Source organism: Peromyscus eremicus, chromosome 1 (assembly GCF_949786415.1).
Source record: "Peromyscus eremicus chromosome 1, PerEre_H2_v1, whole genome shotgun sequence".
Lineage (NCBI taxonomy): Eukaryota > Metazoa > Chordata > Mammalia > Rodentia > Cricetidae > Peromyscus > Peromyscus eremicus.
In genome coordinates, this window is record NC_081416.1 from 82,726,556 (window position 1) to 82,870,734 (window position 144,179).

The 144,179-nt window shown below is 44.0% G+C and overlaps 4 protein-coding genes across 6 annotated transcripts; 3 read left to right on the top strand and 1 right to left on the bottom strand.

The window, feature by feature from the left end:
* Positions 1–19,655: 19,655 nt before the first annotated feature.
* On the bottom strand, positions 19,656–46,967 carry Acsm5 (acyl-CoA synthetase medium chain family member 5). The gene is made up of 14 exons (XM_059268010.1): positions 46,793–46,967; positions 44,689–44,908; positions 41,070–41,280; positions 37,462–37,669; positions 35,095–35,238; positions 31,580–31,733; positions 29,061–29,140; positions 27,524–27,647; positions 26,618–26,698; positions 26,403–26,504; positions 23,828–23,955; positions 23,648–23,747; positions 20,602–20,721; positions 19,656–20,211 (listed from the first exon to the last, which is right to left on the bottom strand). Exons 2-14 carry the CDS (start codon positions 44,887–44,889, stop codon positions 20,128–20,130), a joined length of 1,737 nt encoding a protein of 578 aa, XP_059123993.1. The 5' UTR covers positions 44,890–44,908; positions 46,793–46,967; the 3' UTR covers positions 19,656–20,127.
* Positions 46,968–49,623: 2,656 nt separating this feature from the next.
* On the top strand, positions 49,624–92,167 carry Pdilt (protein disulfide isomerase like, testis expressed). 3 transcript variants are annotated; one of them, XM_059268023.1, is made up of 12 exons: positions 49,624–49,873; positions 62,856–63,055; positions 67,237–67,443; positions 73,870–74,003; positions 75,571–75,708; positions 80,266–80,376; positions 80,458–80,583; positions 82,973–83,170; positions 86,976–87,096; positions 89,153–89,331; positions 90,733–90,822; positions 91,753–92,167. In XM_059268023.1, the coding sequence occupies exons 2-12, from the start codon at positions 62,863–62,865 to the stop codon at positions 92,026–92,028; spliced, it is 1,773 nt and encodes a 590-aa protein (XP_059124006.1). In that variant the 5' UTR covers positions 49,624–49,873; positions 62,856–62,862; the 3' UTR covers positions 92,029–92,167. The 3 variants fall into 3 exon arrangements, with proteins under 3 accessions (XP_059124006.1, XP_059124026.1, XP_059124015.1); XM_059268032.1 differs by having other exon boundaries at positions 49,630–49,759; XM_059268043.1 differs by lacking the exon at positions 75,571–75,708.
* A 5,091-nt stretch (positions 92,168–97,258) lies between these two features.
* Umod (uromodulin) lies at positions 97,259–108,776 on the top strand. Its single transcript, XM_059258934.1, has 10 exons — positions 97,259–97,313; positions 98,415–99,197; positions 99,282–99,389; positions 100,777–100,985; positions 101,854–102,002; positions 103,555–103,800; positions 105,067–105,229; positions 105,775–105,856; positions 106,557–106,598; positions 108,505–108,776. The coding sequence occupies exons 1-10, from the start codon at positions 97,259–97,261 to the stop codon at positions 108,564–108,566; spliced, it is 1,899 nt and encodes a 632-aa protein (XP_059114917.1). The 3' UTR covers positions 108,567–108,776.
* A 5,112-nt stretch (positions 108,777–113,888) lies between these two features.
* On the top strand, positions 113,889–128,438 carry Gp2 (glycoprotein 2). The gene is made up of 10 exons (XM_059251389.1): positions 113,889–114,013; positions 116,555–117,004; positions 118,155–118,271; positions 118,784–118,995; positions 119,436–119,584; positions 120,714–120,959; positions 121,894–122,056; positions 123,558–123,642; positions 125,244–125,288; positions 128,024–128,438. Exons 1-10 carry the CDS (start codon positions 113,926–113,928, stop codon positions 128,080–128,082), a joined length of 1,614 nt encoding a protein of 537 aa, XP_059107372.1. The 5' UTR covers positions 113,889–113,925; the 3' UTR covers positions 128,083–128,438.
* The last annotated feature ends 15,741 nt before the right edge of the window (positions 128,439–144,179 follow it).

Sequence of the window (144,179 nt, forward strand, 5' to 3'; positions counted from 1 at the left end):
AGTATGGTGGGGAACATGGTAAGACAGTGGATTCTATGATCATATCACACTTCTCCAGCTGTCAAATGAGTTCCTTGGTCAGAAGCAATACTGTGTAGTGGTCGATAAGGCATTCTGTAAGTCCATGGATGGTGGTTTTGGCAAAAGCATTATGTGCGGGAACAGTAAATTCATAATTTACTCCGGTATTTGTCAGAACATGGTCAAAAGAGTGGCCCATGGTGAACAATGCCTTAGGGAACTATGAGAGAGGCACCAGGGAATAAAGGCAAAGGATGTTTTACCTCAGGTGCATTTTGTCCCCTGGGCTGATCTTGGACATAATTTTGTGACTCCTGTGACAAACATTTACATTCAACTTATAAGACATGTTTATTCTTGTTGAACGTCAGAGCATAGTTATAGGACCCGGTCTGGCTACTGTACCCTGAATCTGGATATGGCCTTCTGCCTTGCTTTTGGGCTTTCCCAGATATAATCTATAGTACCCAGGCAATGGTGTTTAAATTGGTTTGTCCCCAGAAAGTTCTGGGAAAGGGCTGCTCTGTTAATATTCAGTATGTGCTTATTGAACTTTATTTACGTGTTTTCTGATTGTATTTTTTTGAACTCAAACAACCTTCCTTGGATCACTGCTTCCTTTGTTACATTCGTGTATAAAAGTCCACTGAAACTGAAATAAGGTTGTCTATAGCATTAGACTGTAGTCTGCCCCATTATTCCAGATTATCAAATCCTGGTCTCAGGTCCAGCAGACAAGATCAACACAGGTCTACAGTAAGGACAAAGTGTTGTCCTTTCCATGGAAGTGGTCCAATTCAGTAAACCTGTCGCTGGTTGGTCACCCTGGGGAATGGTGCTGTATCTGGGGCTTAGTGTTGGTCTCTGCTTTCAGCAGATCTGCTGTTCAGTAGCAGTTTTATCCTGGTAAGCTTGGGTGAGTGGAAATCCATATTGTTGAGCCCATGCATAATCCCATCTCTGCCACTATGGCCACTTTTTTTTATTAAGTTTTTAAAATTCATTTTACAAACCAATCACAGATCCCCCTCTTCCCTCCTCCCACCCCTCCAGCCTCCCCCCCTAACCCCCCCAATTCCTTCCTACAAGAAGGTAAGGCCTCCCATGGGGAGCAGAGCCTGGTATATTCAGTAGAGGTAGGTCTAAGCCCCTCTCCCTGCCCCAAAGCTGTGTGAGGTGTCCTGTCTTGCTTATGCAGAGGGCCTAGCCCAGTCCCATGGAGGCTCCACAGGTGTTGGTCTAAATTTCATGAGTTCCCACTAGTTTGGTTTGGTTGTCTCTGTAGGTTTCCCCATCATGGTTTTGATGCCCTTTGCTCATAGAATCCCTCTTCTCTCTCTTCAACTGGACTCCTGGAGCTCAGCCTGGTATTTGGCTGTGAATCTCTGCATCTGCTCCCATCAGTTACTGGAGAAAGGCTCTATGATGACAGAGTATTCACTGATCTGATTACTGTGGTAAGCCAGTTCAGGCATCCTCTCTACTATTGCTAGTAGTCTAAGCTGGGTCATCCTTGTGGGATCCTAGGAACTCCCTAGCACCTTGTTTCTCCCTATTTCCACGATGTCTCCATCTATCTTGATATCTCTTTTATTGTTTTCCCACTCCATCCCTGTTCCAGCTGGACCATCCTGTTCCCTGATGTTCTCATCCCTGATCCCCTACACTCAATTGCCCACCCCTCATCCCTAGTGTACTCATGGAGCTCTCATCTATTTCCCCTTCCCGGGGCAATCCATGTGTCCCTCTTTGTGTCCTCCTTGTTAGCTAGCTTCTCCGGAGCTGTGGGTTGTAGTCTGGTTATCCTTTGCTTTACATCTAGTATCCACTTATGATGTTTGTCCTTCTGAGTCTGGGTTACCTCACTGTAGTGAGTAGCCATTCCAGCTTTGACCTGGAAGTTCCAACCCCCATTGAGGCTTTGGTAACAGTCATGCCTACAAGGCAGGGCTGAGAGAGGACATTGAAGACCCGGGATCCAGATGTGTGGGCTCTCTTGGTTCCTGGACCCAGGATGTTGGAGGTAGACTGAGCAGAGTTCTCCAGAGAACACCGCTGTACTGCGCTACACCTTTCCCTATCCCTTCACTTGTAAGTTACCCCACAAAATAAACCTCCCTTTTAACTACGTGGAGTGGCCTTAATATTTTCACCAATACCTCACTCAGGATGATATTTTCTAGTTCCATCATTTGCCTGTAAATTTCATGATGTCATTGTTTTTTACTGCTGAGTAGTACTCCATTGTGTATATGTACCACATTTTCTTAATACATTCATCAGTATTAAGAGGGACATCTAGGTTGTTTCCAGGTTCTGGCTATTATGCATAATGCTGCTATGAGCATAGTTGAGAATGTCCTTGTGGTATGATTGAGCATTCTTTGGGTATATGCCCGAGAGTGATTAGCTGGGTCTTGAGGAAGATGGATTCCCAATTTTTTGAGAAAGCATCATACTGATTTCCAAAGTGGCTGTAAAAGTTTGCACTCTCACCAACAGTGGAGGGGTGTTCCTCTTGCTCCACATCCTCTCCAACATAAGCTGTTATCAGTGTTTTTGAACTTAGCTATTCTGGCAGGTATAAAATGGTATCTCAGAGTCATTTTGATTTGCATTTCTCTGATGACTAAGGTTGTTGAACAATTCCTTAAATGTCTTTAGGCCGTTTGGGATTCTTCTGTTGCAAATTCTCTGGTTAGCTCTGTAGCCCAGTTTTAAATTGGATTGTTCATTATTTTGATGTCTAGTTTCTTGATTTTTTTTTAATATATATTTTGGAGATCAGCCCTTTGTCAGATGTAGAGTTGGTAAAGATCTTTTCCTATTCTGTAGGCTGTTGTTTTGTCTTATTTACTATGTCCTTGGCCTTACAGAAGCTTTTCAGTTTCAGGGGGTCCCATTTATTAATTGTTGCTCTCGGTGTCTGTGCTACTGGTGTTATATTTAGGAAGTGGTCTCCTGTGATGATTCATTCCAGACTACTTCCTACTTTCCCTTCTATCAGGTTCAGTGTAACTGGTTTTATATTGAGGTCTTTGATCCACTTGGACTTGAGTTTTGTGCATGGTGATAGATATGGATCTATTTGCAATCCTCTACATGTTGACATCCAGTTATGCCAGCACCATTTGTTGAAGATGCTTTCTTTTTTCCATTGTACAGTTTTGGCTTCTTTTTAAAAAATCAGGTGTTCACAGGTATGTGGGTTAATGTCAGGGTCTTCTATTTGATTCCATTGGTACACATGTCAGTTTTTATGCCAGTACCAAGCTGTTTTTATTACTATAGCTCTATAGTAGAGCTTGAGGTCAGGGATGGTGATGCCTCCAGAGGTGGCTTTATTGTACAGGATTGTTTTAGCTATCTTGGGTTTTTGTTTTTCCATATGAGGTTGAGTATTGTTCTTTCCAGGTCTGTGAAGAATTGTTTTGGGATTTTGATGGGGATTGCATTGAATCTGTAGATTGCTTTTGATAAGATTGCCATTTTTACTGTGTTAATCCTACCTATCCATGAGCATGGGAGATCTTTCCATTTTCTGATATCTTCTTCAATTTCTTTCTTCAGAGACTTAAAGTTCTTGCCATACAGGTCTTTCACTTGCTTAGTTAGAGTTACCCCAAGGTATCTTCTATTATTTGTGGATATTGTACAGGGTGATGTTTCTCTGATTTCTTTCTCAGCCCATTTATCATTTGTATATAGGAGGGCTACTGATTTATTTGGTTAATCTTGTATCCCTCCACATTACTGAAGGAGTTTATCAGCTGTAGGAGTTCCCTGATAGAATTTTTGGAGTCACTTATGTATATTATCATATCATTTGAAAATAGTGAAAGTTTGACTTCTTCCTTTCCAATTTGTATCCCCTTGATCTCCTTTTGTTGTCTTATTGCTCTAGGTAGGACTTTGAGTACTAAACTGAATAAATATGGGGAGAGTGGAAAGCCTTGTCTTGTTTCTGATTTTAGTGCAATCACTTTGAGTTTCTTTCCATTTAATTTGATGTTGGCTGTTTGCTTGCTGTAAATTGCCTTTATTATGTTTAGGTATGTTCCTTGTATTCCTGATCTCTGCAAGACCTTTATCATGAAGGGGTGTGAGATTTTGTCAAAGACTTTTTCAGCATCCAATAAAATGATTATGTGGGTTTTTTTCTTTCAATTTGTTTATATAGTGTATTACATTGACAGATTTTCTTATGTAGAACCATCCTTGCATCTCTGGGATGAAACCTACTTGATCATGGTGGATAATTTTTTTGATGTGTTCTTGGATTCAGTTTGCCAATATTTTATTGAGTATTTTTACATCAATGTTCATGAGGAAGATTGGGCTGTAATTCTCTTTCTTTGTTGCATCTTTGTGTGGTTTGGGAAACAGAGTAACTATAGCCTCATAAAAGGAGTTTGGTAATGTTCCTTCTCTTTCTATTGTGTGGAACAATTTGAAGAGTATTGGTATTATCTCTTCTTTGAAAGTCTGGTAGAATTCTATGTTGAAACCACCTGGTCCTGGGCTTTTTTTTGGTTGGGAGACCTTTAATGACTGTTTCTATTTCCTTAGGGATTATCGATCTATTTAAATTGTTTATCTGGTCTTGATTTAACTTTGGCATGTGGTACCTATCCAGAAAATTGTCCACTTCTCTTAGATTTTCCAATCTTGTGGAGGACAGGTTTTTGAAGTATGATCTGATGATTCTCTGGATTTCCTCATTTTCTGTTGTTATGTCTCCCTTTTCATTTCTGATTTTGTTAATTTGGATACTCTCTCTCTCTGCCTTTTGGTTAGTTTGGGTAAGGGATTGTCTATCTTGTTGATTTTCTCAAAGAACCAACTCTTTGTTTCATTGATTCTTTGTATTGTTCTCTTTGTTTCTATTTAATTGAGTTCAGCTCTTGATTTGATTATTTCCTGGTGTCTATTCCTCCTTGGTGACTTTTGTTCTAGAGCTTTTAGGTGTGCTGTTAATTCACTAGTGTGAGATTTCTCCAACTTCTTTATGTGGGCATTTAGTGCTATGAATTTTCCTCTTAGCACTACTTTCATAGTGTCCCATATGTTTGGGTATGTAGTACATTTATTTTCATTGAATTCTAGGAAGTCTTTAATTTCTTTCTTTATTTCTTCCTTGACCCATTGATGATTCAGTTGAACATTATTCAGTTTCCATGAGATTATAGGCTTTCTGTAATTTTTGTTGTTGTTGAGATCTAAATTTAAGCCATGATGGTCTGATAGAATATAGGAGGTTATTCCAATTTTTTTTGTATCTGTTGAGATTTGCTTTGTGACCAAGTATGTGGTCAATTTTAGAAAAAGTTCCATGGGGTGCTAAGAAGAAGGTATATTTTTTTTTTAGGGTGGAATGTTCTGTAGATATCTATTAAGTCCATTTGAGTCATAACATCTGTTAGGTCCCTTATTTCTCTGTTAAGTTTCAGTCTGGCAGATCTGTTGAGTGGTAATAGTGGGTTGTTGAAGTCTCCCACTATTAATGTGTGGGGTTTGATGTGTGATTTAAGCTTTAGTAATGTTTCTTACATATGTTGGTGCCCTTGTATTTGGGGCATAAATGTTTATAATTAAAACTTCATCTTGGTGGATCTTTCATGTGATGATTATGTAATGTCTTTCCTGTAGCTTAAGTTTTCCTGCCTGGCCCACAGTCAGGATATATCTCTTTCACCTGCCAGTCCCACAGCCTCTCAGACCCGACCAAGTAAACACAGAGACTTATGTTGCTTTCAAACTGTATGGCAGTGGCAGGCTTCTTGCTAACTGTTCTTATAGCTTAAATTAATCCATTTCCTTTAATCTATACCTTGCCACATGGCTCGTGGCTTACCGGCATCTTCACAAGCTGTTTCTCATCGTGGCGGCTGGCAGTGTCTCTCTGACTCAGCCTTCCACTTCCCAGCTTTATTCTCCTCCTTGCCCCGCCTATACTTCCTGCCTAGCCAACGGCCAATCAATGTTTTATTGATTAATTAGCAACACATTTGCCATACATCCCACAGCACTTTCCCAATCTCTTTTGATTGATTTTAGTTTCAAGTCTATTTTGTTAGATATTAGGATAGATACAGCTGTTGTGGATGATTGATTGATAAATAAAACACTGATTGTCCAGTAGCCAGGCAGGAAGTATAGGTGGGGCTAGCAGAGAGGAGAATTGAGAGAACAGGAAGGTGGAGAGGAGGCAACACCAGCTTGCTGTCAAGGGAGCATCATGTAAAGGCAGCAGGTAAAGCCATGGAACACATGGCGACATAGATGAACAGAAATTGCTGAGTATAAGAGTAAGAGCTAGACAATAGTAGGCCTGAGCTAATGGCCCAGCAGTTTAAATAATATAAGTGTCTGTATGTTCATTTTATAAGTGGGCTATGGAACTGCCAGGGCTTGGCAGGACCTGGAGAGAAAAACTCTAGCTACATACACCAGCTTGCTTCTTAAGTCCATTTGATTGGAAAGTCTTCTCCCAGCCTTTTACTCTGAGGTAGTGTCTGTCTTTGAAGTTGAGGTGGGTTTCTTGTATGTAGCAGAAGGATGGATTCTGATTTCATATCCATTCTGTTATCCTGTGTCTTTTTATAGGTGAATTGAGTCCATTGATATTAAGGGATATTAATGACCAATGATTGTTAATTTCTGTTATCTTTTAGTGGTAGTGTGTGTGTATTTCCCTTCTTTGGAATTTACTGCTGTGGGGTTATCTATTACCTGTGTTTTCATGGGTGTATCTGAATTCCTTAGGTTAGAATTTTCCTTCTAGTGCTTTCTGCACTGTGATATTCAGGTCTTGCTGTTGTAGAAGGACTATGTTCTGGTGATGCTATATTGTTCTTTGTGTTGTTGTATGTATTTTTGCACTGGCATCTACCCATCTCTTCCTCCAATAAGTGCAAGAGGTGCCTGTATTTGAGCAAGCTGCTATTGGTCCAATCTGTGCTTGCTGTGTCTATTCTCAGGGGGCCCCTCTGGGTCTAATCTTAGGTCTTGGTCTAATTGGAGCTGGCAGAATCTGTATCTCAGGGACCCGCTCTTGGTCCAATTCAAGCTAGCTGATTCTGTGGCTCAGGGAGCCACTCTTGGTCTTATCAGGGCTCTTGGTCCAGTCAGAGCTGGTAGATCCTGTGTCTCAGGAAGCCTCTCTTGGTCCAATGAGAGCTGGTAGATTCTGTGTCTCAGGAAGTCACTGGGGTTGCAGGGGGATGGGTATTGGGGTAAGGCATGGGTCTTGTAGATTGCAGGTCTGATGGGGGGTTTTGGTGGGGGAGCTTGCCCGCAGGAGTTTTCCCTACTGGCTGGCAACTGGGGCAGAGATGGGTAGGGGCTCTGGAGTTTGCTTTCTTTGTGGCAAAAGTTAGCCACTGGGTAAGAAACTGCCCCTTGCTTCAACTGCTGACAGTACGCTGTCCAATATGAAAAAGCAGGACACAAAAAAAGTGACTGCTGAAATTTGCCAAGACAAGGTAAGATAGTCCTTCAAAATTTCTACTTTAAAGAAATGTCTGTCAGATATTCTAGGCCTGTAGAGCAAAGATGAATGTCCCAAAATTGCAGAGCAACATTGGATGACTGTCTGGGAAGTCATATGTCTTTGTTTTTTCAATAGTTTTGGAAAGTGCTTGCTCTGTATTTCCTATTTACTCAGGTAATATTATATCCTCTCGAGTCTTTAATGGAGTTGAAGACTAGATAGTTATAGTTACAATTTTCCTTGTTACCAAATTCAGAAAAGAAACACACAAAAGAGGTGTAAAATGTATAAGGTTGAGAAACATAAAAGCTTATGTTGTTTATCTAAGAAAATGTTTTGAGGTCAAAAAGATAATTTGACCTCAAGTAATACAAGTTAGGATAAAAAATGAATTAGGTACAAAACTTTTGGCTTACCAAGATAGGATAGATAGTGGAGTATTGTCTCTGAATTTGCCAAATACTAATAGACTGGACATTGTAAGTGTAATTTTTACCTGATAATTGTTCTTATTGTATATAGTTTTAGTGTGTTAGAGTTAAAACCTTTCCTTTTTATTTAAACAAAAAGGGAAAAATGTTATGAGATATTTGTACACTGTGTGAAGATGTATTGCTCTGATTGGTGTAATAAAATGCTGAACAGCCAATAGCTAGGCAGGAGAGTATAGGTGGGATTCGAGCAGAGAGAGCACTCTGGGAAGAAGAAAGATTGAGTCACCAGTCAGACACAGAGAAAACAGGATGGGTAATATGGAGATGAGGTAATGAGCCTTGTGAAAAAAAGTAGATTAAAAATATGGCTTGATTTAAGTTATAAGAACTAATTAGGAACAAGCCTAAGCTAAGGCCAAACTTTCATAATTAATAATAAGTTTCCATGTCAGATTTGTGAGCTGGCAGTCCAAAGAAAAATCTCACTACACCTATCTATTTGATCATTGATCTCTTCCTTAGCTGTAGTCACCTTTTGATGAGCATTTACATGAGACACAATATCTTTACATCTTTTGCCAACATGGAGAGACCTATCCACATACTTTTTCCCCAGATGTCTTTCTCTCCACTTTTCCAATCATACTCTTTTCAAGTCCCTGACCATTCAGCCAATCCATTGGCTATCACTTATGAATCAGTGAGCAATTTGGGCCATTTATCCTTCTAAATAAAATGTATGACCATATGTATTGCCCGAAGTTCTGCCCACTGGGAATTTTTTCCTTCACTGGTGTCTTCCACGGTTGTCTCAGAAAGGGGTTATAATGCTGCAGCTGTCCACTTCTGCGTGATGCCTGCATAACGTGTAAACCATCAGTAAACCAGGCCATAGTCTTCTCTTCCTCAGTCAACCAATTATAGGGCATATCCCATGAGGCTATAGGAGCATTCTTGGCAGCAGATGGCATTATAACAGAAGTAGAAACCATAGGCATTTGGGCAACTTTATGTAACTTGCCTTCAGGACCTGCTCAGGCCTGGTCACGTGTATATAATTTCCATTTGATAATGGGTTGCTGCTGTACATGTCCTACTTTATAACTTAGTGGGTCAGATAACACCCAACTCATGATGGGCAGCTCAGGTCACATGATAACTTGGTGGCCCATTGTCAGATGTTCAGTTTCCACACAAAGGCCCAATAGCAGGCTAAGAGCTCTCTGTCTCTCTGTCTCTGTCTGTCTGTCTGTCTGTCTGTCTGTCATATGATTAATTATAATAGCTTGCATACTGTGGTTCAATTAATCCAACAATGGTTGCCTATGAATGGTAGATCTAATAATCTAGCAGTTGTACAGTTTACAAGGCTAGATGTCTTAGCTAGTCATCTTCAGTATACACTGAAATTCAGAATGCCAGTGAAGGAATGGACTTTCTAGCAAGGGCAAGAACAAGAAGGCAAAGAAAAACAACTTTCTTTTTCCACATCCTTTATATAGGCTGTCAGCAGAAAGAATGGAAGGTGAATCTTCCCACCTTAAAAGATCTGGATTAAAGGTTTATCTTCTCATGTCAAAGATCCAGATTAGAGGCTTATCTTCCCATCTAAAAGATCTGGATTAGAGGTGGGTCTTCTTACTTGAATAATTAAGAAAAATTCTCTCACAGATGTGCCCAGTCATTTGGTTTTAGTTAATTCCAGGTGTGGTCAAGTTCACAAACAGGAATGGCCATCACAGGCTTACACCTAAAAGACTCTATATCCTACTACAGAAATGCTTGCTTATCCACATTCATTGTTGTTCTATTCACAATAGCCGGGGGGGGGGAGAACCAGCCTAGATGTTCATCAAATGATGAATGTATAATGAAAATGTTACATTCACATAATGGTAATCATTCAGAGGTTAAGAAAACTGAAATTACAAAATTTACAGGTAAATGATGGATGGAGCTGGAAGCAATCATTCTGGGTGAGGTAATCCAGACCCAAGAGGACAAATGTCACATTTTCTCTCATTTCTGGATCAGTGTTGAGTCCTCATATGTATGTGTTTTGTTGGGAAAATCCATAGAGGTCAGGAGTGGGGGGCTCCACAGTAGGGGAGCTGGAATGCAGTGGTATAGAGGAGGAAAGGAGAATAATAGAACAGGAAGGGTTAAATTGGGTAGGTAATGTGAGGGTGAGGTGAAAGAAGGAATACAGGGTGAGATAACTAACCTTATGAAAAATCCAAATTGAAACATAGTACTATAGATAATTCTCTCTCTCTCTCTCTCTCTCTCTCTCTCTCTCTCTCTCTCTCTCTCTCTCTGTGTGTGTGTGTGTGTGAGAGAGAGAGAGAGAGAGAGAGAGAGAGAGAGAGAGAGAGAGAAAGAGAGAGAAAGAGAGAGAGAGAGATTACATGGAGTCACCTTATAACAGGTTGACATTGGCCCTATGAGAAACCACTGGCTAGCAAATAAAAAAATCTAGTGCCAGGAATGTGTTTCCTCTTTTGGAGTTGTTGATAGTTGTTGTTAGTTGTACCAAGCTGGTACAGGCATGGAAGCTTCATCTCTGCTGGCTAGCTTCATAGTGCTGGAAGGAGCTATATACTCTACTGAAGGAGAAAAGTAATCATTAATCTTTGTCATCTACTAACCCTGTGAGCTACAATAATGATTGGCCTTGCAAGACCTGCCCATTGGTGCAATGGTAGCATGAATGTCATGAGAGTAGCCAACCACTTTCTAATTGGATTTAAGACCTGCTGTACAAGATGGAACCTATACCTGGCACCACTCTGGGTCCAAAAACCTGTGCCTAGACATGTCATGGGCCCTAGGGGAGAATCTACTCCTACTATTCTGCTAATGGGACATAGTTCTGAGCCCACTCTACATGATTTATCTCTGAACCTAGAGATTAGTGCATCTTTCAACTCTCATAAAAATAGGTTCTTTTTGAACTAGGTGTTGTGATTAACACAGACACCCAATTGCTCAAGGTGTAGAGAATACAAGACTGTGGAGTATTTGGCTCCAGATGGGGCATCTATACCACATGCCCTTTTTCCAAAGCTCAGAGATCATCAGGAAAGAGGGGTGAAAAGATGGTAAGAGCCAGAAGCTGTGGACAAGGAAACTGCTTTCCAGACACACCAGGGCAGCTGCATATATGAACACATGGAAGTTCATGCTCCAGACCTGGGCAAGCTCAAGCCAGATTCAACACGGAGTGAGGGTGGGGGTGGGGTGGGAGGAGGGTGGGCATGAAGTCTTACCCTTAGCTGAGGAGCTGCTGGAAACTGAAAGCTGCTAGGAGAGTGAGAGTCAGTTTTCTTTAAACATGTGGCCACCCTACAGGTTGCTAGTGCTCCAGTGCATGGGCCCCCACCCACGAGCATATAGACATCAGAAATTAGACTTGATAAGCTTAAAAAAAAGAGGACATAATTTTGGGTGGGTAGAGAAAGAGGTATGGATCTAGGAGGAGTCTAAAGAGGGAAGTGGAGATGATGAAAATGCGTTGTATGAAATTCTTAGATAATTAATATAATAAAAAAATAATAATTAAGCCAATGGTGGTACATTCCTATAATTCCAGTACTCACAAGTCTTATGGAGGAGGTTCTAGAGTTTAAAGCCAGGTCAGGCTACAAAGCAAGTGTGATAGTTTAAATGTAATTGGCCCCCATAATATTATAGGGAGTGGCACTATTAGGAGGTATGGCCTTGTTGGAGGAAGTGTGTCACTGTGAGGGTGAGCTTTGAGGTTTCCTATGCTCAGGATACCACACACTGTCTCAGTCAACTTTTTGTTGCCTGAAAGATGTAGGACTCTCAGCTATTACTCCAGTACCATATTGGCCTGCATGCCGTCATGCTCCCCATTATGATGATAATGAATTGAACCTCTGAACTTTAAGTGAGCCATCCCAATCAAATGTTTTCCTTTTTAAGAGCTGCAGTGGTCATGGTGTCTTTCACAGCAATAGAAACCCTAAGACAGCAAGACAAAAGAAAAAAAAAACAAATTTCTTTAATAAATATGGTAGTCTACATTGCTTTAAAATTTTTATTTTCTAAAATGATATGTCATAGGATGTCTTTCTACATGCTGTGAATATGTGTTACTACCATTGGTTAACAAAAAAGCTGCTTTGGCCTATGGCAAGGCAGAACAGAGCCAGATGGAGAATCCAAGCAGAGAGACAAGGAGAAGGCAAGAGACAAGAGTCAGAGGAAACACTGAGAGCCACCTGGAGAAGCAAGATGTAATGCAACACAGGTAAAGCCACAATACACGTGGCAATACATAGACAAAAAGAAATGAGTTAATTTTAGAAGTAACAGCTAGCTAACAAGAAGCCTGAGCCATAGACCAAACAGTTTGTAATTAATATTAAGCTTCTGAATGATTATTTTATAATATCAGCAGCTATGGACTGCGGGTGTCCAGACCATGGGCCCAGTGGGACTGAGAAATTTCCACCTACATTTGGCAACCACCATTGGACATTGATCCACATAGACCTGAAAAACCTTAAAAAAGATTCTGGATGAACAGAAATGGAGCCAAGAGCAGCTTCCTAGTTCATGTCTCTCATACGAGCCTTGGCACAGAAATGCTGTGGCATTTGCTGTGGCATTCAAGCTTCAGCACATCATGGCAGATTCCTGCCACAGTACACAGAGGTGTTTCCAAGCCATGCACCATGCTGCATGTCAGATTTAGCTTTTGCTGTAAGGTTTCTGGGCTGCACACTGCTTGGTGGAGGCATAGATCCACTGCTTCCCAGAGTTGGCAGTGAGTGTGGCTCCCAGAGCTGGTGGTAAACATACCTCCACCATGTTGGGAAGCCAAATGGGGGGGGAGCCAGCAGCCAAAGCCACAGATTTGGTCCTAGCTGTGCATCTTAACAGTTTAAAATCTCTCCTGGTCAGAAAAGGATTACAGATGCACGATAAAAACATATTCATATGGAAAAAACTCTAAACAGGTTACAGTGTGTTTAAAAATATACACGGACTAGGGAGAGTAAATAGAAGATATAGACAGTCATAAAAAATATATAGTTTTAAAATATGAAAATAAAGTCCTCAGAAAGGGGAGTAAAGTAATATAAAAAAATGAGCCACATGAGGATGGAAAATGCACAGAAAGTCTGGATTATGTATATTACTGTGCTGTCTTTAAAATTTTTGACTGCTATGAGACATTTAATTATAAAAGCTGCTAGATTAAACCAACCTACATGTTTTAAAAGTATCTTGACCCCAAAATTTAAGCCAAAAAGTATGCCACTTTGAGGGAGAGGTTATGTTTTTGTTTCCATAGGAAATAAGAGGCTATGGATGCATTCAAAATTAAAGATGATCATATTTGATCAAGGAAGACCCCCTGAAATCCTGATTGTAGACATAAAAACATAAACCTGAAAGAAATGCAAGACATGTGATGTATATTTTACTTGCTCAAACACATAATAAGAAATTATCTTTGGCTGACTTGTGTGTAATGCACAGTCTGTACTTATATTAATTCAGATATGTATGTTATCTTTAAAAGTTTGTGTATTTTCAGGATGAGGGGACCAGACATCAGTGAAAACAAATGGCCCAAATGATCCAGCATTTTACATTGCCTCTGTTGCAGTTCCTCTGAGTTCTGCATCCAGAACAGGTTCAAGGCTGCTGGCTGAGATGATCCAGCCTCACAGACTACTACAGCCAAGACTTGACCATAATAAATTTTCTCAGGGTTCCCATAAGATTAACAGCACCCCCAATCAGCAGGAAGTAGCCTAGAAAACTATGCCCATATTCCCCCAAAAATGGATTATGATATTTGTTTTTGTTTAGGGGGTTGGTTATAAAATGTGATTTTATCATAGTCAATCTCTATGGTGATATTTTATTTGTGCTGAAATGTGGTTTTATTTGTATGTTAATAAATAAAGTTGCCTGGGGGTCAGAGCTAATAGCAAGCCATAGCAGAAGTCTGGCAGTGGTAGCAACACCCTTAGTCCGATCACATGGCAGGCAGAGTCTGTGTGTTCAAGGATAGAGCCAGCATGGAGACACATGCCTTTAATCTCAATACCAACCATAGAGACCTAGAGGTCTGTATAGACAGGCAGTGACAAGGAGGTCATGTGGTTGGGTTCACAACCAATGAGAAGGCAGAAGAGAAAGTAAAAAAAAGAAAAAAACCACACACACACAGGAAGTAGGTCTCTTTCTCAGAGGAAGGACGGCAGCGGCAGCGGGGGATAAGAAGGTGGTTTTAGTCTCAGCTCTTAGCTACTGCTCTGACCTCTTGGGCTTTTAACTCTGCATTTGGCTCTGTGTTTCTTATTTAATAAGACCATTGCCTCTACAAATCTCCTTCTAAAAGAAGAAAGGGGGATATGTTATAGAAGTGTATGATATAGAAATGTAGGGTAAAAGGGTAGATTACTGAATGTATTTTAATCCAAAAAACAACAGTTAATCTCAAAATATTTTACATTGGCCTGGATTTCAGGTTATTGATACAAATTTAAAGTCAATTTTGTTATACTGTATGTATATTTCTACTCTTGTTTAAGGTATTATATTTATGCTGCTCATTAAAAATGTAAATAAAGTTAGGAAATACAAATTAATAGTCATCTATAATAGTCAAACTTATAGTCATGTTAATTAGGTTTTATAGATATGAAGAGATATAGTTCAAATGGATAGATAATCTTCAAACACTTCAAAGACCTACAGAATATAACATTTAAAATGTTTTAAAAACTTATTCTTTTCTGGACAGTGAGACACATCTGTTCCTGGCAGCATCAATTTACTTCAAAGAGGAAGATGGATATTGAAGACACTCCATATGGAGTTTGTCTTCTTCTTGGCAAAACTGGCCATGTGGGCAAGAAATTGCTCTTGCCTGGACTGCTTGACAGTATGCTGTATAAACTGGGCATGCAGGACCCATACGAAAGTGAGCACTGAACTTTGCCAAATCAAGGTGAGATGGTCCTTCAGGTTCCTGCTTCACAGAAGAAAATGCCAGACCTTCTGCAGAACACAGAGGAAAGCAACTGATGAACTTTGCCTAAATAGGCAAAGAATTCTTCAAATTTCTTACTTTACTGAAAACTATGCCAGGGACTCTAGGCCTTAGATTAAAGATGGATACCCAAACATTACAGAGGAATTTTGGGTGACTGTCCAGGCAGTCAGATATCTCTGTCATTTATAGAATTTTGGAAGTTGCTTACAATGCACTTCCTGTTTACTCAGGTAATATTATATCCTTCTGGGGTCTTTGATGGAGTTGAAAACTAGATAGTTATAGTTTTCCTTAATCATGATAAAGGTAAATTAGATATGAAAACTTAGACTCACAAAGATAGGATAGATGATAAAGTATTTTTTAATTTTGCTAATACAAATAGACTACATATTGTAACTGTAATTCTTGCTTGATAACTGTCTTGTTACATGTAATTTTACTACATTAAAATGGAAAGCTTCCTTTTTGATTAGACTGAAAAGGGGAAGTGCTATGGGATGTCTTTCTGTACCCTGTGACTATGTGTTACTCTCATTGGTTGACAAATAAAGCTGTTTGGCCAATGGTGAGTGTAGTTGGTAGCCATTCCAGCTTTGATCTGGAAGTTCCAACCCCCATTGAGACTTCGGCAACTGTCACGCCTACAAGGTGGGGCCAAGGGAGGCACCTGGAGACCCGAGATCTGGATGGGCTAGTGCTCTCTCTGTTCTGGGACCCTGAACAGTGGAGGTGGACCGAACAGAGCTCCAGAGAACACCGCTGGACTGTGATACACCTTCCCCAGACCCCACGACCTACCTATCCCTTAATTTGTAAGTTATGCCATTAAATAAATCTCCTTTTAACTATGTGGAGTGGCCTTAATAATATCACCAATATCTGGTGCCCAACGTGGGGCACGAACCCACGACCCTGGGATTAAGAGTCCCATGTTCTACTGACTGAGCTAGCCGGGCTCCACCGTTCAGGGTCCCGGAACAGAGAGAGCGCTGGCCCATCCAGATCTCGGGTCTCCAGGTGCCTCCCTTGGCCCCACCTTGTAGGCGTGACAGTTGCTGAAGTCTCAGTGGGGGTTGGAACTTCCAGATCAAAGCTGGAATGGCTACCCACTACAGTGAAACAGAATAAGGTTAGGTGGTACATTCAAACTGAAGACAGGGACAAAGAAAGGTGGAGTCAGGAGACGTCTGCCTACCATCCAAGGAGCAACAAGATGCCAGCAGACTGATAACACCATGGCCACATAGAAACATATAGATTAATAAAAATGGATTAATTTAACATGAAAGAGCTAGCTAGCAAGAAGACTGAGCCTTAGGCCATACAATTTGTAATTAATATAAGCCTCTGTGTGTTTACTTGGAACCTAGGGGCTGCTTGATCAGGTAGGCACAGGAAAACTGACTACAATGATATCTACACTTCTGATATATGCAGACACACAACACATAAATTAAACCACCAGTTGAATTTGAATTCTAGCTCTGTGAGATACCAGCTGTATGGATATCAACAGAATGCTGGGCCTATCAGTGACATTTATTGTTGTGGAATATTATTTTAAGGTGTGTTACTTTTGTTTATGTTGCATTTGTTTAACTCTGTGAAGCTGTGTTACTGTGCCTGTCTAAAACACTTGGTGGTCTAATAAAGAACTGAACAGCCAATGGCAAGGCAGAAGAAAGGATAGGTGGGGCTGTTCAACAGAGAGAATATATAGAAAGAGAAATCTGGGAGGAGATGAGAAAGAAGAAGGAGCCAGAGAAGGGTGAGGAGTCTAGGGTCCAGCCACTCCACACAGCAAGCCATGAAGTAAGAGTGAAGTAAAATGTACAGAAGTAAGAGAAAGGAAAGGCCAGATGTTTATAATTAAGAATAAGCCTCCATGTGTGATTTATTTGGGAGCGAGGTAGTGGGCCCCCAAAGAGACAAAGAGTAAGAAAACAACAAACAATAATCTATAAAGTAGGATAATATCAGTATCTGCTCACAGGAGAACAGAGGTGGAAGCTCTGAGAACTGCATGGGTGTGGCTGGCTCTACCTGAATGTGCAGTGTGTTGTGGAATAATCTTTTTGTACACTGTGAAGATGTGTCACTCAGATTGGTTTAATAAAAAGCTGAACAACCAATAGCTAGGCAGGGTTTGGGGGGCACAGAGGATGCTGGGAAGAAGAAGGGTGGGATACCAAAAGACATGGAACAAGTAAGACATGCAGGAGGAGAAGTAACAGCCACAAGCCATGTGACAGCGCATAGATGAATAGAAATGGGTTAATTTAAGTTATAAGAGCTAGTTAGAAACAAGCCTAAGCTATTGGCCAAGCTTTCACAGTTAATAATGTCTCCGTGTTTGGGAGCTGACTGGCAGGACAGAGAAAGAGTCACTTCAGAAGTGCTCTCAGCAGTACCATCTGCTCTCTTCTACCTCCCCATGAGGCCTTTCTACAGCCTTCATCCTTTGTCCAGAGGGCTCACTCTCTGTCTCTTTATCTGTGTCCACGTTTTCCTCAACCCCAGCTCTCTAGAGACTTCTCTCCCTGGCACCCTTTTCATGGGTGTGTGCATCATCTGCATGTATGTATGCATGTTTTTGTACATTTGTGGGTACACATGCATGAGTGGGGACATATGCATGTATTTGTGTGAGGCTATGCATACACACATTGAGAGGCAGGGGTTGCATATGCATGTGGAGGCCTGAGTTTGATGTCAGGAACCATTCTCCGTTGCTCTTCCACCTTATCCATTGAGGCAGTATCCCACAGTCAAAACCCAGAGCTTTCTGATGTTTGGCCTCTCTAGTCAGCTTTCTCCAGGAATACTATCTCTCCTTTCCAGGACTGGATCATCATATTTACCGAGCATTTACATGAGTTTCTGGGGATCTGAACTTTGGCCCTCATGCTTGTATAGCAAGGTCTTTAACTGCTAGGACATCTCCCCAGCTCCACCAGAGGAATCCTATACAATCTCCGTGCAACCTAAATCCCCCAGTGCTGTCAGTCACTGTGTGCTTTGTGATACTTACCACAGCTATGTTCTTATTGCTGTTGCTCCATGACAAACACTAGCTACCTTTCCAGTAGTATGAAGTTTGTAAGCAGTGTTATGGGTTGAGAATATTTGTTGAAATCCTAGTCCCCAGAACCTTAGAAAGTGACTACTGGATTTGGAAACAGGGTTTGGTTACTTTCTCGCTTCCTTACTCCCTTGCTTTGTGCTGTTGGGGATCGAATCCAGAGCCTTCCACGTGTTAGGCAAATGCTCAACCACTGACTATATCTTCAACCTCTTCTTTTTTACTGACTTAGTTTGAGACATTAAATCACCCAGACCAGCCTTGAATTTAATTTACTCTGTAGCCCAGGCAGCCCCTGGAGCTTGCAATTCCTGTGCCCCCCGCTTTACTCAGAGTCAAAGTCTTTAAAAGAGTAATGAAGTTAAGGTAGGTTGTGAACATCCAAATGCCCTAATGTAGTAGGAAGTGACAGGTGTCTTTAAAAGAACTGGAGATTGAGATGCGAGTATGTATGCATCTTTGTGGGAGAAGAGCAGCAGAGGCACAGGGCAAACACAACACTTGCAATGTGAGGAGAAGCCTCAGGTGGAGATAGCTTACTAACACTTTGATGTTAGAGTTGCCCATGGAACCTAGGAAACAGAGCTTTGCTGTTGATGCCAACCCATCCTGGGACTTGCCTGTAGCAGCCTTGGCAAACCCATACAGGTTGACTTTGCTTATTATCATGTTCACAGGCTCCAACACTGAGTAGGTACTCAATCAACACATATTAACTAGTGAGGCGAAATGCTGGAATTTGGGTAGAGGTCACAGGCTTTGCTTTGAGTTTCCATCAGCTTCTTTCTTTGGTGGGTAGTCTCAGTCATCCAGAGCCCTGCCTTCTAGATTCAGGACCTAGAATATGGCTTCTCGCCACTGTGCCCTGGGATATTTACTATTCTAGGATGAATATTGATTTGTGAACCGAAAGCTAGACATGAGGCATGGGGGGGTTGTCTAGAAGAATTGTTTCTTTTGGGGGGCTACATATGTGTGTATAGTGTAGTATATGTGGGGACAACAGTCAATGTTACTCTCTTCCCCTCTTGTTCTACCTTACCTTTTTGAGATGGGGGCTCTCATTGAACACATAGCTCACTGGTTGGCTAGACTGGCTGGCCAGCAAGCTCTGGGAATCCTCCTGTCTTCCTGTCAACCTAAGGTTAAGGTTACAGATGTGTACAACCACATGACTTTTACATGGCTATCTGGGATCTGAAAATAGGGCGTTCATGCTTACACAGCAGGTGACTTATGATCAGCGCCATCTCCCAGGCCCAGAAGAGAGGATTGCCTCTCTAAAATAACTTGTTTATAAAATAGTTGTTTCTGTTTCTTACGAAAACTTGAGAGAGGGCAAGTGTCTAAGGGAAAGCACCAGTGATGCCTCCAGTGTGTTTCCTTACAGCTGCTTCCCAGTGGCGTTTTCCCTTTAAACTATAATGTAACATGGTTCCCCCCCCCCAGGACACAAGCTGTGCTTCAATAATAGAATAGTTACATTAATTGGCCAGTCTAGTGTTAATTGATTTAATTATTTCTCTATTGTTTTGACATTTGTGTGTGTTTTCAGTTATAAATAATACTTTACCAAATATCTTTGTATATCAAATATTTTTCAGCATTTTGAATCATTTCTTTTATAGTGAGTCCCAAAGGTGTGATTTCTAAATGAAAGAGTATTGCCAGGGTCATGGCCCAGATGCTATTACCAAATGCCTTCATCCCAAAAGTCAAGTTTTATATTCCCACTGGCATAATGAGACCATGAATACCCTAAGGCTGTGGTGATCTGCCTGTCCCAGGAACAGGAACAGCAGAATTCTCTTCATACAACCAATGGATGGATGCTGAGGATTTCTCCAGTCAGGGATGGGGCATTGGTGGTGAGCTTTGAATCAGGGATGTTCTCACCTTTACCAGCATCATCCCACAATGCCCATTTGGAAACTGACCATCTTTGATGCCTATTATTTGAAGGGATAGTGCTCCAAGGAGGGGGCTGGCCAACCCTGCTTCCTTCTCCTTTCAGGACCTTCAGAGCATCACGTCATCTTTCTTGGGTTGCACCTCATCTCCCCCACTCTTGATTTCTCAATTTACTTCTTAAGATCTTTCCAGAAACGGTCTTTGGCAGTTCAGAAATGAAAGCCACCTGGTAACCAAACAAACAGATATCATTATGCTTAGAAACCATCGTTTCCCAGAATGACCCTTTTCTTAAGTTGTTACTTTTACTATTTCATTGGAAAGCTCCCATAATTCAGGGTTTTCCCCAGGAGACAACATTTAAAACTGCTAGAGTTTAGAGCACATGGGCCTTCACCTCTCACCAGACCCGCAGCTTCTCCTCGGTAGGTCAATTCTTAGAGTAAGACCATAATGGACTTTGGGAAAGATCCAGCGAAGAAAGACAAACAAGGCTGAAGCAGTAGCTGGGGTGTGCATATCTCTGGTGTGCATATCTCCCTGTATAGGAGGCCAGTCCAGGGAGCAGGCACCCATCTGGCTCCTCAGCTTATGTCTCAGGACCCCAGGTGTTTACCTTCCTGGGGTACTTGTATGGAGCAGTCACCTTCTTCACATGCTCCTGGAGCTCCCGGGTCAGTGCTTCTGGGTCATGAGACATGTAGGCTGGAGAAAGGACGATAAACGCCTTCACCACCTGCAGGGAGGGAACCCCAGAAGGCATCAAGCCTTCAGGAATAATGCTTTTCTTCTCAGGCTAGCCTTGTGCATATGTGGCTACTTACACTATCCTATCAGGAGGTTCTACTAGTTTCTACTAGTTCTACTAGTTGCTTGAGCACAGCCAGGGAAGTGAATGCCATCCATCTCCCTATTGTTTGCCTGTTAAGAATAAACTACTGAAGAGTTACTGGCTTTTGTGGGATCATTTTGGAGCCTCATTTCCTGTGCCACTCGCCATACTTGTAATGACTCCATTAGGAGGCAGCATGGATTCCCCTAAGATGCAAACCCACTGAAGGACATAACTTTACAACATCAATGGCTATTTACTTCCAGATTTTCCTGTATGAGGACAGAGGGACATGGGCTTGTCCAGGCAGAAGAAAACACAGCCCTGCTCAGGGGCTGCTGGGTCTTTGGAGAGTGCCTGTACATTTCCCATCAGCAAACATGGAGTTACACTGTTTCTGTTTCAGTCAGTCCAGCTGGTGTTCTGCACCTTGGCTTTGTCTGCCTAGGTTTCTCCCACAATTCGCCTCCCGATAAAGAGGCAACAATTGTTCAAAACATAATTCCTTGGGCTGGAGATGGTTCCAAGGGTAAGCGCATTTGATGCTGAGCCAGATGACCAGAGCTCATTCCATGGAGCCCACATGGTTTGTCCTCTACCTCCACGCATGTGCTGTGACACACATGCACATTTATTCACACACACACACACACACACACACACACACACACAAATAAATAAAATTTAAAGTACCTTCAAACAGTGCCTCCTAATAATGTCAGAATTTACACCCATAAAGTCTCACCAATATGACTGCCTCAACATGGGCTGAACGAGGATAACACCAATAGAAATGCCAAAGTGGATGGGGGAAGGCCACAGATGTCAACTCTACACAAAGAACTACAGGCAACCAGGGAATGATGGGAATGGGAGAAACAGTCCTCCCTAGGGAAGACTATTGGTATCGTCCAATACCAAATGGTCAGCCCTGAAAACATATATACAAGTAACATTATACAAAGGGAACAGGTTATACTTAGGAATATATATGTAGATACATATATACATGTAATAACAATTAATGGAAAAGAGGTCACAAATTTGAAAGAAGGCAAGAAGGCTTTGGAGGGAGGAAAGGAAAGGGAGAAATGTAATATTATAATCTCAAAAATAAAACAAAACAGTTTCTGATAGCAATGGAAGAGCCTAACAGGCCACTTGCTTGTAGGTCTACACCAACATTAAACGACTAACTCTCTTTTGTTAAAGGGTAGTGTCTTTGCACACTTCCCAGAGGTGTAAGCTCACTATCACTTTGTGTTCAGACAAACCTGGCTTTTAAGAAGAGCTGTCTCTTATCATGTTTACTATGAAACATTTATTGAGCACCTGTTATGGGCCAGACTGTGTTCCAAGTACTCTCTATGGAATCACTTGAGGGTGTCTGCTTATCAGTGCTCTAGTTAATCCACAGTATTCATAGCCACGTATTCCTTTCCATGTCTGATTTCTCCAGCACATACATGAAAGTCACACTTCTCTCTTCCTATACCAAACTCAAATTTTAATGAGGAGTCGCTTGGCAAAGGGTTTCAGGCCAAAGCTGGTGCTCTGGATCTCCAAGCCGTATGATTCAGCAGACCTGACTTGAAGCCTAAAAATCTGTATTTTAGAGAAGAACTTGAATGAAGCAACCATGAATCATCTGGGGACCAGACTTGGAGAATCGCTGGCCATAATGCTTCCATGAACGCAGACTGATACAACTCCAACTTTACAGAGAGACTGCTTCACATTAGGACCATGCTGGAGCCATGGACCATGTTTGAATCTAAAATGTCTGCCACACACAGTTGGAATGCTTGTTGCCCAGCTCCTGGCACTATTTTGGGAGGTTCTGAAAACTTTAGGAGGTCGGAATTAGTTGGTGGAAGTAGGATACTAAGAGTGGGTCTTTGAAGGGCATATCTATATCTATATCTATATCTATATCTATATCTATATCTATATCTATATCTATATCTATATCTATATCTATCTGTCTGTCTGTCTGTCTGTCTGTCTGTCTGTCTGTCTATCTATCTATCTATCTATCTATCTATCTATCTATTCCCTTGGTTCCTGCCTGATTGTCTACTTCCTGGCCTGCTATAATACGAACAGAGTCTACCACTCACTTACACCCCATCCCCAGTCAAGCTATGGACTTCATTGCTCTGCTTTCCCTTCCCACAACAAAGAACTAAACACTATAATATTGGGAAATAACTAAGGCTTCCCTTCTTTGGGTTGTTTCTGTCAGGTGTTGTGGGCATAGCTGTGCCTAGGGTCTGCTCTTTCCTTTCTCTTGGGACCCACAGAAAAGGAGTTTGCTTTTGTCCTGTGAAAGCCCATTAAATTTGGCTCATCTTTCTACCAAATCAAGGCCACTTAGAAACATCCTGTCATCCCTCAAGTTGGCCATCCCTTCCAGCTACAGCCCATCAGTCATGCCTGGTGAGCCTGCTAGGTCTTCACCTGAAAACAGAAAAGAAGTTTTTTTTTTTGTTTTTTTTTTTTTTTTGGTTGTTGTTGTTTTACTGGAGAGGATTATGGCAGTCTGTGTCTTCCTTCCACTGAGATCTCCTGCCGAATCAGCAGCCTCATTTGGATTGTCTGGTGTCCAAGTAAAATTACACTTTATATTTTCCCATCTTGTCTTTGTAGAGTGCATCTACTATTTAAAGGTGGTTTAATCAGAAGCAATGAGTGACTGAGGGTGGGGCTTCGGTTTTGTGATACTAGGGGTAGGGCTGAGACCAAAGGAGGGACCTAGCATTCCTGCTTGTTCATTGGGGGAGCTACTAAGTAGAAAACAATGCAGTTATGTTCTTGCCTGACTGCTTACCTCTCCTCGAATGGGATCTGGGCTGCTGACCACAGCACACTCAAGGACAGCTGGATGTTCCGCAAGGGCACTCTCTACCTCAACAGGCCCGATCCGGTAGCTGGAAGAGAAAAGAAGCTTTTCCAAATGGCTCTCCTTCCCTTATAGAACCTTGAGAAAAGGAAAGAGCAAATTGCCGACCTTGAAGAGTTGATCACGTCGTCGTTTCTCCCTAAGAACCAAAAGTAGCCATCCTTGTCCATGTGGGCTTGGTCCCCAGTGATGTAAAAGTCTCCTTTCTCTGATGAGGCTGTCTTCTCAGGATTGTCCTTTAAGACAAGGGAAGACCGTGAAGGGTCATTTGGGCACAACCACTTAGGCCAGCCCCTGCCTGGGGATCCCACACTGGAGGCCAGCAACCCTTCAACAGGTAGCCTATTGGTTCTCAAGACCCAAGCTGTCCAGAATTTCCTACAGGGCAGGAGGCTGGAGTCCTGAAGATTTGTGGCTTCCTCTCTTTTAATTGGATGAGTGCTTCCAGGTGGGATCTAGAGCAAATGCTGATGAGCCTCCTTAGAAGAGTTGAATTCAAGGAGGACACACACGGGGCAATTGGCTCTGGATAAGCGAATATGCTGAGTAGAAGATCTGAAGTAATGGGTTGCCTTGAAACCCCATTGATAGGAGGTGAGGGTAGAGGGTAGAAAAAGTCAAGCCATGATTCTAAAAATCAGTGTGTGTGTGTGTGTGTGTGTGTGTGTGTGTGTGTGTGTGTGTATGAATATGGACACATTAGGGCCATGGCACATGTGCTGAAGTCAGAGGACAGCTTTTGCTGTCAGTTCTTTCCTTCTGCTTTGTTTGAGACAGGTCTTTCATTGTTTATCTGCACTGCATGCTCCAAGCTGGCTGGTCTCTCATTGTTTATGTGCACTGCATGCTCCAAGCTAGCTGGTCTTTCATTGTTTATCTGCACCACATGCACCAAGCTGGCTGGTCTTTCATTGTTTATTTGCACTGCATGCTCCAAGCTAGCTGGCCTGTGAGCTTCCAAAGATTCTTCTGTCTCCAACTCCTCTTAGGAGCTGGGATTTCAGACGCTCGTGGTACTCTGTCCAGCTTTTGGCCAGTTCCGAGGATTCAAACTCAGGTCCTAACACTTGCAGGGCAAATGCTTCATTCACAAAGCTGACTCTCCAGCCCCAAATTTCCAAAAGAATTAAAGAAAAATTTACTATTTGTTAATAGAAAGAAAAAAAATTACTAATTGCTGCAAAAATATGGGTGACTGGCAAATAAATTATCCTGAGTTTAAGATTAAAAAAATGGATCTTTTATGACTCCATGTGTAGGTTTTAGAAAGAAAACAAAATTAGTATATAGTTGTTGTATACAGTATATAGTTAATATATAGTATATGTAATGCTATATAGCAACAACAATTTACCAATTGCCTGAGGTCTCAGGTAAAGAAGGTTGGATGTAAAGGATCTCACAGAACTCTTAGAGGTGATGACAATGTTCCCATCTTCACTGCAGTGGTGGCCACATAGGCACACACAGTTACCAGAAGTCACTGGCCTATACACTTGCCATGGATGCATTTTTTCACAAGTAAATGTTATCTCCGTTCAAAAACACATTTTGAGGAAAAGCTAAGCTATTAATGAATAGCTAAGAATGTATCTTAGCAAAGGTCTAAAAGGTAGAGTCACAGAAGTCTTACCAATCTATAGAACATTAGAGGAGAGAGAAACAAATGGAAAGATAGGAAGAATGAGTAGGAGCTGCTGAAATAGTTTGGTGAGTAGTTGTGTATGCTACCAAGCCTGATGATCTGAGTTCAATCTACAAACCCACATGGAAAAAGGAGAGAACTGACTTCCCCAAGCTGTCCTTTGACCTACACACATACTCCCTGGCATGCATGTACCCAAACACACACACACACACACACACAAAAAAAATTGATTAATATAATTAGAAAGAATGGGTGGAGTGTCAGCTTTCTCTGGGTTGATTTACAGACAAAGCAAAATCCAATTAAACTGCTAACAAATGTTTTTATGGATCTTGACAAGTTGATTCTAAAATGCACATTCAGTTGGCTTAGTGTATGAATGGTATGGTATCTCTGTGATGAGTGGTTCTCAATTCTTGGGTGCACTTTTGAGTTACCCAGAGGCTGACCCTCATCATTCAAAAGTTTAGTTGATTTGGTTTAAGTGATATGTAGGCATCATAATAGTTGAAGCTTCCTGGGTGTTTCTGATGCACATCCTGGTTTGAGAGTTTTATAGAAAAAAAGTCTGAAGAGGCTCTAGCCAAAGTATGTCTCGAGGAGAGAAAATTACTGTCTTATTTTGGAACCTTGGACTGAAATTCCAGGGTACAAACCCAGCCAGCAAACCAGAAAGAAACACCTTGAAAACTTGACTCTGATACAAATTTGCAGTTGGCTCTTTGGTAAGAACCTTCACTTCCCTGAACCTAGTTTTCCCTATCCTTTGCCATCATGATTAAGTCGGCATGGGTTTGTGTTCTCAACACACTCTTTTTAAAGCCTACAACCTTGCATATTAGTTTCGTGACACTGGAGAAGTCATTATACCTTTGTAGTTTCCTTATCAACAACAGAGTTCCTGATCAATAACAATAGCAACCCACTTCATGCAGTTATTCCAAGGTTAAAATTATAGATATTTACAAAATGTGCTTCTCAAGGTTTGGCATGAATGATTGCTGAGACTTCTCACAGGTGATCCCCACCTCTTACCAGATAGCTGTTGAAGAAACAGAAGGGTCTGGTGGGTTTGATGCGGATAGCAACATTCCCCTCTTTTTCTGGAGGCAGGACATTGCCGTCCTCATCTACAATCTGATGGAGAGATCGCATGGCATCAGAGCATCGTTTACACAGTTGTGGTACCCACCAGCCTATACTCCCCAGCACATGGAGGGCTCCATGCACAGGGGGCAGAGGCTGCCTACCTGCACATCGTAAGGTGGGCTTGCTTTCCCCATAGATCCAGACTTAATTGTCGAGTCTCTTGAATTGCCACAGATGAGGACCTGGAGAGAAATCAGTGTCCATGAGGGGGGCCCCATCCTCCTGTTTCCTGCCTCAGGCTTGCTCTCACTACCATCCATTCTTCTTCTTTCTTCCGCCATCTTTCTTTCCCTCCCTCTCATCCTTTTCCCTCTCTTTTCCTTAATTTTTCTTTATCTCCTTTCCATAGCCAACACATCTTTATGTGGAACTCTAATTAGTGTTCATGGATGGAGACCTAAATTGTATCATTAAGCTCACAGACTCACTCACCCCCACATCTTGCTGAGATGGCTGCAGAGGTCACTGCTTAAGATTTTACTAAAAATACATTGTAGGCTATTCTGGGATGACAACTTCCTTGAGCATTATGAGTATTAATCCTCATTGTCAACTGGATTGAATTTAGAATCATCTAGAAGGCAGGGTGTCTGAGAAGGGAAGACCATTCTGAATAATATCAAGATGGAAACTCTTCCATCATGGGCTTCCAGTGCCATAATGTCTCCAAGATCAAGGGACCAAGTGATCACAACTAGACTCTCTAAAATTATGAGCCAAAGTAAGTCTCCCTTCTCTGTTTCTGCAGGATATTTTGTCACAGCTACATAAAAGTAATCATGGTATCAGGAAGGCTGTTGTGCAGGCCATGGTGTATGTGAAATTAATTACCCAAGACTGCTTTTGAACCAAAAGGAAGAATGGCTAATGGCATCTCATTGCCAGTTTTCCCCAGAGCCAAGGCAGTTTCTGGCAGGCATTGGGGAGAGGTGAGTAACTGCTATAGGTCAGTGATCCTCTACGATGGGCTGAGGGCTCAAATGAGGTGGCCTGGGACACCAACTCACTGTTTCAGATTGTCCGTAGCCTTCATGGAGCTCCAGGCCTGTCTGGCTCTTCCACTTGTCCCTCACATCAGGGTTGAGGGCCTCTCCACCCGTCAAACAGTGTCTCAGGCTTTGAAACTTGTACCTTTCTCAAGTAGGAAGACAAGGCCATCTATGTCACAAACATTTCTACACACTCTCTGACATTGCTAGAGGTTCAGAGCCCCAAAGACACTAGAGGACAAACTCACTTCTGTACCACAGTCAGTTCCATGTGGGCCAACCTCTCTCTGCAGATACGGTCTGCAGAACCAAATCATTAAAGTAAGTCAATCCTATCTAAATTTGGGATAAAATCAATTGTCCAAATTAATTTACCTATAAAAACCTGATAGATAATAAATCAATTAAGGTAATGATCTGACTCAAAGTAATAAATCAATTAAAAAATTCTAAGAGATTAAAAATAGTCTTCTAAGAATCCCCTAATTCTGAAAATTGGATCTAAAATTTCCAAAGATACTAAATAAATAACAAATCTGCCTCTCAGTTCAAAAATTATCCTAAGTATAAATACATTTTCAACAATTTTCTTCTCCTGGTTGGAGTCCACTGATTCAACTGAATTACTTAGTACTGCCAGCCAGCCTCTAATTAGTCTTCAAGAATTACCCAAGGACTGCTTCTAGCCAGAATTACAATGTGGAGACTAGCCAGAATTACAATGTAGAGATATTCACAAGAATTGAACGGGATGGATTCTTATATTTACAGGAATACACTCAAAGCCATGTAAGTCCTCCCTTCTTTGGGGTATTCCATGGCCAGGTAGTGTGGTTAAGGAAGATGAGAACTTTTGAAGAGCATACCTTGGGAAAGGATAGAAAAGGGAGACATGGGTCAGGATTAGTACGTTACTGACTGATGAGGGGATTCACCCAATACCCTAGCAAATAGTCTTGTACAACTAGTGGCTATTGCTTTGGATTTGCCCAGGATAAGAGCCATCTACAGAGTGTTGTCACCTTCTTTTGGGTGTTCAAAGACAGATACCCAGGAATGCCTGGCTTGGGTTAATTTGGGCATGGAAGATATAGAGTATACTGTAGTGGAGCTTGTTAGTCTAAGCAAATGAAATATCCTTGGCTACCAACCCCACTCTATAGATGGTCAGTGGAACTCCAACAATTTCTGTGACAGAAGTTACAGACACAATGTTAAGGTACTAACTAGCCTGTAGGTGTGGTATATGGTGGTGATGAAGTTTACCCCGAGTGTTGAAATTTTGGATTGCCTTAAATCCTTTCCATTTTCTCTGGGTATGAATTAAAATCATCTTTAAAAGCTTTATGTAAGGTATGTGGGAGTGTTTTGTGTGAAAGACAGAAGATAGTAACAAAGAGAGACATATGAAGACCTAGAAAGAGACAGAGATGACTCAAGAGAGTCATAGGAAGACAAAGATGAGAACCACGGGGAACAAGAGTTGAATTAAGAAGGTGGATTTGCACGTACATCCTCATATGGGAACCCCAGAAGTGCCAAGCAAAGGCTGTACCTTGTCAGATCCTCCTGTACAAGCAGCCGGAAGAGGGTTGGGACACAGCACAAGGTACTTATTGGGAACTTGCAGAGAGTCTAAACAAAACAAGGGGTTTAGACAGTTTTCTTAGAGACACTCAGGTGTGATGGGATGGGTGAATTAGATATTTATAGTCCCATTGACAAAGCAAAGGAGTAGAAAACTAAGCATGGCACCTGTCAAGATGATCTCCATGACCTCTACCTGCTAGCATTTGTACCTTATAGAGTCTCCTCTTACACTACACCAAGGTTTGTCTGTGGTACCAATAGCATCCTGTTGAGATTAGATTACAGGAAGAGGATAGCTTCTGTCTCAGATGCTCTCACCTCTCTCGTTCTCTCAAGTGATTCACTCTGGAGGAGACAAGGTACCAGGCTTTGAGTACATTCTAACTGCCCTTGGGATGAGGGTACACAGTAGGCCAGTATTTAGTGCATAACTGATAAAAACCATAATCCAGAAGTGAAACAGCTTACCCAGGCTTCACCCTACATTGAGATGACTGCATTCCTAGATGATAGCTCTGTAAAAATTATTATTAAAGCTCATGGGAGATGGCTCAACCAGTAAAGTGCTAACAGTGCAAGTGTAAGAGCCGAGTTTGCTCCTCAGAACCCAACCCACGAGAAAGAGCCAAGTGTGGTAGTATATGCTTATAAACTCAGCACGAGGTGGCAGAGACAGGTAGATCCCCAAGACTCACTGACCAGCAGTCTAGCCCAATAAAAAAGCTTCAGGCCAAAGAGACCTTGCCTCAAAATACAAGGTGAGTGCCACCTGAGGAATGCCATATGAAGACGATCACTGGCCTCCACACATAAATGTACAGTACATGTACACACACTCCTACACACATTCATTTGCCTGCACTCATGTGAACACACAGAAACATAAATTATCCTTAGAGATATATGTCATACATTTCCTTATATCACTCATTTTGAAGGTGTTTTTATCATATGGCATCATCCATCTCCAGAATTATTTCATCTTTCCAAACTGGGTCTGTGTCCCCATTATGTACTAAATTCCCATTACCTTCTTCCTAGACTCGTGGTAACCACCATTCTTCATGAACATGACTATTCTAGGTACCTTATATAAATAGAGTCAAGTAGTATATGTCTTTTGTCCTGCCCTCCTTCACTTAGTATGAGGTCCTCCAGAATCATCACTCATATTGCAGAGACCAGAATTGGCTTCCTTTTAAAGGCTGACTAACATTTGTGTGTGTGTGTGTGTGTGTGTGTGTGTGTGTGTGTGTGTGTGTGCTGTATTTGGGTTACACGTTCAGTTTCTGATGGATACTTGGGTTGTTCCTGCCTTTTCGTTACTGTGACTAGTAACAATGCTCTGTTAATATGGGTGTACTTTGGTGAAATCTTGACAGCAATCTTACAAGGCTTCTTTTCTCCAAGACCACCTGGTAAAGCTGTTCCCAGATTCCCAACCATAGAAAGTAGTGAGACAATAAATAAATGCTTGTGTTAAAGCTGCTAATTTTAATGTATAGTATAGCAATAGATCATGAATATAGTGCTATGGCTGGGGCAGTGAAAAAATAAACTGCATGTGTGGCCAACAAGTCCAACCTGAATGATGATGATGGGCAGTTAACAACAACTAATGCGTTAGGGACCTCATTTCTTTCTATTATCATGACAACTGTATGAACTTCCCTTTAGAGGTAGAAAGTAGGACTCAAAGAAGTCCAGAGACTAGGGTGAGAGTCCAAGTTTGACCAATGGTGAAGCCCATACTTTTAGCCACATATAACCCAGCTTGTCTCAAAGAGATGGTATGGGGAGATAAGCTCGTTGATGTCTCAAGAACTCTCATTTAGAATAGAGGATAGACCAAAGGTACTCAGTGTCTTCACTGGGGTGGTCAATCTTCCTACCTCATGATAAGACTCCAGAGAAACAAGACAGGAGGGGCCAGGTGTATGGTAGGGTGAAAACTCTTGATAAGGTTTGGGACAGCAGCACATGCTCTGGGGAGCAGACTTTTGATTTTACCTAAAGTTTTGACAAATAGCTTGTGCTTTGACAAGAACATAGGGAAGATGATTGTGGAAGGAGAGGCATGGCGTGTAGTAAAAGGCTTTGCTAAGGTTTGCAGAGACGAAATTCTTTTGTGCCTAGGGATTTATATTGAGCATGAGCAATGATTAAAGTTTGCCAGGTGGACAGGAACCAGATTACAGAAGGCTTCGAGTGAATTTGTCATCAGATTCATACATTTTTCTCATGCCACCTTAAAGCATATGTTTCATTTACCTCATTTACACCCAGGACACAAAAGGTGTTTCAGAGCTTAGCATGGTGGTATACACTTATAATCTCAACCCATGGGACTCAAATGCAGAAGACCTCTGGTTCAAGGTTGTTCTGGGTTATATCGTATGACTGTTTCAAAATGAGGCCTTAGTGATAGGGCATCTACTCAGTGTGTGCAAAGATCAGGATCCCAGCACTGGGATATTTTCTTACATTTAGGATCATTTTGGCATCAGCTCGGGGCAGCTCATGCACAAAAATGCAAGCTCCATTGGACCAGGCAGAGAAGAGAGTCCAGGCTGCCTTCACCCAACCGGTGTCAGTTGTGTTCCAGAAGATGTCAGATTCAGTCAAGGCCATCCACCTCCTGCCAAAAAAAAGAGAGGAGGTAAGAGCATCCTCGTCAATGCCTCCACCTTTAGATTTCATTATTCACGTAACATTATTTGGAGCTCAGACCACAGGAGGTACCACTCAAGCTTGTCAAATCTACACAAGATCCATCAGCTCAACTACTATCTCAACAAACACTTACTCAACACTTTCTCTGAATTTGGTCGTAGGCTAACAAGACAAAATTAAAAGAACAGGTCCTGTACTTTCAAGGAGGTCACCATTTAGTGAGAGTACTTGCAAGGGAAAATTAATCTCAGTACATTGTGATAAGAGCGTTTTTTTTTTCCATTCCATGCTCATTTAAATTAGTCTGGAGTCAGCCCTAGGGATGTAGAAGTAAATAGTCATATTTTGAAAAGCTTATAGTTTAGTAAGTATAAGTATCCAAGAAATCCTGGGAGAGCACATTTTTTAACTTTCTTTTCATGTATTCTTTGTGTCCTTCACATCATGCCTCTCAATCCCACCCATCTCCCCCACCCCCAAAAAAATTAAGAGAAAAAGGTGGGGAAAAGGAAGAAAGGGAAAATCTTGTCATGGAAGCTGTAGTATGACACAATGAGTCATGCAGTAAACCCCTTTATCCATACATTTTTACATGCAGGCGTTCATCGCAAAGAATCATTGCTCTGGTTTGAGGCCCCTAATCTCTGCTACATCATTAATGCCTCTTGCTCATCTCTGCAAGGGGTTAACTAGCCAGGACAATGCTGGAGAGCTCACTTTGATGGTTAAGACAGGGAGAGCTGATGGGCTGACCAACCCTGCAACTATCTAGGCCCAGAACCAGGGTTATGTGTTGTCCCACCCAAATATCCACCCCATCTGTGATCTACTGGAGTTGGGGGGGGGTCAGTCCTGTAGACAGGGGCTGCAGGATCTCCATGACACAGGGCAGTAATGGATGTCCAGGAAGAATCTCAGTGAGGACCCAGTCAGTGTCAATGGGAGAGTACATTTCTAAGAGTTAAAATCAAAGTCTTGTATGATAACAGAGAATAAACACCTAACTCAGAGCAAGAAGACTATTATCTTGACAAATGTTGATTGAGCATCTTTTAAGATTTATCCTATGTTTTCATGGGGTCCATAGTGAGAGTGGAGATGGGTCTGAGAAATGCATCTGAAGTAGGAATGACTTTTGAATAGGCATCATTGATGTGTAGGAACCATAGTGGTGAAACAGAAGGAACATCGTAGGGAAGGGACAAAATGTCTGCAAACACAGAATATAGACAAGCTGTCATGGTTGCCTTTGGGTTTCAGGACATACTTTCTTCTGGTCCTCCTTATGAGTGGTTCCCCCCAAGTCAGCTTCTATTCCTCCCTTCACTGCAGAAATATTCTGCATTCTCTTCAAATCTCACCCAGCCTCAACATATTAACTATACTGGTACCCTGAGAGGAATCTCATTACATCTGTACATCTATACCCTACCTCTACATCTCTACTTCAGTTAAGAGGACGGTGATGTTAAATAGACCCATTGAGTTTGCAATGCCAATGAATAACTCTGGGTTTTCCTTCCTCTGCCCAGCTTACTCCTTAGTTTCCTCCCTATTATTCTTGGGAGAAAAAGCCACATAACACTAACTCCATATTGAACTGTCAGAAAATTTCATTAGATCTGTGTTTAAATTGTTCATAATCTTTTCACTCCCGTCATCTCTATTTCCCAAGACAGGTCACTATGCTTTTTGTTCTAATGTAGTGTTCTCTTTCCTAACTCTGCTTCATTCCTTGATCCTTACTATTTACTATCAACCCAGCATCCCGAGGGACCCTCTACAAACTAAATTGGATCATGCCACACCTCTGCTCAAAATATCCAGTATTTCTTAAGTAAACCAAAAAACTTAACGTAGAATTGTCATATGACTGCGCAATTCTACTTCAGAGAGATGAAGAAGTAACCATGGGGACAATAGGTACAATATAGAAGTAACCCATAACAGTTGAGTGTATCTACTAACAGTTGAGTGGATTTGAAAATGTAATATGTATACAATGGAATCCCTTTGAGTCATAAAAGGTAGGGAAATTTCCCTGAAATTTTTATTTTTCTGTACAGCTGAATAAAATACCACTCTGAATATGTGTCACATTTATATATTAATAATATATATTTTTATTCTTCTGTTGATGGGTGTATAGTCTGGTTCTATTTCCTTGCTACCATGAATAAAATGGCAATAAACATGGATGTGCAAAGTATCCCTGTGGTAGGATATGGAGTCTTTGGGTATTTGCCTAGGAGAGGGATAACTAGGTCACATGGCAAGAAAATAGATGGATTTGGAAAATATATTAAGTGAAGAGGCTCAATCTCAGAAAGAGAGAACCCACGTGTTTTCTCTCATATGTGTTTCCTAGCCTGTGATATATACATGTATATACATAAGTATATGTGAAACCTGCGAAACTAGAAATGATACCAAGAGGATCTAAGAACAAGTAACAAGGGGGAATGGGAGGTGAGCCAAAGGACCCACGACCAGTGACAGGGTGTTGCAGAGGTAGCAGGAGTGGGGGAGGTGAGAGAGGAGGAGAATCTACTGAAACACACTGTGTTTGAAAAGGCCATCGTGGTATCCTGTACCTTCTATGCTAATTAAAAAGTAAATGTAAGGAAAACTTAGAGAAAATGGATGAACCCTGAAGATGCTGTCCTGGAGAAAGGAGCAAATTTCAAAATCATGCACTGCTCACAAGAGGTGGTGTCTGGAGTAGTCAGATTCATAGAGATGGAAAGCAGAACAGGGGTTCCAGGAAGGCGCGGGGGGGGGGGGGGGGGGGGAGGATGAGAGCTTGTTATATAATGGGCCCAGAGTCTCTGCTCGAGAAGATTGAAAGTTAGTTCTGTAGAAGAATGCTGGTGATGGGTGCACAAAAATGTGATTGTATAGAATGCTATTAGATGATACACTTAAACTGGTAAAAATTCCTAAGAGAAAGGACCTTGAGTGTTTTATTTTACCGCAGATAAATGACCAGTGTTTGAGGACATGAGTAATTTTACCATGACTTAAAGATTGTATATCACATACATGTTTCAAACCATCACACAGTGTTCTATAACTAGGAACAATTTTTATATATCTGCTAGAAAAATTTTTTTAAAAATGGTAAAAAAAAATGTGTTGTATATTTTGATATAATTTTAAAAATATCTAACAGTTTTTATCATCCTCAGAGGAAAGCCTTCGGGCCTTCCTGACTTACCCTCTGGTTGCCCTCTGACCTCCATTTCCAGCTCTTCCTCCTTCACTCCCTCCCCTCTGCTCACTCACCCACCTCGGTTTTGGACCTTCTAGACAAGCTGTCCCAATACCTTCCACTGGCCACAAAACCCAATCCATAGCTGCACTGGGAATGTTCCACCATCTTGGGGGCCCCTGTGGTTCCACTGGTGAAGTAGATGGCCACAGGATCTCGGCTCTTGGTTCTCACACAGTTGTGCTCTGTAGATGCCTCTCTGGAAAATTCGAGAATACTAGGTCACACTGTTAATATGAAAACACCAAGCAGTGCCAAAGCTCTCCCAATGGCAGGAGGTGCTGTGGGGGTGATATCTGCATACACCTTAATAGATAGATACTAGCCCTACAACAACTCTATAGCCGAGGAAATGGAGGCTCAAAATGCCCAAATGCCTCATTTGAAAGATCCACGATGTTGGGTGAATAGTTCAGTCAGTATAGTGCAAGGGGACAGACATGAGTTTAGATCCTTAACACCCACATAAAAGCTGCTTGCATCTGTAATTTCAGACTTGGGAATGAGGAGGCAGAGGGTCCCTGGAGATCACTGGGCAGCCATTCTGCCTAGCTGGTGAGCTCCAGGTTCAGTGAACTCTGTCTCAAAAATTAAGGTGGTGGAGAATGATAGAGGAAAATACCTGGTGGGAACCTCTGTCTTGCACATACGTACACACACCTACATGAACAAGCACACACACACACACACACACACTCACATACATACCACGTAATACAACAACACATAAGTACATACACACACACACACACACACACACACACACACACACACACAACAGATCCCTATATTCTTTGAGTGGGATTGAGGAGTTTGTGTGTAATTCTGTTCATTTATGAATTGTCCTATCCCTAACTCAATTCTCAATGTAGAGATATTTTTCTAAATGTTTTCTCAAAAATTAGGGGTTTGAGATTAGGTAATTTCCCAAGTTCTGTGATTTGAAGACTCTGAGTTAATTTTTAAAAGAAATTCCATTACTTGTGCTCCGCCTTGGAAAAAATGAATCAGAACTCTGATTTTTTTTTTAACCTTGGGTAATTTTAATGACAACTGAAATTAAAAGGATATATCTAGGTTAACCTGACTGTTCCCTAAAATGTCATGGGCTGATCTTTAGAAATGAGGACTCCTCTGACACCAACCCATTGCTACTGTTTGCATCTTGAAGTCTCCCAAAGGCACTGTTCTTGGTTCTCAACTTGCTTCTATCCAACCTAGTGTCAGTCATTAGGAAGTAGACCTCATAGAAGGCCTTAGACCAGTGGGAACATGTCCTTGAAGGTGCTTGTGAGCCTTGTTCTTTTCCTTTCTCTCCCTTTCTTGTTTCTTAGCTCACATGGTATAACTGGTTTTGCAATGCCACATGCTTTGACCATGATGAACTGCCTCATCAAGGGGGCAGTCAATCATGCAATGAAACCTTCAAGATTGTGAGGCAAAATAAATTTTTTCTTTATGTAAGTGGGGAAAAAAATGAGGACTCCTAGGATCCTGGTTCAGATCTGTCTGGCTAAGTAGGCCAGATGTTAGATTGCACAATTTGTATTTCGAATACTCAGGTCCATCTGGTCATTGAGCTGCACATTCCAGGCTCAAGAGTTCAGTACCCAGTGGCCTGTTTTGGATTAGTCCTTTCTTATTTTGTTGTTCTTTTATTGTGTTTTGCAACAGGGTCTGGCTCTGTAGTTCAGGCTTGCTTCACATTCATAATCCCGTCTCAGCCTCCCGAGTGCTAGGCTGACAGGTGTGAGTCACCAGGACAGGCATTCTGGTCCCTGATCAAGACAAAAATTTCAAATCCCCAGGTAAATGTCTGCCACACCACATCCCTGTCACAGGGCAGCAGTCTTGACCCCACTCTAATTCTCACTTTATTCTTTTTTGGCAATTCAGGTGAGTCACTTCACTTTTCCAACATTGTTTTCTCACCGGTGAAAATAAGATTACACCTTGTGGGGTTCCTTACAAGGATTAAACAAGGTGATTTCTTCCTTGCCACAGTGTCCTGTGCACCAAATCCCAGAGCACCAGTGTTCTGAAGCACAGAACAGGCCTTATTAAATCCTTCTTGCACACATGAATGTAGGCAAATGCTTATTCAGCACAGTGCCTGGCAGACAGCAAGCACCGGTAAGAGGCAGCTATTTCACTAATCAACAGCCTTCTGTGAACTAAATGTATCATAAAGTTTAGCTCACATGCTCTGGCTAAGAATTCTAGCAATCTTTGCCAGCATTTTAGGGGACACTAGAATGAAATGACACATCCAATAACTGAGTGACCTTGAACATTGAGGTGGTCACAGGATGATGTCTCTGGCCAGTATCTGATTCAGTCCTCTTGTGCTCAATCCTGTTGCTGAAAAGGAAAATACCCAAAGCCCATCTCATTGCTGCTCTCTTGGAGAGTCTCAGTTTACCGAAGGAGTTCCCGGAAATTGATCCAGTCCGGACGACTGGTGTTGGACACCAGAAGCTTGGTTTGGAGGGAGGGGCAGTCAGCACTGATGGCATCCACTTGAGGAGCTAGGGCATCACTGGTGATGATAGACTTGGCTCTGGCTGCCTGCAGCCGGTACCTGAGATCCTTTGCTGTCAGCTGGGAGACACCTGGAATCATGACCACACCTTGGGCCACACAGAGAAAAAAGGTTGTTAGAGAGGAGAATGATTCTAATGTAGAGGCCAGAGAAATGAGTGGCTGAAGAGGGTTGGAACATCTGAGGGAACAATAATAGTAACAACCAAATGAAAAAGATGTTGCCTAGGGTAAGAACTTTTCTGACATTATAACATTACTTCACTTAGTTCTCATGATGCTCAGAAATGCATGCTATTGTGATAAACGCTCCGTACATTTTTAAAGAGTATGGGTCTTTAGACTTTCGTGCCTTAACTAAATCAAATGGTTTGCCCAAGAGTACATAGCTAATGTCTAATAAAGCCAGCACTGTGGAGCTAAAGCAGTGGTAAAACCTGTTCTGTCCTGGCTAGATTTAAGTCAGCTTGACACAAGCTAGAGTCATCTGAAAGGAGGGAATCTCAGTTGGGAAAATGCCTTTATAAGATTCAGCTGTAGGGCATTTTGTTAATTAGTGATTGATGGGGGAAGGCCCAGCCCACAGTGGGTGGTGCCATTCCTGGGCTGGTGGTCCTGAGTTCTACAAGAAAGCAGGCTGACCAAGCCATAATGAGCAAGCCAGGAGGCAGCACCCCTCCATGGCCTCTGCATCAGCTCCTGCCTCCAGGTTCCTGCCCTGCTTGAGTTCCTGTCCTGACTTCCTTCAGTGATGGACCACAATGTGGACATGTAAGCCAAATAAACCCTTTCCTCCCCAAGTTGCTTTTGGTCATAGTGTTTCATCATAGCAATAGAAATCCTGACTAAGACACTGACAGTCTATGATCTCAAATATATTATATTGTATTGCCTTAGCAACTCTGTAGTTCAATTGTTTTCTACGCCTTTTAAATAAAATTTTGCAATAAAATCCTTTTGTTGTATGTGGATCACTTGCCGATAAAGGAGGTATAGCAGGCAAGGACTCCAGAGCCCCCACAGTGCTTCAACCAAAGCTGTGCTGAGGGTGGCAGGTTCCATTCACCTCCAAGGAATAAGGACCGGGTGTGGTGTGTGTGTGTGTGTGTGTGTGTGTGTGTGTGTGTGTGTGGCAAACTTGACATTTGAAAGCCTTTGATATCTCATAACGTGAATTATTAGTATTTTCTCTCAAGTTTAAGACACTCATTTCACAGAGGAAAACATCTAGTGAGAACAAGAGGCAGGAGGAAAGGTCAGTTCAGCACAACACCAGAGCTGAGCTCGTGTTCTCACTGCTCTTTGCCCCGTCTCCCAAACACTTGTACAATTTAGTGCCCCGTGTGGGCACCATCTGAGTTGGATGGTGTTCTTCATTCATGTGTGTTCACGTAAGTGTGGGTGCTATGCATGTATGTGTGTGTGGAGGATGTAAGAAGATAACCTCAGGTGTCACTCTTCAAACGCCATCTATCTTGTTTTTGAGATAGGATCTCTCACTGGCTTGGAACTTGCCAAGTGTGCCAAGCTGCCTAGCTGTTGAGCCACCTGTCTTTGCCACCCTAAGGCTGAGATTATAAATATGTACCATCATACTTGGTATATATTTGCTTGGCCTTTTTGGCTTTTTTCTTTTTAATATGGTTCTGGGGGTCCAACTCAGGTCTTTGTGAGATATTCCCGCAGCCCTGAAGTGCTTCTTCATTCCACTTCTCTGTTATCACATCCCATAGAAGTTATTTGTTGGTTGTGATTTAGGGACTGTACTCAAGTTTGGAGTAGGTGTGGCCCTGTTGGAAGAAGTGTGTCACTGTGGAGGAGGGCTTTGGGGTCTCATATATGCTCAAGCTACTGCTCAGTGTCTGAGTCCACTTCCTGTTGCCTGCATATCAAGATATTGCCAGCACCATGTCTGCCTAAGCACCTCCATGTTCCTTGCCATGATGATAATGGACTGAACTTCTGAACTGTAAGCCACCTCAATTAAATGTTTCCCTTTATAAGAGATGCCATGGTCATGGTGTCACTCCACAGTAATAGAAACCCTAACTAAGACAGAAGATGATGGACAGCCAGAACTATCAATAAGAGAAAGCCAATCACTATAACCTGCCAAGTGCATATGAGGAACTAGAGATGTAGGACTGCATTGACTTCAGATTTGGTATCTTCTGCAGTGTTGGAGTGGAAGCTATACCTCGCATCATAATGTGAAATGTAGTTGTGAGTTATTTTATTTGAGTATCAATAAAAGATATAGAGTAGGCAAAAGTGAGATATTTGGTAGCAAAAATAAATAATACTTTAAAGAAAGCTTTGATTATGAAAAATCTCTTAACACAGTGCCCAGCACATAGTAGGTGCTTTAAAAAACTACACGGTCTCCTTAGACTTCTATCCTTACTAAACAGTTGACTTATTTTTTAAGGTTTTTTTATGTAAAAGGTTTTTTTTTATTCCATTTTACACCAACCACAGTTCCCCCTTTCTCCCTCCCTCCCTCCCGCTCACCCCCAACCTTCCCCCCACCCCACCCCCATCCACTCCTCAGAGAGGGTAAGGCATCCTATGGGGAGTCAACAAAGTCTGGTATATCAAGTTGAGGCAGGACCAAGCCCCTCTTTCCTACATCAAGGCTGAGCAAGGTATTCCTCCATAGGGAATGGGCTCCAAAAAGCCAGTTGGGATAAATCCTGGTCCCACAGCCAGTGGCCCCACAAACTGCCCAAGCCACACAACTGTCACCCACATTCATAGGGTTCCCCAGCTGTCAGTCCAGAGTCAGGAAGCTCCAACTAGCTCAGGTCAGCTGTCTCTGTGGGTTTCCCCATCATGATCTTGACTCTTTTTCTCATATAATCCCTCCTCCCTCTCTGACTGGACTCCAGAAGCTCCACCCAGTGCTTAGCTGTGAATCTCTGCATCTGCTGTGGATATTGCTCTGTATAAATAAAACGCTGATTAGCTAGTAGCCAGGCAGGAAGTATAGGCAGAACAAACAGAGAAGAGAATTCTGGGAAGTGGAAGGCTGAGGCAGAGAAACGCTGCCAGCTGCCACCATGAGTACTAACATGTAAGATACTGGTAAGCCACGAGCCATGTGGCAAGGTATAGATTTATAGAAATGGGTTGGTTTAAGATGTAAGAACTAGATAGCTAGAAGCCTGAGCCATTAGGCCAAACAGTTTAAATAATATAAGTGTCTGTGTGTTTATTTTATAAGTGGGCTGCAAGACTGTGGAGGCTTGGCAGGACACAGAAAGAAACTCTCCAGCTACATACATCTGCTTCCATCAGTTAACAGTTGACTTTTAATTATCATATCATTGTCTAGCCTCTGCAAGCAATCAGGTTTGTGACTGCTAGGCAAAGGAAAAGTGAACCCCCCTATGGGGTTCTTTTTGTTCCATCCTCCAAATCTTGTGGGAACTGCCAAGCTCTGGTGGTCGGCACCAGTCCCACCAATGAGCCCTAACCTTGCTCACTGACCTGTTCGCATACAAGCCACGCAGCTCAGCCACCAATCTGGAAGTCGTGGAAGCACCAGCATCATTCTGTCTCCAGGCTGCAGGCCACACACACCCTCTAAGACATTTGCTGCCTTCCTGGACTGCTTCCCCAGCTCCTCAAAGGTCCACTTGACTTCTGCTCCTGAGCCATTCACCCACCAGAAGGCAGGATTTGGTGGCCGGTTCCCTGCCTGGACAGTGGGTGCAGCAGAAAAAAAAATAGTAGCCATTGTTGGGTATTTTTGCTCATTTGTTTTTAAGAAATCAAATTTTTACAATAGTTAGGTCTTCACTGAGTTCAAAAATTAAAATGATGGGCCAAGGGTATGACTCAATCAATGAGTTCTTGTTTACATGCACAAAGCCCTGGGTTTAGTCCCAGGACTGAGTAAACCAAGTGCTGTGTAGCATGCCTGTAACTACTCAGGACTTAGAAGATAGAAACAAGAGGATCAGAAAGGCAGGACCATCTTTAACTACATAATAAGCTTAAGGCCAGTCGTGTCTACATGAGACCCTCCCTCATAAAACTAAAAGCCAGCCAGCCAAACACAAAACCAAAGGGCTAGCTCCTTCAACTTCGGAGAGTGGCCAGTTTTGTTACTTACATATTCTCCCAGTGTTGAGTTAGGCAAACTTAAGCAAATTTTACATATCAACTTTTTGAACGTAAAAGGTAGGATGATTTACGCTGTCCTGTGTCCCTCCCTGTTTAATTAAAACATTACTCACATCACCTGCTAATTACCACATAAAAGCACACAACACACTGGTCTTTAGTGTAGTCCCATAAGTTGTATAGTAGTATCATTTATTCTTGCTTTGATTAAAATATAAATGCCATGACCGAAGGCAACTAAAGGAAGAGTTCATTTTGACTTAATGTCTAGTGTCGATGTCTATGATGGTGGAGAAGGCATGGTGGCAGGAGCGCTGAGCCAGGCATGCACCTCACTGCACAGAGAATACAAACTGGAAGTGGGCAAGGCCATAAACCCCGAGAGCCTGCCCAGGGCTTTGTCAGACCTCTTTCCGGCATATGCACGACCCTGGCAACGCTCTTGGCTCTAATCCCACAGTTTCAGAGATGCTCGGGAGTGTACTGGAGGCTTTCAAAGCCCGTGTAACTTTCTCAGTCCCTAGCCTTTCCTTTCTTTAGCTTCTTGGTTATTCTACTAGCTTTTGGCTTATTTTTCCTTTCCCATGTGGGCATCTAACACTTACTTCCTCTGCTTCATGCAATCACCAAATTAAACTATTTGCCTACGGTTGTTTTTTTGACAAATGGCTTCCTGGGACTAGACTTTTCTTACTGGTTAAGTTCCAAGCTGTGTCAAATCTAGACAGCCTTGCAAAAGTAACAAAAGTCAGTTGGCTGTCCAATACCGTATGGTCACCCCTGAAAACATACATACAAGTAACACTATGTAGACTGAGAAAGTTATATTTAGGAACATATACATATACATATATGCATGTAACAATGAAAAAAGAGGATATGAGTTTGGAAGAGAGCAAGGAGGGATATATGGGAGGGTTTGGAGAGAATATGTAACTATATTATAATCTCAAAAGTAAAAGAAAAAGATGGGGGGAGTAACACCAAACAGTAATTATTAGAAATGAAGCTTTGAAAGGGCTTTGGCAACATTCTTCGCCTTCTGAGGCTGCCAGGCTCCACTGGGGACAAGGGCTGCTGTTTTCCAGGGCTTCTGGGTGACTAGGAAGTTGGGTCAGGACAGGGAAGCTTAAAATGGCTCCAGGCTCGCTGTTCGGGCTGAGGTTCAGCAACTGCTATAATGAACCCGGGGTTGCCAGGCCTCTGCTGAGTTCTGAAGATGCAGATTCTCAGTCTTCCTCAGTGTTGTGCTTGTCACTGTGGCTTTCAGGAAGCCAAGAGTGTTGGGAAACCCCATTTCCTTTTTATGACTTATTCCTGCATTTTCTGTTTTTATGCTCAGATGACCTCTAAGAGGTCAGGTATTGTGGCAAATAACTTTAATCTCAGCAACTGGGGAGTTAAGCCAAAGAATCATTAGTTCAAGGCCAGGCTGGGCTATGTAGCAAAAGTCCTGTCCCAAAGAAAACAAAACAAATGCCCAAACAAAACTCCAAATTCAAAAGCTAGATAAAACATTGGCCTAATGGGTGCAAGGCTCTGGACTTCACCCCCAGCACTGGAAAAGAAAGGCAAAGAAGGGAAAGAAAAAAAAAGGAACTCACTCTTTGCAGATAGCTAAGGGTGGAGCATTCTGTCTATGAGTCACAAACACATCTCGTTTATTGCTCGCTACAGCTTGGGGTAGCAGTTGCCTTGATTCCTAGCTGCAGATGAGAAAGTCAAGGCCTAGAGATCTCAGGGAACTTGCCCAAGTGCACACTTAAGTATGTGGATAATGTATGTGTGGTGACTTCAAAAGGCTGCTTCTGAGTCTCATTCATCCTCACCCTGTGGTAAATTTACCAATTTACCATATTCAGTGGCGGTGTGGTATTCCTGCCTCTTGTGGTGGCAGAACTGACAAGGTTAAAAGTAACACAGGTAAGAGAGGAACAATGGATCATGCCTGTAATCATAGCACCTGGTAGTCTGAGGCAGGAGGCTTGCCGTGAGTTCAAGGCTAGATTGAACTACAAGTTGGATATAGTTCCAGGCCAGTCTGAATTTCAGAAAAAGACTATCTCAAAAACAAAGAAACACACTCTGGAGGCAGGCAGGCAGATCTCTGTGAGTTCAAGGCCAGCCTGGGCTATATAACAAGTTACAGGTGAGTCAGGGCTACATAGACCTGTTTTGTTGTTGTTATTGTTGTTTTTTTATTTGTTTTTTCTTTTTTAGAGCAAGCAAACAAAATTAACTCTAAAATTCCTTTAGAATAAAAATTTATATTCTTTTACTACCAATAAATCATTAGTATCAAATATAATACAGAAAGATATCCATAATAGGCACATATAGAAGGGAAAATAAAGAAGTGCGTGCAGATATGACACACAATGAGCAGGGCGGTGGTGGTGCACACCTTTAATCTCAGCACTCGGGAGGCAGAGCCAGGCAGATCTTTGTGAGTTTGAGGCCAGCCTGGGCTACAGAGCGAGTTCCAGGAAAGGCGCAAAGCTACACAGAAACCCTGTCTCGAAAACAAACAAAAAAACAAAACAAAAAAGACACACAATGGAATCAGGATGTGTTTGTTTATTTGTTTTTGTTCACATCTAGGTGAAAAGCTTTGACCTTAAGCTCCTGCTTCTCCTGCTCAGAAGGAAAATGTGTATGAGTGACAGATGGAATACCATCAAAGTAGAGCCCCTTCCGCTTAGTGGATCCCCAGCAGGAGGATGAAGAAGCGTGACTGTCTGTGTGGTTTGAGCTCCGGAACCAGCGACACTTTAAGCCCTGTGCCAGGTGTGTCTGGTTCATACCACTCGGGTCAGATTTATTCCCCTTAGGCTTCAGTGCTAACAATTCGAGTTTTAGAACTCGCCAGGTTCCCAGGTCTCAACATTGAAATGCTCCTGTCTTACAGCTTTGAGTCTCACTGCAGTGTCTGAGGGACTTCAGATGCCCGGGTGGGACACTAGGGCAGGGGGGGCCTCACCTTTTCCAGCCGACTCCACTCGTCCAGCACATCGTGGGCAAAGTTGAAGTACTCAGGTACTGGCTGCCTCCCCAGGCTGATGGCTTCCCAGGTGGCCACAACCTCAGGGACAGGTGGAGGTGGTGGCTGCCTGTGAATCCTGCAGACTCCCCAGGAACTCCTCAGAGCCTGGAGGACCAGGCTTCTCTGCCATAACCTCATGTCTTCTGTTGCCTCCTGCCTGTCACCAAAGAGGAGAGACTGTAGTCTTGAATTCTTGAATTTGGGTTGAGGAGGAGTCTGTGACCAACCCTGAGAGGGGCATAGCTCATACCGGCTGTGGGACACATCATTGGCTTCATTCTGCTGTGACTGACATTGGTAGAGTCTCCTCTCTGAACCGGAAGTACTCTCCTACCTCTCTCTGTGTGGGGGTCTGCATGTATCTGAGGTCATCTGTTCAGAGGCCGCTTCTCAAAACTCAGGCCTTCAAAGGGATCCCCCAATAACAGTAATTTTGCTATTGTATTAAAAAACTTTAATGTGTATTTTGTGTGTATGTATGTTCAGGTGCACATATGTGCTCAGGTACATGTGTTCATGTACATGCGGAAGCTGAAGGAAAACCTTGGCTGTTGTCCCTCAGGTCCTTTTGTTGTTGTTGGGACAAGGTCTCTCATTGGCTTATAACTCACCAGTTAGGCTAGGATGACTGGTCAGCACACCCTACGAATCCACCATCTCCAGCTCTTCCATGTAGATTCTGGGGATCAGCTTAGGTCCTCATACTTCTAGGACAAGCACTTTATTGACTGAATTATCTCCCTAGCCCCTTCACAGATATTTTAACTGATCTATAATTACACAGATTTAGGGAGCACACTGTGACATTTCAGCTACTTTGTGCTATGTGTGATGGTAGGTCAGTGTAATTAACATAGCTGTCACCTCAAACAGCCCAACACTGCCTAATAGAGACAAATTACTAGCCACACATGCAACTCACAGCTTTCTGCCACTTAGATGCAGAAAAGTAAAAAGAAACATGAGACATTAATTAGAGTGATATCTCTTACTTAACCAGGCACATAAATAACATTATAGCTTCAACATGGCACCCTTCTGAGAAGAAATCATTTAGGAGATATTTGTATTTTTGCACCAAGTGCAATGCAATATGCACTTCACACTAATAAGCATAGCTAGGTTTAGCTCAGCTGTGTGTCAAGTGCCAGGAGCTGCCAGTGGGCAGTGCATGGGCCTTGAAACACAGGTGGTCTCCAGAGTCTGTGACAGACGTGGAGCCCCAGCTTGCATCTGTGAGTGTGACTCTGCATGTTCCCAGGATGCCAGACATATCACCTGAGTGGTGACACTCCCAGTTTCAGTCCCTTGGGCCAATTTTCTCTAGTGATAACACAACAGGACAACATTAAACAATGATGATGTGTTTCAACAACAGGAGAAACCCATCCCCACAACCACTGAATGAATGATTGTCCTTATTTCACACCGATAGATTGCCCAAGCTCCTGGAACTAACTGTTCATGGTCCTGTAAGCAACCCTTATTACATGCACTGGGTTCCAGAAATAATAACTTAAAAGAAAAAAATGTCAGAGTGAGTAGTTGAGAAGAAGGGGATTGGTGGGGGCAGGAAGGGAGAAAAGGTAAGGATGGGGATGATTATTATGAAAAAGCATTTTACATGTGTCTGAAAAAGCCGAGGTGAAACCCATTATAATATATAATAGAATATGCTTAGTCAGCAATAAAAATGATAAAAAAGCTCTCCATTAAGCCTTATAGACAACTCTGCCGAGAATGCTACTCTCTCCACGAGGAAAGGTGACTCCCAAGCCTCACTTTCCAGAAAAGCCTGAGTTCAGGCTCTGCCGTAGCTGCTAACCCTAGGTTTGGGGCTTAGCAATCCCCAACATCATCCCTGTATTCTGTCCCACACCTTTCCCTTTGGCTCTTCCCTCCTTGGTGGCCAAACTCCAGACTCTCCAGGCCTTTCCCACAGTTTCCTAAGGTCACCTCATGCTGTGCCTATCCTTGACTTCATCACCAAAGACCTCTGGGCAAGTGACACCTGCCAGTAAAGAATTTCTTGTTCAGTTACCTTGTTCTAAAATCCAAGGTATCTGTGTTCCTCTTCAGCAGCAGGGCAGACCTGAAGGCTCCTGAGAAGTTCACCCAGAGGCTGAAGAAAGGATTTTGACCCAGAGCTTTAGCCCCAAACACAGCCCGAGAGAGGATTAGAAGTCAGCCAGGGACGTGCAGTTTCAGCTTTCAACCAGTCAGGACATTGTGAACCAGTAAAAGTGTCTCCCTGCCAGTTTCCCTGGCACACAGTGACCGAACCCTGACCTGGACTCGGCCTCCTCAGGACTAGGACATTTACTCACTGGAATTCAGGCCAACAGCCTGAAACTGGAATAAGAACTTTCCCCTGCTTTAACAGAAAAGACACAAAGCCAGACCCCATCTGTTTCCTACTTGAAGACCTCCTCTGATCTCCAGGCTTAAAGATGAAAAGTGAATAAGCAGCCTTGCTAAGGATGAGAACAGATTCTTTGAGTTAATAAAATGACTCTTGGATGGGAGCCAGGGCAGCACAATTACATAAATTTGCTGAAAAAAAAAAAGAAGAAGAGACTTGGGTTTATCTAATAAAGCTGTTGAAATTAGATAAAAAGCCTTCTAAGGGTCTCTGTTTCTACAAGGATCAAAGCCAAAGTTGTGACATGGGTGCACAGCGGGTTGTTTCTTTGAGAACAGCAGCAGAACCCATCCTGATGCCCAGCCATTCCTGTCCTGATGCCCAGCCATTCCTGTCCTGATGCCCAGCCATTCCTGTCCTGATCCCCAGCCATTCCTGTCCTGATCCCCAGCCATTCCTGTCCTGATCCCCAGCCACTGAAATGCAGATAGTGTAGCTGTTACCAGAACCTGATTGAGAGGCTCCCAGATTCATTTGTGTCCCCGACTTCCCACTGTGAAGGTTCCTGCATGCCTATGTCTTCCTGCCCAACTATTCCTGCTGCATTGGTGGTACTCAACCTTCCTAATTTTCTAGCTCCTTGTGTTGTGGTGACCCCAGCCATAAAATTACATCCATTGCTACTTCATAACTTTAATTGTGCTACTGTTACAAATGCTATGAATGTAAATATCTGATATGCAGGATAGCTGATATGAGACCGCAAGGGGGTCACGACCCACAGGTTGAGAATCACTTTTCTTTTCTTTTTCTTTCTTTCTTTTTTTTAAACCTTGCTTGTCAAGGTCTTACTTGGAATGCCACAAGGCTCTCCCTCAGACTAGAACTGTCTCCTTCAGCCATCCTTCCCCACACCTCCTTTGACTACCATCCTTGCTAGCTTTTCCTTTCTAGGGTAGACCACTTTTCTAACACTGTATATTTTTAGTTAATTCACTGTGTTTATCCCCTTCACACATGAATTCCATGCGGATGTGGGTTTGGGATCCTCTGCACTCCCATAGACAACTGCACTAGGACATTTGGGGGAGTTCATGATTATTCGATGAGTCTAGAAGTGTTAAAAGCAAGATTCATTCAATATTTTTTCACTGCCAGATATGTGCTGGGGCTTTCCATGAGGAATAGGTACAAATTGATATCTGACATTATAGGTATGAAAAGGTGTGTTTTGCTTTTGTTTCTAGAATAAAATCTAATCTGGTGAAGTCCCCAAACCCCAGCACAGGGGAACCTCAGAGCATCTTCCTTAACACTAGAAGGGGACGGGGACGAGGGTTTCTCCTAGAGAAAATGCTGGCCCTCACACAGGGTATCTAGCATTAATGGTGCCATCCTCCCATGTCTCATTTGTTGGTCAAGTCAACCTGGCCCACTTCCACAAGAGTAGCTTCTTTTTTTCCTTATCTAACTTGGCCACAGAATCTTTACTGGCCCTAGGCAATAAACTCATGCCTGAATTTGCAGCAATTTCTAGAGATATGATCTTCATGCTCAGGTATATGACAAGTGAGCTATCTTCAGGTGAGATAATTTCAGTATCTCTATTTCTGTCAGTATTTGATAAGAGCTAGGGCATCTAAGGCTGAAAACTCTGGCCATAATCATGTCATACTAATAATACAAATAGCTTTTATTTAACAGATATTTACTGGGTGTCTAGCATATGCTAGGCAAAGGAAATGCATGTAATTTAGGAGGTGATGAATGCCCGAGATGGGGGTGAGGCTATCATCATTTTATACAAAGTGATTGGAAAGGGCTAATTGGCAAAGTGACACTTCACTTGACTCGAAGAAGCCAAGAGAATGAGTCTTGAGTATTCTTGGGTAAAGAGCTTCCTGACCAAGGAGAACGCAAGTGCAAAGGCCCTGAGGTAGGACAATGGGTATCATATTTGAGGAAGAAGGAGGGGGTTGATGTGTCTGGAGGACAGTCAAGGAAAGGCACTAAGAAGGCCTGGGGTGTGGCTCAGTGGTAAAATAAGAGGTAGAGTACTTGCTAAGTATGTGAAAAGCCCTAGGTTTGATCCCCAGCACTTTAGAAGGAGAGGGGAGGGGAGGAGAGCAGAGGGGAGGACTGAGAGGCAGGTAGTGGTGGAGATGGAAGAGGGTGCTTACTGCCTTCAGTACACTCAGCTGCTCATTTTGCACCTATCAGCTTGTTTAACCCTTCCCATATCTAGTGAATTCCACATCATTGAACGGTAGAAGAAACCAAGCCTCAGAAAGAGTAAACAACGTGTTTAAGGTCACACTGCTTAGGATGGTGCAGGGACTCAAACTCCTATTCATAGGCACTCCACACCCTACAGCCAGTTGGGCTTTTGGCCCCAAAGAAACTCTTGTCCCTGGTGACCATGGGTACATTCTTTCAGCAGGGCTGCTATGCCAGGCCCCTCTTACTCAACAATGGCCCATTCTCCTCCAGCCCCCCAGCCTGGCCCTCTAGAACCCCAGAACTCAGAACACTGCTTCAGAGGCAGCTGTGGCCTCCATGTGCTCAAGTAGGAACTTCATTTCTGCCCCTGGATTTCTCGGGAACACCCATCAGTAGACAGGTCCTGCTCTCATCACAAGGGGAAGCGTAAGGCCTGCTCTTCAGACTCCCATAACCCCTCTGAAGTGCCACAGAGCTGACTGCCCCCGCTCAACGTGGCCCTATAGCCCAACAGCCAGAGAGTAATCCAGCTCCTTGCAGGTATGAACTTGTGGAATAAGACCACTTTGATTGACAGGTGACCTTCCTTCTGTCGAGCGTATCTTATATTTAAGATGGCTACACATTAGGGTCAGTGCAATGGCTTTATAGGCTCTGCATAACCCTACCCCAGACCTATTAAATCAGAACCTGCTGGGTTTGGACTCAAGCATTAGTATTTGTGAGAAACTCCTCCAGCAAACTGTACTGTGCAGTGGTAATTGAAAACTCACTCAAATAGGCCATGGACTTCGTTGTGGGGATTAAATGAGGCCATCCAATCACTCACCTGTCACTGAGCATCAAAACAGGTCCAGGCATGGTTCTAGGAGGTGGGGAAACAGCTTCTAACAATTCTATTCATTTATATTTAACAACTTTAAAGATCCAGATGCAGTGGTGTATTATCTCAAATCTCAGCACTTGGGAAGTTGAGAAGGTGAGAAGATCAGGAATATCTAATTAGTCTGGGCTACGAAGTGAGTTCCAGACCAGCCTCAGCTACTTAGTGTGACCATGTCTTTAAAAAGAAAGTTCAAAAATGAAACAGGCAGTACCCAAGCAAACAAAAGCAAACTGAAATATGAAACAAACACTGGTGACTAGGAGGGCAGAGTGCTACAGGTGGAGGTGAATGAGACCAAGTGGCCTTGGAAGCCTCATCACCTGATAGCTGGTATGTGAGCTGGGTGGCTCCTGGTGCCCATGAGTGAGTACTCTCAGCAGGGGGATTCTATGTAGGAATCCAAAGGATCCTAAGACTCTCAAGAGGTGAGATAGACAAGTTGTAGGCAGAGGCAAAGTCCCAGAGTGGAGTGGGGAAGGGACCAAGGTCACAGGGCATTAAGGACAAGGTCTAGAAGCACTGGATCCAACAGAATAACACACGTTTTGGATGATTTATATTGGCAGATCACAGGAATCTTTCCATAAAGAGAAGCAACTTGGTCTAGTTCATACTAAAAATGGAGGTCTTTGACCTACTGTATGTGTGTCGGGGATTGAAGACTACAAAACATAGAAGACCATCAAGCATCATATGGTCTGGATAAGAGCCCATGGTGGTTGGAATATGGGGGTCTTGGTGGAATCCTGATGGACAAAATCCCACAAAAAGGCTACTTGGGAACACCCCTTTAGTGTCAGCTATTCTTATCAAGGAGGTTCCCATTCCAGTCACTTTCCCCTAAAGTGGGGACTGACATTGAATCTGAGCTTGGAATTTTTAGGACCGAGCAGGTGAGAGGCATTTAGGTGAGAGGGCTCCAGCAGGGCCCACAAAGGATGCCAGCCACAGAAACAGGCAGGTACAGAAAGAATGAGGTCCACACCCAGGTAAACGAATGGGCAAGGCACAGGCAGAGGATAACTGGGGGCACAGTGCCAGCATGGGTGCAGAGGTTGAGGATCTTCCAGAGATGATGTAGAGGAAGCTTGGGTTTCAAGGGACTCTCAATAGAGAGAGCAAGAGGGCTGGAAGTGATGGCTTGGAATAGGGACTTCTCCACTCCTAGAGAGTGCAAACAGTTCATTTATTTGTTTGCTTTAGCCGCGTGTTCCCTGAACAAAGGTTTCTACCATCACCCTGCTTTAAATGCTGAACTGTCCCCTTCCTCCATCATTTTTCAATCTTTCCTACCCTTCTCAGCCTCCTCCTCTTTGTTTTATCTGCTTGTTTCCCAGCAGAACACAAAGACTCTAGTCTGTTCTGTTCACTTCTGTGTCTTCTGTGCTTAGAAGGGAAGGCCGCATGCGTCATGACCTCAAAAATACTTAGTGAGTGAACTAATTGTTATTTATTGAGTTGCACAATGTTATTTATTAAGCGGCGCTGTTTACCATGCAAGAGAAGCCACGAGGCACAACAAAACCCACTATAAGAGTTTATTAAGGAAAGGGAATAGAAGGGGTGTGCATAGGCCTATGGAATGACCATGTAGGAAGAGAGGGAAGGAATAGGTGGAACCTGCTTTTATAGGTTCCCCTGCACATGCGCATATGGGCTTATGTAGCTATGCCACACATGCACATAGATTATGTGACCACACTATGCGCAGATCACATGATCTCGCAGCACATGGATTACATAGGACGTAAGGCCCTAGGATGACTAAGCATCTTGCCTGGCTACTGGACAGCACATGCACAGTCATGTAGCTGGAGGAGTGGCTAGGAATTCTAACATTCCAGACTCTTAATTTTTTTTTATAAAATATGGTGGGTGAGCAGGAATGGGGATGCTGTGTCTCCTGAAACTGCTACCAGCTGGCTCGATGGGTGTTGGTTAACTTTTGTGGGTAGGGAAGGGGGCTTTTGAGGTAGCTGGACTTCCTGAGAGCCAATTGGTTGTCCTCTGCTGCTTTGGGAATCATCCATCACTTTCTGCTGCTTCGGACCCTGTGGAATTGCCCATCACCACTTGGATCTGACTGGGTCTGACAAGGTGCTAGAAAGGCAGAAGAGGTAAGTTTAGAAAAAAATTTACCCTGGGAGGGTCCCAGAGGAGTCCCAGAGAGAGGGAGGGGGTCCCAGGACCAGGAAAGTTTGAATTATACTTACCTGAAGTGGATCTGACCTGTTCAGGTAGATTCAAGCTGGCTCTGGAGCTCAGAAGAATTTTTAAACATATTCAGAAACAGCCATAGGGAATTTAAAATCTTGAGCTGGTAGCCATGATATTATAATGTTTAGTACTCTGCTATCAGAATTTTATTGGTTAGTATGAGAGAGAAAGAGACAGAGACAGGGAGACAGACACAGAGAGAGAGAGAGAGAGAGAGAGAGAGAGAGAGAGAGAGAGAGAGAGAGAGACCTGAAACATGTTTTTAATTTTATTATTATTATTATTATTATTATTATTATTATTATTATCAATTAGGCTTTTTATCTGAAAATATGGGGGTGTTAAAAGGCAAAGAGGTTGGGTGAAGTAGCTTTTTTTTCTGAGAAGGTCAGAAATAATAGGCTAAAGTCCCCTAAGGCTCTGGAGGGAGAGAGAGTACTGAGCTTGGGTAATATACCTGGTAGGGTCCTACAACTGGATAATAATAGGGGGATGGAGCCTACCAATAGAAGGGTTCTGGGTGTCCCAGACTTTGGGGTCCACCTGAGAGGCTGGCAAGGGAAATGGAATGTTAGTAGTGGGCTGGGTGGCTAGGAGGAGGAGGAGAGGTGCTGCTGATGAGTCTGGGGTAAGGCAAACAGAAGGCGCAAGTGAAATAAAAGTCCTACCTTAGCTAGAAAACCTCTTCCCATTAGGGGCACAGGGCCAGTTGGCACAACTAAAAATGTGTGGGTGAGAGGGATACCCATGAAAATACAATTAAGTGGTGAGGTCTGGTGAGGTGGGTAAGGCTGTCTCTCTACCCTGACAATAGGGAGACAAGAAGGAGGGATGGGACTATAAAACCCCCTGAGGATTGAGTAAGTGGCTCAGGTGTCCAAAAGGAAGGAAATAGATCACCCTGATACTGTAATGGCTATCCTCGGTTCCCTGTGAGAGATTACTGGTTGGGCTGGGAACTGAGCACCTTCAATCCTCATCCATCACCAAGCCTAGGAGATCAGCTGGAGAGTGGTCTTCAATTGATGTCCCCATGCCACTACGTGCTTGGGGGCAGTCAGCTGACCACTGTCCCTCTTGGTGGCACTTTGGACAAGGCCCAGATGGTGGCCCACATTGGGCAGGGCAGGCACGAGCCCAGTGGCCTTCTCTACCAAATTTAAAACAGGGACCTGGAGGCCTTCAGGTGGCTGGTCAGATAGGGTGTGCCAGAATTTGGTAGTTCTGTTTACAGGCTTTCTCATCTCGCCCACCATACATCTTAAATGCCGTTGCTAAGACTTCTACCTGTGGAGTCAGAGACCTTCTCTCCTAATGCTTAAGTTTAGCCCTAATGTTGGGGGAGCTTTGCAAGACAAAGTGGGTCATTAGGAGCTGTCTGCCCTCTGCGCTTTCAGGATCTAGACTAGTATATTGTAAGAGAGCCTTTGTAAGCCATTCTAAAAAATGAGACGGATTTTCTTCTTTATCTTGAATTTGTTTTTTAGCTTTTCTTAGTTTACTGGTTTGAGGGCAGCCTTACAAATGACCCCAGGAAGCAGGTTATAAACCTATCACTAGCTAATCCCAATGTGGGTCCTGATTGGGAACCATCTCGGCCCCAGGTGGTTGGGCAGCATTAGTTTGATGAACCTCGTCTGCATGTATCCTAGCCTGCTCCCAAACTCATCTGCAATCCTCAGGAAGTAGGTTATTAGAAAGTATCCTATATATATCATGAAAGATGAGGCTAAAAGATTGAGTAATACATTTAGAATTGTTTAATAAAGGAAGCAGAATTAGAGGTATAAGAGCCCAGTCGTTTTCTTTTTTTTTTTTTCTGAGAAATTTCTGAGAGAGAGAAAGGGACATGAACCTTAACCAGTCCATCCACCCTGGCCACCTCTCACAAAGGGAGAATGGTTGCCAGATCGGCATGGCTGGAATCAGGTTTCTTAGCAGCTTGAGAATGAGTGACAGGAGGAGCAAGGATTGGAGCCAGAGTTGGGTGGTTGGAGCAGCCTGATATCAGAGAGGAGGAGGAGGGTAGAGGAGGAGCTGATGCATAGGGCAGCTGTCTGAGGAACAGGATTGGGAGGTCAGATAGGTGGAGGTTTATTGGCAGGGTCCAGAGCAGTAGTCAGAGATTCCTCAAGTTCAGGACACATAGCTAGGAGCATGTGGGAAGGAGGGAAGGAATCAAGAAAAGAGGGTTTAGAGCTGAGGTTAAAAAAAAAAGCTTGGATGTAAGGTAACTCTTTCCATTGGCCCATTTGCTGGCAGAAGTTAGATAATTTCTGTAAAATACTGGAGTGCAGTGAGCCATTAGGTGGCCATTTTTTATTGTTATCTAAGGGATATTTAGGCCATTTTTTTTTTAGTGCACAGGCAGACAAGCTTAGAGGTTTTTAAGTAAGGCATTAAGCTGAGAGGCTTGAGTTTCTAGAAGACGTCCCAGAGGAGAGGTGGGACTAATAGGATTGGAAGCCTTATTTCCCGTGGCTGCAGCAAAGAAAAAAAAATTAAAAATAGAAATAAAAAAACAAACATAATCTAAGGGCTATAATCTCAGGCATCCCTGAGATCAATCGAGGATCGGCGATTGGCACAAGTCATTCAAAGCTTCGGCAAGTGAGAGAATGAGGGCCAGGGTATATGCAGCCTGAGGATGAAGGTCTGGCAGTGAGAATGATATCTCAGACCACATTCGTGGGAAATGGCTAGAGATTTAAGCCTGTGATGGGGGCTAACTGTAGCCGATGAGAGCTGTAGATGGGGGTTTCCCTATTCCCAAGACACCAGAAGGATGCCAGATGATCTATGGTTGTTCCTACAGGTCCAGGGAACTGTTTATGCTGGCTGGTAAAGGTAAAACTCACCAATCAAAGCAGCCAGTGTTGTGCAAAGTGTTTTGGTGGCCAGGCAAATGGAAAAGTAGGCAGTTGTAGGTAGAACAAACCCTGGTACAGGGTCCTGGATGCAGGGTGCTGGGAGGGTCCACTTTGTCTCAGCACCAGTATTATTTATTAAGCAGCACTTTTTACCATGTGAGAGAAGCCATGAGACACAGCAAAACCCACTATAAGAGTTTATTAAGGGAAGGGAATAGAAGGGGTGTGTATAGGCCTATGGGATGACTGTGCAGGAAGAGAGGGAAGGAATAGGTAGAACCCGCTTTTATAGGTTCCCCCCACACATGTGCATATGGGCTTATGTAGCTATGCCATGCATGCACATAGATTATGTGACCATGCTTCACACAGATTATGTGATCACGCAGCACATGGATTATATAGGACATAGGGCCCTAGAATGACGAAGCATCTTGCCTGGCTACTGGACAGCGCATGAGTGGTCATGTAGCTAGGGGAGTGGTTAGGAATTCTAACACAAATGAGTGAATGAATGTGGTAGTCTGAATAAAAATGGTCCCCATAGGCTCATAGGGAGTGGCACTAATAGGAGGTATGGCTTTGTTAAAGTAGGTGTGGTCTTGTGGGAAGTGTGACACTGGGGGTGGATTTTGAGTTTCAAATGTTCAAGCCAGGTTCAGTGTTACTCTTTCTTCCTACTGCCTATGGGTCCAGATGTAGAACCCTCAGCTACCTCTCCAGCACCAGGTCTGCCTCAGTGCCACCACACTTCCCACCATGATGACAATGGACTAAATCTCTGAATTGTAAACCATCCCCAATTAAATGTTTTCCTTTATAATAGTTGGCATGGTCATGGTGTCTCTTAACAGCTACAGAAGCCCTAAGTAAGACAGGGAATGACTGAATGAGACAGCAAGGTTGACATGGTGAAGGCTGATGATGGTGAGTGTGGTGGTTTGAATAAGAATGACCCACATAGGCTCATAGATTTGAATGCTTAGTCACCAGAGAGTGGCACTATTTGAAAGGATTAGTAGGTGTGGCCTTGATGGAGGAAGTGTGTCACTGGGGGTGGGCTTTCAAAAATTTCAAAAGACCAAGCCAGACCTAGTGGCCCTCTCTCTTCCTGCTGGCTGTGGATTGAGATATAGAACTCTCAACTTCTCCAGCACCATGTCTGCCTGTGTGCTGCCAAGCTCCCTTCCATGATGATAATAGACTAAACTTCTAAAACTGTAAGCAAGCCCCAATTAAATGCTTTCCTTTATAAGAGTTACAGTGGTCATAGTGTCTCTTCACAGTAATAAAAGTCCCAACTAAAATAGAAGTTGGTACCAGGGACTGAGGTATTGTTGTAGCAGGCCTAATCATGCTGCTTGTTGGGACTTTAGATTAGGAAAGCAATTGAATGTGTTAAGTGGGGCTTAATGGGCCATCCTAGTAGGAGCACGGAAGACAGTGTTTCTGAGGGTGATATGGAGTATGGGGGACCAACTCAAGAAGTTTCAGAGGAGAAGAATATTAGTAAATGGCCTAGAGACTGTTCTTGTGATATTTTTGGTAAAGAATGCAGCTGCTTTCTGCCCTTGTCCATAAAATCTGCCTGAGGCTAAATTGAAGAGTTTTGGATTAATGGCACTGTAAGAGGAGATTTTAAGATAGCTAAGTGTTGACTTTATCACTTGGTTATTACTGGTCAGTCTTTTGCAGATCTATAATGAAAAGGAGTAAGCTGAGAAAGAAAAAAATACAAAATGTACAGTTTGAGGAGAAAAGGAACATCAGGTAGTGTAATGCAGCTAAGTCCTGTGTTCTAGGAGATAAACAGATTAATAAATGGAACAAAGGGAGTGGTGACTTCAGGGCAAGACCCCATCCAGCTAAGCTTCCAACTTGTGAAAAGGAATTACAGAAAAGCTTAAGCAGTGAAAGAAACCACTGGATTCAGAAAGTTGATGAAAATATTTGAATGAGGGGGCCAAGTTCTAGCCCCATCAAACAGCAGAACTTGACAGTTATGGCCACGTGGTTCTGGCTTTAGAGTCAAGGATAGAGGAAAGGCATTATGGAACCTTTCTCTGAGACTAAGGAAAGCCACTGAGGCTAGGCATGTGTCAGGGGTATCCCTGCATGGAGGCTCAGAGAGGCCATTGTGTGAAGCTGTGAAGGTGAAGCCTGGATTGTGTTAGATACCCCAAGATGTTAGAAATGCCAGAGCTGTTCAATACCTTCCATGAAGAGCTACTAACAGTGAGTGGAACCAGCCCAAGAGAGACATGTATTGCAATCAACAATGCTGAAAGGAGCTGGAAATCTGAAGAGCTCTTTCATATCAGACATGGAGATGCAGAGTTGGGAATTTGCCCAGCTGGTTTTTGGTTTTATTTTGGTCCAGTATTTCCTCACTGTACTCTTTTTCCACCCTTTTGGAATGGTATTGTATATTTTGTGCCATTTTATGTTGGAAGTTTGTGATCTGCTTTTTTTGATTTTGATTTTACAAGAGGTTACAGTTAAGAGATTGTCATGAGTCTCAGAAGAGACTTTGAACTTTGGACTTTTAAATAGTTTTGAGACTGTTATCAACCATGGAGACTTTTGGAGTTGGACTGAACATACTTTTACATTATGATAGCTACAAGCCTATGAAGGCCAGGGAGTAGAATGTGGTAGTTGAATAAGAATGGCTTCCATAGACTCATGTATTTGAATGCTTAGTTATCAAGGAGTGGAACTATTTGAAAGGATTAGGAAGTGTGGTCTTGCTGTAGAAAGTGTGTTACTGGGGGAGGGGAGGGGATTTGAGATTTCAGAAGCTCAAGCCAGGCACAGAGGCTTTCTCTTCCTGCTGCCTGTGGATCAAGATGCAGAATTCTCAGCTACTTCTCCAACACCATGTTTGCCTACATCTTGCTCCCCACTATGATGATAATGAACTTAAACCTCTGAACCTGTAAGCCTGTCCCAATTAAATGTTTTCCTTTATAAGAGTTGGCATGGTCATGGTGTCTCTTCACACCAATAGGACACTGGCTAAGATAGTGAGCTTGTCTTACCAGCTAGTTAGGTCTGTTCTCCATGATGTAGACCTGGGGCTTTGGAAGCAGATAGAGTACTTGCCTTAAGCAAGGTAGAAAGTGAGGAATGACACCTGAGGTTGTGTCTCTGACCTTCACATACAAATGATAGCTTGCACCCACTCACACATTCACACATATATGTATAATACTACACACACACAATACACATACAAAAATTCATGAAGATTATCCAGAAAATTTGTACACTGCCTAGATAGTTGATGAAACAAAGATGTTATTATTTCATTAAACATGATAATGGTACTTTTAAAAAATCCTTATCACTTATAAATTCCCACTGAAATATTTATAGGTGATATATTGAATGCCTAAGAGATGAGCTTCACAGTAACTCAGCAGAGAGTTTATAAGACTATCAATGGAATAATTTGTGGTGCTATGAACCTTAGGAATGAGTGTCTTGAGGACACATAGTGCCATTTTCCCTAGTTTGTATGTGTTCAAAATTTCCCAAGTAAAGAGCTAAAACAACAACAACAACAAGTGAAGAGCCATCTGGGAACCTTTGAAGTACATAAACATTTGGGTCCTGGGCTAGCTAGTTTTATGATAACTTGAAACAAGCTAGAGTTACTGAAGAGGAGGAGTCTTAAGTGAGAAAATACCTCAATAAGATTGGGCTATAGTCAGGCCTGTAGGGCATTTTCTTAACTAGTGACTGATAGGGGAGGCTCCAGCCCATTGTGAGTGGGGCCACCCTGGTCTGGTGGTCCTGGATTCTATAAGAAAGACTGAGAAAGACATGGAGAGCAGGTCAGTAAGCAGCACCACTCCATGACCTTTGTATCAGCTCCTGCCTCTAGGGTCATGCCACATTTGAGTTCCTGTCCTGACTTCCTTTGATGATGAACAGTGATATGGAAGTGTAAGTCAAATAAACACTTCCCTCCCCAGCCTGCTTTTGGTCATGGTGTTTCATCATAGCAATAACTATAACTAAGACCACTCCCATCCTGAGTCATTTTGAATTAATCTGAGTTTGGCTGAGGTGGGGTATTAGTCATGTCCTTTAAATTTTCCAGAGGATCCAGGGTTAAGAAAAGAGCATTGACATGGATTAGTAGGATTAACATAGTAAAAATATCAATCTTATCAAAAGCAATCTACAGATTCAATGTAATACCAGTCAAAATTCCAACACAATTCTTCACAGACCTCAGAAGAGTTGAGTACTGACTGACTCAACATCATAGGGAAAAACAAAAAACCCTGCATAACTAAAACAATCCTGTTTAATAAAGGAACTTCAGGAGGTATTACCATCCCTGACTTCAACTCTGCTATAGAGCTATAGTAATAAAAACAGCCTGTTATTGGCATAAAAACAGACAGAATGATCAACGGAATTGAATCAAAGACCCTGACTTAAATCCACATACCTATGAACACCTGATTTTTGTTAAAGAAGCCAAAATTATACAATGGAAAGAAGAAAGCATCTTTAACAAATGGTTCTGGCATAACTGGATGTCGGCATGTAGAAGAATGCAAATAGATCCATATTTATCACCATGCACAAAACTCAAATCCAAGTGTATTAAAGACCTCAACATAAACCCAGTTACACTGAACCTGATAGAAGAGAGAGTAGGAAGTAGCCTTGAATTCATTGGCACAGGAGACAACTTCCTAAATATAACACTGAGATCAACAACTAATAAGTGGGACCTCCTGAAACTGAAAAGCTTCTGTAAGGCAAAGGACACTGTCAATAAGACAAAACGACAGCCTACAGAATGGGAAAAGATCTACACCAACCCCACATCTGACAAAAGGCTGATCTCCAAAATATATAAAGAACTCAAGAAACCAGACATCAAAATACCAAATAACCCAATTAAAAAATAGGGTACATATTGGTGAAATTATTAAGGCCACTCCACGTAGTTAAAAGGGGAGGTTTATTTTGTGGGGTATTTTGTTTGAGACAGTATCACACCATGTAGCACAGGCTGGCCTGGAACTCACTATGTAGTTCAGTCTGTACTCTTGAGAACATTTCAAAGGTCAAATACAGTGCACATTAAAGTGAAGGGACAGGCTACAGGGTCTGGGAAAGGTGTAGTGCAGTCCGGCAGTGTTCTCTGGAGAACTCTGCTCGGTCTACCTCCAGCATCCAGGGTCTAGGAACCAAGAGAGTCAGCACATCCGGATCTTGGGTCTTCAGGGTCCTCTCTCGGCCCTGCCTTGTAGGCATGACAGTTACCGAAGCCTCATTGAGGGTTGGAACTTCCAGATCAAAGCTGGAATGGCTACCCACTACAGGCACAGATCTAAACAGAGAATTCTCAACAGAAAAATCTCAAATGGCCAAGATACACGTAAAGAATTGTTCAACATCCTTAGCTATCAGAGAAATGCAAATCAAAACGACTCTGAGATATCCATCTTACACCTGTCAGAACAGCTAAGATAAAAAAAGCTAATGACAGCCTATGTTGGAGAGGATATGGAGTAATGGGAACACTCCTCCACTGGGGTGCAAACTTGTACAATCACTTTGGAAATCAATAATTGATATGGTGGCTTCTCAGAAAATTGGGAATCAATCTACCTCAAGATCCAGTCATACCAATCTTGAGCATATGTCCAAAGAATGATCAAACATACCACAAGAACACTTGCTCAACTATGTTCATAGCAACATTTATTCGTAACAGTCAGAACCTGGAAACAACCTAGATGTTCCTTAACCAAAGAATGGATAAAGAAAATTGATACATTTACACAATGGAGTATTACTCAGTGGTTTAAAAAAAAAAAAGCAATGACATCATGAAATTTGCAGGCAAATAAATAGAGCTAGAAAAAAATCATCCTGAGTGAGGTAATCCAGACCCAGAAAGACGAACATGGTATGTACTCATTCATAAGTGGATATTATCTGTAAAATAAAGAACAGCCAGGCTACCATCCACTGCCCTAGAGAGGTAACAAGGAGGGCCTAAAGAGGGATGCATGGATTTCCCTGGGAAGGGGAAATAGAAGAGATCTCCGGGATAAACTGGGGGTGGGTGGGTGTGGGGAGAATGGGAACATGAGGGATCAGGTTGGGTGGGTTAAGAATGGGATAGAGGGGGAGAAGTAATGAAAGAGATGTCTTGATGGGGGCTGCATTTTGGGGTTAGGGAGAAACCTGGTATCACAGAAACTCCCAGGAATCTATGGGGATAACCCTAGCTAAGACTCCTAGCAACAGTGGAGAGGGTTTTTCCTGTAATCAGATTGGTGACTACCCTAACTGTCATCAGAGAGCCTTCATCCAGTAACTGATGGAAGCAGATGGAGAGATCCACAGCCAAGCATTGAGTGGAGCTCCAGAAGCCCTGTTGAGGAGAGGGAAGAGAAATTGTGTGAGCCAGGGGGTTCAAGGTCATGACAGGGAAACCCACAGAGACAGCTGACTTGAGCTCATGGGAGCTCACGGACTCTAAACGGACAGCTAGGGAACCTGCATGGGATCGACCTAAGCCCTCTCCATGTGGGTGACAGTTGTGTAGCTTGGTCTGTTTGTGGGACCCCTGGCAGTGGGATTAGGACTTATCCCTGGCACTTGAGTTGGCTTTTTGGAACCAATTCCTCATGATGGGAAGCCTCACCCAGACTTGATGCAGGGGAAGGGCTTTGTTCTGCCTCAGCTTGATATGCTATGCTTTGTTGACTCCCATGGGAGGCCTGTCCTTTCTGAAGGGAGACAGAGGAGGAGTGGATGGGGGGTAAATGGGAGTTGGGGGGAGGAAACAGAACTGTGGTTGGTATATAAAATAAATGAAAAAATTAATAAAAAGAAAAGAGCATTGAACACTCAACAATATGTATAATCTGATTGTGTTTGTTTAAAAATATGCAACAGGCATTTTCAACATTAGTGGGGATTCATTACCAATGAGCAGTTTTCTCCTCAGAGGGATCATAGGGTAGATCTTTATTTTTTATTTGACAGTTTGTGTTGTTGCTGTTTGTTTGAGACAGTATCACACCATGTAGCACAGGCTGGCCTGGAACTCACTATGTAGTCCAGTCTGTACTCTTGAGAATATTTCAAAGGTCAAATACAGTGTATATTAAAGGCAGTGGGCTGGGCAGAGCTGGAAGAGCAAGGAGCAGCATCAGTATCTGTCAAGGGGGCTGTGGGAGGGGACCAGTCAGAGGCTCACTTTGGGGTTCTGGAGTGGGACTCATCTCTGCCAAGTTCTCACCAAGTGGCTGGGAAAACAGTGGGCTGCAACAGCCTCTTTGATTCCTGGCCTTGGTGAGTGGGGGCTGTTCTTACTTCCCTTATGCAGTCAGTGCCCAGGGGTTGAGGTTGGCCAGACAACCTGTTTTTTGCTGTAGGACTGCTACCAAGCTGTGTGCATTGCAGAGTGCTATGAGCCCTGCTCCTTCCCCTTTCCCCACAGGCAGAAGGAAGGGTGCAGATACAGGTTTAAGAAGGGCTCTGTGTCCTCCACTACCCCCTGCAGGCCAGCCATGGAACTGCTCTGGACACTACTGCTGATGGTGGCTGTGTGCCTCTCTGAGGTCCTTGGCTCACCGGGGATAGATACCAGCATCAACATTTCCCGGCCTGTGCACATCCTAGAGGATCATAACTTAATGGTGCTGACTCCTGCAGGCCTGACTCAGACACTGAATGAGACCCGTTTCCTAATGGTGATTTTCCGTGAGTATCCGGCTCTGACAATGAAGGGTGATGCTAGTCTCATTGATGTTGGGTACCACAGGAGTTCTATATAGTATCAAATGCATAGAAAAACACAAAAATACTGTTGGCACTCACAGCTGGGGAAAGGCCTGTCCCCATAAGAATGCAAAGTTCTGTTCACTCATAGATGTTTTTATCTCAGTGGAAGGCCAAGTTCATCTCTCTCTCTCTCTCTCTCTCTCTCTCTCTCTCTCTCTCTCTCTCTCTCTCTCTCTCTCTCACCTTCTACCACTGAGCTACACCCTTAGCTCCTGCTTTTATATTTTTAATTACTCTGATAGCAACCAATATGAACAATACAAAGTATTTGAATACTTCCCTTCACACCAGCAGAGATTTTTGTCACCGAAAGGAGACTCTAAATGAAACTCATTACGTTTCCATCATTGATTTTGTCAATACACAATTGAATTCAAAATGAATTTTTGAAATCTGGTAAGCCTTCTAAAGTGGCCTCTGGGAAAATCATCTTGGGGAAGGATTATAAATGTTTTCCTAAAAGGTAAAGGGGCTTTTTATACAGGAGAGTTTTCAGGGGACATCTCAGTGACTCTCAACTCCTTTTAGCTGTTCTCTCATCCTTCTGATGACTCCAGAACTCAAGGTCAATGCTCGGCGAGACCTTTCTTTCTCAGGTCTCAAATGCTGCCTGCATCTAAAACAAACTTCAGTTTTGGGGATTTGGTTCTGACCATCTGTTTCTTCTAACATCCTGTGTGCACTGACGACACCATCAAGCACCCAATGCCAAAGTCAGAAACCTCGTCATCCCCAAATTTGATGTAGCCTCATATAGAATGTATCTCCGTATCCTATGGGTTCTTCATCTCAAACTCTGTGGTCCCCAGCTCTCTCCACACCCTCCGTCACTGCCTCTGTTCCATTCTCACAATTCCACACCTGAGACCTGAGGTAGGCTCCTCCATGGATTCCATGCTCTTTCCAATTTGTTCTCTGTAAAGCATTCAGAGAGACTGGTTTCTGGAATGCAGCTCTAGTCATCAGAATGGACTATTCTGGCTCACATCTCTAGGTTTTCCTCATGCACTTTGCTCTGTAGCATCCCTCCTTCACTCTTGCACTTGGACTGTGAGTTTAAGTTTCCTGTGAGGAGGCTTTTCCCCCCAATTTAGACTGGGTAGGAATCTTTCCCAGTCTTCTTAGGCTTCCTTCTAGGTGCATTTGTCACATTATATGAAAAGCATTTCTAAACTTGCATGCTCCATGGGGTCGGGGCACAAACCTTACCGTGTCTTGATCCCTGGATCTGACACTGTTGGAACATAGTAGGTCTCCACACATGTCAAGTGAATGAATGAATGATATTTTCTTTGTATCCTCATTTTCACTGTGACAATTAACTTGAATGAGTCAAAGAGAGAAGGAAAGGCTATTTTTGGTAGAAAGTGACCAAGAAAAGATTAGTAGCTGTCATTAGGGCCATTTGCCACTTGTCCCTAAAGCAAAGGTGGCAAGAATCTGTCTTGGGATTACAGTAGGTATAGATAGTGATCATGATGAAGATGGTCATTAGGATTGGGATAATGATGATAATTGGTGATGATGGAGGTAATAATAGAGATGGTGATGATGATAGATATAATAATGGCAATGGTAATAATTGTCCAGGTTAGCTTTGATTGCCAACTTGACTTAGCCTAGAGTCATCTGAAAGGAGAAGCTTCAGTTGAGAAACTGCTTAGGTCATGTTGGTCTGTGGGGCTGGCTCTAAGGTACTGTATTAACTATTACTTGATACAGGAGGGTTCAAACTACTGTGGAATGTATCGCCATTCCTTGGACAGGTGGTGCTTGGCAAGCTTCTAAGCAGCATTTCTCCATGGTTTATGATTTGGTTCCTGTTTCAGTTCCTGCTCTGACTCCCCTCAATGATGGATTATGACCCAGAAGTATAAGGCAAGTAGTTTTTCTCCCAAGTTGCTTTTGGTCAGAGTGCTTTTAGTTATAGCTGCAAAAGCATAACTTATACAGAATAAAGATAATTATAGAGATAGTGATGCTGATGAAGACGAAGATGATGATCATGGAGATGATGGTAATGATGATAAAGATCATGATGATGATGGTGGTGGAAATAGTGATAATAGATGATGATGGTGGTTGTGATGGAGATGCTGATGGGGATGATGTTTTTAGCTACGGCAGTGTTGATTTTAATGGACATTTATCAAACACCTGCATTGCAAATATTGAACTCAGTACCATGGTTCCTGTCTCACTCGTGAAACAAGTCTCAAAAAGGTTAGATAATTTGCCTAGAGTCACACAGTTGGTATGAATTAAAAAACCCAGTCTTCCACCCAAACTGCTGCTCAACCCATCCTACACCAGTACACTGATCTTCAGAAGACATACTTACTTATTCATAAGTATTTATGGAGTGCTTGGTATGCCCCAGATGTATTCTCAGTACTGAGGAATGAGTGGTAAACTACATGGCCTTCCTGGAACTCACAGGCAGGAGAGGAGAGAGAAATGCTAAGCACATCCAGAAGTGAATTATGTGGTGTGTCTTGTGGCTAAAAGTGCTATGGAGAAAAGAGGGGGTGGGATGCGACAGAAGTGTGAGAGGTCTATGGCTGTAGCAACACGGTCTCCCTTACCTTTATTTCGGACACCCCAGAACTCTTGGGATGTGTATAGAATCTCTAAATGCTCCACCATTGACAACCATCCCAATGCTTCTCTTGTCTGAGCATATGCATTCATAAACTCAGCAACCATGAGCCCAGTATGGCCAGGTCCTCAGAGAAGCTGGGAGAAGCCACAGAGCAGAGTGACTAACAAAGAGGCCAGAGCTTGCTCCTGGTGATGGAGAGGTGTACTGAAGGTGGTGATGGTGATGAAGCAGATGGGAGAAGCATCGATCTGTGAGGGAGGCAGAAAGTCTTCGCTTCCCACCCACGTGTGGGGACTTTAATGAGAATGATCACTCACACTCAGGTTCCACTGCTGAGCCAGTGACTGGCAACTGAACCAGCACCAGCTGTCCTCCGGCCCAGCTTCCCTGGCTGAGCTTTATGAAGCATATCTGTCAGATGTGGCCTTGCCCACAGCCGGGAGGTGACCTGCACTCTCTCCAAGTGCTCCAGATGGACAAGAGGTTTGGAAAGGATAAAACAATCTGGCTTAACAGAGAACCCATTTCCCCCAGCCCTGACAGCGTACCAGGCTAGGACGTGTGGCAGCAAGGACCTGAAACCTGGCAATGTCATTAGGAGGTTTGCTATTTCGGCTCCTCCCACTCCAGCTAGAATAGCCCATCCCCATGGCCAAAGTCAGGTCTCCGAGGCTGTTTTCAGTAAGAAGCCCTACCTACCTTACTTCACTACCCAGCTTTGTGAACAACCAAGGATTCCAGAATATCAGACACTTTAACAGAGTATCGGGGTCTCTTTAGCTACCCCTTCCCAAGGTGGCTGGGTCAGAGAGGGGAGTGAGCATACAGTGTAACCTACCCACCTGCTCCTCACACCTCGCCCACCTTTGTCTGAGAGAGTGCCCAGTCACAGCAGGAGGGGGTGCAATGACTGCTTAGTTCCAAAATATTCCACCAGATGGCGCAAATGAGCCACATCACTTGCCCTTAATTTCCAACCAAAGAAAAATTTACACCATTGATAACAATAACAATTAAAACGTACTATGTCCTTTTTATGTGGCAGGCATTAATCTAAGTGTTTTTACATGCCTAGTGAGAGTTTAAAAAACAAACAAACAAACCAGGAGTTCTGCAGCCTGCTTGAGTACATTCTGTTATCAGGGCCTTGGGTATGTGGTTCTGTTGCGCCTCAGTTTCCCCATCTATAAAACTGAGATAACATAATAGCATCTACATCATAAGATTACTGAAAGGGACAATAGACTTAGTACCTGTAAAACCCTCAGAAAAATACTAAACACCATGTAACTGACTGCTAAATTAATTTCATTTGATTCTGGTCATCTCCCAAATCGTTCCATCTTATGACCCATTTGTTTCATCTCCTGTCACATTACTGAAACCCACTCCTTAGCTGTGAACACAGGAAGAGCCAGGAGCTCCCAGGGCAAACAAAGACCAGAGGGGTACGAAGGAGAGGGACTCTGTAGTCTTATCTTCACACTGGTTCTTTCAGACAATCCATCCTCGAAGCAGTCCAGGAAGCTGGCTGAGGAGCTGGGCAAAGCCGCGGAGATCGTCGGCAAGGGCAAGAATGGCTTGGGCTTTGGCAAAGTGGACGTCACTGTGCAGACGGAGCTTAAGCGGGAGTTTGACATCAAGCAGGCCCCGGAGTTGAAGCTGTTTTATGAGGGCAACAGGTCCGACCCCATCAGTTGCAAAGGTAATGGTGATTGGGGTTGAGGTTAACTTCATGCTCATGGAAAGCCTGCTTGGCAGTTCAAGGCTGGATGGGGGAGGCGCCGATCCACACGGCCTCTTAGTGATCCGGACGCTTTTCCTTTGTGGCTCCGTCTTGCCACCTGGCACCACCTGCTCTTCTCTGGATATCCAGAGACAGGAGCTCACCACAGGTAGTGTGCGTGGCTGCAGAGTGGCGAAACCCCTCCTATTTGCCATCTGCTGCCTGGAATTCTGATCCATGATCCCACACAAGTGCAAGAGGGCTGAAAAGTATAGCTCAGGTCCGTGTCTAGAAGGAGAATATGGGACTTGGCGAATGTTCGCCTGTTTCTACCACGACTTCTCAGCTAGGGAGGGACACGGGTTTTAGACTATCAGACCAGAGGTTCTCTCTAACTCCCGTCTTCTACTGTAGAGGATCTTGACAGGAAAGCACTACTGGGCCAAAGGGGAGATTGCAAGGGGACGTAGCTTGGGCAGTAAAGTGCTTGCAGAGGACCTGGTTTGACTCCCCAGAACTCCTGTGGAAAATGCTAGGTTGGTGGTGCCTTCTTGCAATCCCAGAGCTGGGGAAGTGGAAATGGGCAGACGACTGGGGCTAGCAAGCCGCCCAGGCTAACGTATTTGATAAGTTCTAGGCCAGTGAGAGGCCCTATTTGAGAAAAGAAAAAGATGGCGCCTACAGAACACCCATGCACGTACACGGAGACAAGCAAGAGGGCCTGGAGATAGAACAAAAGGTCAAGGTGGGTGTCTATCCAGTGCCTTCACTCACACCATCTTTCATTGGTTCATTTGCTGACACAGCTATTCACGAGCCCACTCACTGACAGCTTCCCCTGATGTTGAAGCTGTCTGGAGAACTGCATAGCTCAGTGTGAGACATGGCTGATCCTAAGTTTCCAGTGCCAACAGCTATGGAACAGGTGGGCATGGACAGGTGGATGGGCCGACTCACTGCTGGATGTTACAAAACAGGTGAAGCCCAAAGAAACTCAGCAGTGGGGTGCTGAGGTGGCTGGGTGTGTGAAGGCATTTGCCAACAAGACAGAACCTGGGTTCAACCCCTGTGACCCACATAGTGGAAGGGGACAACTGATGCCTGAGTGTTGTTCTCTGGCCTCCACAGGCAAGCTGTGGCATACACCCTTGATAGTTAATTCATCAATAAATGTAACAAAAGAACCTAGCCCATCCTCTACCATGCCAATAGACTGGTGCCGTGGTGTATGTGTTGAATGGCAGAATAAGAAAATGGGCATTGCCTTTTACAGGCTTTGGCATTTCTGAAGCTTTCTTCTAAGCAGTGAGCACAAGAAAAACCCAGGAACTAAATGAGTCAAACAAAGGATCCAGTCCACCCCGGGAGATGGAGAGCAGGTAGGGGTTTTAGCTTTGAACAAACCTGATGGAATATTGCTGCAGTAGCCAAAGTGTTAGGAAGAGAGAGAGACTCTGGGAGCAAGAAGTGAAAAAGCACATTGCAGTTAACAAGATGCTCACAAGAGGGCATGGAAGAGACACTGGGCAGGCTGGCTGCAAAAGCGCTTCAGAGAGAAAATTTACAGGACAGCGCAGGTAAGGGCTTCAGTGCGCCACAGTCCAAATGGAGGGTAGCATGTGCAAACCAGTGAGGAGACATGGCAAGAGAGAGATGGGGATCTGATTGCTAGGAATTCTGAGGAATGATCCTCAACTATAGAGATCCATCTAACCTAAGCAAGGGGCCCCTGATGATGTGTTGGCTTCAGGAAGGACTGCGGAGAAGCAGGCCTGGGTTACTTTGTGCAAGTCCATATCTGCTTATGGTATGGCTCAGGTGCTGGCTTGGCCCGCCCTGTTGAAGGACAACTGAGATCTGATTCTATCAAGAGATAACAAGATGATTGTGTGGAGCTTCTACATCCTGTGTGATGTTGGTAAAGAAGATACTCAAGGGTTTCTGAGTCTTGGTGGTGGACAGGAGCGGCAGAGACCTCCTCTGCCATGTAGGAGGCTTCCCATCTCCTCTCCCAGAGAGTCTGCCCTGAGTACTTAGTGCAGCCTGCTCCTCAGCTGTGTTCCTAGGGTATCTGTGCATCATGATCAAGACACTGCCTCACAGAATGCTTTCTGCTATTTAGTGTCTTCTATGAGCACCACAAGGGCAGAGGCTGCTCTATCCTCCGTTTTTGGTGTTCCAGTCTCTGCATCTAAATCCTCACCTCAGGAGCGGTCAATCCCTCTTGTCTAGCCTCAGTTTCTTCATCTGAAAATGGGGCATGTGAAAACTCCACGGCCCCCAGCTGCTGAGAAAATAAAGCAGTGTTTGCAAGGCCCAGGGCCTGACAGATCCCCGCAGCCGGCACTGGCTTCCAGGTACTGCTTCTGCTCCACAGCAGCCTGGCATGACAATTACCTTTACAGATGGAGCACAGAGAGTGGAGCAACTTCTACACAGCACCCTCGCTGGGGCTGGCAAACGGCTCAGCAGGTAAAGGTGCTTGTGGCCAGGCTCGGTAACCTGAGTTTTATCTCTGGAACCCACACGCTGGACTCCAACAAGCTGTCCTCAGACCTTCAGACATGTTCTCTGGTACCTGTACACCCATGCCTATAAATAAATAAACTGAAATATTGAACTTAAAAAAAAACAGCACTCCAGCTAGTAAGCAGTAAAGTCAGGGAAGACTTTTCTGGAAAGAGCTGTGTAATAGGAATTTTGGCCTTATGAGGTAAAAAACCATGTCAGAGCTACCCACTCTGCTATGTAGAATGTGAACAGTCATGACTGGATTCCAATAAAGTTTTACTTATAAAATCGAACAGTTGGAAAGATTTGGTCCACGGACTACAGTTTGTTGAGCTCTGCTCTACATTGTGCTGTATATTAAATAAATAGAAGTATTTATTCACTATTAATTGCTTAAGCCTAGTCCAGTGCTTGGGACAATTACATTCTTAATAGTTGTTTAGTTTGAACAAGATGCAATTCCAAGAGCCCACTGCAGGAAGGCACACACAGGAAGATAACACACACTTGTGAGCTTATGCATCTCCCTCTTCTTCAATGTCACTTCCCGAGCACAGAAAGAGGCAATGGGCTGTCAGGATGGAGCCTGGGACTCAAGTCTCCAGAATTAGAAAGCACTCTGGCTCTGAGTACTTGAGCAAAGCTGTAGACCTCAGCTTACATTTGCTCATTCTAGATAGAATGAATAAAGGCCTACTTGACAAGGCCCTTTGGAGTTCCAAGTGGAGACACTGCTCTGCATGCCACCTGCAACGTGACTAATTATGGAGCCCACTCAGGACACAGGTGGGACATAGTCCTTGCTGGGTCAAAGCCCAGTCCTGTCCTCTAATATCCAGGGACTGATGGTGGGAGCCTTGGCCTTGTCTACCTCCCTGGAGGAAGGAGACTCAAATGGCCTCTGGGCCCTCTATTAGTGATGCATTCACAGCTTGTGCTTGGAATATGCAGCCAAGCTCTGGCCAAGTCAATCATTGACACAGCATTCACACCTGAGTTGTCACTGTGTCCTCTGGCACAGAGTCAAGAACCAGGGGAGGCACAATGCCTGGCAAGGGCAGTGCCCAGGCTGCAGGCACTTGGGGATAAGATGTCAGTTGAGCTCAGAACTACCTGAGCTCCACAGGCTCCGGAGGGGCAAGCAGAGGCCATGTACCCTGGATGAGGAGGCCGGGGAACAACTTCTCTCAAGCTGGCTTTTCTGGTGTTCCTCTCCCTTCATTCCCTCATTCTCCACTGATTTCTTGAGCACCAAGTATGTGCCTGGCAGCTCACAGTGAACACGTTTACTCTAAACCATACCAACAGTTTCAGAAAGTGATAGATTTACAGAAGAAAACAGAAGAAGTCCTAAGACAATGACAGGACAGGGGAGGAGTGGTAAGACAGGGAGTGACTAGGGGCATAGAGGAGATCAATGGGGAAATGGCTGGTGCAGGGGAAAATTGAGGCTGCAGCCATGGGTCTGATGATTGGAAGGTTAAACTAATTTGGAGGCTTTCTTGATTATTTCTTTTTTTGTGTGCTTTGCTTTGTCATGTTTGAGATGGGGTCACTGTGTAGTCCAGGCTGGCCTGGTTCTCCGGCTCTTCCTGTGTCAGTCCTGAGTGTTAGGGTTATAGGCATGCAGCATCACCCCTCACTCCAATCTTAATCGTATCTACCAAAGCCGAGCAGGACATCTTCTGTGTCCAGAAATGTTGCTCGTGGCCCATCAGACTGATGGAAGTCAGTCACTGTGCTCCAGGTAAACATACTCTAGGATCCCAGGTGTAGGAAGTTAGGAACAGGTGAGCAGTGCATGCTGTTAGAGGTTAAGAACTTCATTACCCCTAGATGTGGGGTGAGAGGCTTCAGTGGTGCACTCAGCATTCAGATGTATTTGTGTGATTGTCTTCTTCTACATACTAAGACTCTGAAGGGCTGGCCAGGACCACACCCCATTTCTTCGTCTGGGTAGCAGTTACACGCACATTTTTATTTTGTGAAAAGTCATCAAATGTACATGATCTTTACTTCTACCTGTTTTTACCGCACAGGTCTAATGCACTCAGGAGAGCTGTTTTCAACCTGTGTGGGTCGGGACCCTTTGGAGTTGAACGACCCTTTCACAGAGGTTGCATAGTAGATATCCTTCGTATCAGATATTTACATTATGATTCATAACAGTAGCAAAATTACAGTTACGAAGTAGCAACAAAAAAGTTTTATGGGTGGGTTCACCATAGGATGAGAAACTGTACTGAAGGGTCACAGCATTAGGAAGGTTGAGAACCACTGTCTCAGGAGTTGTGATGGTTAAAGCTGCCATCGCAAGCAGTCTAGAGTCACCTGGCGGATGGACCTCTAGGAACACCTGTAGAGGACTATCTCCACTGGGTTGGCTGATGTGGGAAGATCCATGTTAACGACCAGCAGAAGCCTTCTCTCGCTGAGTACGAGAGTGTAAGAAATGGCGAAGGCAGGCAGAGCACTGGCATGTACTGTTCAGTTTTTCACTTTGATGCCATGTGACCCGTGTTCAGCTCCTGCCTGCCACCTTGACTTCCCTGCTATGGCAGACTGGGCCTTGAACTCTGAGCCCAAAGAAGCGCCTTCCCTCTTACAAAGCTTTTGCCAGGGTGCTTTTGTCACAGCAGCAGAATGGTAACGAAGACAAAAAACATAAACAATGATACTGACAGCCTTTTTCAGTTGCCTCCGCAATTCCGGGTGGACTGGTCAGTCCCTGTGAGGCAGTCTGTTCTGCTTCAGGGCCTTTGCACAGGCTTTTTTCTCCTGCTTCCTTCCTGGGCATCTTTCAGATTTCAGCTCCTATATCATTGTCCCTGGGAAACCCTACTTGACCTTGGCTTCTAGGTCAGATCTTTTTTTGCTATAAGCTCATATAACTTTTCTTTAAATGCTTCCTTTGTGTGTGATGATATACTTATTTGTGCAATTAGTTGATTATTGTCTTCCCTAACATACTAAGGGGCTTTCAAAGTAGTGGTGATGTGTTTTGTTTTCAAAATGATATCCTTAAGACTAAGTGTGACACCTTAATACTATGAGGGAAAGTCAATATATGTATGTCCAGTAAATGAATAGTTAAAAGGAATTAATGAGTTATAATTAAAGGTTGGGCTGCACCCCAAACCTATTTTTAAAATTTTGCTTTATTTAAAGAATTATTTAAATATTTCTCTCCTACCCTATACCAGACATTGATGTAAACTGGAGCTTACCTCATTTTCTGTCTTGTGAAATTCATGTCTCTGGGAAAGGCACATCTAACTGTACACAGATGTGTATGCCAACATGTCTTTCAAGATTGGGAATAGAGGTTCTCATTTTAGAGGCCAGGACTTCTGCACTTGGCTACTCCCATGTAGTAGCTGGGTAATAGAAGCTGGGATTCTGGAACCTTAGGGGATATTTGGGTCTCAGTGAGAGCATTGGAATCATAGATGCAGAAATGAGATGTTCTCTGAAGTTACAGAAATATGTGACCTTTTGACTTATATTTTAAGAAAACCAATTATTTTCCTATCATCTTAGAGAAGGTTGGGACTGCTTCCTCTCAGGTTAGTTTCTCAGGTGGTCTGGTGAACCAGCTGTAGGCAAGCTGAACCTTGATTTCCTCATCTGCAAAATGGGAAGACTGAGAACCCCCATTCCTTAGAGTTGCTGTGAAGGTTTAATGTAAGCACAATACTCAGTACAGGGTCTTTGGCGTGGTGAAAGGTTAGTGACATTTGGCTGCTGTTAATACAGTCATGTCTTGGAGTTTGGAAGAAAAAGAAAATGGAGATACTGCCTTTGGCCTGCAAAGGGTGGAATTCAAGACAAGATATTTCTGTTCATTGAATTCTGGAAAGTTCTGATGGGATTCCTTTAAATGTCTCTCTTCAGACGTGGTTGAATCTACAGCTTTGGTTGTTTGGTTGAGAAGACAAATTCTCCACAAAGCACCTTTGTTCAACAACACTGAGGAAGTGGCAGATTTTGTAAAATCCAGGCCCTTGGTCATCATTGGCTTCTTCCAGGTACTGGGATTAAGGGGTGGGAGGTAATTTTCACATGGTGAGTACTGTGTGTGGAGGGTTTGGGGTAAGGAGGGTTTCTGATTGTATAGGGTCCCTGCTCGATTTTCCTGTCCACTGAGCTGGTGTCCCGTGGGAGCTCCTGGTTTCAAGTGAAGAAGGAACACATGGAAGCTGAAATGTTAGAGAATGGTTAGAAGATGGGAAGAAATGGAGAGAATAAGAGATTGGCATCCATATTTAGTTAGTCTGAATGCTGTAACTGATCTTTGAGGGATCTATTTAGAACATAAGAATAAGAGGATGTTTTTGTTTTCTGGTTTGAGGACTATTTTTGTGATGGCCCACAGAGGCTTCCTAGTGAGACCTTATTCAGGGTCAGAGAATCTGAGCTTGCTTTACCCAGCAGGGCTGCATAATGAGATGATTTGGTTATGGGCGTGGTTACCATGTGTTTGGAAGGGTCTACACTTGGCTGTAAGGTGTGCTTTGATCTTGCAAGGGGAAGGCCTTTTGCCTCTCCCTTTGGCATATTATAAAAAGCCCTTTTGAATAAAGCTCTGGGCAGCTGGGTATCGACCCAGGGCCCTTCTAAAGCTATCCTGTGTTTCTGTCTTTCTCCTTGTTGTCTAGGTCTGTATTTCCACCTAATATTTCCTCATTCCTCTCTTCTCCACCCAAGAACCCTTCGATAGGTAGGAACAGGTCGGAGCTGGACTCCCTCAGGCTCCCATATATTTTAACTATGATTCTAACAGGTGTTTGTTAGTCTGCTTAGGCTAAGCCAGTTTCTATTCATAAACTCTTTCCAAGCCTCCATATAAATTAGACTATCAACCCCGTAGCATGCACCATTGGAGGGTCAATCAATCCTCATCCAGATCAAGTGCAGGGAGATGCTTGGGATAGCTCATAAATAATTTAAATGTGGTTATGAAATGTCTTATGATCACTTTCTATTGATTTTATTCTTTATAGTTATAAATGTTACCAAGTATATGTGCTTGTAGAAAATGAGTTTTTCATGTGCCTTAACTGATTTACTTCAGGTCCACAGTGCTTCATCTCTCAATAGATGTCAGTCTCTGCTATCCTATTCACACATGAGGAGAGTGCATGGCTCTTTCCTTTCTGCTTCAAGAGTATTTTTGGCCCAAATATTCTTTCATGCTGAATGTTGAGTCTCAACGGCCAAAAGAGCAGCTGCATCATTTGGTGTGACCTGCAGTCATACCAATGGCTTCTTCTGAAAGTGATGCAGGAATTAATTTTAGGATTATTCTTAATTCACAGCTTAGAACAACCTTTATTTTAATAATAGGAAAAAGTAAAAATACATGGTTCTCTCCATTGATCTCTGAGGATTTGCCTGTGTGGGGTTCAATCATAGCTAGAGGAACATTCTAGGTGGGAAACATCCATAAAAGGTAGACTTCAGCCACCCAGTAAAAACCCAAAACTTAGAAAAACAAAGGGACATATAGACTATTATTTCCACCTTCCCCTCAAGCCAGGCACTTCCCCTCTGTTACCTCCTCCAGAGAATTACAGAACATGCTTTCCCAAACAGGATTTAGAGGAAGAAGTGGCAGAATTGTTTTATAACATCGTCAAGGACTTCCCAGAGCTAACGTTTGGAATGATAGAAATAAAAAATGCCTTTGGGCGTTTCCAGGTGATCCTTGACAGCGTCCTGGTGTTTAAAAAGGTAGGTCTTCATCCTATATGATCATGAGGGCCTTTCACTTCACACTAAGTGATGGCATTTGGGGACATGCTCTGTCTCCATTACCTGTGAACTAAGTGTTCCTGGACTAGTTGACTTGTGAGAAATCTGTTTCCTGGACCCTCATCCCCCACCCCCACCACCTTTCCTGCTTCTCTGCCTCTGCCAGTATCTGTCATTCATCAAGACTTAATCCCACTAACTTCCTTTTTCTGGTTCATGTTTTCCTATCCATCTCTGCCAACAATTACCATCTCCATCTAGACTTCACTTAACTCCAGATTTTGGTATGTAGAACCAAATAGTCCATCATGGTTTATGTCAAAGTCAAAATCTCCTCTCCAAGTTTTTTTAATACTTGGAGAGTCGCCAGGTGTGGTAGCTCATGCCTTTAATCCCAGCACTTGGGGGGCAGAGGTAGGCAGATCTCTGTGAGTTCAAGGCCACCCTGGTCTACAGAACCAGTTCCAGCCAGGGCTGTTACACAGAGAAACCAAAAAAAAAAAAAAAAAAAAAAAAGACTTGGCAAGTCATAGTGAAGAGTGCCACCATCCTCTCATTTAGTGGAGGAAGCCAGAAACGCTAGGTTTCCTTCTAATATCTCCCATTTCTCCACCCCTCCATCATAACCAATCCAAATATTCACATGCAAGATGCCACCAGGGTCTACCACTTTTCCACATCTCTACTGTGACCATCCTGGATAAAGTGACCACCATCTCCAATAGCCCATTAGAACAGTCTTCAAACTGGTCTGCAGAAGAATATTCTTTCCAAAATTGAAATCTGATGGTCATGTCCTTCCTCCTCTCAGAAAGTCCTTTAATGCTTTGTGTAAGAAGATGTGCATGGTATATGTATGTATGGTACATGCATGTGATGTGTATCTGTGCACATGTGGAAGCTAGAGCAGGATATTGGTGTCCTCTATTGTCTTGAGATGGGGGTATCTCACTGAAGTGTGCTGTGGATGATTGATTGATAAATAAAACACTGATTGGCCAGTAGCCAGACAGGAAGTATAGGTGGGACAAAGAGAGAGGAGAGGTCTGGGAAGTGGAAGGCTGAGGCAGAGAGATGCTGTGCCACGATGAGGAGCAGGATGTAAAGTACTGGTAAGCTACGAGCCACGTGGCAAGGTATGGATTAATAGAAATGGGTTAATTTAAGATATAAGAACATCTAGCTAGAAGCCTGAGCCATTAGGCCAAACAGTTTAAATAATATAAGCGTCTGTGTGTTTATTTTATAAGTGGGCTGCAGGACTGCTGGGGATTGGCAGAACCCGGAGAGAAACTCTCCAGCTACAGAACTGGAAGCTCACTGATCTTTTGTTAGAAGGATAAAGACTCAAATTCTTTTTCTTTTTTCTTATATTTTAAAAGTTTTTTATAATTTAATTTAATTCTACATATCAGCCAAGGACTCAAATTCTTAATCAGGTCTATAAGACCTTCCACAGCCTGAGCTCATGGATCCACCCCCCAGCCCTGAGATCTAGACCTGAGCTTTCCAAGTGGTAACCAGTAGTCTTTAACTATATAGATATGACTATTTAGATGAAAAGTAATTAAGTTAAAGTTTTAGTTTCTGTGTCAGATTTTTGTCCTTGAAATACTTGAGAAAAAACAAGTCAGGGAGGAAATATTCACACTCATCGTTTCCATCCATCGTTCCTGGGAGGACTGGTGGAGCAGAGTGCTCATGTCACAGCAGTGGAAGCAGAGAGGGGATGTCTGTGCTGCATGGCTTCCTCCTCTTTCCCCTCTTCTTCAGTCTGGATGCCTTGCCTGTGGAATGGTGTGGCCCACATTTGGGCACATCTTCCCCTTAGTTATTCCTCTCTGGAAATACCATACAGACACACCCAGAAAAGTCTTACTGATCTTCCAATCAAACTGATACTAGATAGGCTGCCAGAGTTCCTCGGCCATACAAGGCACATTTCCAGTACCCTAGAGCCACTTGGGGCCAGTTGGCTGCTGTGCAGAATAGCACAGACATGAGAGCGTTTTCGCCATTGCAGATCATTCTGTGGGCCTTCAAGTCATGCCTTCCTGTCTCCCCAGACAAAGTCAGATCTGTACAATAGCTGTTTTACTCACAAATGAGGTTAGCCACTTATCTGAGGCCACACTTGATATGTGGAGTGATGCTTCATGACCCTCAGAGGTGACACTCAGCCTCGTCTTTTTCTCTTGGGCCCATAGAAGTCATTGAAAAGGTTTTAAGATGGAGACTATAAAGTCTTTTGAATGGGACAACATGGAGTCAGAAATAGATCTAAATACATATAGAACTCTAATATATGGCAAAGATAATAGTTGAGACTAGAGGAGAAAAGACTGTTATTAAATGTAGGATGTTGAGAATAATCAGGTAGCGGAGTAGGGAAAATACTGAAGCTGTAGTCGGGCAGCACTCCGTATGACCCTGATTCAAAACTGTAACTCGTGAAACCATGTTTCTGTGTGATGATATATGACAGTTTACTCTCTTCTTTTGTTATTGTTTGAATTTTATTTTATGTAAATGGGCGTTTAGCCTCTATGTATATCTGCGCACCTTGGAGACCGGAAGAGGGCATTGTATCTCCTGGAACTGGAGATACAGAAGGTTGTGAGCTGCCCTGTGGGAATAGAACCCAGATCCTTCAGAAGAGCAGCTGGTGCTCTTAACCACTGAACCATCTCTCCAGCCCCAAGTTTGTTTCCTATACATGGGATTTGGGGAGCCCTTTCACAATGCATGGAGAAACTCTATTAAACTTCTGTTAAATGTGTACTGTTTACATGTCTACATATCTAAAGTTCCGCAGAGTAAACCAATTACAAAATCAAAAGCCAAATAGCAGCTGTGAAAAATATATTCCAGGTATTTTGGTATTTATTATGATAAATACATTTATTAAGTACTTGTATTCTGTATTATAGCTACAAGTAGAGAGGTATATTTTATTTATTTACTAATTTTATTATAATGATTATTACTTTTGAAATTGCAATTATACAATCCACCCCTTTGATTTCCTCCCTCCAACCCCTCCCATGAATTCTGTTCTCTCTCAAATTCATGGCCTCCTTTTCTCTAGTTGTTTAGACACACACATATACACATAACTAAATACATAGATACAACCTCCTGAGTCCATATAGTGTTACAGGAAGGTATATCTTTTTTTTTTTTTTTTTTGGTTTTTCGAGACAGTGTTTCTCTGTGTAGCTTTGCGCCTTTCCTGGGACTCACTTGGTAGCCCAGGCCGGCCTCGAACTCACAGAGATCCGCCTGGCTCTGCCTCCCGAGTGCTGGGATTAAAGGCGTGCGCCACCACCACCTGGCTGGAAGGTATATCTTAAGCAGCTAAGAATGTGAACACTGTGGTTAGACTGCCCATTTTTAAATCTTGGCTCTGGGGTTGGGGATATGATTCAATGGTAGAGTATACGCTTAGTACATGTAAAGCTCAGGACTCAATCCTAGCACTAACTAGATAACTAACTCCTGGGTCCATTTCTTACTTAGTGATCCCAGAGAGGTTATTTTACTTCTCTGTGCCATAGTTTCCTCACATGCAAAGTGGGAGAGATGTGAATATAACAAAGAAAGAAAACAAAGGGCAATATTAGAGCAGAGTTGGGGAGATACTGTGAGGACTAAGTAAACTGATGTGTATGCTATGTTTGTAACTGTGGCTGGCACAGCACGAGCTCTCTAATCAGCATTGATTGCTGATATAACCAGTAAAGACATGGAACTTTATCTAGAGGATAACTTGGGCCCGTAACACATTGAAGCAAGAAAACAATAACAAGAATCAGGTTTGTGTTTTAACAACATCAGGCTAGCTGGTGGTGGTGGTGGTGGTGGCGGTGGTGGTGTGTGTGTGTGTGTGTGTGTGTATAGAATTCAGCAGGGGGAGCACTTTGAGAGTCTAGCTGAGAAATTTGTACCAAATTAGGACTGGTTGGGATGAAGAGAGTATGGAATACTCATACTGTAAACAATCATATTACCCCCATGTTTATCCAGATCCTTCTGGAAGCTGTTACATAGCAGGATTAGATATGCCACGTATTCATTAGGGGGATAAGCATAGAGGTGAGGGACTTAGAGAACCTTCAGACCACAGTGAAGGTGTGACCCTGTTGTAGTTAGGAATGCTGATAGATCACCTCTGATCAGAGGTACCTCTCAGGATCTCCCTGACCTGGGTTTGCTTTTGTACCCCTGATGCCTTTGACCATTGTTTGGTGGCAATGTGGCATGGTGTTCAGCAGTATTACATGTGTTTTGGTGGATTTTAGAGCACAACAGCTGGGATTGTCAGTCAGTCAGATTCCTTATCACACACTCACATTCAACATACAGACTGGTTTGCTCAATGTTCTTATTCATCAAGTACTTGGGTTATCTACTACACCTGCTGACATCCTTAGTGTTTTACCTTCATCCTGGGTGTGGGGGGATGCTACTGAAATTTGTTAGGTGTATATATTATGAAAGCTACTGCCCTCTAACATGCTTTTTCTTTGGCTCAAGGGAAAAATTGTGAAACGTCAAGAGCTTATTAATGACAATACCGACAAAGATTTTCTCAATCAGGTTGTGAAACAGCAGCTCACAGATTTTGTGATTGAATATAACCCTGAGGTCAGTGGGCAAAGGGGTCCTGGGAGGACTTCAGGGACCCTTGTGTGTACTTTGAATGACATGTTTTCCTTGCAATTTCAGAATAAGGAACTGATTTATGAACTGAACATCTTGAATCACATGCTTCTCTTTATCTCCAAAAACTCAGAGCCGTACAGCGTCATAATCCGGCATTACAGAAAGATTCCAAAGGAATTCCAGAACAAGGTTTGTAAACCAACCTATTGTTGTTGGAGACACTTGGATAGGCACACAGGAGCAGCAGACTCTGAGGGTAGTTGTCTTTTCTACTCACTATAAATTAATCCAGGAAGCTGGGCGGTGGTGGTGCACGCCTTTAATCCCAGCACTCGGGAGGCAGAGCCAGGCGGATCTCTGTGAGTTCGAGGCCGGCCTGGGCTACCAAGTGAGTTCCAGGAAAGGCACAAAGCTACACAGAAAAACCCTGTCTCGAAAAACCAAAAAAAAAAAAAAAATCCAAGAATGATTTGCGCATAATTTGCATATATTTCATGATTTACATACCAATGCTATATAATGTTTACTATTTTATTTTAGATAACTCTGTTCCATTCTTTCTTTGCAGGGAGCCAAGCCTACAGTCTTTCATTCATCTTAATAAATAAGCTAAAGGTGTTCCTTCAACTTCTATGTTCTACATAAACTCTAACTTTAACCTAGAAAATTCACACCCCAAACAATGAGCTAAAGTACACTTCCTGGTGCTTGTAATTGGTATCATCACCCCTATGCTCTATACCTATGTATAACTCACCTACTGGCATCTGGACTATGAAAGATCTTTTTTTTTTCATTTAACGTTATTCTGAAATTAAATGAAATGATAATCTTGAAATGTAAACATGGAGTAAAGACTGAAGCATAAACACACTTAACAGGTATATTATGTCCTAACACACTGGTTTTTCAGAAAGATGCTTCTAATTACAGATACCTCTTGCAAATATTAATCTATCTTGTTTTTCATTGTTATACTTTCAGATATTTAATGTGACTGACTGTGACCTGATGGCTCTTTTGACTTCTCACAAGCTATATTATCAATACCTAATCATATTTAATTAAAAATATTATTAGTATATGTATATGTATGTATGTACATGTGCATATGTATTCCACAACGTGTGTGGAGGTCAGGGGACAGCTGCTCTCTCTTTCTACCATGTGGGTCCTGAAAATGGAACTCCAATTGTCAAGTTTGGTAGTAGGCATCTTTACCTGCTGAGCTATCTTGCTGGCTCTCAACTATATTTCCTCATTTTTTCCTTTAACCTTTTAGTGAAGCTGGAATTTATTTTGAGACAAATCAGGAGATGAAGTTCTAAATTCTTGTTGCCACAACCAGAGAGTGTCCCAAATGTCATTACTATCTGAGCAACAGATTAGGAGTTTGGCTGAAACTGTCCCACTAAATCTTATCTCATGTCCATCTTACCACCCACTATACTCAAGCACCTGGAGTATAGAAATAACTGGTACTTATTGGGTATGTTCGAGATGGTTTAACAGTCTGTTCAGGTTTTTGGAGTTTCCCTAGCATCCAGAAGACTGGCACATTGTCTTTTGTGGGCAAACTTTTGGATGGATGAATGATCTAAAAGTATGTGACAGCAGGTGTCTGCTCATCTCCTTGCATCCACTCTTGCTTCTTTTCTGCAGCTATTCTTACTGTTTGAAAATTTCCACCATGACACTCTCTGGCTTGATTCCATCTTTATTCTGATCAAACCAGACCCAAGCTTCTTGTTGGACTTCTGATCTCACTTTTCATTTTTTATAGCATCAGATTTCATCTCCTATGATGCTCTCAATCATGGTGCTGATGTCTTTCCTTTCTAGAACATTCTATTCTCTACGCTTTTTTTGCTACTAGAGCTTTCCTTTGCATTGAGTTTCTACTTGCTGAATCACTGTCCCCTGTTATGTTTGCTAAAGCAGATTCTTCTCCTGCCCCCCTAACTTTACTGAGCAGATGTTTCACCTCATCTGCATGGTCACTCTACCCCATCCCTCTATTATGCTTTCCAATCTTCACTTGTCATTATTAAATGTACTTCCTATCCATTTCCTCCACTAGAATGTGAGTTCCACAGGGCAGAGATTCCATCTTCTGTACAATACTGTGTCCCTAGTGTCCAGTTAAATGTGAATATTCGGTATGTGGATGTGTGAATAATGGATTTTGGGTTTCCTTCATAGAGTAATTTTGAATTTGCATGTGGTAAATAAACCTTCTACCTGCCACTCACCAAACCAGGCCTCTGAACACATTCTTAAAGCAATCCTCTAAAGCAATATGATCAGAATCACCATTTTACAGACAAGGCAATTGAGGCATGGAACAAGGATGAATGCTCAGGATGGCTTGCTCAATTCCTGAAGCTGTGTGGATTTTGCACAGCACAGGGAGGCTGGGGAGGCTGCCCATCTGCTCCGGGTGTGGGAGGGAGTCTGCCTGGAGGCACTTCTAGGCCTTGCTACTTGAGTTTCCTTAGCTCCTAGCTTCTCAGCTGTTCCTTCCTCTTGACGAGGGGTCCAGAACTCTCATTTCAGGAAGTTTTGCTTGATTTGGCAGATCCTTTTCATTCTTGTGAATTCGGATGAACCCAAAAACAAACGCGTCTTCGAGCACTTCCGGATCTCAACAGTCAATGTCCCATCTGTTCAAATCCTGAACTTAACCTCTGATACCAGATACAAAATGCCCACAGATGATATAACCTATGAAAGCCTCAAGAAATTCTGCCTCAGCTTCCTCAGCAAAACTGCCAAGGTAAGCTTGCTCTCAGGTAAGTCGTGTCTAGAACCTCAGAACCTCCTTACAGTTTTGCTGGTTTCATTAACCTATAGGAAGAAATAGAACAAAGACCATCCCAAGGTTCAATGTGGCACAGTCTCTGCATTTTCCACCTTCAATCACTGCAGCTTGTGGCTTCTTCTGAGGCTGGAAATTCACTACCAGTTCTTAAAATTCCCAGTAGAAGTTCAGATGTACTAGAAACTGACTTGTCTTCTGAAGGAGGCTTTAATCCTTCCTGCAGCCTCTTCTTGGAAAATCCACTTGACCTTGGGTTAGAGGAGAAGGAGATGGAGCAAATAGCAGCCAGGATTTGGCCTCAAGAGCTTCAGAGACTTTTAGGTTGTGTGGGGTGGAGAGACATCGTCCATGCTGCTGAAAGGGTAGGTTAAGGAAGTTAACTATAAGCACACCTACTGAGTAATAGTGTTTATTTTACAAACTGAAATATTTTTGAGAGTAAATGGAGAATCCTTCAAACATGTTTTAGATAATGACAGGAGTCCATGGAGAGTCTTTAGGTAACTCCACATCTCTGGAGACCTTACCTCTGGCTGCTTCCATTTCCTTCTGCCTATTCCATATTTCCATGTTTCCTTCTCTACATCCTTCTCAAGGAGAAGCTCTTCTCTGACTCAGATGATTGTGAGGTCAAATGGAAAAGATAGTCTCCTTCCTGGTACTTCCAAACCATTTCTCCTTCTAGTGTCTAACACCCAACAGTCTTTGCCTTTCATGCTTTGGGCATCGTACCACTTGCTTCCATCCCTTGTTGCTGTTCTCTGTCCATCCCCCCTCTCTCTGAGGATGTGGGATCCTCAGTGCAGACTACCTCCATGCTGCTTTGCCATCATTCCTAGGCACTAACATGCAACATGTTTATCTCTGTTCTCCACAAGTTGGTATGCATACAGCAGTTCAGCCTTCTGCTCATGTGCTCATTACCTATAACTGGAAGTTCCTCCAAAGACCTCATTTCAAGCTTCTCCTCTTAGTTCCCTTCTCCACTGACCACACCACTAAAGAGCCTCACCCATGACCTTCCCATGACCTTCAACATTTGGAACCTATTTCCATCTCTCTGATGCCTTCTCCATGAACTTGGAATCTAAGGTTTGTCACTCTGATAACTTCCTCATCCTTTCCATGTCTCACTTCTTCTACACCCTGAAGGTATAGAAGGTATATATACCTCCAAGCAAAAATCCAACTCCTGTTGAGCCCATTTAAGTTCTATACTACTTCTATAGTAATGCTGGAGAAGAGCAACTCTACCATGAGACTGACTGACCTTGTGGACACACCAACCAAACTTCCCCCTACCAAGAAATGCCTCAGCATCTCCGTTTAAATCCCTCTAAAGATATTTATCTCATTACCTTCAGGTCAATTCTCTTCCAGTCTTATCCCTACCTCCACTCTCAGCTCAGCACTCTCCCAATACATCATCAAGGAAAGAGAACCTCACTTTCCATTATCACACCCTCAACATGCCTGAGACTCTCCCTAGCCTCCTCTTCTCGCTAGCTAGATGTAAGGTCTTTTTCCACCTTTCAAAGGACAACACATTCTCTTGTGCTCCTGGAATATAGATAAACATCCTCCACATGACTAGTGATCTCTGCCTGATCTGCCTGGTCCTAATTCTTTGCTGTTTGCATCATTGCTCATCTTCCATGTCCAATCTCCCCCCACCCACATTTATGTGTCCAGTGAAAGAGTCTTGAAGTCATTTCTAAAAGCTATGAGGTAGAGGAAGAATTTGGTACCACTAAAGAAAAGCTAAAGTTTGACAGAAGCCAGGCAGCAAGGACTTCATATGTACATTAAAGACTTGGCATCTCATATGCAAGGAGAAAACAGCTCTCCATGATCAAATAGAGCCCTAACTGTAGAAAGTAAAGGCATGGGGAGGATTTGGAGAAGATCCAGGGGAATCCATGTGAGAAGCATGGGCTGTCTAGACTAGGATAGTCACAGGGAAAATGGAAAAGAGGGTATAGACTCAAGAGATACCCAGGAGTCAGTGGTGGTATAGAAAAATATAAGATTTCTAAAACAATCTTCAAGCCAAAACAGCTGATGAATCCATTCTTTCTGTTCATTTAAAAATTCTTTACTGAGGTCTTTCTATGTGCTGACACTTAATGAGAAGGTCCTTTTAGGCACCCTCTAGCATGGCAGAAAAATAGAAAAGGAATTGATAGTGTTCTGAAAGTAACACAAGGGGACATTTCAAAGAACTTATCATCTTGTAGAACAAATTGGAGTTCACTAGATAGAGGAAGGAGAGTAAAGCTTAGGGAAGGCCTTCCAGGCTGTGGGAAGAACATACCAGCCTGAGGTGGAAGACGGTTAGGCTTTGGGGCCAACTGATTATCAGTACAGATAAAGAAAGCCAAGATGCAAAATAGCAATGAAACTGGCGGAGGCTGGCACAGAAATGCCTTGGTCTTGACTCTCACAGTTATTGGGAGCAAGCATTGTTTTCAAGCAGTCTAGCTGAGATGCTAATGGCGTAAGTTCTACTGTCATCTGAGAATCCTGAGAATCATAGATGTGGATAATTACAGCCCAGAGCTCTGACTCCCCCTTAGTGCTCTGATTCCCTTCAGCTCTCTGACCCCATTGAGCGCTCTGACCCCCCCTCAGCTCTCTGACCCCTGTCTGCTCTGGACAATGCCGAGCTAACACTGAGTTTGTGATTATCGCTGCATTTCAAACTTTTCAAGAGTTTGTCTTTTGTTGTTTGTATTTAGGTGTGTGTGTAAGGGGGGGGGTGAACTCCAGCTATGTAGCAGGAATCTTAACAGTTCTTATTAATAAAATCAAACCTGAGCCAGATAATGAGTTGAACACTGGAAGATCAGAGAGACAGAACAAGCCACAGGTAACCTCACCTGGCCAACTTCTCAGCTGGTCTTGTTTCCTTAGACTGGAAGCTTCTGTGTCCTCATCCCAATGGCTCTCAGCTGAACTGCGCTCAAAACCTAAAAGCTTAACCAGGCCAAATGCTTAACCAGGCCAAATGCTTCTAGTTTCTGGTCCTCAACGCCTTATAAACCTTTCTGCTTTCTTATCTGTCAAATGTTAATGGACTAGACATCATTAATGTAATTTTTGGCTTATATATTGTATATACTTATTAGATAGTTTTTCTTGTATTAGTTACAAGCTTTTTTAAATTTTAGACAAAAAGAGAGGAAATGTGGTGGTATTGTGTTCCCCAAAATATTGTGTATCCTAATAAACTTATCTGGGGTCAGAGAACAGAAAAGCCACAATATTAAATATAGAGGTTAGGCAGTGGTAGCACACGCCTTTAATCTTAGCATTCCAGAGGCAGAAATCCCTCTGGCTCTCTGTGAGTTCAAGGCAGCATTGGAAACAGCCAGGCATGGTGACTCATGCCTTAATCCCAGAAAGCAGCCTTTAATCCCAGGGAGTGGTGGTAGAAAGCAGAAAGGTTTATAAGGCGTTGAGGACCAGAAACTAGAAGCATTTGGCCTGGTTAAGCTTTCAGGCTTTTGAGCAGCAATTCAGCTGAGACCCATTCTGGATGAGGACTCAGAGGCCTCCAGTCTGAGGAAGCAAGACCAGCTGAGGGTCCGGTGAGGTGAGTTAGCTGTGGCTTGTTCTGTCTCTCTGATTTTCCAGTGTTCACCCCAATAACTGGCCTCAGGTTTGATTTTATTAATAAGAACTGTTAAGATTCCTGCTACACAGCTGCTTGTTCTTTGCTAGAGTGGATAGTGTTAGACCTCTTAAATTTGCTTCCTAGAAACACAAAACCAGTGAAGAGATTCCAAAATATTGGGACCAAGGGCCAGTTAAGAAGCTCGTGGGGAAGAACTTCAATGTGGTTGTCTTGGATAAGGAGAAGGATGTGTTTGTGATGTTCTGTAAGTATCTCCATGGAGACAACGAGAGGCTAAGGGTCCCAATATTACTTTTCAAGTATTGCTTCTGAATTCTTGGGTGGTGCAGTCTCCAAATTCATAAACTCTGAAACCATGCTAAAGATTATCTCCTCTCTCTCAAGATCAAGACACCAGCAACCACAGGCAACTCGGTGCCCCCAAATTAATTCTTAGCATGTCTGACTGCTTTCCACATAATCCAGTCCTATGACAATTTGTAACAGAAACACTGGTGGCTAACATTAACATGGTTTTGTTGGATACAGCAGTACATTAGGACTCAGGCTTGAGTCATTGTATACCTATGTCATTTTATTCCCCACCACATCCTCTTAGAAGCAGCTCTTATGCCTCCCATGTATGGATCACTCAGCAGAATCTCAGTGAAGAAGCATTCCCAGTATCACTAAGTGTTGGGAATAGGAGTTGAACATTTTTATTCTGGCTCCAGCACCTACATTCATACTATCATCTAGCATTTCCCTACTTTGGGCCTTATGACTTATCTAATGGCCCCATGAAGTAGGGGCACAAATGTTTCCTATCAAGGACTTTGTATAGTGTACGGTATGTTGCAAGCACTCCACAAGTGATAACTGCTGTTACTTCCATTATAATTATTCCCACTACTTGTCTAAGGACTACGGCCCTTTCCCATCAGCTCTAGTTTATATGCCAGCCCCCCCAAAACTGGAGCCTTCTCTCCATGAGACCCTGGAGAAGGTGACTCCAGGGCTACTTCAGACAGGCAAAGGTACTATTTAGTGAGCTTGTACACTGAACTAGGCTGAAGTGTCGCATGTGGTATATTACAGCAAGGCTGCGAGGAAAGCACAGTGGCCTTCTCCGTGACACAGGTCAAGGTCACTTAGTAAGTGCGAAGACCGAAAGGGAAAGGGAAGCCATTCCTGTGCTGATTCCATTGTGCACCTTGTCACAACCTCCATGAAGCAGATACTTGTCCACTGACAGTGCTTCTGAGAGCTGAGCAGCTGAGTCACAGCAAACTGCTCCCTTTTATCACGGAGCTGGGGCAGCCTTTCTGTACTTACTTGACACACGGAGTTCTGAGAACACTCATTTGCTTCTGATAAAAGGCAAGACCAGCCTCGTTTTCTTGGAAGTAGGGCTGTTGGATTGCACCCTAGGGCTTCAGCTATTATCCCCTGTGTTCCTAGCCATCAGGCTCCAGGGGGTCTCCGGGTGCTATAGGCAGGAGGTTTGGTCACAGGGGGCACTTGGCTGGTAAGTGGATAGATGGGCTTGCAGAAGTGTAATGTCAGGGCCTCTGAGGTCACTCCTCCCACAGAGTAAAACTCTTGAGTTCTGAGCTTCAGATGAAGGCAAACCAGTGAGGTCTGGCTTTCCCTGTTTTGGATCTGTGCTCTGGTCTTTTTCCAAAGGGCCAGCTGTCTGGCCACTCTCAGCTTAAGGAACTTTCCACAAGAAAGGCCAGTGTCCCTTGCCAAGGGTAGTTGTCACAATTTTAGAACATACCTGTTCAGTATTTTGGGCATGTTCTCTTCCAAGGGACCAAAAGGCATGTTATATTGTTATGTATTAATATATATTATGTAACATTATATTATGCCATATTTGTAGTACAATCATGCCCACGTGACCTGTCTTCAAGTCCTATTCCCTTTGCTTAATTTTCTGAATGACCTTGGTCAAGTAGCCTAACTTCTGTGCTATAAACACACACATTCTCTCTCACACATAACAGCAGCATAAATATTTTTCCTGGTTTTCTCTTCAACTGGAGTGGAACACTATGTGAAAAGGAAGTGTTTTTTTTTAAGAACATATTAACATATTGGAAAATGTTAATGTCCAGGAGGAATAGGACTAGGCTATTTTTTATTCTGATTTACTTAATAGTGATCATATACTGAGCTATACAAATAACCTACGGCATGAGTGAAAGAGTGTGTGACTTGCTGAGTAGATGCATGGTAAGAAGAACACAGTGGTGCTATGTGGCATCAGTTTTCAGAGTCCTGGACAGCAGGAGCTGAGCAAGAACTTTCTTTTCCAGATGCACCTTGGTCTGAGAAGTGCAAGGTACTGTTACCGCTGCTGGAAGAGTTGGGCATAAAGTATCAAAACCACTCTACAGTCATCATTGCCAAGATTGATATAACAGCAAATGACATTCAGCTGGAGAATCCAGATCAGTACCCATTCTTTAGGCTTTTCCCTACCGACTCACAAGAGGTGAGGGGCTCTTAGGACCACATAACTGAAAATGTTATCCATCCCCAGGAACTCAGCTTCTCTCCAGCTCAGCCCTCTACTGAACATTCTCAGCTCCAGTCCCTAATATGCTCTCATGTTCAAGTTCAGAGTATTTTCCAGCATATTCCACTGAAGTTCTGGGACTTGTTATAGTGGCACACAACTTGAGTCCATTGCTTATTGTTGACCAATTGCTGTGACAAACGGATGTGGATGTTTTGATTGGACAGTGATAAGTTTCCTCTAGTATTGAGGCTGAGCTCTCCACAAGCTACAGAGAATAAAGTAAGGACCTCTTTATAGGAATATTGGGGTGGAATGCTACCAAATTAAAGAATGTGTGCCAGACACCGACAATCCTCTTTACACCTGGGCATTCTGGTTCTTGTGCAACCATCACCAAGGCTGGTGGAACATACTCTCTATTGATGGAGAAGGGTATCAATCAAAGGAGCATGAGCCAAGGTCCTCGCTCCAGACAAGAGTGGATGACTGGGAGGCAAAGTCATAATGATGTGGGTCCACCTATGTATGGAATGGGAGAGCAGAATCTGGAGGAGAGATATGGGTGAAGTCTCCATGCAGACTTGGGACTCTGGAGAATGGTGGAGATTTAAATTAAAGAAGTGGTCATAAACTCTGTAAGTAGGATGTGTAACATGAGCGATGAGGTGGGCAGGATGTTCAGGGCACTGTGAGATGCCATCCCTGTGCAGAAGGTACATGTAGAAAAGCTGTAGAAAATGAGGTTAGATTGACAGGATGAGGCTGTCACCAATCTTAAGTTATACAGTAAACAGTTTAAATAACCAGTGAGTAGTAAGTAGCTTTCTAATCCCCTTAAAGACCCACAAAGGAAAGGAAACTATTATGAATGAATGCTGACCATGCAGTAGGTGTTTTATAAATAACAGCTATTTTTCTTATTCTTGTAATAACATTACTAATACCAGCTACTCCAAGGAGCAAATGGGTGTGGTAATTACCACAATAAGCCAAACACTGCTTTAAGCACATATCCTATATTAGCTCATTTAATCCAACAACGCTGTGGGGAAGCTCCTGAAATTAACACCATATGAGGAAACTGAGTCGTTTCAGTAAGTTCAGTAAGCAGGCCACATTGGTAAGTAATGCAGCCAAGGGTTAGACCTATAATGTGTGGCTTCATAGTTCATATGTGACCCTTTCCTCATACTCTCTGATGAAAGAGTTTTTATCCTTATTTCAGAGGCAAGGGAAAGGAGGCTCAGAGAGGCTAGGTGGTTTTTGGTAGGTCCAGATTGTCAGGAATTTGATCTTGCATTTCTTTTTGTAACACTATATGAGCAACTTACAAGAGGAGGCTCCCATCCTAACCCTGCTTTGCTGTCTTCCTAGGCTGTCCCGTACAAAGGAGAACACACCATGAAGGGCTTCTGTGACTTCCTGGAACACCATGTCAAGATTAGGATCGAGGAAGAGGATGAGGTAAGGGGCACAGTTACAGGCTGGGTCTTCTCTCCCACACACAATTCCTAGGAAGCCAATGGCCCATTTAAAAACTATGCCTTGAGTTCTATCAGTTATTTCATTCTCCCTGGAGATGATTTTGAGGCTGTAGGGACAACGATCCACTTTGAGTGAGCTCACTGATATTTTAAGGGATCTTGTCACCAGGCAGTAGAAATGGCAGTCACTAGAAAGCTGCAGTAACATACAGTCTTCAAAACAGCCTGCTTGTCACTTTCCTGAGATGGGAATCAAATGTCTCATGGAAGTCTGCCCTTGGCATCGCTGTACTGATGGATGTGACCACAGTTTCCCCTTTCTCCTGACCATGCCACAGTGAGCTAGAAGGTGCCATCAGTTAGGATGCTTTTTGTTGCTAATACAAAAGACACTCCTCACCTGCTTCAGCAGCAATGGGTGTTTCATCCCATTTACCTAGTAGGACATTTGGCACAGATGGATCCAGAGGCTCACATCTGCTCTCTGTCTTCCCATGTGTTTTCTTCTGTCTTGGCAGTTTTCTCAAGCAGTCACTTCCCCATAAACGGTAACTATTAGCCCATGGCTCCAAACTTACCTCCTCCCGGTTTGATAAGATCCACTTTTCAGTAGTTGCACCATGTAGGCTGGAGAGGGATCTCGCTAACTAACCCAAAGTCACCTGCTTTGTCTTGGTGTTAGGGGCTGGGCAGTCACACCTGTTGTAGCAGAAGTGTGCCCCCTGACGTAGGGGTCAAAACCATAGTTGGGTACTTTGTCATCTCACTGTATCTATGAGGACACTTAAGCCAAACATGATTCTTTCTGGGCTCTTGCAGCAGAGCCTTACCAATTGTCACCAAAATGATCACACGTATTCCTTCATTCCTCTTCCCCTTCCCTCTCTTGTTCCCACATTTTCTTTAACAGCCATTGTCCATTGAGCCAAATGAAGAGCTAGAGGAGGAAGTGATAGCTGAGCCAGAGACCCAGCTCACAGAGAAGTCGCCTGAACAGCAGTTGCCCAAGCTGGAGGAGGCGACCAAACAAGACAGGCGAGTGAAAGAGTCACCCGTGCTGGAGAGCATGAGCAAGGCGGCAGAGCCAGCGGGAAGGAAGGACACAGCTGAGCAGCAGGAGGAGGCGGCCCAGGGAAAGCCACCGCCTCCACCAGGGAGGAAGCCGGAAGTCAAAGAAGAACTTTAGCTTCTCAGAATTCAGGAAGGAAGGAGCCTAATCCTAGGTCCTGACATCAGTGTCTGAGCCAATCTACTCTGACAATGCTGTATATCATGTGGTAGGGTGGCTGGGTGGGTGGAGCTAGACAATAAAGTCCATGAATGTCTTTGATCTTCTTTACTCATTTTCCCTGATTGGTGCTAACTGGAAGAGCCACTTGGCCTGGAATTCAGCCAGGGCTGCAAGCGAAGCCATGATGGCAATACTGACTAAGTGTTCTCAACTCCCCACCCTTCACCTCCATCACTAGAGGCCAGTTTCACTGTCCCCATTTGCAGATGAGAAAATGGAGGCACAAAGAGATGAGTAATCATTCAGAATCACAAAGTTTGAGGACCGATGAGAGTTGTATCTCTTACATAACTATAGAGCTAGCCTGCTTCTTTACTGCGCATGCCACCTCCCGCTCATTGGGCCCTCAGGAGTTTGGCTAAGTCTTGCAAATGAAGTGCATTGACGGGCTTGTGGCACAATTTGTCACCCTGAGAGATCCAACTCTAAGCTTGTTTCTAGATGTCTACATGCCGGTAAGTGACCTTCTATCAAAATGTCTCATGACAGAACTATCCCCTGTGGTCCTTTCTCCTATGACTATAAACTTGAAGATCCACATGATCTTACCTGTTTCGCCTCCATGTGACTCCACATACTTCCTATGGGACTCCAGCCGCTTCCTTTCATGTGACTCACGCTGTTCTTTCTATGTGACTCTGCTCACTTCTTTCCACATGACTCCACCTAACTTCCCTACATTACTGAGAGCAGCCCACCATTTCTTAAGAGCAGAAGACTCAGAATTCATCTCTTTCCTGATACTCTACATGTCCTCTCTCCACTTCCCCCTCACACCCCACATTCCTACAACTACGGAGACGTTTCCAAGCACCATAGCTCTCAGTGCTTACTGTGTCAGCCCCATCTCCATCCTTAACTTCACAGCATTTAGACTATTTCCAACCATTTTTTTTATTCCTGTGGTGTCTTGAGAGGTCTAGCCTTGCAGATTGCTATTTCTCTCCAGTTCTCCTAGTTTCTATGCATCATCCACACTTCTTGTGTATTCTTTGAACACAACAAATTCTCTCCATGGGTTGTTCCCTCTATCTGAGTGCATGTCTGTCCTCAGAAGACCTTCCTCTGCCCCCCTTCCCCATCTTCACACAGCTGTGGTTTCATCATTCAGATCTTAAATGTTGCCATGTCTAAGAGGCCCTCCAGGACACTAATATTTGAAAGCACTTTGCTATTTCATCAAGTAATTGCAAAATGCCTGCTCCCACCCCACCATGACAGACCCATAAATACAGAGATACCGCTTTCTTAGTGCCAGCTGTGTGTTCTGCATGGTACATAGTAGATGCTCAATAAAAATGTCCTTGGAGCAAGTGGAATCATCATGTAGCACCCTCTCTCTGGGAGATACATTATTTCATAGTTGTCCCCAAGGAAGGAGGTGAGAACATTGTCCCCAGACCCAGGCTGGTCTGCATTAACTGTTTCTAACACACTAATGACTAACACTTAATGACATAAGACAACATGGACTTATTCTCAAATGGTTTGAGAGGCCAGAATCAGACATCAATTTCATGTGTTAGACTTGGTGCACACCTGTAAGTCTCGTGTTCAGGAGGCAGATGCAGGGGGATTATGATTTATGATTCCGAGATGCCTAGTAAGATCCCGTCTCAATTTTTTTTCACACTGGGTTAAACATCAAGATTCATCAGGGTTGGTGCCTTCTGGAAGAAGCCTTTGCCTTGCAGTCTCCTGGGGGCTGCCTGTATGCCTTGGCTTGTTCTTTATCCTGGAATCACTCTGACTTAAGTCTCAACCCTACATCTCATTCCCCTGCATCTATCTTTTAAGCACTGTTGTGATCACATCCAACCTTGAGGATCCCTGCCCCATCTCTCCTCAACTTAACCACACCCACATAATACTTTTTATTCTGCAAAGCAATATTCATGGGTCCTAGGGATTAGGATGTCGGTATATTTATTTGGGGGTCATTATTTAGTCTTTTATATTCATACTGTTTATACGATTCATTTTATTGGGGGCTAATGGGACTTCTAGGGACAAGTGAGGGGTATTATTATAGGGACTGTGCACTCTAAAAGCCCTCTGGGCCGATGTACTTTCCACCCATCACACAAGGGAAAGTCTATTTGTGTTTTTAGGCCCCTAGAAGCCGTCCCCCCCCCCATACCTGACTTGCTCACATCCAGGTGAGGCAGGGAACAGCCTGCGGCCCTGGAACTCCATGGAGCCAGATCCCCTATGGGGATAGGTTTTAGTATTCAGGACACGGTGCAAGACTGACCTGCCTCCACCTCACAGCCATGTGGCTGCCAGTCAAAGGAGGGGTCCATGGGGGCTGCTGAGATGAAATCACGTGTATCGGAGCCCATGACAAGCAGTTAGATGGAGAGCAAGGCTGCAACATGCACGTTCCCCAGGCGCACCTGGGGCCTCAGAGCTGGGGAGAGGAGAGACAACTGAGAGCTGGGGCACTGCTTTGATGCAGAACTTTCACTTCTAGGAAATTATGAAGAGGACAGAATAAAATATGTCTCAAGAAAGGCAATGTGTTGGCCATGGTTATGCTTCCTACATAGTCAAAGTGCACATGTACTGAATTTTTCTCAACATCTATTCTACCAAGTTTTGGGTTGTCACCTGCATGGGACTGGATCAGAAGATGTGGCTTGTGGCTCCATCTCTAGTGACTTTATCTCTGTGACTCTGTATCAGCAAAGCATCCCTCACAGAGTTGGCTTGAATCAAGCATCACCATATCTTTCCACTTGCATCACCTCCATTAACCACCCCTGCTGCTCACGGGGAGGTGAAGGAAATGGTCTCATGAAAGAGAAGAGCTAAATTCCCTGGGACAGAACTCATGATGGGCCCAGGCAAACTCAGCCCAAGGAAGCTGCACTGTTTGGACTTCAGCCTTCTTGTCTGGCAGAGGACGTCCAGACAGTCTTGTGGCTGTTATTCTCAGTGACTCTCTTGCTCCTATCTGGACTCTAGAGGACAGAGCTGATCTGAGGTGTGTGTTCCAGACTTCAAAGCAAGTATTCCTTTTATCCTAACACAGGGTGGCTTCAGATACTGTCTTCTGCTTGGCCCCTTAAGCTTGGGTCCCACCTCGTCCTTGCCCAAGACCAAGAAAAAGCCCAGCACCTTGGCACTGCTTTGCCAGTTAATGTCTAACTGAGGAATGTCTTGCTGCCAAAAGGTGAAAAACAGAGACCTTGTATTTCCAGGCAGAGGTGTGACCCCCAATGTCAACCATTCCGTGTCTCTAACTATTAGGGGAAAAAATAACATCAGTCTCATGGCTTGGAAAAGGTGAACACTATGCCAAAAGGAAAGAAAAATTCTACCCCTACAGAAACAATCCCAAGGAGCAGAAGCAGAGAATAATTGGGGGAGAGAGTGCCAGCCAAGGGCAGATGTCTATATATTGATCAGAAGCACTTACTTATGAATGGATCAGTCCTGTCCTCCTGGGTTCAGGTAAGGCTAGCTGGAGCCGTCATCTCCTGTATCCACTTCTCCTCTATCTATTCCCATTCAGGGAGGTGGGAGAGGAATTTAGCATCTGGACACTGGGGTCAGAGCAGCAAGATTCATTACTCCACTGATTGTGAACTTTGTGATCTGTGACATGTCAAGTCCCTTCTCTGTGAGGCAAAGCTTTTGAAATAGCATGCTAGCTATTTTTCCTTCTTTCAGTGGTATTCCTGAAGCATATACTCTGTGCTGGGTACTGGGGTTATGGCAGTGAACAAAAGTATCTGCTATGTGTGGGGTCTTTGCATATGCCACTTTAGTTAGCCACAGGAATGCTACAGTACTTTTCAAACTATACCAGTAGGTTGTGAGATCATGTATGTGGTTTCTATTAGAATTTTCTTCATTAAATAGACCATGTCAGCAAGCAACATACATTGTAAGGATAAGAGTTACCTTATAAAACTTTTACTTGTGTGTGTGTTTCTTATATCTCAGACTCAGAAGTCTAGAAAACATTCGTTTTTAAAAATATTTACTATCTTTATGCATGTTATTGTGTGTGTAACTGCATGAATTTACGTGCAACATGTATGTGCGGGTACCCTCAGAGCTAGAGGCTGTTGGATCTCCTAAAACTGGAGTTACAGACAGTTAGAAGCTGCCTAATGTGGGTGCTGGGTACCCGATCCTCTGCAAGAGCAGTGAGCACTCTTAACTACTGAGCCATATCCCCAGCCCTGAGAGCATTTGTTCTTGCGCACAGCTTCTTTGCACACAGAACTAGGCCAGACATTTCCGATATAGCAGCTGGTGGAAGACGTGGTCCTTGCTGCACAGATGAGAAAACTAGAATGCATCACCTAGTGTCACAGTGCTGTGATAGGTAACACTGGGACTGGGATCTGTTCCAGCTCAGTTCCCAAGTGTTTACCTCTAACGCCATCCTAGTCTGCTGCTGTAAAACTTAGGGTAATACTTACGTCCACCTAGAGTTATTTTACCTCTTGCAATCACAACCATTTTGAAAACTGTAATATGTACGATTGTTAAGTTAATCATCTCTAGAGTTCCTTATCTTGTGTCATTTCTTTACATGACTTGTGTAAAGATGTGGACTGTATTCATGATTCTCCTTGGTATCTAGCTCCCTGTTTGGGACAGAGTAGCCGATCAATAAATGTTTGTTGAATGAATAAGTAGGTGTGAGCAAACTGTAAGTTCAGATAATCAAGAACTGCCTATAAAAACCCAAAGCTGCCTCTAATAAGGTTGTGAGCACAGAGCACCACCCCATCTTGTGACTTTTTGCTCCAAACAAAAGATTCAGTTCTTCAAAATGTGCAGTAGATGGAGCTCGGGTAGATGGGTATGGGGCATGGGTAAGGAGTACAGGTGTGTCCACAGAGGCTTCAGAAGCCCACCAAAGCTAGAGCTATAGCACTGAAGTTTTCCTGATCCATATAAATGGTGCACAACCAAAGCACTCCTTCTGTCTGTGGGGAGGGGAGTTAGATCACACATATACCTCACTCATCTCTGTTCTCAGGATTTCAGAAACACAGGGGAAAGCGCCTAACCCAACATTGCCTTTGGGCAGGTGTTTCCAGGACCAGAGGGAAGAGCAGGAAAGATGAGGCCGATGTTCTTTTTGACCTGGATGCTAGTGGTAATGGTGGTAACCCCTTGGCTCATGGTAGCTGGAGCCAGTAACTCATCAGAAACAAGTAAGTGTGCGTGCGTGCGTGCGTGCGTGCGTGCATGCGTGTGTGTGTGTGTGTGTGTGTGTGTGTGTGTGTACATGTGTATGTAGCACTGTCTCCTGTGCTTAATTAAATCCTTAATTGAGTAAATCTTTAGTTAAGATTAAGCAATCTTAACCCCTGTTTTAGCATACTTGACATGATCTTTATTCTAAGCCCATTTCATGGGTTGTAATGTGTCTAGGACTCACTTACAAGTTTTGCTAAGATGCAAATTCTGCTTTAGTATTTCTAACAAGGGGCCCAAGACTCTCAATTAATAACCAAGTTTGGATGATGCTGATGTTGGGGCAAAGGGCTAGAACTTCTCTGAACCTTTCCTGCACTTCACTATAAAGTCACAAACATGTCCAGCTCCATAGTAGATTTGAACAGCCCCCAGAGGCTCACAGGCACCTTTCCTTTAAGTGTGAGGTCATTCCATGGGGCTTCCATCCTGGAGTACTCACTAAATATAATTGTGGGATCACGGTTAAAAGCACATGTTCTGTGGTCATGCTGTGTGTGTATCATGTTTGCCAATGTGAGGGACTTACTCCTTCTGAATCTCAATGTTCATGTCTGTAAATAAAGATAAATTAAAGTGGGGCCATTGGGAAGAATTCAGAAAGCTCCAGAATGAAAAGTGCACATGCTTTTGACAGACATGCAGTAAGTGACGCTCAACAACAGCGTTTTTCTTCTCACTGTTGAAAGCAATGCGTGAGTATCCTGTCAAATGGGCTGGGAGCAGGCTTCAGAGAGAAGGGACACTGGGCAGGGTCTTGGTGAAGGCTACACAGGCAGAGAAGAGGACCTGGGCAGAAGGGACAAACTGTTGAAAAGGGTGGGAAGGGGTGGCAGCTTAACCACACATCCTCCCTCCACAAATATCAGAAATACTGTGTTTTACGCTCTTGGATGTGAGATAATGTGGACAAGGCACAAAGAGAAGGCCATACTTAGCTAGGTGAATAGAAGAATCTAATCAAGGGAGGTTGGATGGGTGTCGGTAAGGTGACAAGTCCTTTGAGAAGCAAGGAAGAATATGTGCTGGGCTTTGAGGCTGGGTTCTTCTGTCCACAGAAAGGTGTTCTGAATGCCACAGCAATGCCACCTGTATGGTGGATGGAGTGGTCACGACATGCTCCTGCCGGACGGGCTTCACTGGTGATGGACTGGTGTGTGAGGACATGAATGAGTGTGCCACCCCGGGAGCTCACAATTGCTCTGACAACGGCATCTGCTTGAACACATTGGGTTCCTATGAGTGCACCTGCCAGAATGGCTTCCGTCTGACCCCTGAGCTGGGCTGCACTGATGTGGATGAGTGCACAGAGCTGGGACTCAGTGACTGCCATGCCCTGGCCACCTGTGTCAACACAGAGGGCAACTACTCATGCGTGTGTCCCAAGGGCTATGAAGGGGATGGTTGGCACTGTGAGTGCTCCCCAGGCTCCTGTGGACCGGGTCTGGACTGCTTGCCCCAGGGCCCAGGTGGAGCACTGGTGTGTGAGGACCCCTGCAATGTGCATGAGACCCTGTCCGAATACTGGCGCAGTTCTGAGTACGGTGCTGGCTACTCCTGTGACTCAGATCTGCATGGCTGGTACCGGTTCACAGGCCAGGGGGGCGTGCGTATGGCTGAGACCTGTGTGCCGGTCCTGCGATGCAACACGGCTGCGCCCATGTGGCTCAATGGCTCACATCCTTCGAGCAGCGAGGGCATCGTTAGCCGCATGGCCTGTGCGCACTGGAGCGGCCACTGCTGTCTGTGGTCCACAGAGGTCCAAGTGAAGGCCTGCCGAGGTGGCTACTATGTTTACAACCTGACTGCGCCCCCTGAATGCAATCTGGCTTACTGCACAGGTGAGCTGAGCAACGCCCTACATCCTTAGTCGGCAGGAGTCTTGAGGCACAAGCTGTTGACACTGTGTCTTGATACTATTGCAGATCCTAGCTCCGTGGAGGGGACTTGCGAAGAGTGCAGGGTAGACGAAGACTGCATATCAGATAACGGCAGATGGCGCTGCCAGTGTAAACAGAACTTCAACATTACAGGTGAGGCCCAGGGGGAGATCTGTTGAGAAAATGATCAGTGCTTAGAGGTGAGGCTCGTGCTTGTGAGGGCCTGTGACCAGAGGACACACATCCAATCAGTGAGAAAGAGAGGTCACTGAGAGCCTGGGCTCTTTGCGCCTCCTTCTCAACTGGCTCCAAAGGTCCCAGAGACCAGGGACTGGAGGACCTCTTCCTACCCAGCTCCTTCTTTCTGAAGACCCCACACCATGGCAGGCACACCAGGTAACCAGAAGTAACCAGAAGCTACCGAGCCACCTGCCACATCAGAAACTGACTGCAGTAGTCCTGTGGCCAGTGTGAGATGCTGGGTGTGGCATTGGTCCTCTCTCAGCCTGTTTCCTCAGGGTGTCGTTGAAGATGGCTAAGACTTTTCCAGACTTGAGTCACCTGTTGTGCTGACAGTCTGATTCTGCTTGTATCCAAGTTCTATCTGTGTGGTGAATGTTATAACAAACACATTCCTCTCCAGTTTGGTGAGATTGCTTCCTTGAGCTTGATTCAGGGTGTGGGTGGTCACACTGCATTTGCAAGTAACACCTCACAAAGTTAACTGTAAAAAGGAACACGATGGAAAGGAAGTCATTACACTTCTACAGATGTGTGGTACCTCAGTAAAATACTTAAAAACACTAAAAGTGAAAAATTAAGAAAAACTTCAAAATTTTTAAGTGTGTGTGTTTGTGTGTGTGTGTGTGTGTGTGTGTGTGTGTGTGTGTGTGATATGTATAGGGAGGAGAGGATCACACACATCTGCAGAGATTGGGGGACAACTTGTGAGAGCTGGTTCTGTTTCTCTACCCTATAGGTCCTAGGAACTGAACTCAGGTAGTAAGTCTTGGCCACAAACACCTTTACCCTCTCAGCTATCACACTTGCTCCCAAATACTTGGAAAATAAGGACAAATTCTAGCTATTCATCATTGCCTACTCCAAACTCTGAGCCTTCTCTTTGCCTAAGAGGAAAACTAGCCATCATATAGCACCAGAGTCATTGCCAGTGGGGGACTGTCACCTGCATGTAGCCAGGGTACCAAAGAAAGGCATTTAATGTTTTCTTTTTTTCTCTTTTTTTTCTTTCATCTGGGTTCGGTGTTGTTTAATGTTGGGCCAGTGAAAGACCCTCACACTACCTTAAATTTTGTATACAATCCACTCTTAAGGGAACATGGAACTGGATGGTTGGTGGTTGGACCCACACACTGATGTTCATAATTCAGTTTTGTCTGAGAGGGGACTGTGATTGACCCAAGGCATCTCAAGCAGCGGTAGCACCTGGTGACCAGCCCAGAAAGCATGCTGGGTTCCTGGGGACATGCCTGGCCCTGGAGGAACAGGCTTCTAATCCTCTTGTCCTTGGCCTTTTCAGATGTCTCCCTCCTGGAGCACAGGCTGGAGTGTGGGGCCAATGACATCAAGATGTCCCTCAGCAAATGCCAACTGCAGAGTCTGGGCTTTATGAAGGTCTTCATGTACCTGAGTGACAGCCAGTGCTCAGGCTTCAGTGAGAGCGGTGAACGAGACTGGATGTCCGTGGTGACCCCTGCCCGGGACGGCCCCTGTGGGACAGTGTTGAGAGTAAGTTCTTGCCTGTGGTGACATCAGGGTTGGAGTGGTTGGTGCCTATTTAAGCCCCAAGTTCACACCTTGTATGATCTTTGGGTGAGTTGTTTGACCCTGACTAAAGAACTTCAACATGGAGGGACTGTTACTTCTCTGTAGGGATGTTATGTGTGAGCTTGATCTATAAGGATAACTCCCCGTTCTACAGATAGGAAAGGAAGAACTAGGCTCTCAGTGGTGGCTTCTAACCATAAGATTAACTCTGGAACCAGAAGCAAGCCTGTCTGTGTCCCGGGATCCTGAGAAGAGCCCCAGAGGCCTCTACCGAGATCAGCCATCAAATGTTCGTGTGGCTGGCACCTAGCTTCCTCCTGCTCCTTCACCCCTGGAAAGAAAATGAGGAGGATCAAAAAAAAAAAAAAAAAAAAGGAGGGAAGGAAGGGAAGGAAGAAATTGCCACTGTCAAGGACAGCGTGAAATGAAATTAGTGATAGCTTGCATATGATTTTCAGTTTTGAGGAGGAAACCTGCAGTTTTGAAACTAGCCCAGGTTTTATGGAGAATCTATAGCCACCATTCAGGTTTTGTAGATCCCATGCTCTGTATGGACATACTCAGTTCTCAGGGAACCGTGAACCTCCATCCCTTCATTCATGAGGCAGGGATTCAGGAGCCCTCCCACTTTAGGTCATTGGTAGAATGAATCAGGAGGAGAATGCAGCTCAGTATCTGGAACAAGACATCTGCTCCTAAAGTTACTGCTATTGTAACACACAGACTGGGAGGAGGGCAGCTTTCAGGAGTTCACAGACAAAGCTCATTGGCTAAAAACCCTGCATAAGGTCTCATGTCCTTTTTTTCTACTCCTCTTCACCCAACACAGACAAATGAAACCCATGCCACCTACAGCAACACCCTCTACCTGGCAAATGAGATCATCATTCGTGACATCAACATCAGAATCAACTTTGAATGCTCTTACCCCCTGGACATGAAAGTCAGCCTGAAAACATCCCTACAGCCCATGGTCAGGTGTGGTCATCAGGAGCTTCCAGTACTCCTGGAGGCTTCACCCTTCAGCCCTTCAGCCCCTCAGCTCCTCAGCCCTTCAGCTCCTCAGCCCCTCAGTCCCTTAGCCCCTCAGCCATGAGATCTTCAGCTGTCTTGACAAGTGGGAGCTGGCGTTGGAGTCTGGGGGCAGGACTGCTTAGTGGGGCCACCTAGTGAGGAATCCCAGAACCTAGATTCCAACCCAGGCTCTGCTATATATTACCTGCATAGCTTTAGGTACCCATAGCAACCGTCTAACTATTGCTCTCATTTGCTAAGGGGCCTTAACAATACTTGCATTGCTTTTCTTAGGACAATGAGGTTCGGCAAAGGGGATCCAATACCATTCTCTGTCTTTTCAGAAGGATTGGGTGGCCCTGCTTCTGGAGGGGACTCTGGACAATCATGTCTCATATTTAGACCTCAGCTTCCATCATTCTCTGAATTGAATATTTCTGATTAAAGAGGTCTTGTTTGGGTAGAAAGGTAGCTGAAGAGGTGAATCAGGGAAGCTCCATCCATTTTGGTGAAAAATAGAATCTCATTACTAAATAAAATAAAAGTCTTTGAGTATGATGAGTTACAGGCCACTGATGCTCATGATGGGAAGGATAACAGTCACAATCACTAGTATTTGTGGAGCATTTGCTGTATGCCAGACATCATGTTAAATGCTTTGTATGAAACATCTCACAAGAGCCTTACGGTAGCCCCAGAAGATGCAAACTCAGGGAGGAGTGCTGGGCTGAGGTGTCGGTGACTTGCTTATTTCGGGCTATTGGATGGAGTACTACTTGGCTAGGAAGTGCTCTGGAATAATGTGGCCATGTACTAGGCCTACCTCCTGGGTGCCAGAGAGCAACAGGTATGTGAGCAAACCTCTCTGGGGCTCAAGGAAGTCTCAGCCTGTTCTCTATTCCGACGTGGACCCCTGTCTTGCTGGGCATTTCTCATATGCCTTATTTTGTGTGATACCACTCTCTCTGTATCCTGTGAGAGATCATACAGTGAAATTCACGCCAGGGTTTTTAGATTAAAAACAACCCATAAGATCCAATCTGATGTAGGTATTAGAAGGAACACTTTTGCAGATCCTTAGAAATTAAGTCCGTAGGGCTCCTGACAGCTCATCTCTTTTTACCTGTTGAAGGCTGAGACTCAGGAAGTCCAGGCAAGTCCCCCAAGAATTTATCCTATTTTGAAGGATGGTAGGAAATGGCACCAACAGTGCCCTGGACCTGTGACTCAAGATATGGCCTATGGATCTGTAACATCAGCATCAACAGGAGCTTGTTAGAAATACAGATTCCTGAGTCCCACTGCAGAACTATTCAGTCAGAGAGGACATCTACCCAACACCCCTCACCTCCGAGTGCTCACAGAAATTTGCCCAGCAGTGGAGCAGGGTCCAGTCCTGCTACTGAATGAACCAGACAGATACCTGCAAGAAACTGACCAAGAATGCTGATCGGAAAGGGTAGCCATCTGTGAGTGTTCTCAATCTGGTTCTCTAACAGCTCTTCTTCCTCTGCAGTGCCCTGAACATCAGCTTGGGTGGAACAGGCATGTTCACCGTGCGGATGGCGCTGTTCCAGAGCCCTGCCTACACACAGCCCTACCAAGGTCCCTCCGTGATGCTGTCCACAGAGGCTTTTCTGTATGTGGGCACCATGCTAGATGGGGGTGACTTGTCCCGGTTTGTACTGCTAATGACCAACTGCTACGCCACGCCCAGTAGCAACTCCACAGACCCTGTGAAATACTTCATTATCGAGGACAGGTAAAACAGTGGGTACTATCTGGGGGCTCACGGATGGGGTTTGGAGATATGTCTTTAGAATTAATTGGGGAAAATACATCTTTATGTTCACGATCCTTTAGCTTAAATTTAGCATTGTTGCCTACCCTGAATACAGAGACCTATCTATGCTATCCAGTAGGTTTTAGGTACCATTTCATTAGGATTCTCCCTACATCTTATTATGTAAATGCATTATCAAATGCATTTTAGCAAGTATATAAAGCACATACCAAATGTTTTAACATTTTAAGAGGTGTGCTTTGATACAACTGATTTTTTTGAAATATCTTATTTTTATACAAATATACAAATTATATTTGAAGAGGGTTGCCTGTGTTCACTGGAGGGCCAAGTGGGCAACCTGACTCAGAACATATAAGAAATCGGATGGAAAGGCAGGCTCAGAGCAACAGACAACCAGGGCCTGGCTAAGAAGAGCAGGGGATGGGCACGGTTAGCCAAGGAGCAGTTGAAACTGTGAGGGTGCAGACTCTTCCTTAAGGGGCCGTAGAGAAATTAAACAGACATTTTGAAAGTTTGCTCTTACTAGACTTTGTGGGTACCATGGTGAAGGGAAGAGATGAAACCCTCTGCTCTCATACAACTTAAGTTCTGAAGGCAAAACAGACAATTAAATGAAAGTGAAATATGCAGTGAGGAAAAGCCTCTTGGACAAATGCAGCGGGGGAGGGAGAGGTTTTGCAGCCCGGGGTGCAGGACCTGCCCAGAATGCCCGGCGCTCGTGGGCTTCTTCTGTATGTAGGTTTGTTTTTCCTAGCAGATGTGTTTGGATGCCACTGTGTGCCATGCGGATGGGCGCACACACTGCGCTTGGCTCAGTGGCTGCCTGGGCTCCCTGGTTTCTGCTATTACAGGCACATATTTGATAGCATAAAATAGTTAATGATTCTTGAATACAGTTTCTTGGCAATGAAATGGACTTCTGGATTGTTCCAACTCTGTGGCTGAAGAATTTTATCATTTTCCTTTAGCCCCAGACACAGACGGCACCTATTGTGTGCCTCACTCTGTTCTAAGCACTTTGAAAAAGTAAGTTAATCCTCACAATTACCATTTGACATTACTCCCATATGCATATGGAGAAATTGAGGCACAGAGAGGTTTAATGAGCTGCCCAAAGTCACACAGCTAACAGATGGTGATGTGCTATTTAAGCCCAGGAAGCTGGGCTCCAGAGTCTTGGCTTAACCAACTGCATCATATGTCTTAATGTTCTCCATTCAGATGTCCGCACACAGAGGATACAACCATTCAGGTGATGGAGAATGGCGAGTCCCCTCAGGGCCGATTTTCTGTTCAGATGTTCCGGTTTGCAGGAAATTACGACCTGGTCTACCTGCACTGCGAGGTGTACCTGTGTGACTCTGTGAATGAACAGTGCAAACCTGTGAGTCATGCTCTCACCGCAACAGCCTGCTGGAATGCCCATCTCTATCACCAAGACATTTGGCCAAAGACATAAAGAAAGACACACATCTGTGGCATTTTCCTATTTTAATGACACAAAGGCACAGAGCTGCAAGACAGAGTGGGCTGGGCCAGTCAGGACACCGGGGCTACCTGGCAGTCAGGAAGTGGTGGTGATCTCAGGGGGCTTGGCTGATAAATTAACCTTATTTGCAAGCTGCAAGCTTATCTCCCAAAACAAGAATGTAAACCTTCAGTGTTGTGTGCAACTCAGGGGTTTTAACATATTCAAGTTTCACAAAAATCCACTGGGGGAGGTACCAGCTTATTTTCTCAACTGGAAAAGCTCAGAGAGCTTACTTGTCCACAATCCCAATAACAGGTAGGGCAGGGATGTGATCTCCTATCTCCTGTATGAGGCAGGAAGATGCTCTTCTGAGCTGGCTGCCCACTTCTCATGCTGGAATCACATTCCACCTTCCTCTCCACCCATGAGTAATTTTTCATGTCACCCTTCCTCTGCAGACCTGCTCTGGTACTAAACTTAGAAGTGGGAACTCTATAGATCAGACCCGTGTCTTGAACTTGGGTCCCATCACACGGCAAGGTGAGAGATCTGTTCTGTCGTGTCACTGAATGGGGAAGAGGCAAGGTGGCAGAGACTGGCTTCTTAGGTCTTACTGGGAACTGGAGAGTGAGGAACAATGGATTCTCTGGGCTATCTTCCTCTTTTACCAGTTCTAGTGCAATCATTCACTCATTCACTCATTCATTCATTCATCCATTGCAGAGACATGCTTTGGTGCTTACTGTGGTTTAGTATATTGTGATAAGCAGAACATATCCCACTGCCTTGGATCTTATGGATAAGTAGGGGAAACACCGTCCAAATAGCATCATTTAGATGTATAGAACTGCAGGTGCCTTAAGTGCGGGAAGAAAGTGTACACAGAGTTTGAAGATGTTCAGACAAAGGAAGCAGACCCAGTCTTGGTAATGGGGGAAGACTAAGGAGAAGCTAGGTTGTCAGGAGAACTGAGGGGAGCTAGGTCAGTGGTAGTGGATAAACTGGTATAGGTGAGGCTAGCCCTGTGGGCCTTTGTAGGTCCCGATAGGTTTTAAGTCTTTCTTCTGAAAGCAATGTGGGTGAGGCCTTATAAAGATTAGATGCAGGGGAGTGGTATGACCCGATCTGGGCTTCAGAAAGATGACCCTGACTGCAAGAGGAGAGGATCGAGGGAGCTTGTCTCAGCCTCCTTGCAAGCTGTGTGCCTCAATACTCATGGATCTTTTCGTTTCTCCCAAAGGTGTCCAGGCCTCTGTGTCCAAGGCTGCTTCCAGTAACCTGAGTAAGTCTAGGTCCTTTCTGTATAGTTACCTGCTCCATGACACTCCCCTGGGGCCTCTGTCTGGAGGTCTTAGTGGGCTGGAGGGCCTAGCCTTCAGAGCCTGAGCTGCCAAAAGGCAATTCGTCTGGGAAATGCCTGGACCTTGGCTGTACTCATGCACACATTTGTGCTATCTCACAGTAGTGTGTGGGAACACAGGTGTGACCTAACAACCTGAGAGAATGCCTGATCCAGGTTATGTTTGCACAGTTCGTATCTTTATACAGATACCACACACACTTATGTCTGTATGCAGACTTGTACATATCTGCCTACACACAGATCACACACATTCCTATCGGCACACACACACATACACACTCATATGCATGCACATACTACACATGCTCATATCTGTACATAGATCACACACATGCCTATGCACAAACCATGGACACTCATATACACACATCACACACATTCACGTCTGCATATACATTCATGGGCATACAGACCATACACACTCACATCTGCACATAGATCACCCACTTCAATCTACACACAGATCACACACACTCATATCTGTGAGCAAACAATACATATTCATGTCTGTGCACAGACTGTACACACTAATATCTGCATACAGATATGGATGGGCGAATCTCTCCTGTCCACCTATTCCCAAATAACCAGTCAGAGATTTAATATTTATTACAAACTGTTTGCCCTATGGCTCAGTCTTTATTAGCTAATTCTTACATTTTAAATTAAGCAATTCCTATTAATTAATCCATTTCTATTAATCTGTGTTGCCACATGGCCAGTGGCTTACTGGTACTTTCACGTCTTGTTTCTTGGGCAGCTTACTGGCGTTTCCTTGACTCTACCCTCTTGTCTTTGTATTTCTTCTTGGATTTCCCATCTGGCTCTATTCTGCCTTGCCATAGGCCAAAGCAGTTTTACTTATTAACCAGTGGGAGCAACACATATTCAGAGTACAGAAAGACAACTCATAGCATACAAACCATACACACTCATATTTGCATTCATACCACAAAACTCATATATGCACGTACAGATCATAAATGTTCATATATGCACATGCCAATCACACATTTGTATCTGTACACACAGATCACACATGCTCATGTCTTTATACACAGATATACACACAGCTGCAGTTGCATGCTTGCGTGTTAGCTGCTCAGATATCCATATATATTTATTACAAACCTGTTCCCCAAGGACATGCACACTTGCCCCTTTTTGGCACTTCCAGAAGCTGAGGCTCATCTCTAACACCTTCAGGAGCTGCTCCACAGGTTACAAATATTTGTCGAGGCCATTATTTGCCAAGAACCAAGCTTAGTAGTGCATTGAGCACACCAGACAAACAAGAAACTCCATTTTTTTTGCTTCTTCAAGCCTCAGACCACAAAAGCCAGGAACTGGTGACATTTTTGTGGCCCTTTTCTTATGCCTCCTGCCTTATTTGACACTCCAGATGAAAATTGAGTCCACACAGCCATTGCTTTTCTTGGCTTGTGGAGCCTGGGTAAGAGGGCTGCTATGATGTTTGGCACGAATTCTGTACCCCTGAGCTCAGAGCTGGAAAGTCACAGTTCTCCCATGACATAGGTGTGTCCTCTGTGGCAAGCCTCCAGGTTGCTAGGATGTTTGGGTCTGTTAGGTATTGCATGACATTGCACACCAAGTACTTCGGGAGACATTACTGTCTTTTTCAGACTAGTCCACGAGGAATGGAGCCTTTATCCACTTCCCCACTCAGTGTAGGCACCTTTTTTTGAACTTCCTCATCCAGAGAGGGTGCCCTCGTTCTTGGTTAGTCTGTAGGAAAGCGTCTTACGTTACTTTGCACAAAAGCACAGCAGCACTTGTCATATCCCTATAATTGTTTATTTTTTAGGGCTCCTGAGCATCTGGATGCCTCTGTTTCTCTCAGCCACTTTGACCCTGATGTTTCACTGATGGACAGAAGGAAACCCAGTGTGGCTCCCAGCTCACTTCCTGCTGGCCAGGAGGGGAGATGCAGGCTGGTTTCCAGCCATAGCAGAGGGAGCTCACACTGCCTCTAGCTTGCACTTACTCTTCTTCCTTTAAGCCTCACTATCAAGACCAAGTTGTTACCTTTCCATGCTGCTCTCTCTCCACATGGAACTTGTGATGCATCTGTATATGAAGCCCCTGTCTCCTTAAAGGATACTAATAATCATAAGTTTAAAACATCAGCTTTTGGAGTCATTAATTCAAATCTTTACTGAGCACACAGTCACTGTGGGCACGGTCTGCCGTACTGAGCATCACGTGGTGGAAATAAAACAGACTCTTTCCCTATCTTTATGGATTTCATAGTCACTCCAAGAAACTGGGCTCTTAAAACAAATGTTCTGCCGTTCTACCTTAGATAAGACACACAATGTGTCAATGCCACCTGACTATCCATTCATAGAAACAGCCATCCTTTCATTCAGTAAATATTTGCTGAGCTGCTACTGTGCCAGTTACTAAGCTATGTTGGGGATATGACAGTGAGCACAGACAGTGAGCAAGGCAGGCACAAGCCATGCCTCGGAGCTTGAATATGCCGTTCCAAAGGCTGCCAGGGACTCCAGAAATGGAGAGTTTAACACTCAACAGTAGGTGGCTGATTTTTCACAATGGGGGCAACCATGATGCCCTCGTAGGGCACATTTGGTTTCCTGCAAATGGACTTTAAGGACTTCACATGTTCTAGGCCTACATTTGGATGCTAAGAAACATCGGCAGATGGGACAGAGCCAGTCCCTGCATTCAGGGATCTCAGGTTTTAGAGAAGAGCTGTAGAAGCAATGGCAGGTGTCTTATGTCTCCTTAGGGCTCCTGTTCACTGTGCTTTTACTTGCCAATCCCTAAAGCTGTAGATCTTTCCTCAGGCGTCAGCAGTAGAGGAAAGCACACCTACCCTCTTTCCATTGGTGGAGAGTTTTTGTGGGGCTTCATACACGGACAGGAACCAGATCCTTTTTATGCTCAGTCACCCAGAGATTCCAAAGGTCACTAGAAAAAAATGTCACCAGTGCTGATGAGAACACTTTTCTCTGAGGCACCTGGTTCCCTGGCCTCCCATTGGGACTTTCCAGGGGAGGCCAAGGCCTCACATCAGGGAAAGCCACACGTGTGGCTTTGGAGCAAGGGCTGCTGGGACAGTGTGTCTTATGTTAAGAACTCTTATCACACACAGGCACATACAGAACGTGCAGGCCTCTTGCTGTTACGTAAGAACTGTACAGATGGCCCAGAGGCTAGTCTAGTGCTGTCTCAACTACAATTAGTCTGTGGTCAGCTTGGGCAGAGTGACTCCATACAGAACTGTCTGTGTTGTGACTCAGGAGCCGCAGAACCTGAAGAGAAGGTCTGGGCCCAGGGAAACGAGAGCAGAAGCTGACAAAGGCTGGGTAAGGGGCAGAGGAGAAATGTCGCAAGGACATCTTTGCCCCCTCACGTCTTTTCCTTTCTTGCTTTCTGTCTGCTTAATGTACCCCCTAGCTATTAATTAATGAATATTAATTAGATACCAGATTAAATGCCAGATACTTTTATGGTAATGAGGAAACAGCAAATTACCAAACAGAGCCATTTTGGTAAGCACGAGGCCTTGAAATAATAACCATGAGATGTGACAAGTGGTGACAACTCCTGGGGAGGCGGAAAGGCGAGGATAGCACAGTTGTGTGACAGGAGTGTTGGTTCACAGAGAATGATAGGGTACGTGCTCTCTGACAGGCAGAGGCTGACAGAGTAAGGAGTGAACCAGCCTGCTGGGGACAGCTGGAGAAGAATGTCACAGGTGGCTGGAATAGTAAGTGCAAAGGTCCTGAGGCAGAAACTTATATCCTTCCATCAAGGCTGACCGACACCTGGACATTGGACACATTACTCATTAGAGAGGGCCTAGAATACACATTTGCTTTTGTCCATTTGTTTATTAAAGATCAAAAGTGAAGATCAATATCCATGCCCTCAAAGCGCCTACAGACTTGACAGACTAGTTACCAGGCAAGTGAATGTGATTAGAGTTGTCCTGGAGAGACTTAGGGACAGAGCAGAGGACCAGACAGGATGTGCAGAGGCGATAAACAGGAAAAGGCTGAACATGGAGTAATCTAGGCAGAGGAAGGATTGTGCAATCATCTGCGGATGAGAAAGAGTTCAGAGAATCTGGCATTGGCTGTAGCAGAGCTGGTACAGTGAAGTCAGAGCAGAAGTAGGAAGCATAAACAGGGTCAGATCCCTGGGGCATGGAGTGCTGGGAGCAGAGGGTAACACAGGCTACAGAAAAAAAAAAACAAAAAAACAGCAGAAACAAAGGAGGCAAGAATGAAAGTGCAGAGAACAATCTATAACCCGTGCTAAAATCACCGTCTCACAAGATGGCGACCCAAGTTTGGATTGGTGAAGTGAAAACGAAGAAGAGTGGGTAGAGTCAAGAGGTGTTTGAAATACAGAAAGATGAGATGTAGAGCTTCCTGGAATTGAGGCCCGAGGAGGAAAGGGGAGAGTCACATCTCGTCTCCAGCTTGGAAGACTGGTGAGCAGGGCTGCCATTGACCAAGATAGAAGGTAGACATAGGGAGAGGAGGGGAGTCAGGGGAGGTGATAGGCTCAGACTGGAAGCTGCTGTTTAAGTTCTACCAAGAGGAGAAGCTCAGACGCATCTGAGGACCAGAAATGAGGCTCATCTAAGCTGGGACTCAGCCTGCAGGTGAATTTGAAATTGTGCTATAGTTTGAATCTGAGATGGTCTTCACAGTCCCTTCTTTCCAGCATTTGATCCCCAGCTGAGGGTGCTATCTGGGATGCTGTGGATCCTCTAAGAGATTGGGTGCAGTTGGCAGAAGTCCAGCACTGGGGGCAGACCATTCAAGGTTAGGCCTGAGCTCACTTCCTGTCTTGCTGTCCACTTCCTTGTCTTTCAAGATGTGAACAGCCTCTGCCACATGCTCCTGCTGCCATGGACTAAAGTATACTGTGCTCTTGGCCATCATGGACTGAAGCCCTCCATTCTGGCTGGTTTTCTGGCAACTTGATACAGGCTAGCGTTAAAGAGGAACCTCAATTGAGAAAATGCTTCTGTAAATGTTGGCTGGGAGAGGGAAAGTCCATCGTGTTTAAGAGCATAGCCCCTGGTAAGTCAACTACGCCCCAGGGACATCCACACATCAAAGAATATTTGGGCAGTACAAATTGGCCTCAGGGGAAAAAGAAGACACTAGGTAAGGGACAATGGGGTTAGATCTTGGAAGACTTGGGGAAGGGGCTGAATATGACCTAACTTTTAAAGCCCTTTTCACAGTTCTGTGCTTTCCAATACCTAGGCTAGCCCACTTATTTTAAGGCCTTGGAGGTGAGGCTATACCGATGCTGACTTTGTCCAAAAGCCTTGGACATCTCTTTCCATTCAACAATTCACCATTTCTAAATAAGTCATTGGAAATTGGGTAAACTCTGTGGGTTAGGAATGGTAAGTTCTCAAACCCCATTCCTTCGTTCTCTCACTCTCCCTGGAACTAGGTGAACCAAGAGGAAGTGCTCTAATGCAATTAGCTAGGAACAGGCATTACACTGGACACCTACTAAGCAAATAAGCCTATTTGGTTTCTGTCTGCTTTCCTTGGGGCATTTTTGCTTCCTTCTCGTTAGTGTTTGTTCTGTGGGAATGAACATGGCATTGACTTTGTGAGTTTATTAGAGGATTAGATGGGAGAAATAATGATTGCAAGATATTGGCAACGTCTGGGGTAGCCAACCTTAGGTACATATTGCAATTGCTTACAGAGAAACATTTGTGTGGAATAGCACCTTCTGGAAGAGTTTCCATGCAGGTGGCACAAAAGCTCTTCTTTCACTACCCTTTACGGTAAATGGCTTATCTTACCTTCATCCAACAGGGACTAGTGCCTGGGAACTCAGTGCCAGTCCTACCTCAGCACCAATCATGAAGAGCCACATGAGTGGGGAGTGTCCATATAAATGGAGCAGACAGCAGGTTATGTTCCCACGCTGGGCAGAGGAGGAAGGAGGCTCTGGGTTCTTCCCTTAAGGTAAGTCCTGCTCCAAGGCCCAGCGAGCTTTATCCTCACCTGCAGGTGAGTTTCACCCTCTTTACCTAATGGACTTGCTTGAGGCATCTGTAAACTTCCTGAACCCAGAAGTGACTCTGGACCATTGTCAAATGTTCCCCAAAGCACTCAGCTCATGGTCCCAATCACCTGCTGGCTCTGGCCAGCTTATATATGATATCCTTTTCCTTCCCACTAAGAAGACACGGGTGCCCACTTGGGTTGGCGTCTCTCAAAATCACAGTCCTGGGTGCTCCTCTGTCCCTGCTCTCTCATAATGAACTCATGATATCCTGTCAGAAGCAGGGTTCTAGCTCTGACTTACATCTTTCAGAAGCTGCAAGAAATCACCTAGAGGTCCCCTTTCAGGGCACAGAAGGGTAAATGTCACCTGAAGTTGACAGACACTTGCCTATCTATTATTTACTTGCTTCTTTGCTTTGCTTATTCATTTATTAATTATTCCATCATGTAATTGTTTTACTGGGAGCCAGTGTGTGCTGTCATCTGTACCAGGAGAAAGGGGCTTAGAATTTAATCTAACATGGCACTATGTTTGTGAAATCCCAGAGGGTCTTAGCAGGACCCAATGCATGTAATCAAGACAGACAGCACTCTTGTCCATAGGTACCAGCAGGCATTAGAATCTTCACCTTCAATTTCTAGAAAGTGTCTACTTCCACCGGTGCAGGGACTTTCCAAATAGCACGCTAGGACATTCTGCAGCACTCACCCACCTTTGGCTTGCTTGTTACGGACTTCATCTTGGAAAGCCCCTAATCCTATCCCTCTCCATTTCTGCACAGCATGCCAGCAGTTTGGGTTCTGAAAACCTGGAGCTGCTGTCAGCTCCATGTAATGTCCATAATCGCACAGAGAAGCAGCTATAGAGACATGATTTGGATTAACATATTCTCGAAACTCAACTTCACCCACAAAATGGGAACCATAACAGTACCTTCCTGTGGAGTTTAGGACTCTTGAAACTAAACTTCTCAACCTCAAAATGGGAACCACGGCAGCTTCTCCCTGTGGAGTGGTCAGAGACTGAAGTGAGGCAAACCATGCAAGGGCTTCAAGCAACCTTAGTCCCATGATAGGTGCTGAACTGAATTTCAACCTTACCCACAGACACAGAGGTCTGCTGGCCTGACCTGATGTGAGCCTTTCCTTTTCCATAGTTGCATGGAGAGTCTGTAGGCTGCAGTGTGACCTGCAAGGCTCACTTTATGGAAAGGATGGTGGGCTGCGATTTGCTATGGCTGGCTGTGGCCTCCTTCATCCTGACACTGGCATTTCCATCTACAATACAGCAAGGTGAGTGTCCGCATACCAGGGATCACAGATGCTCAGCAACACCTAGGGAGTGAGCAGGGGGAAGGAGCAGAAAAGGCCACTCAGGTTGGTTCCAGGAACAAGGAGTTGGGAGCAAAAACTCAGAGCTAGAGAGAGCAAGGGAAGCATCAATCTCTCAGAGCCTGAAAGGGCAGGGGAGCCTGTAACCTTAGCTTCTGCAACCCCTTTCTGGGGGTGATCAGAGATCACAGACTAGAAGATAAGAAAGATCACCCTATCTCCTCCTTTCTCCTCCTCTATCAAGTTGCTCCTCCTCTATCTGTAAAAATGAAGGTACTAGATTTAACGATATTTCTGTCTTCCAAAGATCTATGTGTGTGTGTGTGTGTGTGTGTGTGTGTGTGTGTGTGTGTGTGTGTGTGTGTGTCTGTTTGCTGTCTCTCCATCCTCCTGCCTCAGCCTCCAGAATGCTGGGATTAAAATCAGGTATCATCCAGCTCCTAAGATCTGCAAATGGCAGCAACCCAGACACTCGCAAAAGAAGTTCCCATCTGAGAAGTGCAAATGTAAGCCCCATGGTGGGAAGCTGGGAAGAAAACTGAGCTCTGACCTCTGAGCTCTTACTCCTATGGGAAAGCACAGGGTGCTTGGGAAATGCTCCAAGAATAACAAGGACCACAATTCCTCTCCTAAGAGCAAACACATGCATGATCAAGACCGGAAAATGGCTTTTCCTTTCTTTTTAAAGAAAGTCTCACTGGTACATGTAAGATTGTGAGCCCACAGGTGTGCTTAGTTCATCATTCTAGAAGTAACTGGCTGGACCTAGGTGTTATGTGTGCCGTCATACAGTAACCATCTCATTTAATCTTTAAGGCTTTAATCTCCCAAAGGAAGCACACCTACCCAAAATGACCGTGGCAGCCTGGGAAGCTCTTTAAAAATTTTTAATAGTTGCATATTTACTTTATGAATATTAAATAATATAACAATACAACCATCTCTAGATTCCTATGTTACCATAGATATTATTCCTTTAGGTAAAACTTACTTATCTTTATGTGTGTGTGTGTGTGTGTGTGTGTGTGTGTGTGTGTGTGTGTGTGCACGAGCATGCGCATGCACATGTGGAATCCGGAGAATAACCTTAGATGCCATTCCTCCCACTTTGCTTTTAAAGACAGGGTTTCTCATTTCCACCATAGCTTAGGTTGGCTGGTTGGTGAGCCCCAAGACCAGCCTGTTCCCACTTCCCTAGCACTGGGATTAAAAGCTCATGCAACTGTGCCCAGCTTCTTAAAGTGGGTTCTCTGTGGTAGAATTCACATCTTCATGCTTACAAGGTGCTGTACTAACTGAGCTATCCCTTCAGTACCCCTGGAATTCATGTTGAAAGAGAATCACTGAAAAAGATCTCCATAAGTCAATTACAGGAACAGGAACACAGGTGAACAAAAGGCAGGACCTGGGATTTGGGATGAGAGTTTGGAACCCTTGAACTCTTGGGGTGGTTTTGCATGAGTCTTAGGAGAGCTTAATTGATTTTCAAAGTCACCAGCCAGCAGGTCAGAGCTGCATTTAAGTCCCCTCTTCCAGCCTCTGCTCATCCCCTTCATCACTTCTCTGCCTCCTCACACATCAGAGCTTACCCTCACCCCCAACCCCTAAAAGAAGAATCAGCAACAGAAATGGTCCTGTTAGATGCTTGGTTTTCAGTGGAGGTGATTTCTGCTTTCTGGGACCACTGGAGATGCCTGGAGTCTTTAGAAGCAGCTCCAGGCATTGGGTGGGTAGAGGCCAAGGACTCTCTGATTCTATTTTGAAGGCGGTTGCACAATAATGAATAACGCAGTCAATAATACACCAATAACACTAAGCTTGAGAATGATTGACATGATTGATCTGTGGATGCCGGCCTGTGCTGTTACCTACTGATAGGGAACAATGTTGATTTTAAAATAAGTTAAAGGTTGCAACCAATCTCTCTCTCTCTCTCTCTCTCTCTCTCTCTCTCTCTCTCTCTCTCTCTCTCTCTCTGTGTGTGTGTGTGTGTGTGTGTGTGTGTGTTTTCACACACACATGGGAGAATTCCAAGGGCTATACAACAAATTTGTGCTTACTTCTAGAGATGGGTCCGACTTAGGACAACTTTCATTTTAAGACATATTTTGCCAAATCAAGCAATGTGACAATATTTATTTCTGCTTAATTCACTTTACTAATGTCTGAGGATTTTCTCAGGGAGCCTGTATTACACTTATGAGAAAAACAAACATTGATTGAGTGGGACACACACAGTGTCCTGCTGGTGACCCACAGAGAGACTCTTTGAAACCCTAGGTGGGGCAGTGGGGGGTTAGACAAGGTGGTGGTCCCGATGTCCTTGCTGCATGTAAAACACCATGGAAAGTCCTCACTGACCATTCTGGTGTTAACAACTGTCACGTATACCTGTCGGCCTCGTTGGGATGCTTAGGACGTTCAAAGCAGAATGAGAGAGGATAAAAACCCTGAAGGCTGTGGAGTTGCTCAATAAACCCACATGATCTCTGTTCTTCCCAGGTTATGGAAGCCCCAGAAACAGCAGCTCCGAAGGGCTGGACCTAGACTGTGGATCCCCTGGCACTCCAAAGGCTGGTGTCTGTTTTGACCCCTGCCAGAATTACACCGTCCTGGATGACCCCTCCAGAAGCGTAGAAAACACGGAGCAAGCAGAAGAGTGTGACAGTCATTTGCAAGGCTGGTACCGCTTTGTGGGTGAAGGAGGAGTGAAGATGCCAGAGGCCTGTGTGGAGATATACCGGTGCCATGCCTCTGCTCCCATGTGGTTAGATGGGCCTCACCCCGTCCTGGGAGATGGCATTGTCAGCCGCACAGCCTGTGCCAACTGGAATGAAAATTGCTGCTTCTGGAGTACCGAGGTCCAGGTGAAGGCCTGCTCAGAAGAGTCAGGAAGTTATCATGTGTACAGGTTACAGGGCACCCCTGAATGCAGCCTGAGATACTGCACAGGTAAGCAGCAGCTGCAGGACAGGGTGGCCTTTAGTGCCCAGGACTCAGTGGAGCCAGCAGAGGTGGTCGCGAGGAGACTGAGCAAAGCAGCCCCCACTGGGCTCCTTTGAGAAATACACATGGAAATGTAATTTGGGAGCTACTGGGCACAAGCCAGAAATTCATATTTGAATGTGAGATAGCCTGAATTATAAATACTTGTTGCATAATATCAGGCTAGTCAGAAGACTCAGTAGCTAAAAAGTGTTTGCTGTGTGAGTGTGAGGGCTGTGGGGACAATCGCCAGCACCCATGTAAAAATCTGAATGCAACCAAGCATGCTTGTTACCCCAAGACCATGGGAAGTAGACACAGAAGGCTGGGGCTTTCTAGCTGCCGTCTAGACCCAGGTTCAGGGAGAGACCCTGCTTAAGGGAATAAGGTGAAGAGTGGCTGAGTAGAGATACCTGATGTCCTCCTCAAGCCTCTGTGCATACACAAGTGCCCATACCCACACATGCACGCAACACACACACACACACACACACACACACACACACACACACACACACACGAACAGTATCAAGAACCCAGGCTCATTTGAATTTTACTTTTGTCAAATTTTACTCCTCTGAGAACCTATTTTCTGATCTGAAACAAAAGGGCAGAAATAACAGCTCACACTGCTCACACTGTACCTGTTCCCACTCTGCTTTAAACATACTGATGCACTGGATCTCCCTACTTAGTCCATGAAATGGGGTCTATGTCATCATTCATATTAGGATCTAGAGCACAGAAAGGTCCAATAGCTCTCCCTGCATCACAGAGCTGCAATGCAGAAGAACCAGGATTTTAACCTAGGCCCTATAACCCTGGCAACTGTGGACTTAAAATCACCGGCCTGGCAGCTTCAGGGATGTTACTCACTCTGCTGGATTTGGGAATCAGGAAACATGAGTTGGAGGGATGGCTCTTCTGGCAAGCATCTCATATGTTTATAAAGACTGAAGGAACAAGACAGTTGGCTTGGGAGGACTTAGACCCACCCTGCTCTGCATCCTGATCCTCTCCCTCTGTCCCTTCCCTCTAGAACCCTCCTCCCCTCCAGAACCCTCCCCTCCAGAACCCTCCCCTCCAGAACCCTCCCCTCCAGAACCCTCCCCTCCAGAAACCTCGACTGTACCTTCACCAGTGCCGTGTGAGAGCATTTGCCGTCCTGAGGAGGAGTGTGTCCTGGAAGATGACAATTGGACCTGCGTCTGTAATCAGGGCCTCAATGTTTCTGGTGAGCAGCTCCTAGGGCTGAGTAGTCAGGGCAAAAGGAATGAGACTTAAGAGAGTCAGGATAAGGCAGGGACCAGAGTCAGGGGCCACAGAAGTGATACTGGGGAAATCTTGAGATTTATTTGGGCCCCTTGTTATGAAGCCAGTAGGTTCTCAAGGATGAGAGAGGGTAGGCCCAGACCAAACTTCCAGGTAGAACCAGACCAAACTTCCAGGTCAACAGCTGGAACACTGTATCAACAAGTGGTGCTAGCTTTTGTTTGGTGTAGAATACAGGACCACTTTGGTTCCCAAGAGTAGATAAGCCAAGCCTGTACCAGAGACACTTGGAAGTCTTCAATCCGAGACCTCTTTATCAGTCTGAGTGTGACTTCTGTTGGGGTCTCAGACCCCATCTAGTCTATTCTGCAACTTGATGGGCATGGTGGATTTGCTGCAAGGCAGAGAGTGTAGATGCTCCTCACTGTTTCCAGTCCCCTGTCCACTCCACTGACCTCACTCTTGGCCTCTTAGATACTCAGAGTTTGCAGCCCCAGCTGGACTGTGGACCTGATGAGATCAAGGTGAAGCTGGACAAGTGTTTGCTGGGAGGTCTGGGTTTCAAGGAGGAGATTATTGCCTACCTGAATGACGGGAATTGCAGCAGAATCATGCAAAATGAGCCCAACAACTGGGTGTCCACAACCAGCCCTGTTGTGGCTAGTGACTGTGGGAACATTCTGGAGGTAAGTGGGTGGGATTTGAGCTAATAGGGGCATCTTCATAGCTGTGAGATTGTAGGCAAATGTCTTAACCTCTTCAGGCCTTCGGGGTTATGTGAATTTACACATTGGTCCATGTTAAAGAGCTTAGGCTGGACTTAACACATGAGCTTCATAAGATCAGCTCTGATTATGATGATCTTAATTAGAGATGGTGTGGGAAGAGCAAGCATGTCAGCCCCTCACTCTTCCCCAGGGTTAGCCATTTATTTTTCTAGTGTTTACTCTGGGCTTCCCATAAGTGCTAGCACCGCAGGAAAAAGAGGACCCTTTATTCCCTGGGGGTCATAATTCAGGGTGACTGCACAGCTGGGAACACTGACTATGGAATCAGACAGATCTGAGTTTGAAATGCACCTACACACATCTGTATAAACACATGTGGTTTCATTTTTATGCCGAAGAACAATGGGACCCATGCCATCTATAGAAACACCCTCTCCTTGGCCACTGATTTCATTATCAGGGACTTCATCGTCAATGTCAACTTCCAGTGTGCCTACCCACTGGACATGAAGATCAGCCTCCAAACTGCACTCCAGCCTATTGTAAGGTATGGTCACACACACAATCTATGATGTCCACACAGTGCTACCACCCCACTTCAGGAGCTTCCACTCACTACATTTCTATATTGTAGCTAAGAACATTCAGCATGATCAAGGCACTTGTGAAGAGTAAAAACTTTTACTATGAAGCAATGCTGTACCATGGGTCAGTGCTTAAAATGTGCTCAGGAAACAAAAACTTCAGACAAGTTCATTCACTTTGAGGAGAAAGGCAGCAAACAACTAATCATATCAATAGTCATAATTGATAATCATTTACCAATCAGACAGTGCAATGTAGGAGAAATCTGGGGTCTTCGGGTCAGTGGACATGAGTCCCAGACCTAATCTTTGTGGGATAGAGATTGGAAGTGGTCAGGGAGGTTTTCCTGCAGGCTGGAGATTTAAGCCAAGTCTACCTTTGAATAAACAGCAACTGTACTCATGAGAAATAGAATGAAACAACAGTTGGAGTGTGATTGGATCTAGGCAAGGCTTTTGTTTACATTTTGTTTATCATGGCACCTTTGTGCCTGGAATGAGGCTCATTAAATTAGGTTTCATATAACTCTAGAATTGCCAAGGGATATTTCTAAACTGTCAGCCAGAAATCCAGGGTGCCTGTCCCATCCCCTAATTGCCTCCTGGGTTTAAGAATTGCAGATGAGAAGGATTAAAAATGTCAAAGTTCAAAGGTTTTCAGGCTGTATCATGGAGGCCATGTTCATAAAATGAATGTCATTTATCTTGTTCAAAATGGATTCAGCTGAAGATTGTGGGGTAGAGAGAGTATACATAAGGCTAAAAATTGTGAGCCTGTAAGAGCTGATCCCAAGCCCCGTTGCCCAGGTGACAAGATGGTGCTGTGTACTAACCCGTGTTCCTTGAGTAAGAGCTTGATGGAGCTGCCACACAGGCGGAATGGGTGCAAATCCCAGAGGCAGGCTTGCTAGCCTGTCAAGTTCAGTGCTTAAATGCCAGTAAGTGCTCTGTTTCAATGGATTATCGGCTAGTTTATTTAGAGATCAGAGATGCATCTTTTTTCTCCATAACATTATAATAGTGTAGGGCTTGATTTATTTATTTTCTGGTTAAAGCCTGATGTTTCCACTCTTGTGGTTTTTCTTGTCTCAGTTCCCTGAATATTGATGTGGATGGGGCAGGGGAGTTCACTGTCAGAATGGCCCTCTTCCAAGACCAGAGCTACATGCACCCTTATGAAGGGGCCAAAGTGGTGCTTCCAGTGCAGTCTATGCTCTATGTGGGTGCCATCTTGGACACAGGAGATACCTCCAGGTTCAAGCTGTTGCTGAGGAACTGCTATGCCACACCCACAGAAGACAGAGATGACCCCGTGAAGTACTTCATCATCAGAGACAGGTATCAGGAGACCTGTTTTTGTTTGTTTGTTTTCACAGCTAAGTTTTGGTTTAAAACGTTATCTCATCCATTGCTGGCAGAGGTGTAAATTGGTTCATTTCATTTGGAAATAATTTGCCATTACACAGTATAAGCATCCTGTTTGATCTTGGAATGTTACTCCTGATATTTTAGCCTAAAGTATTAAAACAAACTGGATGAATCGGGTAAAGAAATGCAAATCATTTTCCATTGCAGTATTCTTGATAACTTTTCCATTAAGTTTACTGTTAAAATATAGCTCAACTGAGTAATGATGGACCATTATATAGATGTTTACATTGATTAAAGTGAACATGATATTACAAATATTATAGGACAAGCTATTATTGATGTCATTTAATGATAAAACAAAGGAAATGCCTACCTGGAGGTCACAATGCAAGTATTAATGGTACTTGGTAATATTCATTTTTGAGCAGAGCTGCGTGCCAAGCTCTGTAATGAGAAAATGCACACAGCAGCCTCACTAAATGCTTGTATCAATTATATGAAATGGACATGACTATCTCTGCTGTACAGCCAAGGGCTACATGGGGGAACTGGGGGAAAATGGAAGGCATGATCACATTTCATTGTATACATGTATATAATTCTCAAGAATACAGAAAATTTAAAAAAGAATGTGTGTGTGGGAAACAAATAAACTAGTCCAAGGAGGCATAATAAGAATGATTAACCAGGCCTGCATCACTTACCTAGAAATGGGGACTGGAATCTTCTGGCTCACCCCAGAAACTGTGCACCTCAAAACTTAAATCATACAAGCTTATTGAGGAAAGACCGACTAGAAAATGTCATGAAAGTATGATGGACAGAGTCTGGGGCAGAGAGCTCCTTAATGTTCTGCAGTGTTAGGTTAAAAGTTACATCTTTGCCCTTTTCATTCTCCCAGCTGCCCAAATCAACGTGACTCCACCATCCATGTGGAGGAGAATGGGGTGTCCTCGGAAAGCCGATTCTCAGTACAGATGTTCATGTTTGCTGGAAATTACGACCTAGTGTTCCTGCATTGTGAGGTTTACCTGTGTGACCCCACTAACGAACAGTGTGAACCAGTGAGTGTCTCTTTGAACTGGTACCCAGTTGGCTCTCCACATACATTTATTGGGTTCACAGATGGAGGCATGGATGGAAATAAGGATGGATGAATGCATAGCCGGAAGGAAGGAAGGAAGGTTGAAAGAGGAGCAGAAGTAGGGAGAGAAGAGGGGAGGGGAGGAAGGAAGAAAGTTGGTTGAATGGATGGATGGATGCTTGAAGAGGTGGAGAGACAGATGGGTGTGTGGCTGGATACAAGGAAGAGAAGAAGGTAAAGAAGAAAGATGGACAGATAGACTCTGAGCATCCCCAAAGCCTAATTTATGAGCAATTATTGTCTCTTCACAAGGCAGATTAGCTTTCCTTCACATAACATCTATTACGAATGATTATGATATTACAGGTTGAGCATCATTGATTCAAAAATTTCAAACCCAAAATGTTCCAAAGTCTTAAAGGTTTTAAGGGACAAGATGAAGCTCAAAAAGTTTCAGATTTTGGAGAATGTTGGGTTACAGATTCTCAGATTATAAATGACTAACTTGTAAAGACTGTGAATGTTCCAAAATCTGAGAAACTCCCAAATGCTGAATACTTCTGGACCTCGGGCTTTCAACGAGGCACGAATGTGATCCTGTGGTAAGGCTGTTTCCGTTCGTTCTCTGTGTCAGACTCTGCACTAAAGCTCCCACATCTTGATCTACTTGAGCTCTTACAATGACCATTTAGTCAAGCCTCACCGTGCAGATAAAGAAATTGAGGCTCAGAGAACCTGACACACAGCCCCCTACAGGGCTAGAGTATCAAAACTGGGATGTTCCCCATCTGAGTTATGACTCTGATGCCCATACTTTTACCCCTGATGGGCACTGTCTGAGAGGCTGGTATTCCTCAGGTGCTTACAGTGTGTCTATATGTTGCTGTTATACTTCATTTTAATGTTTAAAACCAGGGTGCAGGGCTAGGGAGATCTGGATGGTAAAGTGCTTGCTAGACATGCCTGGGTACCTGAGTTTGGATCCCCAGAACCCATGTGAAAACCCGTGTGTCTGTAACCCAAGTCCTGAGGGGTAGAGAGAGGAGGATTCTGGGGTCTCACTAGATCACCAGCCTAACCAAAAGGACAAGTTCTAGGTTCACTGAGAGGCCTTGTATCAAAAAGTAAGGTGACAGCAATATAGAATGACACTGGCCAATCCTTGGCCTCCTCACATGCTTGCCCGCATAAATGAATGAATGAATGAATAACCAGCTAAATAAAACCAATACGAACTATTTGATCATAGACAAATAAAGACATTTGTCTCAATTATATGACAGGATAGAGATGAGAGTCAAAGCCAGGTATGTTATGGCTGTATTCTCATGGTTGAAAGAAACTCCAGCATCAAAAAGGCTATTTGGTGAGATATCCAAGTACTTAGGCCACAGGTCCACAGATGTCCATACCCATGGTAATCTACACATAGGAACCAGGTATTTAAATTTTGATATAACAAGAGTTCTATGTCTCCACAGTCTTGTCCTACAAACCGGCTCCGCAGCAATGGGCCAGGCATCAACCTAGCCCAGGTTCTAGATTTAGGACCCATCACTAGGAGAGGTAAGTGGGTGAGTCCTGGTGCAAGGACAGTTGGCCAAGTGCTGATAATTAACTATTGATACTTGGGGGCACCAGTGCCAGCCATGTGAGTTTTTCTGCCCTCTCACTCCACCTATCACTGATGAATGTGTCTTTCTTTGAGGTGGAACTGTCTTGGCATTTATGGTGGTACCTATGTATTAGAAACCAGGTGTAACTCTCGCATTCATCAGTATACTTAATCCTCCCATGACTGTGTCCATCTAGTTGGTTAGAATCCAAGGCTCAGAGACATTAATAGATTCACCCACGATCACTTGCTTATGAGTGGCAGAAGTCAGAATGAACCCAGATGAGTCTGATTTCACTGCCTTTCCCCACAGCTTACACAGGGTTCTGTAATTCAGCCCCATTAGGGTGAATGTGCCTTCTAAAGGAGATAGGACACATGGGAAGCTATGTAACCACTCTGTAACTCTTCATTCATCCTACGCAAGTGTGTATAGTACTGTTGTGGGTTTTATTTACACCACAAGAACCTTTCCTACCAAAAGAGAAAGAGCTTTCTGCCTTGAAAAGATTAAGATGCAATAATGTTAATTCTCCTCAAATAACAATATTTTTTATACCTGCACTCTGTGCTGAATAGCTTTACATGTATCATGATCTTGGCTGCTCATGGCAGCCTCAGGAGGTCAGCCCTGTTCCCTCTTCCACCTCTGAGATGACCAAGCTGAGCTGTCTCACGAAGAAGGTCTGCCTTGAGTGGTCCTGTCCCCTTGCTGAACTGTTAACTTACAGCCTGTGCAGTGTCACAGAACAACCTGAGATAGAGAGATTATGGGCATCCACAGTGGAGACAAACACACAGGTCTTGTTAGCTATCCATTGCTGTGACTAGATTGCTAAGGAAATGACTTAAAGAGGGAAGATCTATTTGGGCTCACGGTTTCAGAGGTTTTGATCCATGGTGGCTTGCCTCCATGTTCCTGGGCCTCTAGCCAGGCAGAATGTTACAGAGGAAGATTGAGGTAGAATAAAGCTGTTCAATTCATTGCAACCAGGAAAGGAAAGGGGGGGCAGGTAGAAGGGAGGGGGAGGGAGGGAGTCCATGGCGCTTTCACCTTCCCTCTTTAACTCACCAACGTTCCAGGCTATAGAACAGTACACACACATTTAGGGAAGTCTTTTATTCCTTTACTTGATCTCTGGAAAAATCCCTCACAGACACGCCCAGAACTGTACTTTGCCATCTCCCACACACCTCTCAACCTTTTCTAGTTGACAATGGAAAGTAACCATCATACTGCAGTTAGTATCCCAGCTCTGATAGGGTCTGAAATATCAACTTAGTGAGTTCTTTGATATCACTGAGCCTCTGTCTTCCCACCAGCCAAATGGGAGATGAAGATACTTTCTTCACAAATCCACTAGGAAAATGAGGTAGAAGCTGCATAGAATGTGCTTAGATATGTGCCTGCCAGATAGTAGAGGCCCCCATGGTGAGGATTGCCGGTGGGAGTGGTGAACAGGTCCAGGAGGACTTGGAACAGCTATGGCTCCAGGACTGCAGTCATCAGAGCATGACCAAGGAGAGCCTCATCTTCTGCTCTTGCCCACAGGTGCTCAGACTCTTGATGCCTCGAGTGGGACTCCCAGCACTGCAGGTACATGGCTTCCTTATGCTTCTCACGGCACTGGCAAGTCTCTTTCCTTCCATCCTCCAACCCTCTGGACATCTATGCACCCCTTTCAATGTGCCGGGCCCTCTTCTGGGGACCATGAGCAGTGAAATGACGCTAACCAAGAGGGCGTCTATAATCTAGCAGAGGAGACAGTTGCTTAACAGCAAGTGTTTACCAAGTGCTACTCTGTGCTGGGAACTGATAATATGTTGCTGATCAAAGACAGGACAGTTGTGTGCCCTTCCTACAGCTTATGTTCCAGGGTGAGAAATGGACAATACAAAGCAAAAAAATTATTCAATTAGAATAGAAGATGGGTGGCATGATAGGAAGCTACAGACACAGGTAATACAGTCTTAAATCAGAGAAAAGTTTATTTCTCTAACACATAAGTGAAATCTTTATGTAAGAAAATCTATGATTGGTGTGCAATCAAAGATTCAAGCTTCTTCCAGCTTGCTTTTTCATGGGTAGCCATCATTTTTATGGTCCAAGAAAACATCCAGACTTCAAGATGGAAGAACATGAAGGAATTCAAAGAGTGTTATGGAATATTCTGAGGGCTGGCATCTCCCACCTCCATTTATATCTCATTGTTTATTTTCTAGCTACATGGCTATATCTGGCTGCAAAAGAACCTGGGAAATGGTATCTTTGTTTTGGATGGCCATGTGCCCAAACAATGTTTGATTGTTTAATGATCAAAATAAGAAGAGAGAGTGGGTCAGAACTGTTAGAGGAAATGATATTTGACCAAGAGCTAAAATGTCTCTGGATCACGAAGTATTAGGTGAATGGAACTCTACAGCAGTCAACAATAGCTGACTAAATAAATGAGACAGGGCATAAGCTGTTCAGTGACAAGCAGGTGGACAGAGCAGGGGTGCATAGAGACCTAATTAACCATACCAGAGATGGTCAAGAGAGTTTCACATGGCACAGATATTTCTAAGTGGGGTTTTGATGAATGACTTAGAATTTAAGACCAGAAACATTGAAGAATGTGTTTTGGACAAGATGGAAAATATACTTTTCTATCCTCTGAAAGACAGATATTAGTGAACACAGACAGGAAAATGTTCTTTTGCATTCAAACCCTCAATTTTATGGCAGTCTAAATATTTCCCAAATAAGTACAGTTCAGCGGTAACTTCAGATGGTATTCAGAAAAGATAGTCTAATTGTGTGAAATGCATGGAGCACAGAGTAAAAGTGCCTTGAAGTCAGGGATCTCAAGTCTCCTTCATTTCCACCTTCAGATTAGCACAGTGATCAGGACTTCTCAGGGTGGACTGCAGACTTTGGAGCCATTTAAGGTTGAGGGGGATGGCGCTAATGAGAGGAACAAGCTACCATAGAGGGCCCTGTGGCTCTCATACTTTGCAATCACTTGGGATCACTTTTGATGCTTCAGGATTAACTGATCAACCATCAAAGTCTCACTGTCAAAACTCTGCCATACATTTGTGTTTCTGAAAATCACACTTTCCCTTCCCGACTCTCTGGGGCATCATCAAGTGTCTTTGAATTGCTGGGGATGAGGAGATGCTGTAATTTGGCAGTGATTTCAAAGGGTTTGACATGTTTATACAAGATGGCTGTCATCCAATGCTTTCCCCCTCAACACTGAACATTAAATAGTGTGCAGAAGACACACACACACACACACACACACACACACACACACACACACACAAATCCTAGCTATCAAAGTCTAATTTTATTTCATTTTATTTTATTTCATTTTATTGAGACAGAGTTTCTCTGTGTAGCTTTGGAGCTTGTCCTGGAACTCGCTCTGTAGACCAGGTTGGCCTTGAACTCACAGAGATCCGCCTGCCTCTGCCTCCCGAGTGCTGGGATTAAAAGCATGTGCCACCACCGCCCAGCCAAAGTCTAATTTTTAAAAGTAACACTCACACAATACTTACCACATTCTAGGCCCACATATTTTATATTTTATCTTATTGCAGCATTAGAGATTGAACCTAAAACTACACATTTGCCATACAACCGTGTTGCCCCTAAGCTACAGTTCCCAGTCCACAAATGCTACACTAAATGTTTGATATGAACTGATTCATTTAAACCTTATGAAATCTGATAAATCAATAAGTGCCATTAATAGTTACATTTTATACATAAGGAAATTTGGGCCCAGGGAAGTGTAATGTCTTGTTCAGTTCTACCCAGGTAGTGGCAGAGCTAAGATTCCTAGCTAAATAGTCAAGCCTCAGAGATAGTACATTCTAATCCTTCCTGCCTCTTCATCATTAGTCACTCTAAGTAATGCTGGATGCTATAACCAATAACCCAAAATTCTCTATGCCATTGTGCTAGGGGATACAGCTCTGATCTAGGAAGTCTTTAGAAAACCAGGCTCCTTCTACCCTCTGGTAATTCCTAGTAACATCACTATTTTGGACACTTGGCAAAATGAAAGATCATGCTGGAGGCTTTCATGACTAGTCCTACAAAGGGAATTTATAATTTCCGTCCTTATTTCATTGACAAGATCTAGTCATATGGTACCAAAGAAGGCTGAGAAAACTGCCTTCCATGTGCCCAGAAGGAAATGGAAAAAGCAGTTGTTGTCCCAACCAAATCTAGGGCTATGTTGCCTCCCCCTTCTTCTACAGCAAGTGACAAGGAGGCCAGCTGGCATTGGTGGCTAAGCTCCAAAGCTCAACATTTGACTCATGTCTCTTGTGTTTCAGGGTTCTTGATGGTCTGGCTCATGTTCTTCCTGCCTGTCTTCCTGACTCGGCTGTTCTGAGAGGCCAGCTGGGCATCTGGCCTAGAAGCTCATGTTCTTCCCTCTGGCCATGGCTCATATCCACCCTTCAGTAGAGCTGGATTCCTCTGTGTATCATGTGAACAGCCCTGGTTCAAGGCTAGACGGGGTTTGGAGAAAGGGAAGAGCATTCTCCTTTACATTCCTCTTTTTCTTGTGCTGAGGCCCTACCAGCTTGTCCTGCGCCAACTTCCTCACTCATTAGTGAGGCTTGGAAAGAGAACCTCAACCCACTTGGTGCCTCTTTGTTACTAGTCATGAGTGGAAGTGCAATGCGTATTGATAGCTCCTGGATAGAGGTGTTCTGTTAATAGGTGGGAAATCCATGATTCTTCCTAAATGTCTCCTGTCCTGACAGCTGGTGAATTGAAGCACATTGACTCTTGCATTCATTCTCTCTGATGTGTTTCTATTCTTGTTTAAACAGTCACATGGGAACATGTAATTGTGGGGTGGGGGTTGAGGACTCTCGAAGGGGAGACTGGTACCCCTACTCCTCTCTACCCACAATGGTACCTAGAACTACACACATCTCTACACTTGGGGCCTGGATGCGGAGGAACTGCTTTATTTGGATGCAACACTGCCATCACCTTGGGGAACAGCACCAGCTGTTATAATTGTGGTGTGCTTGCTCTGGAGGACTAAGTGGGAGAAACCAGGCTGAAAATGAGGCATCAACCCTGGTGTGGGACTCTAGTGAGAAAACCTGGAATATAGGTAATGTCCCTTCCTGAAGACTCTTAATGAATTATCACAAAGCACTTAACAAAGACTTGACCAATGAGGAATGCTTCCTTTCCTCACAGCTACACAGGAGGCCTCTCCAAGCTGGCCTCTGGGAGAACAATAGAAACCAGAGTAAGAGCCTGGGTGCTAAGCACTCCTATCTGCTGAGAGTTTCCAGTGCATGGCCTTGTTCAGACAGGATGTGGTTCCAAAAAATAGAGACTCACTCCAACTAACTCAGGCAAAAGGGGAATAATTATAGGTATATCAGATTCTAGCCTTATTAATTTATGATTTCTGAAGAGTATATTAAATAATGTGATGATATTGGAGCAAGAAGACCAGGGGCAAAGAGTAGATCCTAGTTGCACACACACAAGGAGTCAGATTGGAGAAGCCATGAGATGCTACAGTTTGTCCATTTTTCCATCTGTCAGTCTTCCTGAAGCTACATCGCTGGTACACCTGCTTATCTTTGTGTGTCTCCTGCATCTCAGTTGCACGTAACTTCCTAGTTCAGAGAGCAGCAGCTCTAGTATCTTGCTGTCCCACACTTGTACTGCCTTAGGACAATCCAACTTGCTGTTTAAATCAGGATGTTTCCTAGATCCCCCCAATAGAGACTGGGTAAGTGGGATCAACAACACCAAGCAGCCTATGAGACTAACTTCATGGATGGGTCTAAACATCCCACAGGCCACTATGAGAACATCTTATAGTTCTCTGTAAGCTTTAAGATCCATGTCTACTGCATTCCAAGGGAGGTGGTATAGTAGGAACTGGCCTACAGCAGAGGTCTGGACATTGTAAACATCTCCCCCTCTCTATGGCCCAGTTTCTGTATTCAGTAGAATGAAAGGTTTGGGGCCAGAACTGTATAGTTTTGGTGCCTATCCTGGATCTCACTCTCTAGACCAGGCTGGCCTCGAACTCACAGAGATCTGCCTGGCTTTGCCTCCCATGTGCTGGGATTAAAGATGTGTACCACCACTGCCTGGCCTAGAACAAGGTTCTTAAATCTTTAAATGGTATAATTCTTTTTTTAAGTATAATTCTGCATGAACCCCAGTAGAGGTGAAAGTAAACAGACTCTTGTTGCTGTGAGGTAGGAGAGGTACCTTTTCCATCTGGGACTCCCTTTTTATCAAGCCCTTGCAACAAGCCCAAGAAAACACATAAAACTACCAGGAACAAAACACTGGGGCTTTCTGGGAAATGTGAACTTGAGTATCTCCTTCAGAATAAATCGACAGAATTTTACCCAACTAGAGCCAAACTTGGATGTACAAATACTGCCGTCTATATGTCTGTTGATATCTATATCTATCATCTATCTTGCCTTCCCTCTCACCTACTTATCAACTTATTTATCCACCTATGTGTCATATAGCTAGCTAGATAATTACTTGCACCTGGTTTTTTACTTTTCCAACAAATGAGCATGCTATTTGAGCAGTGGTCTCTGATTAGTTCATCCACTTTGTTCATTTGGTCAATATAAATGTACCAAATATCTGCTAAAACTCAGGCCTGGGTTCTAGCTGAGATAATACATGAAGCACAATTCTTTCCCTCAGATGGATTCTGCTAGAACATCCTTAAGAATACCACACTCAAGTGCACATATACCTGTCCTGTGCACCTCAGTGCTTCCATCTACACTAGCACACAACGTCTAATGGGTATTTATACTAAGGTTGTTAAAGTCATGTGTCCAAGGCCATAGCTTCACATATGGAAGGTTGCACTTAAGTCTTCCAGATCAGCCACTTACATATTTAGTACTAGCATGAATAATTTTATAATGATCAGTATTTTTAACATGCACTATGGGCATCCTGCCTTCACATTAAATACCAAAGGTAGGTACAATTATTCTGTCTAATTTAAAGATGAGTAAATCATCTTTGTGGTGGGGAGATTATAGATTTTAAATGCTGAGGTCAAGGCTTATGCCCAGGTAGGCAGGCTTTGGAGCACAGGCTCCTAGTTAAACTCTGTGTTCTGCCTACATTAACACAGTACACACAGAATAGCACAGCTTCATATGGCATATATGTACATATATATTCTGTCATAGATGTATGTAACAATAGAAAATAAGTGTATGTGTATGTGTTGACTGACATGTGTGAACAGATATATGAATTAGCAAACAGAAGCATGCATACAGGTGTTGATATTCAATGCTAAGTATATTGTCATAATACTTAAATCATTCATTGCTCTTTAAGTACAAACATATACACTGACGTATACTGTACAGGGAGACTCACAGCTGATCCTCATGCATGAATGTGTAATTACAGACACACACACACCTCATATACACCAAACACCATACGCCTACAAGACACAGGACCAAAATTCTGGATTCAGGTTCATGAGGCAGGCAGACTATAGTCATGTGTTCTTTCCCATCAACTTTCTTCTTCCTCCTGAACTCCAAGTGCTTCCCAGTGAGGCACTGAGTAAGAAAATGTCCAGTCCAGGATGGCACAGTTGATAATGTGCTCTATGTCCAGCAGCTGGCAGCTCTGTAGTAGAAGGATGATGGGGATAAAGAGAGAAAAGCTGACTCACATTCATGAATACTGACAGTCCTGATGGAACCTCTATAGCTGGTGGAAGACACCAGGCACAGGGCACCAGGCACAGGGCACCGGGCACAGGGCACTGGACACAGGGCACCAGGCACAGGGCACCAGGCACAGGGCACCGGGCACAGGGCACCAGGCACAGGGCACCGGGCACAGGGCACCAGGCACAGGGCACCAGGCACAGGGCACCGGACACAGGGCAATCTTACCCTCTGGGGGTTCAGAGTCTCCTTAGCAAAACAGGGCATGCAGATTACAGGCAGCCAAAACTAAGCAAAACTGAGGCAAACTTGTTCATCTTGGGGAGGAGGAAAGGTCTCTGTCCCAGTGAGTCTAGTCCTTTCATTCTGTAGATGGGAACTGAGGTTCAGAAGAGAAGTGGTGTGTCCATTCTTTATCCCTTAGAAAATGTGCATAACAAGGTGGCTATAAAAGAAGCATGGATAGATATACAGTTAGTGCCTTGGAGGAGATGAGGAATCAGGGCCTCAGAGCATCAGCTGCACTCAGCCTACCCCATGTTGTAGTCCCCCTCATTCTTCTCTCCCCAGCCTCTTCCTCCTGGGAAGGGCTGGGATCAGCCTTTTGTTTGCCTTTCTCAGCGCCTTAGACTCATCATCTAAAAATGGATATCCACTCGCTTTGTGCAGCACTGTGGCCCCTCGCTTCCTCCAGCTGCTGTCATCTCTTCCCTGGGACACTAATCGCTTCCTAATTGGTCTTTCTCCAGGTTCACCCCTTCCCATGTGTTCTCTACAGTCCAGAAGCTATGAAAACAAATTTACTTATTTCAATCTCTCCACCTTCTACGGAATGAGTGGGAAGAATTTCGCTTACTTAAAACAAAAGCCTGCCACCCGCTGAGCCCTTGCCCAACCCTCCTGACTGTCCTCTTATGCTCACGCCCTTCATAAACCACATTCTAGCTACAGGCGTTTTCCAGAGCTATCCTGTCTCAGTCCATCTTACTTTGCTAATGTTGTTCTTACTCCCGTCTCCACGCTAGAAGTGCCAACTTCATGATTTGACTTTGGGATCCTTTGTCCTGTGTGATTTGGAGCTGGCACCTTGCTGTGTTTGTGACTCTGTTATCACATGTGTCATCTGCCCCACACAGTCCACCCTCCATCCCAGACTATTAGTTTCTTGAGGGCAGGGACTTTACCTATTCAAACGCACTGGGCTGAACAAATGAAGAGGCAGGCTGCCTTCTTCCCTTCTTCGTGGACCTCCTAAATAATCACGTTGTCCTCTTCTGTGAGGAGGAGAAACAGCTGCACAGCTTAGTTTTAGAAATCAAGGAGACCTGCTCAATTAGATAATTATTGCCAAGAGCCAATTTCAAAGACATTCATTCCACGTCTGCTTTATAGAAGGTGAATTTCTTTTCCCTTTATCTCCCATCCACTGTGGCTTTGGGATTGCAGTTTGAGAATGCTCTTTAAAAAAAACATTTTACTTATTCTTTGACAATTTCCTACATGCATATAACACATTCTAGCCATACTTACCTCCATCCTCTTTCAGCCTCTTCCTAACCCCCCCCCCCGTCCCTCCTTCCTCTCATCAAGTCTCCACTCTATTTTCATGCCTCTTTTTTCTGTTTCTGTTTTGTGACCCACTGGGTTTAAACCAGGCATGGATATGAAGCACAAGTAACTCACTTGTAGCTACATCACTAAAGATAATAACTTCCTCTCCCCCAGAAGCTATCGATCCACCACTACCTCCCCCAGGCAGGGCAAGCCTCAGGAATCCTCCTCATCAGGGACTGAATCAGAGAAGAGTGGGTGAATAAGGAGGAAGGCTGTGCTCCTTTCTTATAATTGAATTGAAGAGCACTTGAGGTTCAGACCAAAATAATAGTTATTGGTAGAGGGTCAGTCAAGAGAAACACAAGGGTGGTTATTATTTATTTGCAAAGTGGGGGGCGGGGGGAAAAGACTTAGTAAGAGTCTGGAAAACTTAGTTTGGTCCAGAACTTAATGCATACAGCAGACACTCAGCAATCAAATATGGGGAGTATATAGTGATGCTTTTAGGCACACAATTATCAGAAAAACATGTGGAGGCTTGTAGCTCAGTGGTAGAGTACTTGTCTGGAATGCACAAGGCCATATATTCAATTAAAAAATAAAAATATTTGTTGTGGACCAAGTGACATACCAGATTCATGGAGGTCCTGTCTAAAAGCAAAACTAGCCTTGTTTCCATAAAATATCTTGTGAGTTGACCATGTTTGCAAGGGGTAGATGGGCCTGTTTGAATATATTTTATTCCAATTTTTAAATTGGCTCTAGGTTGATTGAGAAGAGCTGATTTTAAGGGACTGAACCCTTGTCCTCTGGTCTTCAGGCTATCTATGCAAGTACTCCCATCCTTATACCTAAGAAGGAGCCAGCTGCAACTAGAAGGTTGCCAGAGACAAAGGAGGCAAGCTGTGGTGTCATTGGCAACGAATCATGTGGAGAATAATGGCAGCATCACCACCATCAATCATCACGACTGTTGTAATTCTCATCAGAATGACTGACAGCAGCTTCTCACAACTCATTATTTACCCCTTTACCAGCCAAAAGGCCATCCTTGAAAATCAGGTTTTCTAGGTCAGAAAGGAATCAAAGTTAGCACACCACAGAGCACTGTCTGCACGCCTGTGTTCGAGGCTGCACTATACACACTAGCCACGCTGTAGAGAATCAGTCTATGCGTCTATCAGCAGTTGACTAGATGAAGGCTATGTGGTGTGTGCATACATAAGGGAGTTTTATTGAGCCATAAAGATAAAGTTGTTTTGTTTTCATGAAAATGGATGGCCCTGGAGACCATCATGTAAACAAAATAAGTCAGGGCCAGCAAGACAAATACCAATTATTTTCTCTCACATGTAGACCTGCGAATCATTTATACATGTGATATAAAATGGAAGTGCAACTTGTAGGGAAAGATGAGGGGCTAGCAAGAGGGGAACTCAAGTGAAGAAGCTGTGATGAACCCATCATTACGTACATTGTGGTTTCCCTTCTGTTGCTGTGATAAAACACCCTGACAGAAGCATCTTTAAGAAAGTATTTATTTGTCTGCAGTTCCAGGTCACAGCCCATCACTATGAGGAAGTCAAGGCAGGAACTTGAAGCTGCTGGTCACCTCACATTCGTAGTCAAGCACAGAAAGAAGTGAATATATGCACACTTGTTAGTGCTCAGCTAACTCTCTCCCACTCTCTATAGTCACACAGTTCAGGACCCCTTGTCTAGGGACTAGTGGCATCCAAAGTGGGCTGGGTTTTCTCACAATGACTAGTATAATCGAGACAACCCCCCACCCTGCAGACATGATCACAGGCCAACCTGATGCAGACACTCCTTCATAGCAACTCACTTCCCATTTGACTCCAGATTTTGTTGACCATCAACACTAACCATCATATATACCAATTAAACTCCCTCTTCCTCCCAGATTGGGTTTGGAATCAGAAAGCTGCAGGTTCTACATTGGACTTGTTTATAGAGGACAAAAGGTGAGCTAATCACTGGCTCAGGCATGCTCTTCAAGTGGCGCTTCACTTCCTAGGGTGGGCACCTCTTACCTCTTATAAGATGTGGTGTTATACAACAAAGAAAGTTCTGGGTGTGAGGGGGCAAAGCTTACAGTTCACACTGACAGCTGGCTCAGGGTGATTTTCCTCCTAATGAAAGTCATTACTGTTTCCCCTCTCCCCCAAGAGAATTTCAGTCTTTTCATCAGTAGATGGATGCTTCTTAGACAAGCATTGCATTGGACGATTATATTTTAAATTTTGAAAATCACATTTGTCACCATTTAACACGTGCAACATAGCTTGCGAATGCTTAGTATGTAAAAACAAGCCTGTAAAACATCATATATTGTTTGATCCAGTCTTTGACTCAATCCTCACAACAGTCCTTTGACATGGGGCTATTATTTCATTTTATACAGGAAGAAATCAGGCAACAGAGAAAGTTAAGGGATAATGGCAATGTCATACAAATACCACATGCCTGCCACTTATTTGGTGCCTCTATGTGGGACAGTACAGTAAAGGTCACACTCTGCAGCTGAGACATGGGTTCAAGAGCATTGTGTCACTTGCCCAAGGCAGCATAATTCATAGGAGACCAACTATAAAGATCAACTCGGTTGATCTTCCTTGACACATTACCTCCTTGCATGACCCTTGATGGTCTATGACAGCAAAACCTTGCCTCAGAATTTTGCCAAGTTGTCTGTGTATGTACACATATGCAGATACATGCACATACATCTTTGCATGCATGTACATGTGTGCCCATGTGCATGTGCATGTGTGTGGTGACAGTCACCAGTTCTGACAAGGCTGAAGAATGTTAAAACCACTTTTCTTGAGGCAGCACTAAAAATCCCTTCACTCTCAGCAGGAACTCAGAAGAGGCATTGGACCTCAGAGACCCAGAAGTACATCACTGATGATCTAATCCAACCTCCTCTCTGTCCCCAAGGAGACTGACACCCTGAGTGCAATGGGACTGGGAAATAGCAACTCATGCTCAGTATGACTTCCACTGATATAAAAGTTCAAACATACCCCTTGCCTTCCCTGGAGTCAACCTTAAAATGAAGATGCTTGACAATCTGACTCTGCCATTGACAAGCTGTGCATTTCAAACCTTCCTCCTCCAGCACAGCTCTTTTTAACCTGGTCCAGGGCTGCCCCAAGGCCAAGGCCTCCCCCATAACCTTGACCTCAGAACCCTCCAGTTAGATCAGAGCCTGAAAGGACACCTCTATAATCCTGAAAAGCCCAGGCAGGAAGAAGGTTTAACGTCAGAGAGGAACAGAAAGAGGACTTGACCTTCCTCGATTCTTCCGGGCCTTAATCGAGGAACCCAGTAGGGCAGCTCATTGGTGAGTGGTTCCTCATTCCGTAGGTGCTCAGGTCAACTGACATGCCCTGTCATGCTCTCCCATCCAGCTGAGGCTCATGAGGCAGAAGATAAGCACTTAGGATCTCATCTTCAAACCTGCCATGTCTGTGCTATTCCAGCTGGTGGTGAAGCAGGCCTGGCTGTGACGAACAAAGCAAGGTCAGTCTACAGCCACGGGATACCTTTGCTATGTTTTATTGGCATAAAATACACATCTCATGCCCATGCCTCTCTGTGCAGTGAAGACTCCTGTCACTGATACCGGCTTTCTGAAATAAACCAGATGCAGTGATCCACGTTTGTAACTCTAGCCCAGTCAAACAGGAGGGTCTCAAATTCAAAGCCAGTCTGGGCGACATAGCAAAGCCCTGTCTCACAGAAAGTAAACTAGAACAGAAGACGCTCCCCTGGAGTCATCCTTTACTCCTCTTTACATCTCCTCAGGCTAACCATTTTCTCCTATTATAGTTTGGTCTATTTTTGAAATTTCTACAAAAGGAATCATACAATAGGGATCTTTGGGGCAGCTTTTTATGTTCAAAGTTACCGTTCTGTAAGTTTTATACTGTCTGTTGTGTTTAATTACACTTTGATCATTCTAATTGCTGACATCTTTTTATTGGAAGAATAGAGCTCACTTTAGTGATGTTTATTGATCTGTTCTATTGTTGATGGGAATGTATGTTGTTTCCGGTTTTCAGCTATAGGGACTTATCAGACTCATTTGTGTTGTGGTGTGTATATTCAGCTTTAAATCTGTTGCCAAGCCATTCCCAAAAATGTGTGCTAGACATGATGACCTGAGCATTCCAAGATTCACTAGCACTCAGTCATAACTGCAGATACCATGTCCTTGATTTCTTTGGGTCCTCATGTGAACAAGTCTTTATTCTGTAGCCTCATGGAGACACAACCTCTCCCAAGCAGGCCCTGGGATATTTATACACACCACTTTATAGACAGTAGCTAGTCTGGGAGTTCTTTGTCCCTAAGCAAATGTTAGCTTACACTGCTTTGATGCAATGGTCCTAAGTCTCTTTCCCTAAACTCCTGTGATTCTGGGAAGTCATTTTTCCCAACTCTGATCTGGGGTTCTAAACTTCCCCACAGGAGGGGGGCAGCTGACAAGTTGATTTTCCACAGACCCCCCAACAGACAACTGAGATCTGTGTTGCCCCCGCTCTCTACTGAACGGTCAATAGAGGGCACTGTGAGAACACATCCACAGGAGGAGCACAGCCTTGGTACCAGTTCCACAACCGCTATTGCCAGAAGGTATTTGCAAAATCTATCTAGTTCCAAACCGTCATTTTACAGATGAGCAAACAGATACCCAGACAGGAGATATGACTTGCCCAAGGTCATATGGCTACTGTGTGGGGAGGCAATGACTCTTAGCTCCTGGGCATTCCCCACTCTGAGGAGGAGTTGCCAAGCACCTAGTGAGACAGCTGCCCTGGAGCTGCAGCCTTGTGCCTGCTGCAGCCTCTGTTTCCAAGCCCCCAATGCCAAAGTGTTCACCTTCTTCCTAGTCCCTTCCTAGCAGAGAAAGGCACTAGCTGCTGCAGGCAGGACAGAGCAGACACTGCCTCTTTGACTGCATGATTTTTGAGAAAGGGTTTTATTTTCTTGATTATGGGGAACATTTGAGGTCGCAGTACTGTGCTGTGTAGAATGATTTTTGAGACTTGATTACTTTTTCCAGATTCACAGACTTCTATCATTTCCTGTCCACTACCTCACCCATTTTACAGTCTCCTCAGCTCTGAGCTTATTTTTATAATCACTCTGTTTACTCACTTGTCTACCTTTAGGTGACCTGCTCCGATGCTTATCTTCCAAGTCAGGTCCAAATTCTATGGGATAAGGGTCTGAATTAGACATGCCTGAGTTCAAACTCCAGCTCACTGTGTGCTTACCAGCAACATGGCCTCCAATCATTCCAGAAGCCATTCTCCCTCCCTTGGTAAAGTGAGGCTCCACGCTTAGCCTTAGGTATCTCTTGTTTGCTTTGGTCTCTGGCTAATAAACCCAAGAGAGAAGGATACATTTCATCTGTTGGAAGAAGAGTCAAGATGCTCTGAGGAGAGCTTCAGATGGGACACTGTGATGCAGTCTATACTTAGCATGAGTAAGACATTAGGTTCAATTCCCAGCACCCCTCTGCCAAATGATCTGAAATATTGAGAGGGAGCAAGGAGAATATATTGACATCACCTCTACTGTGAAGTTGTGGTTTTCTAGACATAAATGGAATCAAGAAAAAGAGAAAAGTGAGAAGACTCAATTCCAGGAGATGAGTTCCAGCATCCACGTTGTTAACCATTACATTACCTCTTTTTTACTTTAATTGTTCCCCCAAGTTCTCTGGTCTGGTGCATAGACAAGTCATTGAACTTGGACTTTAGCTGTCTTAATTCTAGGAGCCTTCCCACATCAATCATCAATGAAGACAATTTCAAGCTCAGCATTAACCACTATGTTAGAGCTGAAGCAGCCAAGCCTCAAAGAGGTTGCACTATTTTCTTATAGCTAGATACAGTTTGAAGAAAGTCTGATTCTAAATCTCTAGCTGTTTTACTGTGGTTTGTTTTCACACCTGAAACAGCCAACCCTGCTCTCACTGACAGTCCCTGGAATCTGGATAAAAAATTACCAATGTGCTTCCAAAGAGTCTTCAAACTCATGCAGAGGGACCCTGGAGGACAGGCTCCTGGGAGAGCTCCATCCACTTTGAATGTGTCTATGTGTCTACTTCCTGGTATCTTCTGGGGAGTTTTTCTGTACCCAAGCTAAATCCCAAGGCTGTCACTTTCCATTGTCTTGCTCTTCTTTGCAAACACGATCCCTGTGGCCCAGAAGTCCTTAGCCTCGGCAGCCAGGGCCATAAATGGCTCATTGGCTTTTCACTTCCCATCAGCACTCAGCAAACAGATCACCATGGGTGAGTCCTTCTCGATACCTCTTAAAATTCACTGCTATGTTCTGCACTGAACCAAAATTATGTCTATGTGTCTCCCTACCTTTGTAAGTTGTAAACTCTTATAGAGTGAACCATCTGATTCCCCTCAAGCATCTAGTATACAATCTGACACTTAAAGATACTATATAACTCTTTCCTGAGAGGATAGGAAGATTGATGGGTGGATGGATGGGTGGGAAGGTAGATGGTTAAATAGATAGATGAACATACATAGGTAGGCAGATAAGGGATGTGTGGCATTCTAGTCACTTTTCTGTTGATATGGTAAACACTGTGACCAAATCAACTTGAGTAGGAAAGGGTCTCATCTTACATCCAAGGCAGGAACTAAAGGTAGGAGCTTAAAGCAGAAACTATGAGGGAATGCTGCTCATTGGCTTGTTACTTCTGGGTTTCTTTGCTTGCTTTCTTATGCAGCCCAGACCCACCTGCTTAGAACAGAGCCCTCCCACATCAATTATCAATCAAGACAATTTCCCACAGACATGTCTACAGGTTAATAATGGATACACTTCAACTGAGGTTCCCTTCTTGGGTGATTCTATTTTGTGTTAAGATAATAAAAATATAACAAGTATACTTTGATAGATAGATTGTTGGATAATTAAATGGATATATGGATGAGATGGGTAGATGCTACATAAATAGCTGGATAAAGAACAAATGGGTAGGTGGCAGGGTAGGTGGTTATATAGATGGATGGGCAAATGGATAGATCTATGAATAAATGGGTGCGGAATGGATGGACAGAGGGGTAGATATATGGATAGTTGAATTAGGGGTGCATCAATAAATAGGTGAATGCACGGATAAGTGGATGATTGGATAATAGGGTAAGTGAATAAGGAATGTGTGGGTGGATAGCTGAAAGGATATGTGGTTGGGTGAATAAGTGGATAGATGGTAGATAGGTATGTGGATGGATTCATGAGAGGATGAATGGGTAGGTAAATGATTATGCCAGATAACTATCCAAAGTTTCATATCTCACCATGTCAGCTATGCCCCATCTCTGCTAATAGCTTCCCATCACTTTTAGAACAAAATCCAAGTCCCTTCCCAAAGCTTCTATGGCCCAGCAAGGTGGGGCATCTTTTGAGTATTTCAGCCTTAGTCCATGGCAGCTTACTCTTCAGGCACACTAGCCATCTTTCATTTTCCAGAATGAGTCCAGCTCTCCCCTGCCTCAGTACCTGTCTCAATGTCCTGTTTTCTGTCTAGGGTGCAATTCCTCTGACTTCAAGTAGTGGACTCCTTTGTCCTTTGAAGTTTAGTTTAAAAAGAAATGAATTCTTGAGGAAGCCTCTTCCCACATCTTCCATCTAAATCATATCCTTCTAATCTTCTCCAAAGCCCTTCTGTACCTTGTCCGCACTCATTACAACACTTATTTGAACATTTGCGACATTGTCAGTGGCTGTCTTCCTGGTTGTTCTGTAAGCTTGAAGAGGGCAGGAGAGCAGGAGCATGTCTGTCTTGCTCATTGATGTATCCTTGGTACTTAAGAGATACTTCATGCTCATATTTTAGCAGGGGTTTAGATAAATGGGTGGTTGGTTGGATGAATGAATGGTTGGATGAATGAATGGTTGGATGAATGGTTGGTTGGATGAATGGTTGGTTGGATGAGTGGATGGTTGGATGAATGAAGGCATGGGTATGTTCTGACATCATCAAGATGTGATGAAACACAGCTGGAGTACAGCACAGCCCACAGCTTGGCCTCTCTTCCATCAATGAGCATCGCCAATGGACACCTTCAGGTACAGAATCATGAAGTCTGATAATTCTGGGAGTTGGTTATGATCTCTCTGATCAATAAATTCAATTCATTTTGCATTTGGAGAAATAACAAAACGAGAGTAGAAGGTGCCTGGGTGGAAGCGACAACTGGTGACATGATCAGTCTTCTTTATTCTTAAAAGAAGGACCCATATTTTGTTGGTTGGTGGTGATAGGTCCAGGTTTAAAAAATAAACCAAAAGGGGCTAGAGAGATGGCTCAGTGGTTAAGAGCACCCGAGGTTCTTTCAGAGTACCCATGTTCAGTTCCCAAAACCTAGTAGGTCTAGCAGCTCACAACTGTCTATAACTGTAGATTCAAGGGACCTGATGCCCATGGGCACCCTCAGGCATTAACATAAAAATAAAACTAACAAAACCTAATTTTCTCATCCTTTTCAGAGAGGGATGAGTGTTATGATAAAGCTCTGAGCAGACACAACTTCCAGACCATCTCTTTCAGAGATACTCTGACTTCGGAAGCAGACTCTTTGCACCCCTTCCCTTCATGCTTCCGGAATACAATTCTGGGGATGAAAGCCATGGTAGCCGTTCTGTGACCCTGAAGCAATGGCGATGGCAGAAGCCAATGAAGGATGCTAGAGAGAGCGGGAAGCCAAATTCTGAGTCTGGAATAATACTGGTGACGTCTGAAACCTACAGTAAGCTCTGCACCCCTAGCTCTTACCACCCAGCCCTGCACCACCCAGCTCGGTATCACCCAGCCCTGCACCTCCCAGCTCTGCACCCCCAGCTCTGCACCACTCACCTCTGCACCTCCCAGCTCTCATCAACTAGCTCTGCACCACTCACCTCTGCACCTCCCAGCTCTGCACCCCCAGCTCTGCACCACTCACCAATGCACCACCCAACTCTCACCAACCAGCTCTACACCACTCACCTCTGTACCTCCCAGCTCTGCACCCCTCACCTCTGCATTACACAGCTCTGCACCTCCCATCTCTGTACCACCCATCTCTGTACCACCCTGCTCTCACCACTGACCTCTGCATTTTATACCGCCCTATTTTAAACAAGTCAATGCCATTTGGATTTTCTATTATGTGCAGCCAACTTGATCCACATCTGCTGTAGTCACTAACAATTTGATTGGAACAGCTGGGGTTGGAAAACAAGTCCCCCATTCTCAATGCTCCTTTCATTAGTTGGTACATGTCACCTGTAACCAGCCTGTCCATCCACAACCTGCTTTTCCTGCTTTCCCCCTTAATGACTTCCTCTCTACATTGGTAGAAGAGACATACACACATATGTACATGTATTCATACATACATCCAAACATACATACATACATACAGAGAGAGAGAGAGAGAGAGAGAGAGAGAGAGAGAGAGAGAGAGAGAGAGAGAGCTCTACCTTGCTTCAACCTTACAACTTCTTGCCATGTGCTCAGTAAGTCTGAGCCTTGGCGCTGACTTCATGGAGTTGTCATGGAGATTAAGTGAGTTAGTGTTTCTAAAACACCTAACCCACAGCGCCATGCTGGATCCGCATCAGCATCCCCCGGGGAACTTTATAAAACATACCGATGGCCAGGCCACCCCAGACCAATTGCGTAAGAATCAGTAGGGAGGCAACCAGCACTCACATCAAAACAGACCAAAGAGAAATCTCTGCAGACCTTTCTAATGTGCCGCCAGGACAGACAGCCTCTGACTTAGAGCCACAGTCCACACACACACACACACACACACACACACACACACACACACACCCCACACACACCCCACACATACACACACACCACACACACACACATACACTACAAACACACATCATATACACTCATACACACACTACACACAGCATACACATACACACACCACGCACATACACATACACACACCACACACACCACACACACACACTCACACATACACATACACACACATACACACACCACACACACATACACAAACACCCCCCATACACATACACACACACCACATACACACACATACACAAACACACCACACACATACACACATCACACACATACACGCACATACATATACACACAGATACACACATCACACACACATGCACACACACACACACACACACACACACACACACACGCACGCACACATGCACATGAATGTGCATCTCTCTTCCAGATCTATCCTTTGCCTTAAATGGCACGCCTCTCCCGATAGCTGTCCCTCTAAGCCTCTGCAAGGGGCTTGAAACTTTCGAGAAGTTCTTTCTCAGTCCTTTCTAACAGAACCGACCACTTCTTCCTCAGGGTCCAAGAGTCACTGAGCAGATATTACCTGTCTGTGTGTCTGTCTCCTATGGCCTATGTGTCACATGTCACCTGTGACCTGTCCATCCACCACCTTCTCTGATGATGCTACTGAGCTACTGATTTCCTCTACACCTTAGAGGGAAGGAGGAGAGTGAGAGAGAGAGAGAGAGAGAGAGAGAGAGAGAGAGAGAGAGAGAGGGAGAGAGAGAGAGAGGAGTACTTTTCAACTTTATGGTTTTCAAGAGCACAGAACGGTGTACAATTTATCATTGTGATTCTAATCCTTGGGGAAAATTAGACACATGGTAATAACTTAACTAATTGACCAAAAATGAGAGGGTATGTATCTATTGATCCACTATGTGTCAGACATACTACCACTGTCCTAAGACAAGAAACTATAGAGCTCAAGTCCAAATACCCCTGTGGTTCTCCCCTTGTGATGAAAAGATGCACAGGGAACACCACCCGGTTACCTCCAGCAAGCCATTGCCCTCTCCGAGCACTCTTTCCTTGTCTGTAATTGGAGATAACCATCTGACGACATCATAGGACTGAATTATGCACACGAGGCACCAGTCCCTAGCTCATGAGAGCTGCGATTAGCATTTTATTTTGCCCTCACCATAACCTAGTGAAGTGTTCACTATTTCTGAGTTTTCCATGTTAACAGAGGATCTGTTCCCAGAAATCTTTGTTTGCAGGGAAATACAAAGCCAGTGAGTGGCAGCTCAGAGGGTAGGATCCAGGCCTGTCTGACTTTAGGATCTGTGCTCCTCCCTCTCCAGTTTT

What these genes read in the sequence shown, in the direction of transcription:
- Acsm5 (XM_059268010.1), bottom strand. Translation starts at nt 44,889, where the DNA reads ATGAGGTTATGGCAGAGAAGCCTGGTCCTCCAGGCTCTGAGGAGTTCC. An exon ending in ATGCCAAAATGATCCTAAAT is followed by an intron (nt 29,141 to 31,579) that starts GTAAGAAAATAT and finishes TGTTTTGTTTAG; the next exon opens with ACTCTCTGCAAGTTCCCAAT. An exon ending in GCCCACCTTACGATGTGCAG is followed by an intron (nt 26,505 to 26,617) that starts GTAGGCAGCCTC and finishes TCTCTCCATCAG; the next exon opens with ATTGTAGATGAGGACGGCAA.
- Pdilt (XM_059268023.1), top strand. Translation starts at nt 62,863, where the DNA reads ATGGAACTGCTCTGGACACTACTGCTGATGGTGGCTGTGTGCCTCTCT. An exon ending in TCATCATTGGCTTCTTCCAG is followed by an intron (nt 74,004 to 75,570) that starts GTACTGGGATTA and finishes TTTCCCAAACAG; the next exon opens with GATTTAGAGGAAGAAGTGGC. An exon ending in TCCCTACCGACTCACAAGAG is followed by an intron (nt 89,332 to 90,732) that starts GTGAGGGGCTCT and finishes CTGTCTTCCTAG; the next exon opens with GCTGTCCCGTACAAAGGAGA.
- Umod (XM_059258934.1), top strand. Translation starts at nt 97,259, where the DNA reads ATGGTGGTAACCCCTTGGCTCATGGTAGCTGGAGCCAGTAACTCATCA. An exon ending in CCTGTGGGACAGTGTTGAGA is followed by an intron (nt 100,986 to 101,853) that starts GTAAGTTCTTGC and finishes CACCCAACACAG; the next exon opens with ACAAATGAAACCCATGCCAC. An exon ending in TACTTCATTATCGAGGACAG is followed by an intron (nt 103,801 to 105,066) that starts GTAAAACAGTGG and finishes TTCTCCATTCAG; the next exon opens with ATGTCCGCACACAGAGGATA.
- Gp2 (XM_059251389.1), top strand. Translation starts at nt 113,926, where the DNA reads ATGGAAAGGATGGTGGGCTGCGATTTGCTATGGCTGGCTGTGGCCTCC. An exon ending in ACTGTGGGAACATTCTGGAG is followed by an intron (nt 118,996 to 119,435) that starts GTAAGTGGGTGG and finishes TTTATGCCGAAG; the next exon opens with AACAATGGGACCCATGCCAT. An exon ending in GCACTCCAGCCTATTGTAAG is followed by an intron (nt 119,585 to 120,713) that starts GTATGGTCACAC and finishes TTCTTGTCTCAG; the next exon opens with TTCCCTGAATATTGATGTGG.